Source organism: Poecilia reticulata, chromosome 1, assembly GCF_904066995.2.
Source record: "Poecilia reticulata chromosome 1, P_reticulata-male-v2, whole genome shotgun sequence".
NCBI classification, from domain to species: domain Eukaryota; kingdom Metazoa; phylum Chordata; class Actinopteri; order Cyprinodontiformes; family Poeciliidae; genus Poecilia; species Poecilia reticulata.
In genome coordinates this window covers 17,337,399-17,449,449 of record NC_088830.1, presented here as the reverse complement: position 1 = coordinate 17,449,449, position 112,051 = coordinate 17,337,399, and the positions used below count along the sequence as shown (strand labels likewise).

The window sequence follows — 112,051 nt, the reverse complement described above, 5'->3', positions numbered from 1 at the left end:
TCATCATTTTTGGAAAATGTGGAAACTTACCAAATTTGTTGCATCTCGATGTAGCTGGGCAGCCGGTGTTGTTTCTGTAGCTCACCTGTAATCCTCCAGGAAGACATTCAGACGTATACAAACAGACACACACCTTTGCAGCAGTAATACCATGCTTTATTAGACGGCCTCCTCTGCTGCCATCCTGTCTCCCCCCCCCCTCAGATTAATATCCTCTGGGCCTCTCACCAGCTGTTTCCGTCCCCTAAAACCCCTCATCTTTCTCCGGCCAGCCCTCCGCTTCACATACCAGGCTCCGCAAACTGGCCCACGACACAGCAACAATCCTCCTGTCAGTACAGAGCCTTGCAAAAGGATTTAACTTTTTTTCACCTTTTGTTGTATTACATCCACAAAATTCAATGCATTTATCATTGAATGCAGTAAACAAACAAAATTACTGAATAAAATCCTGAAAATAGGTGTACTCATCTCCACTGAGTCAATATTTTGTTGAAAATCTTACACTTCAAGTCTTTAAGATGTCTCTACCAAAGTTTAATTTTTAGAGACTGACATTTGGCTGAGGGAGATTTGATTCACAGCGTCTGTGAATGTCCTGCTGGAGTCACAAACCTTTGCAGCTGTAAAAGCCTGCAGTCCAGGCAAACCAAACTTTTAGAGCCACAAAAGCAATCCGTCTCTTTGTGAAACAAGAAGTCATTTTAAATGTAAGCAACAGTTTTGTTTTTATGTTTAATACAGTTTTACTTTCCTCTAAATGACGTCAGTAAAGCATGTAGTTTTCAACCCATCAACTCCATCTGACTTGCTTTTGCAATCTGTAAAAGGAGTATTGAAAACATTGTCATTTTTTGTGTGGATATGTTGTATGAAAACCTAATAAAACTGGTAAAGCTGGGATATTTTTGACTCTCTTTACATTTGAAAATATTGCTCAATCACAGTCAGAGGTGTAAAGAGCCACAGGTTGCAGACGTCTGTGCTCGCAAGTTAGTTTTCACCTGAGCATTCAATCTTTTTCTTCAGATTTTCTTCGTTTTCCCATCAACAGTGACGAGCTTTCTTTTCCCATCTGATGAGAAGCAATCCCACAGCATGATGCTGTCACCACCATGTTTTTCTGCGAAAGATGTGTGGTCGTTTTTAAAGGTCGACTAAAACGTTTAATCTGGTCCCATCTGACCAGAGCACCTTCTACATATTTTTTCTGTCCTGCATGCCTATGGCAGATTTTTAATGGACTCCTTCTGACGTGCTTTCAACATCTGCTTTCTTCTTTAATGGTACATGGTGTGTGTAAGATGTTTCCCCGTTGACAGATGTACATTTTGTAATTTTATGGATTAACTGCACGATCTGCACATTCCACTAAAGGAACTGTGTGTTCAGGGTGATGCGTGTTGCCGTCTATAAAGTCCTCAGATCTTTGCAGTGATCATGATTCATAAGACTCTGGTTTAATTTTATGGTTTTGACTTTGAGTTTTGTGTAATTTCGGGTTGATTTTTTATTTTAGTAAATTCTTGTCACTCCTCAAGTTCTGTTCAGAAATTCATAATTGTTGAACTCTTTCCAGAGTTGCCTTACATTCAGTTAATTTTCCCTTTATTTCTTTGTCATATAAGTTCCCTATATTCAGTCTGTTGTTTCTCTTTAGCCCTGGTCAGATCCACCTGTAAAAGTACACACCAAATTTAGTCTCAGTTTTCCTATCAGGACACTTCTTAAGATAATCAGAACCTTAAAAGCAGATTTGTCCCTTTACATTTGTCTTTGTTTTTGATTCCCCCCCCCCACAGGTTTCAGATCATAAAACAATATTAATATAAGAAATAAACTGCGTAAATATTAATTGCAGTCTTCAAATACTGATTTCATTAAAGATGTTATTTTGAGAGTTTAGACCAAAATGCAGCCAGGGATCAGCATGGTAGCATGATAATAAGATAACTGACCACAAGGAGACCAGAACATGGAGGACAGTCACCAGCAATGAACAAAGAAACCCAGTGAGATAATGGTGAGAGTGGGAAATGGCATTGTATTTAGGTGAGGCTAATCAGGGGATGTGGGACAGCAAAGCAGCAAGGATGAATAATCCAGACAGATGGAACTAAATTAGTCACATAGGAACTACAAACCAAGGGGGAAAGAATAAAGAAGAATAATTCAAAATGCACCAAAAAGAGAACATAACAATAAACTAACAACCTTAAAATGAATGAACTGATATAGACAAACAGTATGGATGTAATGAATGAGTGAAAATGACAAGACCAATTCAACAACAACAAAAAATGACAAAGAAAGGGTCAGAAAACCAACACAAACCAAAACCAAAACACAAAAACTTTTTGATCAGAAGTAAAAGAAACAGCAGAAACCATTCTGTGTGAATGTATAGTTGTTGGTTCCTTATTAAATCATGAATTATGGCTTCCTTTCATGGGCAAAATAAAATAAAATCATAATAACAAAGTGTGTGTCAACATGAATAAAAGATCTTCAAAAGCAACACATCATGTCCTGATCTAAGGAAATTCAAGAACAAAGTCACTGACATTTATCCGCCTGGAAAAGGTTAAAAGGTCATTCATGAGGCTTTGGAAGTCAAGTGAACCACAGTGAAAGTTCACAAACTGAGAAAACAGGAAACAGCTTTCTGTCGTTGAATGGCCGTGGAATGCATCACGTTTAGAAGATCTCACAGCAGCACATGAAGCACTGCAGGCCACTGTTACCTCAGCTAAAGGTCTGTGTTCATTATTGATTAACAAGAAAGAGACTGGGACACAACGGTATCCAAAGAGAGCTGACCAAAAATAAAACACATTCTGTGAAACTTTCTGGAAATTATGCATCCCATTAGATCTGGCATGAAACTAACAAAGCATATATAAGAGAAACTGCTTTGGTGCTGCAGGTCTGGACAGGCTGGTGTAATCAATAGAACTATAAATTCTGCTTTCATTCAGCTTTGCCGTTTTACCCAGCATCACGTTGTAATATCACATTAAATCCCATGATAATATATTGAAGTTGGTGATTACAAAGTGGCAAAATGTAGAAAAGTTTTTTAAAAAAGTAGAAACGATTTCCCAAATGTGCATTCACAAATTATATACAGGTGCCAACCATGGTGCTGATAAAGTGAGGCTTGTTTGGATTTATCTTTAAAGACTCATCAAGACAGTTTTTTTATTCTCCATCAGGACAAAAAACAAAGGTAATTTAATAACTTGTGACTAACAGAGTAACATCCAATTTCCTCCTTAGCTGTACTCGCCTAATTACCTGTTGTTCATCACACTTTAAGTCAAAATGGCAGCTTGTTACTTTTGTAGTTTGATATATGAATGCATTTAGAAGCCTCGTTTGTAAATCTGTTAGTTTCACTATGTCTGTGTTGGCTTACACGCATGTTTCTGCGTGTGTGTGTGTGTGTGTGTGTGTGTGTGTGTGTGTGTGTGTGTGTGTGTGTGTGTGTGTGTGTGTGTGTGTGTGTGTGTGTGTGTGTGTGTGCGCGCATGTTGTTTACGTGTACAATCCTTTCCTTGGGTGTGTCTGCTTTTGGCTCAGGTGGGTGTTTACTTCTCATGGTGTTTTGTGTGAGGGCAGACAGGATGTGCGATGCTTGTCAGCAGCTCCGGGAGATGAAAGGCCGGAGGAGGGAGTGGAAGTTGCCTGCTGCCATTCAGGTAACAGGATGACTTCTCACTGATATTTCTCAACTTTTCAGGCCCATCGCCCTCAGCGCTCCCCAAAGGCTGTGTGGAGACATCAGTCAGGAGCGTGCTGCTTCACCAAGTAACTCATCACCTCCTCCCAATTTGGCACAAGTGGGATTCAGTGGGGTCCAGGTGTTTCTTTTTGACAGATGAGCTTGGGTTGAGGGCTTGACGCAGACAGACTGTCACTCATGGGCAAGTGAACCGATAAAAACGCTCATTCGTCATGATTGCGCCATCAAAACACGCAACCTGAGTACCTTTCAAAAAATGGAATCTGCTGGTATGCATCTTCACCAGTGGTGCTCACTGACTTAGACACAATTGAGTCAAAGGAAGGATTATGCATGTCAGTGAGTGCAGCTGAGCTGGTTTGAATGACTAAAGAAAACATTTCTAGGATTCTTTTTGACAAAGCTTTTGTAAAAGGATTGATGCCAGTTCTGTTGCCTTTCGGTTGATCTCTTTATTACAAAGAAAGGATTGCAGGACCGGTTTAATTAGCTATTATATTTAGCCAGCTAAGTTGTTTGTCTTGTAAAACCAAGGAAGGAAACTCTGCTGTTGAGGTGAGAGCCTTTTGTGTTTAGGTTCTGGTTGCACACACTATGTAGTGCGTTCATAGAAGTTTAGATCTACCATCCCAAAGCACATGATTCAGCTCTGCAGGTCAGGGCATCTGTTAAGTAGCATTGTGCCTACGTCACAGGTCTTGAAATCCAGTCCTCAAGAGTTGGTGTTCTACAATTTTAGACGTGTCTCTGTCTCAACAAACCTGAGTTAAATCATGAGGACAGCAGGACACTGGAGAACTTGATCACAAGTCACTTGCATCAAATTCAGTCATTTGACGCAAGTTTACTGGACAACACGTCTAAAAGCTGCAGCACACCTGCCCTTGAGAACTGGAGTTGAAGACTCCTGGCCTAATATTCCAGCTATGTGCATTTGCTTTAAAATATTTTACATATGCTCCACAAAGTTATTTTCAAATGAGCAGATTTTACTCAAATATTGAGAAGGTACATTTGATGAAAAAAAAAAAATCTGCAAATAGTTGAGTCCACAGCTGGGAAAGGTTCACTGTACCACTGTATACCAAACACTGAGTTTGGCCTCAACAGACACCCCATAAAGCAATGTTTTATTATTGTGTGACAGAAAAGTGTCAATTTCTATTGACTGGATCTGCAAATAAGCAATACAGACCACATTAAAATAATGCAATGTAGGAAAAGCTTCACAAAGCCAAACTTTAACCTATTTATACAGCAAAAGATAAAAATGTTTTAAACTTTGATAATAATTTTTTTTTAAATCTGAATTTTTAAATTTTTTTTATCTCCTGTAGGCTGGGATCCACTCTTTGCAAACAATACAGAAGCAGTTACTATGAAAATAACCAATGTCCAGTAAAACAAAAGGGTTCGACCCTTAAAAATCAATCAGTGGTTTCTAAAGTGTAGCTAGACGGTGCTGGGGACTGAGTGTGTCTCCAAAGTCTGAGACAGGGAGTGCCAGCGACATAATTCAATGAAACACCACTGAGGGGGGACACACCCACTCAATAAACTACTGACACCACACACAAACTTTAATTACACTGATTAGCCAACAGGGGATTCAAGGACCGGTAAAAACCAGTGCTGTGCAGGAGCAGTGTCATTGAGCCAAAGACTGTGACCTATTTATACAGCAAAGATAAACATATATTTAACTTGTTACACTCAGTATCATTCCACTTAGTACTCAGGTGTAGTACAACTTTTATTTCATATAATCTAGTGATGCAAATGTGCACTGTATTTTCCTTTTTTACTGTTACAATTCATAAAGATATGTTCATAAAGATATCCTAGTGCATAACTCTTTACCACATGGAGTGTTAATTATATTTTTTGATTGATTAATTTATATCGTAATCTGCTTGTGTTACTATGTGGGAATAAAAAAAGGGCTTTCTAACTTTTTAAAGGTCAAGTGCATTGGATGCAGTGACATCTAGTGGTTAAAACTGAAAACAACTCACCACCTTTCCACCTAAGCCACGCACACTTGTTAAAAAAAATGTAGGAACGTTAACCATCACTGGAGTTATATGGATAGCTGACAGCTTTGTTAACCATTGCCAACAATAATAGAAAAACACTTCCTGGGACTTTTCTTTCTTTTCCAATAAACAAGTAAAATAAAATCTGTCATCACAGTGCAGCTAATGAACACAAAAACCTACTAATCCTGCATATCAATAGTATATAAGTCATCTTCACAATAATTGTTTTTAACTTATATATATATATATATATATAAAAATATATATATCCTGTTTGGGAAAATAGAGACTTTTGACAGTTATGAGCTTCATTTGTTTTTGTTTTTTTTTTCTTTCATTTGAATAAGATATATTTCAGTTACCATTTGATAATTCCTTTTCATAGATTATGCAGATTTGCAAAAACTTGTAGGGATTCTCATAATGTTTGCATTTAATAAGAGAAAATTTTAAAATAACAAAAGTGAACGTAACCCAGAACAAGAATGACTAAAAAGACAAAACAATAAAACTCAGAAACAGGAGAGACAGAGAAACTGACTAAATAAAACACAGGAAGCACAATACCAAAAATAAAACGAAACAAAGTTCAATGAAGAAAATCAGTAACTAAAGCATACAACTATAAATATAAAAACACTAAACAACATAGTAAAAACCTAAAGTACCCTACACAGACACAAAATGAACACACAGAGCTCTAGAATATGACATCCCAGAGCAAGATGCTGCCACCACCATGCTTTTTTGGTAGGGATGTAATGTTTAGATGCATATGAAGTATTAGTTTTGAAAATTGTTGTGGATGTGGAAGACTCAAACACAGACAGGAGACTGCCAAGTTAATAATTTATGGTCAATTTAATTAGGAAAATCAAAAGAATTAAAAAAAATCAAAGTCCAGCAAAGGAAACAAAAAACACAGAAACATTAGGCTGTGAACAGACAGGAAAATATTTATGATTTGTGTATGAGTAATTCAAACTGAAACCTGTCTCACAACAACCAGAGGAACTTTAGTTGAATCATTAGCAATATTCCTGCTCAGTCTCTTTTATAGACCTCCAAACACATATACAGTACCATTTTTGGCATTTTTAACTCCAACTTTCAACACAGGTTTTTCTGATATGCACATTTTCTATGGTATTATAAAAAGAGAAGTCAGAAAAAAAGTGGCAAATAAACTGGAGCTAAATTGAACACCCTTCAGAAATTAAAATAAAATAAAGAAAGGTCTAACTAAAAGTAACTAAAAAGCCAGGTTAAATCAATTCATAAGAGACCTGAAGCATAGAATACAAATGCACCCACCCCCCGCCCCCAAAGTTCTCATGACGCCACACAGCATGATTCTGCCACTACCATGTTCCACACTGGCTGTTTGCAAACAAAGTGTTTAATTGCTTTATTTTTCGACATTGTCTTTCCTCTTGCCGCAACTCAATAACGGTTGAAATTTTAAGCAAGGCTAACAACAGCAGCTATGTAACCAGATTCACACATATCTCTGTACTTTTCAAAGATTGCACATTTTGGTGGAAACTTGCAGGGATTCCTGTGATTGCAAATGCGACGTCAGCTGTGAGTTTGCAGCCAGTAAGAGACAGACCCGTGATAAAAATAAAATAAAAAAAAAGAAAAGAAAAAGAAAAAGAAAAAAAAAGCTGCATCATCACTGTGAACCGGACTCTTGACAGACGATGAGCTGTTTGTGGCCAGACGAGACGAGACCTTTAAGTACAGACCTTTGGATTTCTCGGTCACGTGACTCGGTTTCTACAACCTGCCTGTCTTCTCCCCGCTGACCGTCCGCTCCCACCACCGAAAAATTAAAAACACAGGTAAATTTATTCCCGCAACTGCACTCTTAGTTGTAGTTTTTAGACGCCGTGGTCCGTCCAAATCCAGCCCCACTCCCTCTGATTTTTAACTCCCCCTCTTTATTTCCTGGAAATAAGCAGAGCCGAAGCGACAGCTCGGGCAGTGGCAGCTCAGCGCAGGGCCTTAACTCCGGTAATAAGCACTGCCGTTCGCAAGCAGCGAGCTGTGTTAAACACGCCGCTCCTGCCCCTCGGCACACTTTTTTCCTTTTGCTCCCCCCCTCACGCGTTATTTCCGGATCGAAAGCGATTCGCGATGGCAAATGCGTGCCAGGAGCGGTAATAAAGCAACATGGGGCTCGGATTTGTGGAGATTACGGTCTATGAAGTGCTCTGCACAAGACTGCCACCTAATCCGTGCGTGATGTTCAGTGTCACCGACGGAAGCGGACTTTCTTCTGCGAGTAGTGGGGCAACGGAGGTCCCTTCCTCTTGACGCCTCACGTGCACTTTTTGGTTAAAGGGCGGAGGCTCGCTCCTTCGTGCTGGATGTCAAACACTCTTGTCAGACTCTCGGGGTTGTTTACTCTAGAAAGTGCTTATTTGGCATGTTTTAAGCTGCAGCTCTTCCTCACTGTTTCTTTTGCTTTTTTTTTGTTTGTTTGTTTGTTTTGTTGTTGTTGCAGGATGGCACAGGCTCCCACGTCATGTGATTGTTTTGTTTCTTTACCCCCCGGTTCTCGCGATGACCACGTGATTTTTGGGAAGAACTCAGACCGTCCCCGAGATGAGGTGCAGGAGGTGGTCTACCACCCTGCAGCGTCTCATCCTCCAGGATCCACGCTGGAGGTAAATCTGGAGACTACTGCTGCAGCCAAAGCGCCCCCTTTCCCTCTTTAACCCATCAGTGTGGGTTGGCAGAGTGGGATCAGAAGGTCACCACGGTTCATTTAAAACCGCTACAGTAAATACACAGAGGAGTGACTTGGATTTACAGGGAGCCTGGCTTGTATTTAAATGAAGTTGTTTTGAACAATAGTTGCACTGGATAATGGCTGCTCTTGTGGCTTAACGTTTTTACAAAAGTATTCACACCAAGCATTCACACATACCGCCACAACCGCAAACCTGTTTTACTGAGATTTTGTATGACAGGCATTCTCAAAGTACTGCATAACTGTGAAGTTCAAGGAAAAGGAAACCTGGTTTTTAAAATTTTTTTATGTATAAAATTCGGAACGGTTACAGAACATTTCAGCTCCGCCACGTAAATATCTTACCGCCTTTTGCTGCAAGCTGTTGGTGCGGTTAAATGCTGGTAATATTGTTGTCAAAGCAAGAAGTAATCAAGAAAATCCATTCACAATTCTTGACACGCCATAAAGAAAACACAGCACTTTTACAGAGACCACAGCCACCCTCCCCCCCATCGTATTTGTGCTGTTAGAGCTCATCTCCAGCGAAAAGCCTCATACTGTGAAGTACGTGTCTGAACAGCAACAGCAGAAAAAGTCCCAAACAAACTGAACGTACTGCATATTTATGACCATCTACAGTGTTCATAGGTGAAAGCAGTTTACGTCAATACAAGCGTCATTCCCTCTCGTCCGCGTGTTTGAGATATCGGTATGCATAGTTTGGTAATTCGGTCATTTTAAAGCCTCATCAATGCTCATGTCCCGCCATCCTCCTGATGTGGTGACATCAGCCTTCTGGTGGAGTAATTTCAAAACTGAAGTGACATTTAAATGCAACCAAAAGTGTCGTTTAATTTCAAACACAATGAATACCTTTCAGGAAATACATTGATGTACAAATGTTAGAGCATCCCATGAAATATTCATTCATTAAAAAAAAAAGTTAAAATCTTCATCTATAGAATTGTTTATCATTGGAATGTAGTCTAATTACAAATAATACCTGAATTAACCTAGTTTTTAAATAAAACCCTAACATAAATCTAGAACACCTTAGCTCCGAATTAGCTTAGTGTTAGTGCTTCCTGTAGCCATGACTTACTCTTCTATAACATTGTTCTCAGGAACATTTTTCCCACTCCTCAGTTTTGCTGTGAGATGTTTAGGGGTTTCCTACATATAGAACCTGTTTAAAGCTACACCGTTCCATCTCACTGAGGTCAAGATCCGGGTTTTAGCTCTACCCAGGACTTTACATCTTTTGTTTCTCAGTTAGTCCTCGCTGGAAATACTGCTATGTTTTGCCTCACTTGTGATGCTACTATTTGAAATTATTTACAGATGGTTCCACTCTTTCCTTAAATACCTTTTGATACAGAGGAGAGAAACATTTTTCTCTCACATCTTTCAGTCTTTAGGATCGTAGTCTAATAGCTGCCATCTTTGCGCTCTGGATAAAATACAGTACTGTACTATATTGCACCCAGTACTTCTAACTCAACCGAGTTGATTTAGAAGTATTTTGGCTTCTAACTCAACTGTACAATGTCATTTAACTTCTTTATAATCAAAGGTGGTTTTGTTCTCCCATTAATTATTTTTTTCTTCAGTGCACGTACATCCAGATCCCTCAAGTGGAGAGGACCTATGCCGTCGTCCTCAGTAAACCAGCCTGGCTGTGGGGCGCCGAAATGGGAGCTAATGACCAAGGAGTGTGCATTGGGAACGAGGCAGTCTGGACCCGAGAGCCTGTGGTCCCTGGAGAGGCTTTGCTGGGCATGGACCTTGTCCGGTGAGCTGCTGAAGCATTTTCAAATTACTCTGATTCATTTTGATAAAACATTAAAAGTTACCGATCTTTCATTGTTGTTATTAAATATTGTACACTTGGAGAAAGCAATCCTCTTTGTAGAGCTGTGTAGATTGTCATGTGCATGTTGTGATGGCTAATTTAAGTTAAGTAAGCTAAGTGTGGCTCATTTCGATTCATATTTGCATAGAAAAATACTCCTCTAGCTTTCAGAGCTGCCTCAAACCAAGAAGAACCACAATCCAAACACTCTCTACATAAAGCATAGCCCCCAAACTGCATTTCAGTGATCAGCTTGGGTTTGACCTTCAGGCTCGGGCTGGAACGTGGCGACAGTGCCTGGGCAGCACTGACAGCCATCACTGACCTCTTGGAGCAGCATGGCCAGGGCGGGCAGTGCAAGGAGGAACCAGAACCCTTCAGCTACCACAACACCTTCCTTCTGGTGGACCGCAGTGAGGCCTGGGTGCTCGAAACCGCTGGAAGACTCTGGGTGGCGCAGAAAGTCTCAGGTCAGTTTTTAGAGGGAACATATTGGTTTTTAGAGCCATAAATCCTGCACATTTTTGAAAGTATTAAGCACAAATAAGTCCTAATCGACCTTTCCATTGTTCTTCAAATCAGGTTTGTAAGTTTGAAAGCATTTTTTATCTACAAAAAGCTTTTGTTAGACCCTCACTTGTTAAAAACAGGACATGATTGCCATATATGGATGGTGACATCATCTGGAGTTATACAGCAATTTCCATTTTTTGTCCTGTCTCAGCACAAAACGTTGCTTAGGTCCACATATCATATTAAATCAATCACCAGATGATCCTCCTGCATAAATTTACATGATAATTAGCTTCAGCTGCATCATTTTCTAGGTGCCTGAGCTAAATGGAGGAAAACGCATTTGTAGCTGCAGTCTGATTGCATGTCAGAATTGTAATTTCGCTTACATCAACCAAATGTAAAGCATGAGCTTACAATGAGTATTTAGGGTCAGCAAACTAAACTAACTACAGAATTATGTGTCAGACCACATAGTGTGACAGGTGTGGTTGATAATCTTCTAAAAAAAAATGTAAGTGCAAAAACTACAGTGTTTTTTTTACCTTTATTAGACTTAACTATTGCCACTTTTGTCTTGGGTTTGCTTTGTGTTGCACTAATGCCTGGATATGACTTTCTAAGTGTTACATCATTTTTCAGAAACTTTGAGTTGGGATCTCACTGCCTTGCTCTTGCTTGTTCCCTTCCTTTTTAATTATTACTCAATTTTGGTCATGGAAATGAATACAATGAGCAGCAAGTCTGAACACAATTGAAAAGGATACGTTTTAAAATTGATGATGTATACCCTTTTGCATGCTCACTTTGGGCAAATTCTGCTTAAAGGATCAATCTCTGAAGTTGTTGCATAGATTACGCATCCCGTCAGGCCAGGGAATATGTTTGGACTTTCTCAGTAATTAGTGAAGCTAACGTTTTGAAGGAAGAAAGATTTTGGATTTTATTTAAGCCTGTTGATTTAAAAAAAACAACAACATGTGGCTTGTCTTTTCAGAGGGCGTAAAGAACATTTCCAATCAATTAACCATCCACACTGAGATCTCAGCAGAGCATCCAGAGCTACGAAGCGTGGCCAAGGACCAGGGCTGGTGGGATGGCCAGGGAGAGTTCAACTTCTCTCAGGTGTTTAGTCCTGAAAACCCTCCGGCCAGGATGGAGTTGGCCAAGAAGCGCTACAAGGGAGGCACAGAACTGCTCCAACAGCACGATGGTAGATGTACCACAGTACCATTTTTATGATTTTCATTCATCATTGTTTTAGTTATGGCATTTGTAAAAGCAAATCTGTGCAATGAAACCCAGTAAAGATGCTGATCGCTTTGTGTTGTTCAGGCTCAGTGACGGCGGAGGTGATGATGACCATTTTAAGGGATAAACCCAGTGGCATCTGCATGGACTCTGGAGGATTTTGCACCACAGGCAGCATGGTGTCTGTCCTGCCAAGAGACACTAGTCTTCCCTGCATTCACTTCTTCACCGCCACCCCAGACCCATCCAGGTTTGTCTCAAGCTACAGCCAGAAGCAGTTAGGCTATGTTGGGATGACATGTAAAAGTCTACTGTACAGCAAACCCTTTGCACATTTTTATTTTGAAGTACAGACTCTTTGGCATCTGTCTAGAAAATACCAAGCCTTGGGTTTGACTTTAAAATGACTCTATGGGCTGCTCCACATCAGCGTACTCTCTTTTGAATCTATCAATCTCTGTTTCCCCCTCACCAACACCCCACACCTCCTCAGGTCTATATTCAAGCCTTTTATATTCTCGGACTGTCCCACCCCGGTCCTGAGGGTGGTCTCTCCGCAGTTCGGACCAAGCGACCCCGTCAGGAAGCAGCCGCGCTTTCAGAGCCGGGTGGATCGCAGACACGATCTCTACAAGGCCCACCAGGTGGCGCTCAACACCATGGAGTCCAAACCGGTGGGGGAACGACTTACGATATTATTAACCTTTTTGACAGAGACCATCTGTGTTGGACATTAACAGCATCCCAGTTACACAGAAATCAGATCTTGGCATTTCAGCTGCTCCAACACAACATAACAAGCATCTTAGCAAAGAAACTACTTTAAATTTGATCTTCAGTTGTATGTTTAAGTGGCGTATTGGCCACTCTAGGCACAGACTCGAATAAATAAAGCCCAAGTTTGACAGTGACTGCTAGATGACGTTTAAAATCGCTATGTTTACTAGTCGCTTATGGTGGGTTCACCAGTTTGCAAATTTGTAGCTCCACCTCATATCTATAAATTGCTATTTAGCCTCAATGTTTGCAAACTAGTGAGTAATTTCAGAAAAGCTCAAATCTCTCATACTGAATTTTGAGTTATGCTTTGAGACTATATACAATGTCTATTTCCATTTATTATGGTTCTGGTTCCTGTTTGACCAGTTTAATCTAAGGAAGCATGACGAATCAAGAAACCTGACGTGCTACTAGTAGATAATGTGTGCAGCGGTCGCACAGCCAAAATTTTCTCACAGTAGACGAGACGCAGTTATTGTAAAGTTATTTTACTTTGTAAAATAACTTTACAAAGTAACTAAAGGTATCACTTGTCTAAGAGGGCCATGAAGAATGTCTCCAAAGAGCAGAGTTTTTTTTTTTTTTCTGTAGGTTTTTTTAGCTAATGTGCCGTCTGGGATTCAGTGTGTAATTTAGAAGGTAAACAGGTCACAGACAGTCCAGTGTCCCGTTTGGACTGACATTGCTCACCATAAAAAGAATCTAAAATAACCCATGCGGTGTTTATTTCACTCAGAATGATCTCATACCTTTATTTTAATTTAAAAATGATTAAAAGTTCAGGGACCTTGGTTTAGAAAGATGACCAAGGCAGTATTTGTGTGTATAATACATTACAATAAAAAAAAAGCTGTTGTGATAAAAAGCTGTAAAGATATCAAATTACCATAATTTATAACACCACATAATTCAACACTAATGAAATGCAGGTATGACCTGTGTATTTCTGCCAGTACAAAGTGAAAGTCTTTCCTCTTTAATTTAAAAAAAAATCAGTTTTGTTTCAGATCGTATAACTAATTTTATTATAAAGAATAGAAAACTTGAGTGTAGAGCAGTTTCTAATGATATTTTCATTTATTAATACAATAACCCATCCGAGTCTGTTACATCGTTGTCGGGGAGTTCTGTCTTGCACTTCCTTGGAGAATTGTAATTTATTCAAGTTGTTAGGTTTTCACACGTAAATGTATCATCATGTTGTCTGGACATCATCTTGAGTACAAGTTCTTAATTTGACCAGATCTAACGAAGTCTGTTCTAAAATTCAGATCCATGATGTTCGTTTAAACTACAACTGAAATGGCTCCTTGGGAAATAACTTAGTTTACCGTATAAACCTGGTGTTTGACAAAGGAAGCCAAGCAGAAAATATACTCTCAGAAGACAGCAATTAAAGTAAAGCATGTGCGGTAATTAGATATGAAAACCAGGTGTGTGGAGAGCAAAAACAAAAAACAAAACAAGCTTAAGTTAAAAAGGAAATGAGACTGTAAGATAACCACCAACTACAAACCCAAATATTTAAACCGCAGATATTCTTTCATGGGGACTCCAGGGATAAAAGTTTATTTTGTTTTTTTACAGTGACATAAGAGGTATAAGAACATCCACTCATCCAAAAATATTTTCCTACTATTATATCACAGTTTTATTAACACATTTGGAGGCATCAGTCTCAACCTTTTCCTTTACAGCACATCAGTTGTTGAGAGGAAACAGATTGTTCAACAACGGTTGTGTTTTTGCTGTTATTAATATTTCCACAGCTGTGGATGTCTAGCTGAGTTAGACTCAGGAAGTTTGGTGTTTCTTGATAAAACCACACTGCTAAAAAAAAAAAAAGTAAAAAGAAAAGAAAAGAGCAACAATATGAGAAACGACAATTACAGATATCTAAATGGGAAGTTTTTAAAAGAATATTTTCTATAGATCTCCAACAAATGTGTCAGACTTGGACAACAAAAATACACATTTTTACTGCGTTTTGCAGATGAGTCAGATTGCCGCTGCTTCTGTAAGCTTAAACAAATGATTTGTGAGTGCCATCTGACCCAGGTGGTGTTGACACTCAGACGTCTGTGTGTGTCGTGCGTCTGCCGCAGGATGAAGGTTTAGCCGTCTACGACATCCTGAGGGATCTGGAGTCGCAGTGTCTGAGCGAGATCTCAGCCATGCTCAGCGGAGAGATACCAGGAGACGAACTGGGGGACCTGTTCTTTGATTGTGTGGACACAGAGATTAAGTTCTACCAGTGAGAAGGTGGGAGGCATCAAGAGCTCTTCTAAGTTTTGAATCTTGTGCATGAATGACTAATTTGGTTTGGTATTCACAAAGTTTAAACATTCAAGGTAACATTGAATATTCTTTAACACGGTAAAGAATATTCAAATCTGTGACAATGAATTTCCTTGTCAGGTTTACTAATTATTAGAAATTACTTTCCAAAGGAAGGAGGAGCTAATCTGGGCATGGCTGTTGTCTTTTATGTTTTTAGCAGGTTTCCTACTTTAACACATAAACAAAAGCGGCTGGTTCGACCAGATAGGAATGGCCTGGGATCTCTGACGACATCTTTTCGGGATGGTTGGTTTGGGGGGGGCTGCGTGTTCTTTTTGTGGCGGTTTGGTCTATGTCTGAGCATGATGGGTTCTCAGCCTGTGCCTAAGCTGGGCTCTCAGCCTGTGCCTAAGCTGGGCTATGGTGGGAATCCCTAATATTGGTCACAGGGGAAAATGGCACCGTGCTCTCCCTCCCTTGGTCATGCTGGGATCCTGTTGGGTGGTGTGGAGGTCTCTGGGGGCTTATGCAGGAGCCCGGCTGCCAGTGGAGTGGTGTTCCAGTCTTGTTCTGCACTGTGAGACATAGAAGTGGTGTTGAGGCGGGGGTTCAGTGCCTTTCCTTCTCTATCTGTGCCTCTTTGGTCTGTGGGATGATTATCCTGTGTGTCACTGACAACCTGCCTTTGTGTTGGCTGTATGACTGCTCTGAGTTGGTGTCTTTCTGCAATTTGTCCTTTTCTGGTCTTAACCTCTGAGTGTTGCAAGCTTTCCACCCTTTGTACCATTCTAACAACGTTTCACCTTTAGAAAGTTTTCATACACATAACTGCTCAACACAGACACACAGCTGCACACCTACTCAGACACAAATAATCCAAATGGCTGAAGGTCATACAAGCACAGGCTCTCGTTCCATTGAAGTGGCTTGTCTACTTTGATGCAATTTAATGAAATCAATCTTGCAATTAGAATACAATATTGAGATATACTTTTTTCAGAGTAAAATTGCCCTGGTGCATTGAAGCAACCATCCCTACACCAGACTGTGGAGATGTTTCCACTAGTGTGACTTGGGAATTTTCTTTGTGTATCAAAATTATTTTCATTTGTTCTTCATAGCATGTCACCTTTGACTTGTTGTAGCCATATTCTCCTCTCCCCCCTTAGTAACATAATCTAAAAAAGGATCCAAATGGACGTGTGTGTGTGTAATAAACTCTGCCCTAACCATTTTTATATCTATATCAGCAAATGCCAGGTTGTTAGCAAGTCTTCTTCAGTGCAGAACTTTTGTCAACTTTCTACTTCTGATCACTAGGGTGTGTTCATGGTTTTGTCCTTTGTTACAGCTCCCTCAGGTGGACACTCCCCAGCACTCATGGCGTGGCAGGAGAAGGCCCTGGGACTATTAAAAAGAAAAATCTCCTGTGTTCCTTTCTTCGTCTGGTTGGCCACTGCCTCACTTATGCAACCTGCATTTCTGACCCCAATCCATCATTAAACGCAGACGGAATGTCTGAGCTGCACATGCAATTGGAGCACATTTATCATCCGTATCACCCGGGGAGCAATGACTGCACCTCATTAGTGAGTATACTGATGTAGACTACACGGGCGCTCATGTAGAGCTGTGTGATTGTTACACAAATACTCTGAGTAGGCATTTGTTTAAACGTTTGTTTGCTGCTGCAGATGAATGAGTGGTCATCTGGTTTGAAGGCTGCCCATAGGGAGACCTGTAATAAAGGAAGTGCATAGCCTGTCCAAAGTGTGTTGTATAGCTTGCCTCTGTTTTTCTGTTTTGGTTCACACCTAAGCTAATGATGGGTAGGTAACGTGTTGATCAGTCTGCCAGAATGTTTGCTTAAATAAGCAAATAGGATAGAATAATTATTCTTTTCCGAGAGAGGATTTATGGCAGTTGCACTCTATACTGATTGCAAATGCACTCTGTATAGAACTATTTTAGTAAAAGCGCTACTGGTAATAAACTTCACATCGATATGGTACATTAAAATATATACGAGAAGTTGATTTCTCAAAATGTGACTCCCAGCAAAAGCACCCGAAAGAGCGCTGGACAATGGTATTTCTTGAAACAATAAGTTAAATATCATCTAACTGATGTAAATTGTTTTGAAGAACAAAAAAAGCACAACCCCTCAATTAAAAATAAGGATTTACCCGCTGTAGGTGGATGCTTATGCTTAAACACGGCTAAAAATATAACATTTCTGTATCAAATATTACAAAAGACATAAATATGCTTATTTTTACTTGGAAAAGCAGAACATTTATGGTAAAATTTGTGCGATTTTAAATTACCCTAAATAAAATCCAATGCAACCAATCACCTTCTGCTGTCTAATGTGTAAATATAGTCTGTGTGAAATTTTATCCCTCTATAGCTATGGCTGTTCTGTGAAGATGCCAGAGGTTTCTTACAGGTCAAATAATGCTAAGACCAAGGAATAAGCACAGCAGACGGGTTGGGGTAAAAGTGGTGGAGAGGTTTACAGTAGGGCTAGTTTTTAAACCCATCAACTGAAAATGGAAAGAGCATTGGACATCTTCAAACCCACAAAGACGATACCATCTGGCTACATTTACTGCCTGGAAAAGGAGAGTATTTATCAGGGAAGCTGCCAAGATGCATGCACAACTCTGAAGGAGATAAAAGATCAACAGCTCAGGTGGGTAAATACGTTGACAGGATTAGTTGTGTGTCTGACCCTTATGGAAAACTGGAAAAAGGACGGTCAAAAATAAACCCTCTCTACAATCTACCACAAGCCATGTAGGAGACCAGACAAATGCATGGAAGAAGGTACTGTGGTCAGAAGACTCCAAAATTACATTGTGCATTGCTCTGAGCAAACTGTTCATCGTGACATAAGTTGCAGCATTATGCTATGAGGACACATTTCTTTACCAGGAAAGTTTATGGGAAGATGAGTAAAGCATTTTTTATCGACATTTAAATAACAAATATTAGAAACCACCTTCAATTTTGTTAAGTCACTTAACAAACAGTGTCTACTCTTGGAACGTACACTGTTGTAATATAAAGTAGTCATCCAGATCTAGGTGTATCTAAAGTTTAGTGGTTCTTCTAAAAGGGAAAAGCGTTTCCAAACTAATTTTTGTTTTAGGAGAACTGGCCACTCAAAATATGGCGGAAGTGGCGCATTCTCGTTTTCACTCCGGCCCAGTAGGTGTCAGTAACACAAAGCAAACTTGCGATACAATACAGTAAGAAGAAGAACAATGACGGATCGGAGCATAGACATAATATAAGAATAGACGCCTCATGGACCGCTCCATAGACATTAATACGTATTGATGTCTATGGACCGCTCTCTTGCTGACGAGATTTAGGGCGGCCATCTTGGAGCGGTCTACCACTCAGCGTTATGTGTTTAGCAGGCACAATGAAGTATCAGCGCATTTAATCGATCATAACACGCTTTTTTGTTACTGGAAACCTTATTCAAACATTATCAAAGCTACATTTATAAACAATTGTATTCACCATATTTAAATATGCTTAGTGGCTATAACAATAGAATAGGAATGGAATATTCCGATATTGATGTATGATGAGCATTTTACAAAGCACACAGCTGTTCATTATTTAATAAATTATTTAGTAATAATACATATTTATATAACTATACAAACCAAATAAATAATGATTAATACTGAATAATATATATTGGATACATGTTTATATGTATGTACATACATACATATATATATAGATATATGTATATGTTTTCCAGCAGACGAGTTCTAGCTTCAGAGTGATTCAGCAGCTGAGATTGAGTCCAAAATCCGACGCGAAATTCATCCGTGCTGCAGTGAATCCGTCTCTCTTTATAGATATTTCCCACTTCTTCCTCATGTCGTGTCTTTATGAAACCTTCAAAACAAAAACGGAAGATTTGGAATGTATCTGACTTTTGACAGAGTGAAAGAATTACATATAAATAATAGTCTTTACCACCTGTGTAAACTTTGCTGGTTAATGTTATAACACATAATATAAGTTACATTGTTTCATTTCTAATGTAGGCTCTTGTGTCAGATAATCTAAGCCAATGTTAGAGAATTTGTTTTTTTTTAGATTTACGGAATCTCATTTAGCCTTCATAGCAGGGCTGAACCCCGGTATTACACCAAGTACTAATATTAGCTGGTGTCTCACCGGTGGACATAAATACAGTAAAGTAATATTCTAATCACAAAATATACAATATATGTCCATCTTACTTGTGAAATGTTGTTTGTGGAGCCCTCACATCAATAGTCCATCAATGCTGAGGGATCTTCTGCTGTTTTGGTTGAGCAAAGAGGGACGACCGCTCCAAGATGGCCGCCGTATTTCCTGCGCCGGAGCAGCCAATGCGGGGTCTACTCTTATAATACGTCTATGGATCGGATGCTGATTTCAACATCGCGCCAACGTAAATCAGTTGGTAAACGTCGCAAGTTTGTCGTCCATTTCCATTGTTACCTTCAGAAAGTTTCAACGGCGCCATGGCTGATAAGATGAGCATGTCTCTGGATGAGATTATCAAGATGAACAAGAGAGAAGGCCGCGGCGGAGAAGGAAGAGGCTTTAGGCGGGGAGGAAGTTCAGGTCGAGCCGGTGGACCGTCGAGGCCGCCGGTGGCGGCGAGGAGCCGAGAGAATAACTTCCACCGCGACAGGAACAACAGAGCAGCTCCTTACACCAGAGTAAGACAGAGAGGCTTAAATAGTTGGTGGTTTGTGTTTGAGCAATACTCGCTATAGCTAGCTTCTCTCTATTGTTTAAAACTTGGTAAATGGACGTGCATCAGTACGTGAACCACTTAATTTAAAACTAGTTTCCAGTATATAGTATAGTATAAAAGCATCGGCCAAATTTCACTACAGATTGAAAGTCTTTAAAGGTGTTTTGAATGCCATTTTTACTACTAGTAACGTGAAATGATAAAACTAAAACAACATTGTGCTATCAGTTGACAAATTAACCTCCTTTTTTCCAAGAGACAACACAGTAGATGTGGAGGAGAATAACCTTTATTGGTCAACACAGACATCAAACTTCAAACAAGATAAAGGATAACTGCCCATATACCTCTGTGTTCATGCTTGTTCCTGTGAAATTCATCAGTTTTATTAAAACATAACTTTTTTGCTCTCCACAGCCCAGAGAGCTGCCAGACAAATGGCAGCATGACATGTTTGAGGAGAATGAAGGTGGAGGAAGTACAGTACCAGAAAGAAGAGTAGACGGTAGCAGCAAGCTTCTGATTTCGAATCTGGATTTCGGCGTGTCTGATTCCGATATTAAGGTAGTTTTGCAAATTTTTTCGATCTTGTTTCCTCTAACTGTGAGTTGCCCACATAACTTACATTTACGCTCTACTCTTCAGGAGCTGTTTGAAGAATTTGGCCCCATCAAGACTGCATCGGTACACTATGACCGGTCGGGCCGGAGTAAAGGAATGGCAGATGTCTACTTTGTAAATAAAGCTGATGCCATCAAAGCCATGAAGAATTATAATGGTGTTCCTCTTGATGGTGAGTTTTTTTTTTTTGTTTTTTTGTAACTGTTATCTATATCTTGGGTGTCACAATAGAGGTTCATGATGTCATTGCTTTTGCTTTTCAGGTCGTCCTATGAAAATCCAGCAAGAATCATCAGAAGTTCAAACACAGAGGTATGCAAAACTTGATAGCAGGTGATATTTTTTATTTTTGCTTTTTGTTTTAGAGTGAAGAAATATGAGTGATTTTGTGTGCGTGTGTGTGTGTGTGTTTGTGTGTGTGTATGCAGCTCAAGCGGAGGTTTTGATCGCAGCAGGCTCGGTCAGCCCCGGTTTGAAAGAAGACCAGGTGGGAGCAGTGGAGGTTTCAGAGGTCGAGGGAGGGGAGGTGAAAAAAGACCCCAGCTGTCAGCAGAGGAGTTGGATGCTCAGTTGGACGCTTACAAATCAGAGGTATTCTACTGAATAACACTTTTTTGTTGTTTCTGCTTTCTCTGTATATGTTCATATTGATAATTCTATGATTATGATCTCTTTCTTGTTTTAGTGTCAGATGGACACCAGCTAAGAACGCTCAGGATGCTTCTTGTTTTTGTTTCTTTTTTTTTTAACAGTATAATGCATCAAACGTTTTGAACCCATTTTATTTCAAGGACCATTGTGTAAACATTTTTATTGTATCATTTTTTTTTCATTGCTGTGTTTAGGGCAAATTTGTTTTGAGAATACATTCAGTTTATATGAACGATAAATTGCCCAAAGCAAGTAATTCCATTTGGATTCCCTTTTTTTATATTGTAAATGTGATTCTGTGACAGTCTGTTTACTGTAACAATAAATGTTATATGAATCAATGTTGTCACTTGTCACTATCTGGCCAGCATGTTAGCATAAAGAAACATATTAACAAGGTGTCCAGGGCGTGGACTAAAACTGTCACGTTTTTTGTATTTGGCCTCTTCTGTCTGTTGCTTAGTTGTCATTTGAGGTCTGGTGTGAAGTCTGTGAATAACTGGGGAGCCACACGTCATCTGCTGGTGTTGGCAGTGCCACAGACCCACTGCCTACATTACACAACACATTGTTGTAATTCATGTAAAACGAAGCCTTATCAAGTACTAAGTACCTTTATTGTGCTGCATACGACATTTCAGTAGCCTCCCGTTTATGTATTGCAAGTAATTTTAATTGATCTAAATATTGTATTTGTCTGAGAAGCAGACTTTTGGGTGCCCAGAAGTACCTATTTTCATTTTATTCAAATCATTTGAAATTACTTTATATATAAATTCTGTCTAATCTTTTATTATTTCATGACGCCATTGTTCATGTTAACGCAGGAAGGAAAGACTGTTGAATATCAGCGCGCGCAGCTGCAGTACGTCAGCCGCGTGCAGCGCGCGCGGCCCCGTGCCTGTTAACGGGGCGGCGCCTTTCCCTTGTTCGCCATACTTGCACAAGGGCTCAGCAGCGAACGCACTTACTGCAGAGGCACCTGAAATCACTGCGGCTTTTTAACTTTAAGGTGAGTCCTCGCGTTGTAAAAGCCACCCGATAACATTGATCTGAATCTATTTCCGGCCTTCGCTCTGCTTTGAGTCAGTCTTGATGCTGCTCGCGCTCTGACGGATGATAACTTGTCACGCTCGTGCTAGCCGCAAGGCACCGTTAGCTTGGCTGGATTGTTTCCTCGCCGCCTGTCTTTTCTCCTAGTCCCACCCTGTAAGAAAGGGCCGACGCCTAGAAAAGTTGAGCCTTATTTAAAAAATGTTTATTCATTCAATAATATAACGTCGTTAATTTTGAGAACTGCTCTACTGTCGCTGAAGTGTTGTGTAAAAAGCAGCACATACAACGGTTTTCCTGGTTGGAAAAAAAACAATCCTGTTTATTAGCTTGTAGCCTTCACATTCATGACATTTACACTTTTTGTCAGAGGAGCAGTTTAAATTAATCTCTATCGTAGGAATGCATTTTCCTGTTTACATCTTCCACCAACTATTTTTAAATATTACTATTTTAGGGCTATACACATGACCAAAATACAAATGAAAATTAACTTGCCATTGCACTGACGACTTTCAGACTTGATTGAAATATAACTAGAACCTTGTTTTAGGATCTTTCACAAAAGTTTCACAGCTATAATTCTGTAGCTATACTTTATAGGTGCAGCACTTTAGTGTAGAGCTAATCCACCTTTATATCTTAAGAGTCGCATCATGTAGACCAATTAGCTGAGCTGAGCATTAAACAATAATTGCTGTCATATTTTCAGCTATGAAGAGTTAAAGTATTTTATTAAACCATCAATGGAGGAAATTATTTTAAATTGATGAATACTGTTTGTTTTTCCAAACATCTTCAATTAGGTTGTCATTACCACATTTATAATAGCTAAGTATTTTCCATGGTAAGAATAAATATAACAACTCGTCCAGTAAAATGTGAAGTTGGACCAACAAAGAGGGAATCTGCTGCTAATAGATCAGTTTTATTTGAATTCATTTTGTAAAGGGATATGATTTTTAAGATGGCCAGCACCATCATAGAAGCTGATGATGATGCAATGAAGTGTTTTTGTTTTTTTTCCCTGAGTGCCATGTTGTCACTTAAGAAGAGCTGTTTAACAACGACTTCTGGTGGTTTTTGCCTTTTTTTATACATTCATCAGTATGAGATTCTCATGGTTTTGAAGTATTATGATGATGATCATTGTAAGTTTGTGACATTTACCCTGATGTATTCACTTTTATTCAAAAGAGAAAATGAGCAACTATTCCTTTTGCTTCAGGTTATTGTCTATATTATGTTTTATATAGCGTTCATTAATTTTGTGACATAAACTTTAGCAAACCTAAACACCCATTTTATATTGGTATTATCTTTTTGTGTACTTTTTGACTGTTTTGCCACTGCACCTTATAGCTAAGACTCGGGTAGAGACACAAGGAAACATTTTGCTCATTAAGGTTGACATCTGTAGTTGCCAAACATGCCTTTCCCTTTCAAGCGTTTTGAACATTTCAGCAAAGATTCAGCTACAAAACTGATCAAATTGTCTTTACAGCTGCAAGTTACAAAATGCCTACAAAATTAATCTGAAATTATTTACCAAGATTTGTTATTCAACACATTGAGTCATAAAAACTCACATTTATCATCATACATTAGCGTAAATATTGTAACAATTCCTTACAAATATTTCCAAATTAGCATCACAAAATATGTGAGTTTGATTACAAAAAACACAAAAACAATCTCAAAATCTTGGAGGGACTTTAATATTTATTAATATTTTAAGTTTAATGGGTTTTATCAGTACATTTTGGCACAACTGGCCCTTTAAGAACATTCAGATTTTTGATATGGCCCAAAATGAAACCGACTTTGATACCCCTGCTCTAATGGAAGTGGGAGTGGAAAAAAAACTCAACTTGAATCTTGCTCTAAACTTTTAGGGTTATCAGGGTCAATTAGTTGTGTTAAATCACAACTCGTATCAGAATGTAATTTTTCAAAATAAATATAAACAACATGCAAATTTTCCAAGGGCCATAATTTTATAAATTGTTTACATTAAAGTAGCTACAGCTCATAATAGTGTAATGTAATCAGAAGTGGCATCAAATCACGTATCAACACTGGCAGCATAAGAGAGCCAGGATATAGAAGTGAAGAATCCCAAAGTTTGGTTTATAGGAACTTCGGCTGCACCAGCGCATAATGTCCCAGAATCATTCACTCTCCCTTTGTGTAAAGTTTCCTGTCCTATTCAGTGGCTGGCCTGATTGTTTCTACACACAGCTGGGTGTGGTGATTCTCTCTCATAGGATTACTGTGATTCCTTTGAATCTCATGTTAGCACATTGTGTGTTACTTCAGTACAAGTGAACAATTTGACAGGATGGGTAAGAACTACAAGTTATTTTGAGAATTCATCTACCAAGGCATACGTCAACATTGGTCATTATCTCATAGCTGCTGGAGACACGAGGCTCTTCAATTAGCCTTTTCTATGGAAGAGAGCGAAGTAAAAGCACTGAACTTAAAGTCATCAATTACATCATTTATTTACAAGCTTCTCATTTAGTATTTTATATATAGCGTTGGTCTCTTGCAGATTTGATTTATTATTTTAATATCAAATGATTTTTTTTCCAATAAAATGTTTCCAGTCAATTATTCCAAATATTCTGTAAATGACTGTAGAAAAATTTGTGAGCCTGCTCTAATTTTTTATAAAGTTGTGTTCAAATTTTACCCCTAATAATATCAACAAATCCAGAGGGATGCTCGAAGATGTTCATAGATCTTTTATTTTTATCACAAAGAAAGGTGGGGGAAACAAACTCATGACTCAGTCACATTTTTTTCTGGTAGAAGACCAAATGTATCTAGGTTTTGTGGAAAATTGAAGGGGGATATATGAGGCAATTTATTTGCAAGGAGGGCAGCTTGCTTAGCATTAGAGCTTCTCATGCTATGTGTGGTCTTGAAGTCAAGTGATGATCTAAGGTGATTGTACAAAGAAATTATCAAGATCCCTCTGTGTGCACGCATCAGGTTTGTGAAATATCTGAGAAGACTAAATCCGATCATTTTGTCAAACTGGGTCTGTACAAAGCATTAACAGCAGTGGTTTCATTCACTAAAACGTGCGTGCAAAATACGTTCTTCACTGTGTTCAATGAAGAAGATTCATTTATTTGGAGGTTATTTAAATAAATTTAAGTTCTAATAAGCGAGACCAGCACTGTACATAAAAAACATTAGTGGTTTACTGAAGGATGGAGGTGAGAGTAAATATCTTGAGAAATTAAGTAGAAGCTTGTTGAACCATAACAAATTTGTGTCCTTGAAATGTCTGAAACTTGTTTCCACCCATTGTTAAATCAGTTTTAGTTTGGAGCTCTATGCAGTGTGAACAAATGTCCCATTGTTCCTGACCAGCTATCCTACATTCAAGGATCTTTGGTTTATCTGTGACTGAAAAAGTGGCTCTAATAATGGGGCTGCAGCCAATTACTTTCACTGTTTTTAACCTAATAAAAACTTAAGCTCTCTAAATAATTTAACTAAAATCTGGAGGGTGCTCTGAGAATCTCCTCACTGTTCCATAAATTGATAATCTTCTACTCTTGCAGTGTAGAGAGACATAAAATAAAATATTTTTATCTAAAAATTTTATAAAATCAGTCGCGTCTTTAAAACAATTGGTGTCATTTCAAACATTTTATTGGTATTCCAAGTCCTTAAGGAGATAATCATGTCACTTTGGACTTTCCTGGTTGGATATGTCTCAAATAAAATTAACATCTGCAAAGATAGTATTTAATGCGAGTGAGTTGTGATCATCTCACAGTTATTAATTGCTCGTCACCGAAATCCCTGTGGGATAATTTAAGTAATATATTTGTCTTGGTTCTGTGCTGGTCTATGGGGTAATTTCATGACTTTACCCAAATGTCTCTGCACAGCTTTAACCTGCAAATTCTCCAAAAAGAGCCCCATCATTCAGTTTACTGCTCTGTTTTCCTCATCGGACTGCTTTAGCTATTTATTATAGCTATTTATTATGTTGGATTTTTTTTTTTTAAAACATCAGCCTGCGTTAAGACGGTAGCTCACAAGAATCGACACAAAAACTAGAGGTTTAAAATATTTAGACTGCATTGCTTCAGTCTCCCAACATGTCTGTGGGGCTGTTGCAGGCTGTGGGTGGGATGGCTGCAGTGTGAATGTCGAGACTCTTGGAGTAAACAGAGCTCTTCCTGCTTTTGTTACTCACTCTGTTCCTGCAAAGGAAATCATTCCAGTGCTAACCTTCTAAGCTCTTCCATGGGGAAGAGCAGAAGGACCCGTTATTTGCTTTCATAATAGCCAGCTGTACTGGCTGCGTTGGAGCCTTCATTCCTGATGTTATGGTTAAGAGGACAAAATAAATGTTCTTAATTTTTAATTCAGAGGAATTTCCTGGACTGCATCCCGTATTTTATATTTTAGAAAAATAACTCCAATATAAACAGAACTTAATGTAGTGAATGTAATGAGTGCAAAATGCTGTCTTTTGTTTTTTACATCTCTTTTGGCTCAAGTTTGTCATTCCAGGGCATGTCAGTAGTTTTCCCTTGACCTAGACGTCGCCATATCCTGGTGGGGAGACTTTCTGTCATGTGATCCATGACACCTAATTCAATTCATGACTCATTTTGATGACGTTACTTCAGCGCAGGTTTCATATAGCAGAGCTGGGGCAGCAGCATCAAGATAAATGAGGCTTTTTGTACAACCTGACAGCAGCACACCAGATACATTGCAGTACAGAATACAAAACCTCAGGATTTGAAATGAGGGTGATTATCTATAGGTGTTTATCTTTGTTTTGGTTGTTTCTTTGCACTTCTGTTTTCTTTTACATTTCTAAATTCTCAGCTTGCTTTGCTGCTGTTCTGATGTCTGTTATTCATTTCTCCAGACATGGCTGAGGATGAGGTGACCCCAGAGCAGCTAGCAGCCATCGCCGCCGAAAATGAGGAGCCAGAGCCAGTAAACTATAAACCACCAGCGCAGAAGTCTGTGAAGGAAATCCAGGAGCTGGATAAAGATGACGAAAGTCTACGCAAATACAAAGAAGCCCTGCTTGGCCCCGGGATCACTGAAGCTGGTATGTCACAGTATGATTATGTGCCTGATTGAGGGAGGAGGTGCTGCTGCTGCTGCTGTCGAAATTGTTTCTAGAGTTTCATGGTTTAAGAAGCTCAAATCCTAAATCCCTTCTGGTGTAAACAATTGCTTTTGCTGTGGGATTGTGTTGGAAATGAGGCTAATTATTTGCCTGAGATATAGACTTTAACAGCTGATGTGTGTTTTTTTTGTAAGCTGTAGTAAAAACAAACAAAAAAAACCCCTGAAGAACTAAAAAATATTCTGCTGCAAGTTTAGTGTTTATAGAAAATGTTTATTGCTCAGAATTAGGCCTGTCGCAATAAACGCTAAATTAATTAATCGCACAATAAATTAAAACTATCGGCCTCATTTTAATTATCGGCTTTATCGTCTCTCTCTGCGTTTTTTTCTTTCTGTTGATGACACTGAATGAAAAAAGGCTCAACTCCTGTGCTCTCCACTGACCCTCCCTTCCTATTTCTTTAGTGTAATGTCCAGCGCACATTACACAAGTTGTCGGCCGATTGTCGGCCCATTTTCAAAACCTGAGAGACACATTAGCCGACAGAAATCCTAGGTATAACGGTTCGATCGGGTTCGTCATGCCGTGTGGTATCCAGCCACATGGGCACAAAATAATTTTAAAATCGGGCATTAATCAATGCTTTACTACCTGTGATGCATGTGGCTAGAATTAAAGTCCTGACTGAATGAAAATCATTATAACTTATTTATGTCATTTTAACAAAGAACAGCTGAAAGCCTACCGGGTTTATCAACTGCTGTAGCAATTTGGCTCCAACTCCTCCCCTTGTCATTTCTATATTCTTTGCACAAAATGTTGAATAAATATTAATGTTGCTTCCACATATCATCTCCAATGTCCGCTGGACTTCGGGTTGCGCCGTGTCAGCTATTGGGATTCCCCTCCGTAATTTCCCCTCAGAAAGCGCGGAGGAGAATCCGCGCTTTCTGATTGGCTACCTGTCACATTCAACAGGCTGCGTTAACTCTCCCAGTCGGGGAAAACCCCTGATTTAGATCGGAGCGGCCACGACAATCTACCATAACACACCACACACTACAGGATGATCGGTTACGAAATCGCCAGCGACAATCTTAGAAGGGTCAATGATCTAAGATTGTCATAAGGGGAAAATAGGAGCAAAAAATAGTGTAGTGTGAACTACTGCATTAGGTAGTCGTATGTGCCCATCTTCTCTATTTAAATCTAGTGATTACTGAAGGGCAATATAGTATACAGACTTCATAATCTGCACTCTTTTGGTTGAATGCAGTATTTATTTCCACTTTGGCTTTATGTTTAGTTTTTATTCAAGTACGTTTTATGTTAATGGAGACTGAGAATCCATTAACACTGGAACTGATTTCGTTTATCAGTTCCAGTGTTATGTGTTCTTTTGAAAATAAAGTGTATCTATCCATGTCTGGAAATTGCATGCATTATTAGTCATTTCCATTAAATCAGTGTCAAAAGGTCTTGAAACAATATTATCGTTTATCACAATAATTTTTTAGACAATCGTCCAGCAAAATTTGTTATCGTGACAGGCCTAGTCATATCTGTAGGTAAACCAAATGCAATGCCATGACGTGTTTTTACAAACTGTCTTTTAACGGACCATGAGCACACACAGCGTCGGCTCTACATCTGTGTGGATCAACAAGGGGAGATGAGCAATTTTATAGAAAAAGTGCTTTAAGGAGTTTGCTGCTCTGTACTTTTTGCTTTTACTTGATTATTATGAATTGTTTCTATTCTTACTTGAGTGAAATTTCTTTATACTCTGTTCCATAGAAGTAACTTCAACAAAGAAAGAACAAACTTATTTTAACCATAAATGTATGAGATACAGAAACACCTACATACTTGTTTCTATACCAGCTTTGTTGTTCTAATGCTATTTTCTGTCTGATGAGCCTGTTGGGTCTTTTGGACATTAATAAAATACAATAAACACTACATATTGACACTGGAAGTACTTTAGCCTGTTCTGATATACACATTACCTACTGTATGTATTATTTTATGTAAAATTTAATATTAATATTAATATTGGACCGTTTTTAAAAATGTAGTCTTTAAAATACCTTAATTGGCACAACTTTATATTGTATTTGACATTATTTTAAAAATATGAAATCAGATTTTATGGTCACTTATGTAGCCTATAGTTTTGTCAAACACTTCTTTTTTTTACTCTGGAGTACTTTCTTGGAAAGCTACTTTTTTACTTGAGTAAAAGTATGCTGAAGCAGTGCTGCTCTTTTGGCTTCTCTACCCTCTTCTGCCAATGCTGGTTATTCAGTGCCAGGAATAAAACCAATAACTTTTTCATTTTTGTGCAGAAGCTTTGGTCACTATTGCTTTTCACATATTTAAAATAAATCTTTATTGTCATAATAGAGCAGAGAGTCAGGGAGGAGACATTAGACCAGAGGCCAGCAGCAGGGACGATGATGCAGGGTCTTCTCAGGTAAGATTGTAACTTGCTGAGAGAAAGAGATCTGTTGCAGGGAGAAACCAGGCAGGTATCAGGACAGGGTTTTCATAGATATCTCAGAATCATTCTCATTCACACCAAAATACGTTTCCTGTATAGTAGGGCTGTAGTGATACAATAATCTCACGATACGATACGATACACGGTATTCTGCTCACGATACGATATATATTGCGATATTCAGCAAACGATACAATTCAATACACTTTTGCGATTTTCTTAAAGATTTTAGAGGGAGAGAGTGATTTTGGTGACATTTTGTGACAGTTATAGAGTTGGATTGAATTAATTTAACTGAAAACGGATTAAAAGCACCAACTACACAATACCTGGCTCTGGTTGGACGGGGACACAGACTTAAAGTCGACAGCTGCACAAAATGAATCAAGGAAGTGGTGAGAAAACATGTTTCTTTTAATTGAAACGGTACAAACTGTAGCTTACATGCATTTGTAAAGTAATGGATGTAAGTAGGGCTGTTGTAAACGATTATTTTAGTAATCGAGTAATCTAGATTTTTCTTACGATTAATCGAGGAATCGGATAAAAACAATTATGAAATAAAATATTGGTAAATCTTCCATAACACCAGTGTTACTATCGGATATCAACATCAGTCTATTTTTTCCACATTTGTGCTTCCCTACCAGTTACTTTTTTGTAGACCGGGGGAGCAATACGGGATATTTACGGATCCTCCGTTCAGAAACTCATCTACCAGCCATGTTCCGCCTCCCATTTGTTCAGACCGGGATGATATAAGTTTATTGTGCGGTTCGTCCGTAAAGCTGCTCTTACCCTGTAAGCATCAACCCTCAGCCGCCCGCCGTGTTCAGTCTCTCCGCTCACCTGTATAAATCCTCCTCAGCTTCTTCCTGCCGTTCAACCAGCAGCTCCGGAGCAGAAAGGCTGCCGAACTCCTGGCATCGCGCCGGTCATTTTAAGGATGTTTATTGGTCCCACAAAAATGATGAAAATCCGGAATTATCACCAATCAGTAAAATCCCAGCGGGCCGAACTTGAAGATTGGACGTTATGCCGCTAACACGTAGCTTCCGTCAACAACTCAGAGGCGGAAGTCAGAGCTCCGCTCAACGCAAATAATGTTCCGGCTGAAACACGGTGCGCTAAATGATAAAACATAAATTAACGAAGCTTCGAGGCAGGTCAATTTTCCTCGAGGAATTTTAATAATCGAGGTACTCGAATCACTCGAGGAATCGTTTCAGCCCTACATGTACTTGCATGCATTAAGTAATGTAAGTAATTACATTACTTAATGTAATTACTTACATTAAGTAATGCAATGTAAGTAATTGCGTTACTTACATTATGTAATGTAACCCTCCACAGAATCTCTGTCAGTGAAGTTTAGCTTCTCTAAAATAAAATTACTTTCAGTCAGAAGAAACATGTTGGTCAAATTAAAGAGTTAAGTCTGCTTGGAGTATGAATAATTTTGAACAAAATTCTGTTCATTGTGTTATAAGTTCTTAAACGAGAAAGCATAAAAATGTCCTGTGTTGATGTGAACCCACACTCACTGCTGGTTGACTTTGTATTGGATCAGTGATGTAATCAGCTTGGTCTTCGTGTTTTTCCAGCACTGTGGTCCAGTATCCATCGGATTGAAACCATGAATCCATTTGTTTCTAATTATTTTTGCTACACTACAACCAAGAAACTAAAGTCTAATTATCAAAGAGAGTGCCTGAACTACAGCAGAAGTGTCCCAGTTTCAGCTCCCTGGAGCTCACATATTTGAACAGCTGCAGGATGCAGGACTCCTGCAATGCTGCAGCAACTGGACTAATAAATACTTCAAGAGTTCCAGAATAGCTTTAAAGAACTTAGCTTATTTACAGTAATCTTTGGGATTGCTGTAATCTCAAAGTATATTGAGGATATATTAGCATTTTGGAGTGACCACATTAGTTCAAATCATTTTCACTACAGCAAATGTCTGAACTGCTGGATGCCACCACTATACATTTCTCAGATTGGTGGGAATGTGCACCTCTCTCCTTGCCTCCAGGCTGACCCACTGTGACTACAGATGACTACAGATCTTTATATCTGATGTTCTGTGATATACATCAGTTCTGTGAACTAACCCATTAGTTGTCAGCTCTGGTCCTCTGGAGCCACTGTCTTGTATGTTTTAGGTGTTTCCCTGCTGCACACACTTGACTTAATTACATGGGTGATTAACAGGTTTCTGCAGCATTGTTGGCATGCTGGAGGCGTAATGAAATTATTATTTGAGTTGGATGGAATGGGGATGGTGGACCTTCTAGAGAGTCACGGTTTAGAAATACTCATCCAGCTGATGTCTGTGCTGCAGTTTGTGATGTTTCAGGACGCTGCATCTGTGTGATGCCGTATAATAAAGGTTGCTTGAAGAATCAAATTTCCATCTGTCTGTGAAGTTTGAGCTCTTAGCCTTTGGTTAGCAATGACCTGAAACTTAACTTGTAAGGAAGAAGAAACAATTTGTGGTTCTTGTCATGTAAGAGGTTAAAAAATGACACTAAAATGTTTTAACTAAACGTTTTAATGATGTCCACTAACTATTGCATGTAGTAGCTTCAACTCATCTGGGAAGGCTTTCTAATAGGTTTAGGAGTAAGTTTATGGGGATGAGCATTCTCCTCATGACATAAAAAAAACATCTGTCTTCAGTCAGAGGTTTCTTCAAAGTAGTAATACAGACTGCTACAGGAGATATTTTTATGCTCACAGCTATCACAATCTACAATAACTCTTTAGTTAAACGAGTTATAACAACATTAAGTATATTTGAATGTGAATGTTTGACCATCTGAGGGTAAGAATTCAGACACTGATACTGGACAAGAACTATGTTGTGTAATTTACGAGAACACAGTTCTGTTATGTTTTGACTCTATGGAGACCGGTAAACTACTTCTACACCAAACTTTCTCGTCCATGCCTTTATGGATGCTGCAATGTGCACAGTCATGTTGGAACAGGAAGGGACCGTCTAACATAAGTTGGGAGCATGAAACTTTCCACAACATTTAACTTGTAAGCTGAAGCTTTACAAGTTCCTTTTATGATCAGTGAGGAGCCAAGCCTAACTAACTTTCCTCTGCACTGACGTGTAAACCCAACACAATGCAGTCAGAGATACTCTTGAAAAGAGAGCATCTCTGCCAGGCTCAAAGTTGTGTGTTGAATTACCAAAGTGGCCTAATTCATCCCTCCAGAGAACATATCTGTGTTACTGTAGAGTCCCATAGTGGTGCACTTTACACCATTGCTTCTGACACTTTGCATTATAATTGGTGATGCGAGACTTGACTGATTTTACATCATGGCTACCACTTTGTGACGGAGTTGCTGCCGTCGCCCATCACTTTGACTTTGCCAACAATACAAATAACACTTGAGTGTGGAGTATTTATTAGATAAGTTTTATGACTGAACTGAAGGCACATGGACCCATCCTGGATTTCATTCAGCTCCTGAGCGACCCAATCTATGCTGGAGTTTATGTTCATGTGGACAGAAATGTCCAGAACCTCTAAATTCAGTGATTTGGTCTGCAGTACACCATATGCTTAAAGATAGACAATACTTTAACAAATGTCAGTACAGTCTAATTATTCTGTTGCTCACTAAGCAAAAGTCACACAATAGACAAATGTGACCTATATCTCACTTTTTCACCGCAGTGTGAATCGCCTAATTCCAATCTTTTCTACAAAAAAAAAAAAGAATAAAAAGTCTGATTTATGCCACTTTAATATCTGGAACTAAATCAGATATCCAATAGTTTTCAAAGCATCTGAATGGTCATGTCAGTTTATCTGACTTTTTTTTTGTTGATGTGAGACATGCATCATAATTCTGCACCAGAAGAATCAAGATACAGTAAAACTTGGACGTAAATAGTGTTTAAAAATTATAATTTTGGGAAATTATGAAAGAAGTCTATGTCAGTGAAGCTCATTACATCATAATCCCACCAACTACGGATCCAAACGACTTCTGTACACAAGTTGGAGTCGATGCTCCACAAAAGACCATTTCTTTTTATTAGTGCCTTCATCTTATGATCATGTAGCAGCATTGCCATCTCCCATTGTTGAATAACTGCAATACTAATACATAGAGTGCGACATTCTTCTTTTGCGCATTGCTTTGGAGTCGTAAACCGTTCACACAGAAGTCTGATTGCGGAAGCAGAAAAAGAAATCGCATTTCAGAAAAACATCTGAATCGAGCATCAAGACCTGCTTTGTGGCCGTAGCCTAACTTAAGTTGTTTCTGTTGTGGGAAGCTGATGTTTTAAACCACAGCTTTGCCACACATCTTGAACTGGGAAAAGTTACTACTTTACTTTAGTCTACTTTAGGCTTAGATGCGATGTTATTTCTAACTTGGTATGTTCCTACAAAGCCATCACCAACATTTGTTAGCATCCTTTGGAAAAGGACTCTCTTGTCAGTGTATTAATCTAAATATACATATATTTTTTAAATCCCATCCAGATCCAAATGCTCCTAATGTCCAGGTGACCCGAATGTCTCTCGTTTGTGAAACTGCACCAAATCCCCTGGTCCTGGACCTGCAAGGTAAGCCCACTTTTTTCCATCCAATTTGCACAATATTTCCCCATATTTATAGTCTTTTTATAAATTTTTTTATTGGGGTCAAAATGTCTATTTAGAAAACTGCAAGAGGTCCGAATGCAGCCAAATATTTTTAAGCTAATCTCCTGTGCAACAGCGAAAATAAACAGAGCCTTACTTTCCTTACACCACCACACATCTCCTTGCCCTGTGTCAAACCTGGAAGTGCTCATAAGCGTAGTTTACACAGTTGAAGTCATTTTACTCCCTGTGGAAAATCTCCAGCTGGCCATGATTTGAGTCGGTGCAGAACATTCTGTCCTGTGTTTGCTGTGTGTTCCTGGCATCACTGCAGCTTTTTCAAACTTCTCATCCAATTATGACAGCCTGCTCCGTAGATGCAATGGATTGAAACGATGCTGAGTTGGTGTCACTTTTTCAATATTTCCACCGAATCTGACAGCCAACAAGAGTAGTTCTGGTGTGCTTAGCTTAAGTAGTGAACCGCTGGATATATTTACATTTGATACGCTGAACAATATGTGTGAATAATTTAATTTACCTCCTGTTAAAGAGTTTGTATGCATTAATTAGTAGAGGTGTCTTATTTATAGAGACTCAGTCGGAATCTGCTGATGAGTCATTGATTATGATGAGGTCAAGCAGACTCGTACTTGAACAGAATAAAGTAATAGCAGATGGAGAAGCCATATAGCGCGAGGTTTGGGTCAGGGATGCTGGACATGGGGTCACCACACAAGGGACTCCCCGTTCATTTTTAGACTCCATTGATTCAGGACTTGGAAGATGATCAATGCACATTGTAAACTACTGTTTGTCTGCACGTCCAATAGATTTCTTTCACTTAAGCAAATTTGTTATGTTTAAGTGTCAAGAAACAAACAAACCAACAAAAAAAAAAAACTGGGTCTAAATAAAATTCATATTTATTTGTGTGCCTGCACCAAAATATGGGTTTAAATGAGAGGGGTGTGAGGAAGAGGGTCTGCAGAAACCTAAAAATAAAACTAAGTTATCGTTTGTAGTTTCTCTGCTGAGTTGTCCTACTTTCAGTGCTGTAAGCTTTTCTGAAAAGACACACATTCTTGCAGTGTTTTTTAAGCAATCTTAAGGATTTCCTTATAGATTGTAATGATGTGGAAAAAAAAACAAAATCTTTGTTCTAAATTGTGATGACATTTTAACAACTTTTCACACACACACACAAAAAAAAAACCGGATAATGTTGCTGGAATTTTCAGATCACAAAACAATTGAAATTTGTGTTTAGTGTAGAAAACAACAACGTTTTACTTTTCCCCCCCAGAAAAACTTTAATCTTTAAAACTGATACCTTCTGGTTGCTACAAAGTCAGAAAATACATTATTTTATATATTGAGAACTGATGTTGCAGCATACTGGCTGCCGGTTCTGACAGACAGATGTTTTTTTTTTTTTTTTGTATGAAATGAATGAGAAACTAATTTGGCGAAGGACTCTTGCTGTTTGATTTCCGTCCTGGATTCTCATGACCGTCCAACTTTCCTTACAGGAGACCTAGAAGCCTTTAAGAAGCAGGCCTTCGTGCTAAAGGAGGGAGTAGAATACAAAATAAAAATCAGCTTTAAGGTAAGACTCATGTCAGTCTTTTTTAGGAGTTATCTTTTTCTTCAAATATAGATACACATAGTTACATAGTAGTTATAGCAAAGATTCAACGTGACTTTAATATCCCTGAATTTGTAGAGTAATGCCTCAAAGACACAGTATCCACTTTGTTGTTCTGAGACGTTCTAAGTCAGTTACCATGGTGATATCCCCCAGCGGGTTTTAGTTTGATTTTGAGTAGAAATGGTGATAAAACTCATTTTACTTTCGGGCCCAATAATTTAGTTTTCCATCCATATTTTTTATCCATTGCGGCTCCTTTCAGGTCTGCTAAACTCGAAGAATTCATCGCAAACCCGCAAAATTACTCATTTTAATTCAACTCTTGTTACGAAACAGTGAACACTAATTTGTAAGATTTGTCTCTGCTAATATCTCAGATGACGTCTGTGTTCTCAGGTGAACAAGGAGATTGTTTCGGGCCTGAAGTACGTGCAGCAGACGTTCAGGAAAGGAATGAAAAGTGAGTCAGCAGCTTCTCCTGATGTCTTTTGAACCGCTTGTCCACAGACATTACTCCGCTGTCTCTGAAGCTCAGCAGGCTCTGTCCAAAACCAAACAGTAGTGAGGACTCCCTGCAGCCAGATCCCTCACAGAGGCTCATCTGGAGATCTGCTCCACTTCAAAGGCCGTTTGGCTTCGCATCACCTGTCGCTAAACTGATGCTGTAAACAGCTGTCAGTTGGTTAGCAAATGTTATATTGTTACATTTCCTCCAAAGCATCCAGCCTGGAAAAAAGTTAAAATCCCTAAAGTAACTGCTTGGTTCGTCTCTGTTTTATTCTGCTTTTAAGAGACATAATTGAGGGTGACTATTTACACTTATGCTAATGAAAAATGTCAAAACTGCGATAAATGTCTCTGCTGTTAATTAAAATTCTTTGGCTACAATATGCACTCTATGGTCATACTGTATTCTTTGTAGTTAATTATTACATAGGCATATATTTTGATCCAGCTCAATCTTCTGTAAATGTTTTTTTTTTTTTTACTAATTTGCTTCCTAAAATGACCAGGTTTTATCGCAAGCTTTCCCAGTCTTCAAAGATCTAAAATGTATTTTTCCAGGGCGGAAAAGTATCAAAATTAGTTTCTCCACTCCTCCTATGCTGTCTTTGTCCACATGATAAAAATCTGAATTGATAGAAAATGTTCCAGCAACTTAGCTGATGGTTTTTATTTCAAATATTCATACAGTCATCCGTCTGTCCAGCCATTTGCACATCCATCCTGTTTATTAATTCAATATAATCTTTCACGTTCATATCTGCCCATCAAACATCCAATCTGCCTCTCAAACTGTCCATCCCTTAAATAAACAATTCATGAAATCCTCCTTCATCCATTTATTATCTGACCAATAATTTTTAATCCGTCCAGCAAATCGTCCATTCATCTGCTGGCGTGTCCTCTCTGTCCTCTGTCCACTCTGTCCTTTTTGTCAAATCTCTGCAGACTCCGTACTCAAAACCTGAGCTCAGAAACCGACTGGGAGCTCTGGAACTGGAGTCTTAAAACCTTTGGCATTTTGACTTGGAAAATTTGAGGGAACCCTGTTTAAAATAAAACACAGATGCAAGATAATTGATGCCAGTAGGTGGCATGATTTTACCGTTTAATGGTAGCTGTGACATAAAGCCTTGGTTCTTTTTCTGCTTCAGACATGTTTAATTAAGACGGTTTTTGTGAAGCTTTAGGTTTGATTTAGATGCCATGCTGTGCTGATGGTCACCATGGAAACCTGAACTGGACAGCAGCTGGGCATTTGGTAGTGATTTTCTCACGTCTCTTTACTGTTAACACGTACTTTAACAGATTCAGCAACAATTAAATGGACAGGAAGTTCTCACACTGCCCATTAGGGTTTTTTTTTTTTTTTGGAAACAGATTTCCCACAGAGCTCAAAAAGATGCTCCAATTTACAGAACATAAAAGTCAGACTTAATAAAAGTAAATGGGAATAAAGTGAGCCTGTGACAGATAAAACATATGAAGCAGAGGACAACTTGTATCAACCAGTGATATATTAATGACCAGCAAAGTAATGGGTTTGGCCATTTAAAGATGATAGCATAACTAGCCAATAGAGTAAGTTTTCAAGTCAATAACCTAATGATGTTTTATACAACAGATGTTTCAAATTTGATCTTTATATGATCATTCGCCAAGTTTATTTTTGATTAACACAATGCAAAAAAGTTTACCTGTAAGTGAACTTTTAATTGATGTTCGCTTACAGGCTGCTGCATTCACAAGTTCTTATTTAGTTAAAAATTAAAATATTATGAACTATGCAAAGCTGCACTCAGATGTTATCTTCTTGGAATCGTCTTTTGCCCATCAGCATTTTGAAAACGGAACGTTTTGTTTTTAAATTGACTATATTGCAGAAATTCTTATGTTTTTGTGTTGGACACAGCTTCATTGTTCAGTTTTGATCTAATCTTGAGTGAACTCATTACCTTAAAAATAAACTAGACATAATTGTGTCTAGTTTAACGGTGATGCAATGGGCTTAAAATTGTGTCATCAGAAGACAAGACAATAGAACTTGGACGACTTTGCAGAGGTGATTGAAATTTCTTCATCTCTAGATATTGAACAAAATCAAACTAAGAGCAACAAACGATAAAACACGCAGAGCTAGTTGTGCCGCAGCCCTACCACAAAGACGAACTTGACGAAACCGTTTTCTGTTTTCTTGACAGTCGATAAGTCGGACTACATGGTGGGCAGCTACGGCCCGCGCCCGAATGAATACGACTTCCTGACCACGATGGAGGAGGCTCCTAAAGGCATGCTGGCCCGCGGCAACTACGTCATCAAATCCAAGTTTACCGACGACGACAAGCACGACCACCTGTCCTGGGAGTGGAACCTCAACATCAAGAAAGACTGGAACGATTAAAAAGAGGCCTTTGTGTTTGGGGCGGAGGGTTGTTCCCCTCAACCCACCCCTCCTCTTCCCCTCCTCCCATCCTCATCCCGTTGTCCACCATTTCTGCCTTTGTTGTTACTTTGCATTTCATGCTCTCATGCCTTAGTTGTGGCCTGACTGTCTTAAGCTCGCCCTGCCCTCCGTCCCTTCCTCCCTCCGTCCATTTCATCACTACCTGCACGACGGCTCATTGGTTGCTTACGACCCTTCTCTGTTCACAGACCTGCTATGTAGCACCAAGCCTCCTCACACCCAGTTTTGGTCCTCCTGGTTTTGGCTGCTTGAAGAGATTAACCCCTCCCCTCCCGATCCCCCGCCAGAAAGGTGTCTTCCTCTTTCAGTATGAAGTACATGTGGACAAGCAACTGTACAATCAACTTTTATTTGCCTTTTTTTATATCTAATTGTATCAATGGTTGTGTAATGTGACTGTATTCACATGTTAATCAGCTGTTGTATTCATAGCTAACCCCACCGCATCCGCTCTGCCCTTCCCTCCCACACACTACCGTTCCTTCGCTTGGTGTCTTTTGATACAAGAACCGATACCTGCCTTGTAACAGTTCGATCGGAGCTGCTCCGTAGCACCTTCACTAAATGTATTCGCCCACCTCCCCCCTCCATCCAGGAGGCTGGGGCCAAAGTCAACAAGGGAGTGTCGAGTAGAAAAGTAGCTGCCTTATGTCTAAACTTATCTCCTATCAGTAGGTCTGTTCCCGAAAGGCTTTGTTTCATCACCGTTCGTCCGTCGCCCTGCTGCAGTCCGTCCTCCCCCCAACCAATCTGAATTAATTCCTGCCCTCTGGAGTTGACTGAATGTTAAGACTGAATTGGGGAAAAAAACACAGTATTGGTAACCTCTCCTGTCCCAGCCGTGAGGCCTTAGTACCAAACTACAGTCATGTGGAGGAAAACTAACATTACAAAGCTGTTTTTGCTTATTGTTCCCTTTTTTGCCTTATTGTACACCATTCTCACTACATTGTTCATTTTGATTGTCAAGAGGAGGCTGAGCCAGGCGTGGAGGAGGCTGAGCCAGGCACCGCCTGCTGCTGCCGTCGGAGACCTCGGCGGTGTCTGGGCTCAACCTGCTGACTGACCCACCCACAACCTGAGATCAGGTGACACTAACCAATGTTGGATAAAATTAAACTTGTACTGTACCAGAACATCTGGATGTAAAACACTTTGTTCTCGTTGCTACGTTTATTTTCCTGCGCCATACATTCCTTCACATTGTACAGTTTCTATGAAAACGCTGGCATGCTGGTGGGGTGTATTATATCATTTGTGGTTGCTCTTATTGGTCAATAAAGATTTTGCTCAACTTGGCCTCTGATGCAGTGTTTTGCAGTGAAGTAGTGTTACAGCATGTGACAGAAGATTGAATCGAATCATTTAAACTTTCACCACTGATGCTTTAGGAAGGAAGGAAGCAGTTTATCTTTGAGGAAATGATCATTGGTAAACAGACTGCGACAGTTTTTGGCACGGCTCAGTTGAATCTAAACAATTCAACTGTAATGATATAGGCACCAGAAAAGCACGGCATCAAGAACTGTGTGAAATACCAGGTGATTTTAAATGAAAAGTTGAAGGTAAGTCACCACTGGGTCTATTGGCAAGATATTGATCCAGTGCATGTGGAAAATTGACAGAAATTGTCCGCCAGACTAATTGGCTTTCTCCAAAAGTCAAATGAAAAATTTTTGCCTTGAGATATTTGTTGTGAATTGGCACAATCGGACCTAAAAAGTGTTAGAGCTCTGAATAAAAGACTCCAATCAACTGAGGTCCAACTCAATAATGCAGTTTGTTCTGGTTCCTTATTCGGTCTACAAACTGGGAATGCATCAGCGCCCTCTGGTGGAATTATTTTGTACTTATTACAAACGTCTCACTTTACAAGGTCTACTGTAATATTTTCAGGTAAAAATCAAACGAGCAGCAGACCCTTGATTATTTATGCCCACTTTGTATTTTATACTCAACCTTGTACAATGCCAAAGCAAAATAGAAATATTACTTACAAATGTATATCCAAAGGCACAGCTTCAAAATACATTTCGACATGCATTTCTGTCTCGTAAGGAAGTAAACATTCAAAGGATGACCCATCTGGCCCGTCTGTTAAACAGCTGTCCGTCACAGGGTGAATACTAAGAAGAAGCGTCCAGTTAAAGCAAAAAAAAAAAAAACATACAGTACAGAGGTCAAAGATCAGATTCTCCTCAACCTCCAGGAAGAGATCTGAACTGTAACATTATTTGAAGTATCTGAACCTGAGTTTCACCTCACAATGTCTCTGTTAGCACCCGAACACTCAGTCTGTAACACAGCAGTAATTAAACACGCCTTTACTCCGATGCACCCCACAGGCTGCTGCAGCACGAACATGTGAAATGCACACAGAGGAGCAGGGAAAGGTGAGCATGCAGGGTTTGGTCCACTGGTACAGCAGCCGACTAAAAACTAAGCATTGAAGAAAAGAATCATCCTGAGAAACAATACTGCCCACATTTTTTTTTACCTAAAAGATGTGCAAAACTGGGACTCTTTTTTTTCTCATTTTGGCACATTTAAGTCTTGCGTGCGACACACCCCCTTACTGTGAGCCATTTGTGCATGGCTTCAAGTCTCTGAATACAGATTTTATACAAAGGATCATTGAAGCAAAGCACAATAAAACATCGCAGTTAAAAAAATACAATAAAAACCTAATATAAAAGTGGATGTGGACATCCCACCGGTCCACAGGAGGTGCAGTTTGCCTCATTTAAACAGTAGATCTGCCAAAACAAAGACCCAAACGCTTTGGCGGGCGGTGAGCTGGACATCTGCAGTTCCACGCTGCGTCTCCCTTACTGGTTTGTGTCCTCCGAGTTTGGGCGAGAGAAGAGTTGTGTAATACTTTGTGTCTGTACGGTTATTGCAGTTCATCTAGAGAGTTTGCTGATGACGCGGATGAGGGCGGCGTTCTCGTCTTTAAGCCTCTGGTTGTCCGCTCTGAGGTCCTTCAGAACCTACGCACACGGACAAATGACACCGATACAGAATCAGTTCATTTAAAGAAATGACTAGAAGACTACGGTTGTGTTGTCCTCTCTGTGTGTTTGTGAGTGTAATTATTCAGTCATAATCCAGCCTTGTGGTTCAAATGCATTGGTTTAAAGAAATGTTCAATCAACCAAGAAGTTTGTTTCTGATAGGAGACAGGAATCTCAAAAAATATGAGAAAATAACAGAGAGCATCCGTTTTGAATAAAATAATCCATTATATTAACTTTTTATTTTTTTATTTAAAGATTCATGCATTTTCAATGATTAATGGAAACATCTTTACTGGCATTAAAGTAATCAAACCCTCCCTATTTGCTGACCATCTTTCTCTTCTTAGTGTTTTGGTGATTTAGCTCTAAGTCTCTGAGGTGGAAAGGCATATTTTCTAATCTTTATCTTTTATGGTTTAATTAATTTGTGAGCGACAAACACCTACAGATTTTCTAACTTCTCCTCAAATCAACAGGCAACTAGCTGATGCTTAGAAACAATTATTCATAATTCTCATTAACACTGATTTAGGAATGGACGAGGAAGATTTACACTACACTGTGAGCCTTTTAGACATGTATGAGCTCTATTTAAAAGCTCGGTTCCAGGAAACAACAGCTTTGAATAAACTCCAAACGGGACCGTGTTGACGACTGCAAAAAGCAGGTAGCTTCTCAGCAGCTTGCTAAGGGTCACATGTGGATAATTTTGACCTGTTGTGGATTAGAAACAAAATCCACTCGTGTTACCGACGTGTAGTTTTCTAAATAATCAAAGAAAAGCTCGTACCTTCAGCTCATCCTCCAGTTCCCCTGCTTTCCTCTGGAGGGACAGCTTCTCCTGTGAACCAATCAGAAAGATCAGGAAACAAACTGCCACCGCACAAAAAAAAAAAAAATGTTTCAGCTTCTGCAGTAAAACTGCAAGTTCAGACAACGACCGGCTCAACTCGTGGGCTTCATGCAGCGCTGAAACTGCAGTGCGGTTAACTCATTCTCTGCAGTACGCTTGTAATTTATCAAACCTCCCAAAGCAACGACAGAGAGCAGCTTAAAGGCTAAAGGACAGGAAATGGCAGCTCAGCTTTGTTTTAGGTGTTTAAAATAAACCTCTGAAGTTGACTTACAAATCTCTCCAGCTCAAGCAGGGCCGGTCTGTCGGTGTCGCTCTCCTGACTCTGCAACACAGGGACAGTGTGTTTCTCTCTCAAATATCACAGGAAGACGTTTTACTAAAACCTCTAAGTACGCAAACAGTGATGGTTGTATTTTACGTTCCTGTTGACTAAATAACAAAATGCTTTCTCCGCAGTTCAGGCTTTCTGTTCGGGCTTGCATGAAATGAACATGTTTCTTTTCCTGATATATCATGACACGAACACAAACCCAGATAAAAGGTCAGAGGAAGCAACAAACCTGCCAAACCTGTCGGAGTCTCTCCAGCTCCACTTTGTTCTGGCTCAGCTGCTGCTCCATCTCCTGCAGCTTCTCCTTCAGAGTCATGTTCTCCCGCAGTACCTTGATGTACAACTGAGAGGAAACAACAAATAACCAGGAAAAAAAAAACAGAAACTCATCAGTCTGTGTGGTAATTAGTTTTGTCAGTCGCAGACATTCCTGTCCCAGACGCGTCTGACTGATTCCAACTCTCAGACCGAGAACAGAAAAAAATGTTTCACCTACCGTTTTGTAGTCTGAAGACAAATCTCTCCCTCTGCAAAACGAAAGAACCCGTTTAACATTAGGGCTGTAGTGATACAATAATCTCACGATACGATACACGATATTCTGCTCATGATGCGATATATATTGTGATATTCAGCAAAAGATACAATTCAATACACTTTTGCGATTTTCTGAAAGATTTTAGAGGGACAGAGTGATTTTGGTGACATTTTGTGACTGTTATAGAGTTGGATTGAATTAATTTAACTGAAAACTGATTAAAAGTACCAACTACACAATACCTGGCTCTGGTTGGACATAGACACAGACTTAAAGTTGACAGCTGGACAAAATGAATCAAAGAAGTGGTGAGAAAAAATGTTTCTTTTAATTGAAACAGTACAAACTGTAGCTTACATGCATTTGTAAAGTAAATAAAGTGCACCAAGTACCCTGCTCTGAATAGTTTGATACCGTTTTAACCTTGACACTTAATATCTGAAGGAATCACTCTAAGCCTGATGACCTAATCACTCTCCTGGTAAAGCAAGCAGTGAGTGAGCAAGGTGACAGTTGGATGTTACGATACTTGCAGATGAATATCAATTTTTTTTCTAGGAAAGAAAATATCGATTTATATCGCAAAATCGATATTATTACTCAGCCCTATTTAACATCCTCCGTGATAACATGTCTCCTCTACAGTCATTAGTAAACACTGTTTTTTCTTGAAGGTTTTGCCTACAAACAGTGACACTTTCCTGTCGTCTTTGGAAAGGACCTGATCAAAGCTTTTCAGGCTGGAGACCTTTTTTGGACTTTTGGAAACCTTCTCATTCATTCATCTTCAGCACCAAACAACCTTCTGAGTTATACAGTGACCAAGTTTTTTTTTGTTGTGATTAATGAAACTGCTCTGCAGTGGTTTATATCCTATTCAAAAGATCTTTATAGAAATAGAACTTCTTTCAAAACCAAACAATTCGCATTTTAAAAACGTCATATTAAATTAATTACTTAATGCCATATTCCCATGTGTCAGAATCAGTCAAAAGGCTGAAAACGTAACATAAAACACAAAAGCCTCGACTCACTCAGTGCTGTTGCTGTTTGCGTCTTCCAGCTGGGCTTCGCCGTCATCATTCTGGAAAATACAAAGTTTGGAGTGTAAACATGACACTCGATCTCTGACATGAACTCAGCACACAGTCACACGCTTCATGCTGCTTAGTTGGTTCTTGGAGGTTTTAACGAGGATGAAACACACAAGCTGAATGGCATCCTTACAAAAACATTTGTGTTTGTAAAATACGTTTACCTGCCAGTGATTATTTTCACACCACTTCTGCAATATGCGGGTTCATGTGAAGTACAAACATGAGCAGGTAAAACACTGACTCGGATCCGAGGCGCTCATCGTTGAGGCTGACTGATTGGGATGTGGGTGTGATATTTGGCTGATGTGGAAATCTAAACTGGGGAAATTAACCGTTTCGCCATGATGGGTTTATTCTTCCCTCCAACTAAAACTGAAACAAGCAGCAGCTTTGCTCTCTGTCTTTACCTGTAAAGATCTGGTTGAGGAAATATTCAGTCATGTTTACATTCCTGTTCTGCTCACGCACACCGTCTGAAGCAGAGAGGTTACCTGGTAAAATGATCATGAGAATGTCGAGAACAGACGCTCCGGTGGAAAAATGTATTTTCTTTTAGGTGATTCTGTCTATTAAATATAACATCCTTATCTGTAGGAGATGACAACACTTGCTCAGGAACACAACTGAGAGGACTTCCTGTTTTCATGAAACGGTTCACATCACATGTTCAGTTGCATCATGTAATAGAGGAACTGGTTCGCTCTTTACTTTTACCACACAAATTTGGCAGATTCGCTGAAGGCCGCCCCCGCCGCCCGTCTGCAGTTCAGCTCTGAAGGCTTCTCACCTCTGACCCCAGCTGGACGATGCCGGTGGAGCGTCTCTCCTTCCTGCCTCTCCTCCGGTCCTTCACTCCCAAATGCTTGTCTCCCTCCGACTCTGCCTGCTTCGGCGTCTCATTCTCTAAAACAAACAGAGGTGGACAGAAAACAACGATGAGCTACGGAAGCACACGAAGGAACCAAGAGCGCCTCGGTTGCTGCTTCAGAAAACAGGATTAAAGGAATAAAAGTGAAGTGAAGAAGGGTGGAGATAAGAGGGGCTCTGCAGTACACGAAGTGGTCGGCTTATGGTCGACCTCGAGCTCAGATAACCGCCAATGAAAGACGTGACGGTCTCGATATTTCTCCAGGCTTTTTTTAAGGCTCTCTTTATTGGGTTTTTGGTTGATTTTTACTTCTTATTATCATACCCATTTCTTGTAAATAACCATTCACTTAAAAGTGAAAAAAGTGAAGTGAAAAAACTGGACATGAGTTGGTAATTTGAGCAGAGTTCTGAAGGGGAAGAGATCAGTTCCCCTGCACACAAAACCAACATAAACAAAGGTGGCGCTTTCGAAGTGGTGATGAAATCATAATGGCAAGACAAGAAGAAGGCCTGTAAAAAGCACGAGAACAAGGCAGCCGCCCTGAGGCATGCCAAGCAGCTCACACCACCAGCCCCGGCCTCAGGGAACGTGAGAAAACCTCACTTCCTTTGTAAAAAGCCTCCTTGTGAGCACTCCACCTACCGCGCGCTTCATGCGTCTCGCTTCTCGGTGATAGATGGGAACTTACAGTAAAGAGAAGTCGGACAGCTCAACCAGAAACAAAGTCAGACTGAAAGCAGTTTGACTTTTAACTCTTGGCTGGTGAAAAACACCTGAAAACTGACTGTTTGCAAAAACATTCAGCAGATTTGAAAGTTTAGTTCTCATTTTCATTTCATGCATCTGATAATGATGTCGACTGAAATGTGAATTTATTGTCGTTTCTAACTGAAGGCTGGATGACAGCTTAGCATGAGCAAAACCAAGATATAATAATGTGAAATTATATCAACTTAGTGTGACACAGTCTTCTATGTCACTGTTTAACTACAAAAGGTGAGTCAGCGGCCTTCACCTCAAAAAGTTTTTTTTTTTATATTTTCTTTATTTTATTTTTCACATAGCAAATATTTAATGGACAAAGAATAACTTTTTCACAATCCTCACAGTGAAGAATGGTGGTAGCATAATTATGTTTTCTCGTGCAGGGACAGCGACTCTGGTCAAAGATGCATCTTCTCTTATGAATGTCTAATGGCCACTCACAGCAACAAGACGTATTTTTTAAATGCTCATCTTAAATTGAAATCGTAGTAGGCTAAATCTGTAAAAATTCATCAGGAGATTCTGATCAATGCATTTTAATTAGCTTTTTTTTGATAATCCCTTTTAAACACACTTGTAATCTGAACATCTGGTAGCCACTGAAACTTAGAAAAGTGTAACATATTAAACAAAACAAAATAAAACTGATCTTAAAGGGCCTCCAAAGGGTTGTTAAAAATAATTAACAACTGGGAGAAAAATCTACCAGATCCATGAACCTGTGTTGTAAATAATTTGAGGCTGTTCTCTGGTTTTCCTTGTTGAGGCATTTTTAAGTGGTGACTGCAGGTGCAGACAGTAAATAATCACACCGACCCGGTTCTTTGATCTTCCGTACCGTAGTTCATTTCCATTGACGCCTTCAGCGTCGTCTTTACCACCCAAACGCTCAAACCGGGGATGAAAAAATTTCACTTGTCTTGATCTCAAGTCTAGACAGTCTAACATCATTACCAGAGTGTTTGTGACACAAATACCAGAAGCAAACGGAGGGAGTCACCTCCTGATATTTAACACATAAATAATCTTTTGTTAAACATAATATCTGTGTATAGCTAATGAAAATGTTATTTTAGTGCAAAGCCATAAAACTCTGGTTACTTTAGAGTTCCCTTATGCCATGTATAAGTATTAAAAAGCTTAATTTTAACAGACTTTCAATCTTTCTATGCTGCAATTCCTTAACATTTTGACTCTTTAGTGAATTATTCCACTCACCCCGTTCAGTAGGCGTGACAGTGATGATGGGGCTCACTGACTGGACATTTCGAGGCGGAGGATCAGCAGCTTTACCCACGCTCTTCTCTGCCTCTTTCAGCTCAGTCAAGGTCACACCCTGTCATCGAGAAAGGAAAAATAACCTTCAGTGGGTTTTTGGCTGCACACAGAAATGTGGGTCTCTTCGTTTTTCCACTCAAGCACCTTTATTGAAAGTTATGCCTGTCGGAAATGCTGCAACAATGGAATTTATGGAAACATTTACACAGAAAAATGTTATGGAAACATTTACACAGAAAAAGCACCTGATGCCCACTGTTGTGTAGGGAAGAGGGTCAGTAATGCTGTGGGACATTTTCTACTTTAGAGGTTTCAGAGTCTCGTAAGATGGGGGACATTTTAAGATAAATAAAATCTAGTGGGACAGTAAACTTAAAAGTGGGTCATCATTGCTGCTTAAATAGACAATATTTTGTTGATTTTGATAATAATAGTTTCCTTTTAATAAAAGCAAAGCAATCCTATTTGTTCAGAATGTCATTTAAGCACATTCTTGGCCACAATAGGTCTTTTCACTCCTCTAAGAATGAGCTGCTCAGTACATTTCTTCATCCTCTTCAATCAGAAATGTATTAAATAATTATCCACAACATTTGCAGGTCTCACACCAGTCAGAGGGGCCTTTTAATGAGCCAAATAAGAGTAATTTAATGCAGTCGAGGGTCTGAGACGACCAAAAAAACTGAGGATAATGATCCCAGTTACTGATGCTGAAAGATAATTGGTGCCGTTTCAGGCATAATACTTCATGATTTGCTGCAGAAGATTAATTTAAAGAAACATGGGTGTTGCCTACAAATGGAAACCGGAAGGAAGTTTAGTAGTATAAAATGTCAGAGTCACAAAGGGAAGTCCTGAGATAGAAGTAGATTCTGAAATAGAAAGTAGAGCAAAAGAAAAAGTTTGTAAAACCAACTGGTAGAATATACTGTAAACCTGTACATGTTTGATCATCTCCAAGGTTAATTAATGTTTTTTTTGCTTTGTTTTTTAAGAAGGCTTACTTTCAAAAAATTTCAACTGTATTTTAGAAATTGGATATTTCTTTTTTCTGCTTAACACGTCAGATGATTTTTTAATAGTGAAAAGATGAACAGCATCTAAATTTTACATGATGGGCAAAATGTCTTGTAGAAATTAACAAGATATACATTTTAATTTATACATTTCAGGAAATCCGAGATTATTGCTTAAATAAATTGATAGAGAAGGCCTTTTTTCATTTTCTTGTGAATTTTTAGTTATGCTTATCTTTCGTTATTTTTTATGGCACTAAAGTGGTTTGAATTAATAGCCTGTTAGATGTTATTTATTTCAAGACTATATTCTTCTTGTTATTCAAGTTATGCAAACATGTGCAGTTGTTTCTGTAATTTGGCTGGTAGTATCTGGATAAAACAACTGTGGGCAGGCTAATACATTATAAATCATAAGATAGGTCAGCAATTTTTTAAAATCATTTTAAAAATGTAAATAAATTGAGCACCACCTGAGTGAGGCGACGGGACTGTCGCATCAGCCGACACCGAGCTTTCCTCTGGGACTCGGACTCTTCGCCTCGATCCGCTGCCTGGAACCTGATAATTACATTTACAATTTGCATGAAACTGAATATTAATGTTTTGCGTAGAAAAAGATCTTTGAGAGGACAGAAGTGTTAGTGAAGGCAAACAGGGAGGTGGAGCTGAGTATGACTTACTGTTTGGGTTTCTTGTCTGCGTTTGGAGCGTTGGGGCTCTCGGCGGCAACTTCCCTGGTCTGAGGAGTGGGCTGGACTCTGGCGGTCCGGCTCGCCTTGTCCTGCTCCTTCTCCTCCTTCTGCTCCTCTTCCTCGTCCTTCTCCTCAGTAGGCTGAAACACACAGGAGAAGAAATAAGCCCGCCAACAAATTAAAGCCAGATGTATGAATGAACCTCCTAACTGGATCCTTGGGAATCTCTGTAGAAAAATGTTAATCAAATCAAATAATTTTTAATTTTACCTTACGGAGGAAACTTAATATTGATAAATGTTATCTTAGTGATTAACGACTGCATGCTCACCTCCGAAGAGCCATTAAAGATGCGTTTCTGAGTTCTACAAATTCTACATTATGTTATCTGCAATGCCGTATTTTCAAGTATGAAATTATACAAACACAATTTATTTCTGTTTAGAAAACACATCATTGATCTCAGACGTGGCAGCAGCTTATACATCCTACTGGGACCTGACGCGATGACAGCACAGGAGGTTATATTTTCTTTTCGGAACTCTAATTTTACAGACTCAAATTTTCTAAAATAGTTTTATAAAATGTCTGTGAAAAATCAATCGATGTATGTGAATAGCACATTCAGATTAATTTTCTAAGCCAGAGCTCTGACGATGATGTGCAGCTGGCTGGGTTTTTACCTTCTCTGCAGGACTGACGGTAGATGTAGTCACACTCTCGGTGTCTGGACTGGACACAGCAGAGCTTTCTGCAGAGAAACATCAGAATTACGGATCAGGTCTGTATAAAGCAGCTGCAGCACTCCGGGTCGAGCTGACTTACCAGTGCTGCTCTCCTTCTCCTCGCTCATATCCACGCCTCCTGAAACGCCCCGTTCTTTAGACAGATCCTGCACGTTTATCTTGTCTCTGCTGCTCATCCTGCACACAGACGTCCTGAAAGGCAGAAGGTGAGAGTTAGGAAAGTCCGACTGACGTTACCTGGAAAAACCTCGTCCTGTTTCCTTTATTGCAAGCAGGTTTCAATGCAAACTCTTCGAATGTTTAATGGAACAAAACATCTTGAATGTTGGGCACGCTACAATGAGTCTGTCAAGCGTGTCAAGAGGAAATAATAATTTAAAGAAGTAAAACATGAAACGAACCTCCGTGGTTTGGTTTGTACGTTTGCAGCATTGGGGCCTGGTTGGTTCTGCCTCTCTGATATTGACCGCTCATTTCGCCACTGAAAGAAAGGGGGGAGGGGCATTTATAATAACGTAATAAAACATTTATTACATTAAGTTCAAGTAAAATCTTTCTCACGTTGGCTTGTTTCTGTAAGAGCTCCTCCAGCAGCTCTGCAACACTTTCATCAGCTACATCGTACGGCGTCTGACCCTGCAAGATTCAACCAATCAGACATTAAGAGGAGGTGGAGCAGACGGAGGTCAGAGGCGAGACGCTTTACGAGCGCGTGACGCTCACCCCGTTGCTCCGAGCCTCCATGTTGCACAGCTTCTCGGCCAAAATGCGACACGCCTCCTCTTGACCCCAGTGGGCTGCGGCGTGAAGAGGCGTCCAGCCGTCAAAGTCTGTGGCCGACACGTCCAGTCCGCACTGACACAGCGTCCTGCAGGAGCAACACGGACAACAGAGCTGAATTAATGTGGAAGGGAGAGAGAGAGAGAGAGAGAGAGAGAGAGAGGAAACGGAAATCATTTGCATTTCCAGACTTTTTCCTTTCCCATTGTCTGAACATTGCATCCTTTTCTTACTCGTATTCTTCGAGTTCTTCCTTTTTCCCTTTCATCCTTGAATCTTTTTCTTCCCTTTTAGTGTCATGTCCTCCCTCCTCCCTTCTTGTTCCATGTTCCTCCTTTCATTTTTGAATCTTCATTTTTTTTCTATATTGTGTCCTTCTGTACTTGCTTATGTCCTTTCACATCTATCCTTCCTTACATCCTTCCTTCATGCTGTCCTTTATTTCTTTATGTCATCCATTTTTATGTTCTTCCACTGTTAAGTTTTGATGTAGGGTCCGTCTTTTTTATTACTTTCTTTCTTTCTTTCTTTCTTTCTTTCTTTCCTTCCTTCTTCTTTCCTCTTTCTTGTCTCCTTCCTTCACTCCACTGTCTCTCAGTTTATGGTAGTTGCAGGTTCTGTGTATGAAGTCCACTTAATATATCATTTTCTACCATGAATTTGTTGTTTGGTTTAAATAGAGTTAAATTAAGAGGTAAACTGTTGCATTTAGTTTTCCAATAAATTAGTTACTACATTACTTGAGAGCCTCCATGTATCCTTTAGCTGCAGCAACATGCAGTGGCGTGGCGCCGGTCCTCGGGTCTCGGAGATCAGCCGGCGGACCGTCGTTCAGCCACATCATGGCGTCTGACACCATCTGCTCCTCCTCCTTACGCTTAGCTGCCTCCACGTCCACACCTGCACACCAGGAATTAATAAGAAACAACTGAAAAAAGGAAAGACGCTAGGAGTTTTATTAGGCTGAGGAAAAGAGGTTTGCACCCTGGTAAACTGAGCTCAACTGATCGATGTTTTCATTTAACCTTATATTGATGTATTGATGTGATGATCTGAGAGTTCAAACACGGAGAGAGAAACAATGTAGATCTAAACACACATTCTCTTCTGAGAAAACAAATAGAGCTATTCAGTTCACAGCACAATGCCGTCTGAATCACTAGTGGCAGAACGACTAGCTGACAACAACGTGCCAGAGCAAATCGCCTCAGACAAAGATGCCCACTATGCGATGGAGGACCACAGCTAGAGCACTGACTCACTCGGGGACAGCAAGACGGATCACAATTTATTTCTGTTCTGTACTTACAGTGATTTACATTTTATCCAACACAGAAAACCTTCGACATTTTGAAGCAAATTTGATTAAACTGTTTTCAGACAACATGCTGCTGCTGACATTATTTAATCAGCCCTGAGCTTTTAGCTGAATTTTTTGATAGTTGTATTGAATACATTGTTTGAAAATCAAGTAAATGATGATTATTGGTTTAATTAAAAAGCTCAATTTAAGTTTTAATTCAAATGATAAGAGGTTTCTGTAAATAGCTGACAGAATAAAAACAAATAGATCACAGTAATAAAACCTAGTGAAGAAACGACAAGCAAGTTTACATGAATTACATATATAACTAGGTTTTAGGCACATTTTTTATTTTCATTAAGACAATCTAGCCAAATTCCTCTTATGCATGCAAAGAAGGTGATGGATGAGGGGTGTAAAGAAAACCCATTCAACAGCCTGAATCACTCATTCTACAGGACTGATAACAAAAAAGTAAAACATTAAAACATTCTGAAATCTAATTGTGTCTTAAATTTACCACCACGTTCAGTCACAACTAATAAAATTAATCAATATTAGAGAACAGTAATAGGAATTATTATTACTGTCATTTTAAAATACACATTAATATAATAAACAAATAATGATAATGGATTCAAACACGAGAAAAGTGTAAAGATACTCGAGCTATTATGTCAGGAGCTAAAACACTTCAACATTTTACCTTTCATATAAAATACTTAGGACAAGTAAATCATGTTCGATTGCATAAAAAGGACTTTAAGATAAACATCATCACTAATTAAATAAAAACAAATTAAATATAAATGTTAAATAACCCAATATACCCCAAACCTCTTTAGGCCAGAATTAGACTTTTTTTATGCAAAAACCAAAGAGTTCAACTGCAGATGTTCAATAGTCAAATACAGAAATCAGTTTCAGTGCCACATGTAAACACATCTAGTTAATTCAGTTGCAATCATATTGCAAAACTGTTGAGTGAAAAAGGCCCTGCTTGTCTTAATATGCATTATTTTCTTTTTGATTCCAAATATCCCAGACATAACTGAAGTAAAATGCAGCAAATCCTTTATATTTGCAAATACTGTAATAAAATATAGCGCTGTGCAGGCAAAGAGCTCACCTTGTCTTTGTGTGTAATCATGGAGAAGGGATTCGGTCGTCTCATCCAGAGCGATGTCCAGAGGAACGTCGCCGTCACAGTTCACAGCAGTAAGAGACGCACCTTTCTGAAGAAGGAACCTAAGAAAAAAGAAAAATAATGCCTGAATGTAAACAACAAAGTGCCTAAAAGTAGAATTCCTAACCCTGTAGTTTATTAACGTAATCCATGTTTTTGGTGCAGATAACGTTTTCCGCTGGGATAATGGAACCAGTTTTATGACACAACCATCACATTAGCTCTTCAAAGTGAGATTAAACAGACTCTCACTTTGGCGAAAAAAAAAAAGAAGCAGATCCATTTTTAAACCTCTCAAGCTGGACGCGTTTGAGTGCTGGACCACTCACGCTTTAGCTGAAGTGTCATCTCGGCACAGATGACAACAATGTCAGCATTGTGGAGAGCAGAAATGCTCTGGCACCCACGGTGTTCTCTGACATTCAATACAGAGGCAAAGAGCAATGTGCTGCACTGATTTAACCGTTTAAAGGAAACTCCTACACACTCTGCTATGTCAGGGTAGCCGCAGGAGGCAGCGACGTGCAGCGGCGTCCATCCCTCGCTGTCAACCTGGTTCACGCCGGCGCCGTGCTCCAGCAGGAAGGTCACGATATCTATGCTGCCATCTATGCAGGCCTGCACACATTTAACAAAAGAAAATTAATCAACATACTAATAATGAAAGAATAAAATAAAATAAAATAAGTAACAATATTCCATCTGTAGTCACAATCTGCTTATTTATTCACATGTTTTATGCAAAACTTCAATGTATTTTAGTAGGATTTTATGTAGCAGAGGACAAAAAAATAAAACTGCTTAGCTTGTATGTAAAATACGATATGCAATGAAAAACTAGAAATACCTACAACCCCCAATGTGGCACATGACAGGGGCCGCATGAGGATGTGAGTATGGCTTTCTTTAGCAAAATTGCGGTTGATGGAAGACCTGCACAATTTAATGCAAATTTATAGTCATCACAATATCACGGACTACTTGAAGTGCAATAATAGTTAACTAATATATTCCTCATTTTATAAACTTGCATTTTTTTCATGCAGATGTAATGTTTGTCCAGTTGGACAGAGTCTCCCGGCAGCCGAGACGCACTCTGGACATTGGTTACGTTTCTCTAAATGTTAACAGTCACAGAGTGATGGAAGCACAAATTTGAAAAAGAGGAAAGTAGAAAACAGGAACACATCATAACTGATATCGTCCTCTTATGTTTTTCCTATTTTACAGTTGATGGGCAAATGAACAGAGCTGAGTGAAGGGCAACACTCAAAGAAAACCCATTTAGAAGCAGCAAGTGGGGTAAAAGTTCACATTCTAGGAAGGCAATGATGCTAAATTTACAGTCAGGTTGTGATGAAGCCATATTTATGTGTTAGAGTGGTCTAGTTAAAGTCCAGACCAAAATCCAAGCAAGAATCTAAGATAAGGTTTGAAAATTGATGTCGACAGACAATCTGTGAGCGATTTTAATGGGCTCGACACACAGAGAGCGACAAAATGACAGCGAACGTTTCCACCACTGCTGGTGAACTCAACACACGGGTCGTGACATCGTCAGCAGCCAAAAAAAATTGAGCATTTTTCAACTTTCTTGCTCACGTGTGTACATCTACGTGCACAACTGCACAACTTTTGCAGGTACTTGTCAAGCTGCATTCACAAACAAATTATGTGTGTTTGCATGGATACGCTATATATATAACAACATTTTCAATAAGTTTTCAATAATCTGTGTTGCCGAGGAAAGAAGCACGCCGCCCTACAAAGAAGCAGAAAACACACTCACACTCACTGTGTAAAACACCTTTTGCAATGAAGTCTTGCAATCATTTGAGCAATACCTTTACACCATGTTTCACTAAGACTTCAAGAAACTCCAGAGAATTGTAAAACAGGAAGAATGAAAATGGAACTTGGATGTGAACGACAGTGCGGTGAAGCTGCATTACCTGGTGCAGTGCAGTGATGCCATCAGCGTTGGAGCAGTTGATGATGTCTGGGAGACTCTCTCCGTCTTCCCGTTCTGCTTTGGACTGTTCGGTCTCCTCCAGCATCGCCTTGGCCTCCTCCGTATCGCCGCTGGCACAAGCAGCGAGGAACTCAGCGGCGCGGTCAAACCTCACCCTCTTCCTAATAACGGACAAAAGGGACGATTACAACCAACTCTGCAGAATAGGTCCAGAAATGTCCATCTTTGTCTCTTTGGGACACAATACTAGAAAAGTCAGCTGAAATGATTGAAATGATAAGCAGGGACCACTTTATGGTTTATTTGCTGAACCATAAATACACACAATAAGCTGAAGATTTAAGCTCTCAATTAGATTTTATTTCATGTGTCCTCAAAGATTAAGAAAGGTTTTGGTGATTTTTATGATTCAATAAAACCATTTATGCTGACAAAACAAGAATTACATTCACAAGTTTAAATTTATAAAGCATTTTCTCAAATGCAAACATGACTCAAACATATAAGCTTGTCTCAATAAGCAATTAATTGTAAGCAATTATTTCTGTTTCAATTTTTTTTTTGAAAAGCAATATAAGAAGTTAATCCATTTTATTTGCGGTTTTTGTCGTGTGTGGTTTTTATTTCTGCTTTATTTATTATTTTTCGCTGTGTTTTATTTTGGATATTTACATAAAATGTCTTCAAGTCTGTTAAGTAAAGTAAAGTTTATTCAACACAAAGCAGGTTTGATGTGTGTTTGGGGTCACTGTCCTACTGGACAAATGGAAATAAAGACCACATGCAACAGAACCTATAAATTAATTGTATTATGAAATATCTGTAAACAAAACGTCCCTTAAAAAAATATTAATAATCAAAATGGAAATTAACACAGTCATTTTAATTTATCATGCGATGAACTGATTAATTGCTAATTCAAACAGGGGGTTTGAACACATCAGACACCAAATGAACATTTTGTCCTAGAAGTTGATTTGCTTTAACTGAAATACTCCAAAGCTAAACTGGAAAGGCAAGATGGCGATGTCACAGCTTTTCCCCAGCTGAAATCCAGACTCTATATATGTCATAAGTTCATAAGTAGTTCAGTCAAAAATAAACTTGAATCCTAGCAATGCTGGGAAAAAAAAGAGGACAGCAAATAGCTTTCAGCAAAAATACTTCCTGTACAAATCTCCCTGAAATATTGAAGGACAGACATTGTTTCTGTTCTGGTAGGTTATCTGCACTTACTGATGTAATCACAGAGCACGAAACCAGGATGTCAAAAGAGATGGAATTTCTGATACATGCATGGTAAATAGCCTCTCTGTGTAGGACTGAGGTAAGCAAACAAAACACACACAACACCGCTCTGATTGATCAGCTCAACCACACACAATCACGCTGAGATATTCTTTAAATCACAAAAAAGTCAAAGCAAAATGCTTGACAACAAAAACGGTGTAGGAAAATAGAGACCAAAGTGATTCTGTAGCTGATTTGAGGTCTAAAATGAACCTTACTGAGTAAGAGATGAAAGATGCATCATCCTTCAGTTGATCAAGGCTGCTAAAATACTATGAAATGACAGACAACCAGTATTCACATTGTTGTTGTTCATTAATTAAACTGGCCATTTTAAAAAAGGTTTCTTAAAAGATGGAAATAAATTTTAAACTAGAGAAATTTATAGTTGTTATAAACAGGCTCACCCCAGTTTGCAGATTATCACAGTCCAAACAGGAGACATCAAAAGCACAACGTTGAACCGGTTAACAAGTGAAACACTTTGTAGCACACAACCAGAACTGAACTTTACCTACAAAACACCATCCAACAATGAAATGTGGTGGTGGCAGCATCATGCAGAGGGGATGCTTTTCTTGAGCAGGGATGGGGAAAGCTGGTTAGGGGGCATTACTAAGAGAAATATGGTGCAGGTAAAACAGCAACTAGGGTTCTGAGGATTTGTATAACACCCTATTTGTAGAGATTGGCCAATCAGGTGTTCAGACAGTGGGATAGCAAGTTTTTTCTTGATCAGGTCTGAGCTGAATAACAAATGCAGGGTTTCCCCAGTTTATTGTAAGTCTGGCAGGCCACCAGGTTTTATTTGTGCCCCCTCCAAGCTTAGCATTACTTATTTCAGTTTTTTTTTTTTTATGTTTGCATTTTTTAAAGACTTTATAGTTGGTGTTCGGACATTAATCTTCCAATAACACATACTTATCAAGTAATATTTTCAAATTTCCTGAAACTTAAAATATTTTTTAACTCAAAAACACGGCGGGCCGCTGGATGAATGACTGCCGAGAGTCCCAACCATAGGGCTTTGCAAGTTTTCTGGGGGAAACCTTGAAATACTAAAAATAACCTTTTTTAGTCATCAAAGGTGTCAAAACTAAGAACATATATTTCTAGTTCATAACCAGGCCACCCAGCAGTATTTACAGCAGTATTTATTTGCACTTTCATTATGGATTTATGATCTTATGGAACATATGATCTAATGACAACTTGCTGTAGTAATTGCTTTATTTTCTTGGATTCAAAGGTGCTTCCTCAAGAACCTGCAGCACATTTCTGCTGCTATGTGTTGCAGCAAAACAATGAATTAGAATTGAAAGGTGAAATCTGAAGTTCTTATGACACCTGTCCAAACCAAAACAACTCTGATTAATCCTCTTCTGATAGATACTGCTTATCAGAGTCATATGACCACATTTCCTTCCAGTGAAGTATGAGTTGATTGGAGAATATTATTTTACATCTTTAGTTGTAAGTGGGTACAAAATGTCTCCAAAGCAGGTTGGGATTTGGGTAGGAAAAGGACAACATTACTATTACCAGTTTGGTTCCAAGGAAGCAAAATATACAGAAAGAAACATAACAGATATCAAGCATCAAGTTATTAAAAAGGACAGCTAGGTTCAGATTTTAAAAATCTGGGAAACAATGAATGATCCCCCAAATCATTGAATCAACCCCTCCTTAACTGTGGTGAACTCAAGTGTTAATGGTAGACTGACTACACACAAGCAGGGCTAACCTAAAGTACTCCCCAAAAGGTCCATGACAAACATGTTGAGCAGATAAAATGAGATCTGGCTCAGCACAGAGCAGCAGACAACAAAACCTGCTTTACACTGATTAGATAACTCCTGATACTATAATAGGCTGACTTTTCCCTTTTTGCTGGTGTCCAACAATTTGACTGAGCTGTGTCCTCACCGTCCACTCGGGATGGGGCTGCTTTCATCTCTGCCCGCCGACTCTGGCTGCTGATCCCCCGGCGGGTCGCCACTCAGCTCGGCCTCGGCCTCCCCTTCTCTCTCCCCGGCATCGCCCCGCCACCTCCGCCGGGGAACGTCCGACGCTCTGTTGGTGCTGGAGCCGGCCCAGCGCTTCAGTTGCTCCTGCCGCTTGGTCTTCGCCGTGTCCCCCATTAAATTAACCGCGGAGGACGGTGTTTTTATAAATAAAACCTGTGCTGGCGGGGCCAGACACACCCTCCATGTGTATACTTTCGCTTCCTGGTTCTAGCTCCTGATCTCTGAAGGCGGTGGAAGTCCGGCTCGTGCTCGAGAGCGTCGAGAACGCGCCGTCAAGATACTGCCTTCGTGATGTGACGTCATCGATGTTTTGAAAGGGGAAACGTGCCCGCGCATTGTGCACGCACTGTACTTCCTGCCATTGTGCTCTTTGATGCTTGTAACTTATACATCCTCCAAATCTACATACTAAACACAGTTTACCGATGTTTCTGTGCTAAGATGTTAAAAGCGACACATGATGAGGCGCATTGTAACAATACTTAATACTTGGCAAATGATGCTCAAACGGAAAACGTTTCCTTTTTTCCCCTTTAATTGTGCGTTCAACTATGGAGGACCATAGTACCTCCATTACCTGGCCTGATTCACTCTTAATTGTTGTATAAAGCTAAAAGCAACATCCAACTAAAGACTTTCAGTATGAAAGATGGTTCTACTGGCATAGTATTTTATAGACAAAATACAAAATACTGCCAGTATTTTGACTACAAAGAACAGCAAGTGATGTTTTCCATTAAGTACCTCCTTTAGGATCTTTGAGTGCACAATACAGTATTAAAATATGAAGTTTAGAAAAAAACAGTTCTCCTGATTTAAGCCTTATAAGATTAAATTCAAATTATATTGCATTTGCTTTAGTCCTTCAGTGAAAACATTTGTTTTATTATCAACTCTAAATTCTTGTCAGCAGATAAAAGTCACCCATATACCATCTAAGAAATGTAGAACTATTGCTGCCCAACTCATAGAGTGAGCCACAGTTGCCACTAACTTTGACTTTTGTTTTTTTTCTGTACCATAGAAAGTATTCCTGGCCTGGTGCTTTTGTATTTATTTATGTTTCCTTCCTGTTCTCACTGCAGCCCGTGGCTCATCCTGCGTCTGGTTCTGCTGGGGGTTTCTTCCTGCCGAGACCGAGTTCGGCTCTCCTCTTAAAGGAAACTCATGTTTTATCCTCTGCATTGTGTTTATTCATAATGGGTCAACAAATTAAAGAAAAGATCTAAGCAATTTGTGTGTTTTCATATATATAACTGGCAATAAGCTTAAAATCAGGCTGTAGTGAAAATGTTAAACTGAACTTTTTATTAAATGTTGAGGTTGTATTTGTATTAATCACCATTTATATCAATAAACTGCACTGAAGTGAAATGGAATATGCATGATTTTAATACCATACCAGGTTATGGCAGCAAAAATGTAGTGTGATGTATTGCTCTGCATTTTATCTTGTGAAACTCTGCAAAAGGCTTTTAGATAAAAAATTTTTTTGTCAGATTATACAAACTAAATCAAAGCAAACAGAACTCAGTGGGGGAAAATAAGCTCCAGATTTGATTGCATAGAACTAGAATGAATTTTCTCTGCAACAAAAACTGTATTCAGAAGCCTGTTAATCAATAAAAACAATCAATGCTAATCCTATGGTGTGGCCTCTGAGTGCGCCTGTAAACATTCCAACATGGACACAGGGTCAAATTCCACGCCACATTTTGCTTGGGGCCATGTGTGCTCACTTCTGTCCCTCTCCAGCCTGGGATCTACAGACACAGAGAGCCACTGAGACAAGAAGGTATGCATCTCATTTGCATTTATCATGCTGTTGCAGTCCCAGCCTAGTATACTGTGTATTATTCCTTTGTGTTCTAGGTTGGAGCTTAGAGTATGGCAGAGCACAAAGGAAGCAGAACTTTTAAGCATGCTGCTTTGTGTCGCAGACTGAGCAAAAGTAAATTTTTTGACTCAGAAGGGTGATGAGTCTAAATGGACCATGTAAGACATTACTCAGTCACGATTATCTTCTTGTGTAATCTAGTCTTCTTGCAGCTGCTATATTGGAAACAGGAATATAAACAGAAATCAGAAAAATGTGTCAGTTCATAAGAAAACTTAAAGTCATAGACAACAAAGATTGATTTGACAATGCTTAGCCTAATTTTGGTTCCTACTTTCATTAAAAGATTAGATGATGACAGTATACATTTATTTAAATGCAGGTCTGTAGCATGTCTGGACCAAAACCACAAGTGGTCCATGCGATTCCAACCTACACCCTAACCCGGCTTGCACGAGAGTGGCTGGCAGAGGACACTCCAAACTTTGACCCGGCAGGAGTCTGCGTGGGATCAGAGGAAGTGGAGGCACAGTTGTTGTGTAAAACTCCTCACACCGTGCTGGCAGGAAACCCTTTCTTCACAGCAGTGTTCACTGAGGTGGGCTGCACCGTGGACTGGATGTACCAAGAAGGAGCGGTGATAGGTAAGCATCGGTAAATTAAATTACTACTAAACCTACACTGACATAAGGTAAAAGCACTGACTGTTTGGCGAGAACAATGCTCCAGTTATCTTTTTATTTATTTAGCGTTTTTCTTGAAATCTTGATGTTTGTTACATCTAAATATTTCAAACAAACAGATTTTAATGTTAGATCTCCTCTGAATGATGGAAACTAAAGGAATGTTTTAAGTGCCATGAATTAATAACTTTGAAGATGTACAAATCTTCAGAAATGCAAATAAGTTATTCTTTTATTCCGACTATGACTAAATTTTATATGCAAAACAGACATGAGTAAGCCCAGATGATGATGTCCTGGTTTTAGGACTCTTCTGATAGGTTAATAGACACATTCGAGTTAACTGGAAACAAAATGGTGGTGTTGCTGAAGCTGGTAAAGCATCAACCACAGTGAAACATGTCCTGAAGCGATATGGGCTGACAGGCTCCTCAGCAAGGAAGAAACCTTTACTCCAAAAGAAACACAGGGACAAAGAACTTAGTTTTTGGAGACACGAGAAGTCCTGTGGTCGGATGAAACTAAAGTGGATCTGTTTGGCCATAATGACCATCATTACATTTGGAGGAAAAGCAGGGATGCTTGTGCCATTGTGAAGCATGGGGGTGGCAGCATCTTGTTGTGGGGCAGGCGGAGCTGGTACATTTCTCTTTCTGATTATTGTGGCATTTAGCAAATAGAAATAATTTTGATAATTCTAACTGACCTAAAACAAAACAAAAAAATATTTGGTTTGATTTAACTTCAGATAGCAAGAAAAAAAACATAGACCTGTCTTTTTATTTGGTGAATATAAACTTCTGGTTTCAGCAGTACTAAAGCGTACATAATGCTGATTGTAATTTGCTGATACAAAGAATATAAACTGTGCACTCAGATAGTAGTCAAATTAAAAAGAGAATAATGTTCTTGACATGCCATGATGAAGAAAAGGAAAAAAAAACAAACATCCAGCATCTCCATCTCCCCATCTTCTGTAACACCTGTAGGTCCAGATGCCGTCACAGTGACTGCTGTGGTGAGAGGCCCAGCGAGATGCCTCCTCCTCGGGGAGCGCCCTGCTCTAAACTGCCTGAGTCGCGCCTCGGGGATCGCCACCCGCTGTTCTCAGCTCCAACTGACGGCAAAGTCTGCGGGCTGGCACGGAGAAGTGGCTGGCACCCGTAAGACCACCCCGGGCTTTAGGCTGGTGGAGAAGTACGCCATGCTGGTGGGCGGCACATCCATGCACAGACAGGACCTGAGCGGGATGGTGATGCTGAAGGACAACCACGTCTGGGCGTCGGGGAGCATCACAGAGGTGAGCAGCTGCAGCAGGCATTCGGTGGTTCAAGATGAACAAACAGGAAGACGGCGCTCATGATGATCACAGCGCAACAGCTTTGCATCTTCAGTTCATACAACGGCATGTCAAATTTTGTGGGGGTGCCACTGCACAACAGATGGCACAAATCCACCAGATTTTGCCAGCTACAAACAGTGTTAGATGCAATTTTCCGTTTCTATAGCAACAAAACACAGGTCCAAGATGATATGATTTTAAAAGGGTTTAAAAGGTTGCTGAACAACCAAAACATTTCCAAAAAGCAATCCACAACCAGGCAACCTAAAATGTTTAAAAACTTTGCTAGTAAATAATTAACCCAGTCACAAGACAAAATGAGTTTCAGAATTTTACAGAAATTAATAAGTTACGTCTTAATAAGGAGCATTATTCTCATACTAATATTTTTTTACGTATATACAGATGAGTCCCATGCAGATATAGATTAGGGCTTCATTTTCAATACTTACTGAGTTTCTTTTGTAAAGCTAGAGGTCTTTATTTCATGGGTGAGAAAGAGGAACCAGAATTGAACCCAGGACAGCTGCGTTGAAGACCAGTCACTGTACACGGGGTTCCTGCCTGACCCACGGCACCATGCTGTGCCCCAGGAGTCCAGCTTAGATAAATAAAATACACAAGGGTTTTTTTTGGAGGGGTGGGGGGTCGCAGAGTGGGAAGATTCTATCTAGTGCATGCCTCTCCAAGTCAGAGAGAAACTCTGCATCTGAGACACACAAATCTGTTGAAAATGTTACTCTGATAAGAATGACACCTTAAAGCACCTTTTCTTTACATACAGACATTGCAAAAAGAAAGCCTCTTTGCTTCAGTGGTCATTTTCTGTAGGATGTTATCAGTCTTTTGCAATGTTGTGGGAATTATGGCTCATTCTTATTTTCAAAGACAGTGGGAAGTCATTCCTGCCTGGAGATGTCACCACAGGGAATTGATTGGATTGGGGTCTGGATTTTGACTACACCATTCCAGCACCTTGATTCAGCCACCCTGTTGTAGATGTGGAGCTGTGTTTGCAACCTGACGTGATCTAGTTTGAGACAATCTTTAGATGTTTTGCAGATGGTCTTTCACTTGCAGTCAGAATATTGTGGGTTTGATTACAGCTTCCCCCTGTTAGAGGTCCCAGGGCCAGAATCAGTGATTGCGGTTGTGTGAATTTAATTCTAAAATGACAAGTGGTGAGCATGGCTTGAAAAATGTCTATATAAATTCAGTTAATGTATGGTCGTGAGCACAATAATTTGAATGTGGCCAGGTCGTGTGGGCTCAAAAAACCCCAACTCATCACACCTCCATCATGAAGTTTGACACTTGGGTATGAGGTGTGTGTGTTTAGAATACGGTTTGGTTTCTCATTCCGAACAAACATCGATAACATGATTTATTCAGATGAACTTTTGAAAACATAGTTTATGTTGACATTATGTTTTTTAAAGAGAAGAAACTTGGAAACCGTTCAAAATATGCCTTTCTTGTTCTGCTTTTCAAAACTGTCTGTGATTAACTTAATAGGGCAGTAATAGATATAATCCATGCCGTTCCACCAGGTGTTTGCCAATCACTGCTTACGCTAGTCTGAAGGAGCTGAGTGGGCGAGGTGTGGGGGACGGGTGCTTTGTGAGGCAGAAACCTGCAGCTCCCAGAAGGAGCTTCGTGGAAATAGGTGGTGCTGTCTGTGACTGCGAGCAAGCATTTATTACGCAACCCGAATGACCATTTAGTTTCTTTGTACTTCACTTCTTATGTATTATTCATTTTTCTTAGATTACAGTCAGTCCTGATTCACCTTTCGATTCTGGTTTGGTCATAGTTCACCTTTGGTGTCTATCTCAGCTTCCCTACCTCTTTCCTTGCCACAGCTTTCATCATTAGTGTGCCAGGTTCTCATGGTACTTTGTCTCTGCAGTCAGTCCCATTGAACCCACCTGTCAGTTATACAACTCACCTGTTTTCTTTTTTGAGTTGTTGTTGTCAGATTCTCTATTCTGTTCATTTTCATCTCGTGCTCTGTTCCAAGGTGCTTCAGGTTTTTTTAAAATAATCACCATGCCATACTTCGGCAGTTGTTTGTGCATTGGCTCTGCAAAAACCTTTATAATGGGAACATCATTAGTTTTAGTCTGGAGTCCAACTTTTCATTACTTTTCTTTTGTAATGAAAAGTAACTGTTTCATTAAAAAGAAACAGTTTAATGATTCTTTCTTTGTTTATTGCGTTATGTTTTTATCACATGAAGCACTTTGAATCGCTTTGTTGCTGAAATGTTTTATACAAATAAACTTGATGAAGATGTCTTGTTAATTGGTTCAGTAGGATATGAAATATCCACAAATGCTTAAATGGGACAGTTTTTAATGTTGATACCAACAGCTCTTCTATCTCCAGGCAGTTGTGATTATAAATTGTGTATAAATCTTTAGCTGGCTCAAGTTACATGCATTCACATATTTCTGGGATGCCGCAATTATAAGTTCTTCAAATTTCCTGCTTTCAGTCTTCCGTGTGAAAATTCACGGGTAGCAGGTGAAGTCCAGTAGAGCTTTTTTTTGTCCACTTGCTGATGACTCTTAATGACATATGAAAACTGATCTAGAAAAATATGGCCATATTGCACTCAATTTGCAAAACAAATCTATTGGAATCAACTTCTTTTATGCGGTATGTAGAACAAATTAAAACACATTGTTCCCTGACTGAAGAAAAAGAAGAAGCAACATTATGTCATTCTGGACATAATGCAGGTCTAGCAGAAAAGGAACTGCTAAGACATTCACATTTCACTTAGATTTAAAAGGATTGCTAAGCTCTATATCATTTTGGTCATAGTTATCAAGAGTCACTGTGGTTAAATAGCCACATGTAATCTGACAGACGTTTCCTAAGGAATAAAACTGGATCTGATGGAGTGTTTTAGTTGCAAATGGTTCATCCAGATATGTTTAATCTACAACATAACTGTGATGATCCATGAGACATGACGGATTGTGTCTTATGCCAGTTGCCCTGCCGGGGTTCCAGGGCAACTAGCAATGATGACTATAAATGTCTTCAGAACCTAAAGCACATAAACAGAGTGAAAGATCTTCTTTTGTGTTGTGCAGAAGAACTAAGTCAGGTGCTGTTTTCCTAATATTGACGTGGTCAGTTGCTACTCACTCTTTAAGTTTTAATCGAGAAAGGTACTTTGAATTATGTTCTTATGTACAGTCATCAAATTGTTTTTTTTAATCTAAAAAAATGCAGTGTTTTTTACATTCAGCTCACCAGAACAAGTCTGAATTTAAAAATAAAGAGAAAAAATGTGGCACATTGCATCTGTTGGCATCCATTAGTAATGTCATTCTTTAAACTAACACCTTCTTTAACGTCTCTCAGTGACGTCCATGCAATGTTTGGTTAAACTTAATTGGGAGTTTGCTTGGTCTTAAAGTCAAGTCTTGCCACCTTGTTTAACATCTATTTTGTTTCTTCACAAAAAAAAAAACAACAACTCTGGTCTGTCTTAACAGTCGCAACGTGACCATTGTTTCTCATTGCGTCTTTTAATAGAGTTTTTGGAAATGTTGCAAGAGCCGGTGGCTCATAGCACACTTGACACGATCACCCTTGACACGGTGACAATGATAAAGCAGTGTTAAAAAATGTCTGTTTTTGCAATCTGAAAATAACCAGTGATCCCCACATGACTGACAGATGTCCAGAGTTCAGGCGTTGTTCGCTTACTTCTGCAAAAGACAAACTTAGAATCCTGTTTGTTTCTCAGGCCGTGAAAGTGGCGCGCTCAGTGTGTGGCTTCAGCAGCAAGATCGAGGTTGAGTGCTGCTCCACAGCGGAGGGAAGAGAGGCAGCCACAGCCGGAGCAGACATTGTCATGTTGGACAACTTTCAGCCACGGGTAGGGCATTTCAGAACTCAGAAGTTCAAGAAATAAAACTTTAACTGCAGAACTATCAAGCACCCATTTCCTCATTTCTCCATTGCAGGAGCTTCACGTTGCAGCGCGAGACCTGAAGAACGAGTTCCCATCTCTTCAGATAGAAGCTAGCGGAGGAGTCACTCCTGAAAATGTAGCTTCATATTTCTCCTCGTATGTAGACATTATTTCTCTGGGTTGCATCACTCAGGGATGCCCAGTTTCAGATTTTTCTCTGAAAGTTCTAAAGCCAGGTACAAACAAGTGATTGCTAAACTAATTGTTGTCATATTGATGCAAAAAAAAAAACAACAACAAAAAAAACAACACAAACTATTTTACTTTTGTGAAGTTACAACTACAAATGTCAATGTACTTTATAAGACAGAGCACCACAAAGCAACACATAATTGAATAGTGGAAAGAAAGTAATAGATCAGTGCAAAAAAAATATAGACATATACAATTCTGCTCTTGCTTGCATCCAGTGCAGTTGACTCTATATTATTATATAGAGTAACAGAGTCTCTATATGACTCTATATATTACTATATACAGTCAACTGGTGGCCCTCCCCCCCTTGCAAACAGTGAGACACGGTAGTGGCAGCATTATGGGGTGGGGATATTTTTCAAAGCAAAATTTTAGGCCATTCTGGGAGAGAAGAATACAGTTTGACCTTTCAAAACCTTTAGGAAAATAGATTGATGTTTACTGGTGAATTATGATTTAATGCAAATACCTTCATGTGTGCATATATTTTAGCAGATCACTGTAAATAAAACAAAACTCTTGTTTCTGTTGTGGAAAAGTTGCAGAGGTTGTTTGTTGATTAATCACATCTTGTTTGTCATTTCAAAAGAAGAATAGAAACTGGATTTGACATGCGATGGATTTGTAAAATACACTTCAGCAGCAGAGGAATTGCAGTCACAAGTTTGAAATTAAACAGAATGAAGATGAGAAACAAAAGCAAAGCAAAAATTAGACTAAGATAAGTGCTTACCAGTACAGAAAAGTGGATTGGGTTATACAGACAGGTATTTCATGGCTGTGTTTATTGTTTACCTCTGTTTTTCATTCTGGATTTCTGTAAGTTGTCTAAGCCTGTTTGAGTGTCACACAAGTCTCAAACAGCCTCACGCACTTGCATTTTATCTGTACATACATGTCGCATAGTCTGTGCATGTTAGGCAATTTGTGCTCATGAATTTAATCATTTGCATGTGGAGGAGCCAGAATTCATAATTATCACATTTGTGAGACTGAAGATAAAAAAAATATCTGTCAAATTTGATTATTTCTGTAATTTCTGTAACTGTGCGTGTGTTAGTTTACTTTGTATTGATAATTTCTAGATATTGGTGTGCATCTGAAAACACATTTGGAAGTTACCAAAGTCATACAGAAAAGGTTTTTCAGTTCACAAGTCATGTTTTGCACACATAAGCATCCAAAGTTACACACAAACAGACTTACATGGTTTACAAACGCACAGATATTTATTTTCTCTCACCATCACTTCCAGGTTGGTGGTGAGTTTGTTTTACATCAAGAGGAGGTTTTAAAGTTTATTGTTAAAAAAAGTGGCTGATCTGTGAGCCCGCCCAAAAGACTTGGCATTTATGGACATTTTTCAAGAAAAAGGCTTTTCCAAACCTAAACAGAGTTGAAACATGTTCAGCCAACAACATTCATACATGAAAAGATGTCTTTACGGGGAAGATATTTACGTTTTAAACAACATTTTAAGGGCTTTTAAAATAAAACCAACACAATCTGAACCAATGAGAGTGTTTTATTGAAAGAGAAATAATTAGAATTGTTCTATGACAGAGGAAAGTATTGGGGATGGAAGTCATTTTATGCAGCTGTAAATGGGGCTCAGTGCAATAGCGGAAGTGTCCCACCCATCTGCTAAGGAAACAGCCTCGCTTCTCAACACGCACTCTAACTACTGCACACTGACACAGAAAGGCGCTGTCTGTACAGTCTGAATTCATGCCAAGATGTACGCGCCACAGCGCTTCTATCTGCTCATCTACATGATATTGGCAGGTAAGTAAAAATTATTTATTGGTGTGTTTTTTTTATGTTATTCACCTAAAACTGAAAACTATGGGGTGAATTGTGGTTTTGATCGGAAAGTGTGGAAATCATCTAAATGGTTAAATATGAAGCAACTAAAATAATCAGTATGTCGTTTTTATTTTAAAGTTACAGCTTTCCTTTTTACTCAAATTGTGACAAATTACGAGCTTTGTTTTTGTTCTGTTTATGTGGAAAGGAAACAGACTTAAGAAGAATAAAAACAGGAACTCTTCACCACAAACGGGTGCATTTCATCCTTGTGTCATCATGATATGATCTTCGGTTTACCCAACTGATTTTCTGCTCCTTTAGAACAAACTGAGTAGTGCCAACAGCTAAAAGCACAAAAAGCTTAATATTGTGAGAACATTACTTGTAAAAAATAGTTATTGCAATGTTTTTTTGTTTTTTCTTCGACGGAAAGTTTTTCTGGGAGGGCTCAGCTGTTGCAAAACGATGTGCAAAGGTGATATTGAATTATATTTACACGTCGGCCAGCCACTGAAAGCATTGTGAATAAGCACTTTGAATTGCCTTGTTGCTAAAATTGTGATATATAAATAAAATTACCTTACCTGACCTTACCTAAAGCGGCGACCATGAGGAACTTTTTTTGTTTTTTTAGGTTTTCAATTATATAGGTCAGCGTTCATACTACACACCATTTCTCTAAAATGTTTAATGGCTCTTGCTGAAATGTTAAAACTATTTCTGTGAATAACTGATCAGACAGTGCACAATACTTTCTACCAACAGAGGCAGAGATCTGGAAAAGGTTTATTTATTGTCCTATACATTAATTACAAAAATCACTTGTCATTTTAAAGCTTTAAATGTGCACTTATGTAACTTTTCTTAACACCTTTGCTTAATGTGAACAGTACAATAGCGAATCTAATGAAGGCAGTTCCTTTTTAACAAAAGAACTTTTCAGTGTAAGAAATCATTTTATACTAAAAAAGATTTTTAAAAAAGTACTCCCTCCCCTTCCGATTCACTCATAAAGCAGCTTAAATCAGTAGTTTTACTGAAGTTAACCCTCTAAGTATCTATTCCACTGTCAGAATGACTCACTGCTGAATTTACACAAGAAACTGTGAGAAAAACGTTACTGGCTGCTAAAGTTCCCCTTTTGCTTGACTGGGTTTTATTCAAACCTTAAATATGCTGATATTCTGTGAGAGCATCCTTCATTACCATTTTGATTAAGTATATCTATGGAAAAAATGTGATAAATCTGAAGTGCAGGTGTTTTTTTTAATACGTTTTATGTCTCTGATGTTATGTTGGTTGAACAGAGTAAAATAAGTAAATATTTATTTTTAGCACGCTAGGGAATAGCTTAAGAACTTGCGTTGAAAACTAGAGACTACGTCCTTCCTCAGTTATGCCTCTTCAAACCCAAGTGCAGCACGTCTGCACCATGAAGAGGGTGACGTGAGAAGCGAGAGCAACAACTCCAGCAGCTTTTTTTCTGTTTTGCCCACAGTGTCAACTTCTCTATCAAATGACAGTAACTAGGTTGGTCTCAGCTCACTTCTGTTGTTTAAAAGATTTCAGGTCTTAGCAATTAACACAGCCTCAATACATACAAATAGCAATTTTCAAATTATAAATTGATTTATTATGTAGAAAAACTATCCACGTCCACCTACTCCTATGTGAAGTTGTGATAGGAATCTTTTGGTAATTTATAATTTAACTGCGATCAGACGCACTTTCTGAAAAGCTGAATTCAGCCAAGAAATCTCTTCAATATATCCTGTTTGACAGCATGAAGTAGGTTATAATATTTTTAAAAAGCAGAACATATTTATCCCATCTACTTGGCATGGGATCTACTTGGCATATTTATCCCATCTACTTTGGCATGGGATCTACTTGGCATATTTATCCCATCTACTTTGGCATGGGATCTACTTGGCATATTTATCCCATCTACTTTGGCATGCCATTGAACCTCAGGGAGAGCCATTATTTATGAATGGAGCAAACAAGAAACTCAGTGATACGGTCACCATTCAAAGTTAAGAACACCAAAACCACTGTTCACCAAAAAGATAACAGAGGCTGCTTTGCTGCTTGAGGATCTGCATGACTCGCCCTAAATGGACCTGAGAGTTCTGCTCCCTACTGAAGGAAAATACATGGAGACCATTTCATGACCTTAATTTCAACTGAGTCGTGCAGCAGAAGAATGATCCAAAGTGGTTCAGGATTCATTATCCTGCATGATTCTGCTGCCACACGCCTGACTGGGGACTGAAATAAGTGGGAGATTGACAGGCTTCTGATGGCATGCAGAGGAAATTTGGAGCAGAGAGATGCCTAAAAGTTAAGGTCGGTGGACCTTGAGAACCATTAACCTGAAGCCCACCAGCTGCAGAAGAAAAAAAAAACAATTTTGAGGTTTAGTAAAAGTCCTAATTCTGTAAAAAGGCAGATGGGCTGTAATGTTTCTCATGTGATGATGTTTCCTATAAGCTATGACCTTTGCCTTTCCTAATTTTACTAATTACTAACTTTTTTTGTGCTCTTGTGGCTTTAAGAAAAGTTTTCTATCTTAGCTTCTGCTTTTGACAATTGAAAACTGGAGACAAGAACTCCAGAAAGTCGTTTTATAACTCTGGTATTGAAGTAGTGAATGTCCTGTGTGGATTATCACACATTTATTTTAAACTTGCTCACTTCATGCAATACACCTACTCTGTTTTATCATTAGCTTAGTTTGGGCTGTTGCTTATATCTCTGATCTAAGCAGGATTTCCTGGCAAACTAAGTAAAGAAGTCCCAGAGAAATGAGATGGCTTACATTTAAAACGATAAATTTTACAGTTCACTCCCCATTGCAAAGTTCATATTATCTGATTGCTATTTATACCAGCTTGCACTTATTAAATTTCTTTTGAAAAGATAACAAAGGTGGTCGATCAGATTATTTTACAATGAAGACAACTTTAGAAATCCAGAAAAGGAACTTGCTCTGCTCTGCTACTTTTGTGAGCTTGTAAAATGTATCTTTCATACTTTTCAGCTGCAGCCATCCCAATTTCTTCAGCTTTCAACGTTGACACAACAAACCCTCGCTTTTATAAAGGCGAGCAGAAAGATTTCTTTGGATACAAGGTGCTCCAGTACAAGTCGCCCAAGGACAAAGGGTGAGTTTGCAGCTCCAGTTCTCTTGTTCTGAGTAAATTCAGAGAAAAGTTAAGAGCGATCAGTAGACAGGAGATAACTATCTTTTAAACAATTTCCTGTAAGAAGCTTGTGGTTTAAGCTGTGTTACAATATTTTGTCATATGAACAACACTTTGGTAATTAGCAGAAACTTTTCTGTTTTCTGAGAATCACGTTTTTGCTGATATCTCACTGGTATTTCTTTGGTTCATAGGGTGATCGTTACTGCACCGCTGCGGCAAAATGGATCAGGGGGGATCTCCAAGTTCGCCCAAAATGAGACTCCATTGTGGTTCAATGGTACGCGTTCTTTCACATTTAACCACCACTGCATTATACTGTACAGGAGAAGAAAAATGGCTTCCAACAGTACTGAAGTTTAAAATATAACTCAGAAAATTGGAAAAGAAGTTGGAATGAATGCTGGTTGCAATGTAAATATGATTCAGTCATTTAAAACTCGTACTTCTCAGGAATTTTAAGTTACTCATGCCTTCTTATTTCCCTGAAGTATAAAGTGATGTGATCTACTCCACTTCCCAAAATGGGAAAGACAAAAGAAAAGGGCAGTCAGTCCTCAGAAATCAGACAAAATCATATTAGGTCTCAGGGAAGCATTCATCAAACAACCAAGTGGAGTAAAGAAAGTAATTTTTCTAAAAGCAGAGATGAAAGTATTTTATTTTGAACCAAGCTCAGCGAGATGTTCCTAGCTTGGGATATCGTTTCATAATCTGATCCAGTTTTAAGTTTCTCTACATCTTTCTCTCTGACCTGTCTGCTGTGCTCCTTGGTCTTTATGATGCTGTTTGCTCACTAATATCCAGTCATATCTACGTTGAGGCTACATAACAATTTTAATAATATAAAACTTTTTCTGAGGGAACCTTTCTAAGACCCATAGCCACCTTACAGAGAAGAATAAATAAAATAATAAAACCATTTATTTAAATCAGTAAGCAAGTTTTAATAACAGTAAACATTTGTGGACTATTTATTAATTATTTGACTAGCAAAGGGGGGTGGTTGCGCTGGATTTCATTTAGGTGAATGAAATACGTTGAATTTGTGGCTGTAGAGTGGTAAAACGTGAAAAGGTTCCAGGGGTGTGAATCAAACTAAATCTGTAGGCAATTATGCATTTTATATTTATAGCTTAAGTACAGCTAGTTTGGTTTCATATGTACAACAGAGCATTAGGGCCACACCAAGAGAATATTTTTAAAATTACGAGAATAAAGTAGTAAAAAAAGAAGAAGAAAAAAGCGGTCTTACCACTGCATTAAAATGAGAACTGGCAAGTATCTTGCTAAATTATACTTTGGTAACAGTTATAACAGTAAGGAAAATACATTATCTTTTAACAGATCAACAGATTATTTTCAGTAGCAGAACTTTGACACGATTGTACAAGAAACTGTGTCTATTTCGAAGACGGACTTTCTACTCTCCTCGTCTGACTCTGGCACTCTTTCGTACATCTAGTCTGTGATGAAATTAAAGGAAAAATAAATGCAAGAACCTATTCAATGTTCATTTACTTTCATCATCAAACCTCGTTGTAAAAACCGAGCAGTTTGTCGCTATAAAGTATAACTGGAACAAAATGTTTTACAGGTTCTTCACATTCGTATTCAGCCAAGCATCTCGGCTTGTCAATAACCACGGACACAGAATCCCGGTTTATTGTAAGAAACCACACGCTATCTGGGATGTTTTAGAGCAAAACTAATGCATAAACAGTGTTCCAGACCCATTTCTCTAACATGTTTTGCTCTGCTTTAGGCCTGCAGTCCAAGCCTCGCTCATCCATGCGATGAGAACGTCTATCTGAACAGTCTGTGTTACAACATCACACATGATTTTGAGCTGCTGTCTTCTTTCAAGCCTTTGTTCCAAAGTAAGATTATGCTTTTTGTAGTATTCATATGCTGATTTATATGGTGTTCTAATATTCTGCACTTTTTTACAGAATGCATAAAAAAGGCTGTAGATCTTGTGTTTCTGTTTGATGGATCCGAGAGCATGACCGGCACAGAATTTGAACAAAATAAAAAATTCATAATAGGCATGATGGACTATTATGCCAAAAATACATCTATCAAGGTCACTGCATTCTTTCAGCATTTAGTTAAAGTGTAAGTGGGTTAGGGTATAATCTCTAATGTTAAATTAAATCAATATTGTATATTTTTCTTTAGTTTGCAGCAGTTCAGTTCTCAACAACCTACAAGGCAGTGTTCGACTTTAATGATTACGCTGATGGTACGGCTCAAGACAAACTTATCAAAGAACCGCATATGAAGGGTCTAACCAACACATACAGGGCCCTTAACTTTACACTGTAAGTAAGCGTGCCCAAAGTTCATACAGTACACAAATTAGTTCCTGCTGATTAAGCTGAGTTGTCTTCAGCAACCCTAAAATTGCCAGCATTTCTTCAGGTACGAACTCTTGGAAAATAAAGCAGCAGGAGCCTCAAAAGATGCAAATAAAGCTGTGGTGATAATCACAGATGGAGATCCAAGTGAACTGGATAAACCTTACAACAGTGTTGAAACCTATAATAGCAAAGAAGTCATTCGAGTTGTTATTGGGGTAAGTATGAACATATTTTTCTGTATTATTAGACTCAAAGATGTGGTTGCTTTATTAGATTTTTTTTCTGTTAAATTCCTTGTGAAACTGAGCAACATTAATTGCCCATCACACTGTACATAGTGAAATCGTTTTTCCAGAATACTGCTTTTAAATTCTCCAACAAAAAATCTTTAGCATTTATGTGTTTGCCTTTCTTGCTTATTATTACATCACCAAACGTTCGTGTATTTCAACTATGCTTTATACAGTAAGTCTACGCATCCTGGTGATTAAGGCATAGTTCCTCAACCCCAGCCCAACATTATTATGAAAAATGAAAAAGAACATAACTTTTAGCATTTGCTTTAAAAGGTTAAGAGTGTACTCAGAACATTTCACCCTATCCACCTGGGCTGAAATAAAGAAGAAAGTTTATTGAACAAGTGCTCGTCCTCATTACAAACACTTGTTCAGTAAATCCCATCACTGCAGTAAGCGCACTGAAGGAATTTGCCTTGCAGCAAAAAAGATGGATGAACCAGACTTGTGCAGTTGCACAACTCTCTTCCTGGTGTTTTGGCTGATTTGTTTAGACTTTCCCATCATGTCAAACAAGAAAGCATTCTGTTTCAGGTGTGGCTGTAAGATACATCCACATGTGTGCCTCCAATTAACTCAAATGCATTAGTTAATCAGAAGTTGGTGGAAGGAAACCCAAAAGGTTTGACCCAAGTCATACAGTTTGAAACACAATTATCTCTGATACTGCCCAAATGTATGTAAACTTCTAAATTTGAAGAAAGTTACAAAAAAAACTGCAAGAAATGCTTTGAATAAGTTTGATAACATTTAGCAAATAGAAATATTTTTGGTCATTCTGACTGATCTAAAACAAGAAAAGTTTGGCCTGATTTAACTTCAAGACAATGAGAAAAAAATCGGTCTTTTTACTTGCTGTATGTCTGGTTTCAATTGCATATAGAACAGATTTACATCAAAAGTTCTTTCAAGGTGGATGTGCTGTGGTGGCGCAGGGGTTAAGCACAATCCACATATGGAGGCCTTAGTCCTCGACATGGCTGTCGCAGGTTCAATTCCTGCCCTGGCGACATTTGCTGCATGTTCTTCCCTTCTCTCATTACCCACTTTCCTGTCTATTAACTATGAAATAAAGGCCACAAGAGCTGATTTAAAGTTCTTTCAAGGTATTGTATGATTGGTTCATAAGCTGCATTTTCAGTCTCTGTAAAGCTGTTGCAGAATACTAATCACTGGTAAATCAGACTGTTAATACAGACCAATTAAAAACCACTTGTCTCTTAAGAAGAGAGTTTGCTTCCTTGTTTCAAATACCACATTGTATTTAAAACAATGCAATGTGGTATTGTTTCAAATTACAATTAAAATTGTCATTTTAATTGTCTGAAATCATGTACAATTTTTTTTTCTTTTCAGGTTAAGATTAAAGATAATCAATTCAGCAAATTAAAAGCAATTGCATCAAATCCAAAAGATAAAAATGTCTTCAAAATTGAAAACTATGATGGACTTAATGGACTACTGGAAAATTTTCAGAAACAAATCTTCGCTATTGAAGGTGATTTGTCTTTCCTGCTTTATTTTGATAAATGAGATGCTAATGATGTTTCCCTGTCCATGTGATAGTGACATTTTTTTCCCCTTACGTAATTTTCAGGATCTAATGGGACTCGATCTGGAGAACTGAGTAATGAAATGGCGCAAAGTGGATTCAGTGCCGTCTCACACAAGGTAAATTATGCATTGGTTTAGTTGGCATATTTAATGTTTTTGTTTTCATCTGGCTTGCAGTTTTGTCAAACATTTGCATTCTTTTTTGTTCCTGAGTAGAGTCATAGATGTCTTCTTGAAATAAGTGAATTTCAAGAAGACATCAGGAAACTTCTATAAAAGGTTCTGCTTAAAAACTGAATTAATAGAAATAGACCTTGATGAGTCTCCACCAAAGGATAATTTTTCACAGATAAGTCAGGATGTGTGTGTTCTGATCAAACTTTTGTCTTGACAGGACACCTTGATTCTGGCCTCAGTGGGTTCAAAGACTTGGCGTGGGACTCTCAATGATTATCAGAATCCAAACAAGGCGATATTAGACCCAGAAATGCAAGAGGCCTCCTACATGGGTATGCTAATTATTTGCTATCTTACTCAGATGATTTATTTTAGCTGAAATATCATTGAATAATTTAATCGGTTTCAAATTGACTGTTAATGCCGTACATTGTGCAATGTAAAAGAGAAATTCATGACAATTTCTTGCTACTCACATTTGTAGGATACTCTCTTTCTGTTGGAGAAAGAAATGGCATTTCTTTGTATTTCACGGGCGCCCCACGTTTCAATCACATGGGAGAGGTTGTAGTTTTCCGACGTGATGAAGACAAGTGGCCAATAGTTCAAAGATTAACTGTGGACCAGGTTGGGAATTGTAGTTTTTTTTAAATCTATTATATTAACAAGTAACATGAACATGGGTTGCTCCTTTTTAAGCTTACGTCTGCCTATGAACGTATTTTGCTTTTGACTTTTAGGAAGAGTTAAGAATTTACAAACAAGTTTTTGTTTGCAAACAAACACAAATGATTATATTAGAAATTATTATTTATACTGAGAGTCAAAGTTTCCGTTTTGCAGTTGCAGAGAAAACCTCCTTGAATTTCCAGCTAATTTTTCAGAAAGTAAAAGCTCGGGAAGCAACTCTTTACCTGTACCTTCCAGATTGGTTCCTATTTTGGTGCGGAGCTGTGCTCAGTGGACATTGACTCAGACGGTAACACTGACTTCCTGCTGGTTGGTGCTCCAATGTTTTTCCTTCCCGAGGAGAGAAAAGAAGGGTCGATTTACGTCTACGCCCTGTCTGATGAGGTACATCAATTGTTAAGGCTCAGATTAAAAGTAACTTATTAACGAGTTTATTACTGAGCTAAATATTGTCCTTATTGCTTGTAGATCGACCTAATGAGGGTGCTTCACGTGAAAGCACCGTCCATGGGCAGATTTGGCACCACCATATCCAGTCTTTTAGATCTGAATGGAGATGGTCTCCGCGATGTTGCAGTGGGAGCCCCCCTGGAAGAGAACAACGCCGGAGCGGTCTACATCTACCTTGGACAAAAAGGCACAGGGATGCGCAACATTTCCGGCCAGGTGACACAATCATATAAGATTCTGTCAAGTAAAGTTCACGCATTTTCTGAAATTTATTTTGGAGTTTAACATGCTTAGTGTTTAATACAAGAACACACAGCTGAGAGAGAAAGGTGAAGAAAATTGAAATGAAATTAAAACTATTTATCATGACGCAGTCATAAATCCAATTGTGGCAGAAATATTGTTTTTTAGTGCATGGTATAAACAAAGTAAGATTTTTTTAAGGGCAACAGAAGGCTATACCCTCTCTCACACCAGGCTAAAACTGTCCACCAGTCTCTATTACCTGCACAGCTGTTCAAATGTAGCACAATAAGCGCAAATCTGGGACACCACATATCCTCATGAAAGCTCTCGTTATGCAACTGCTTTGCGCGCCCCAGCGATGTTTGTCACTGTTGCTTTCCTGCCATACCACATGGGTACTGCTGCAGGTACCACGTCTGTGAGTTTCCTCACGAGCTACACAATTGCCCCACATACCATATATGAAAGATTTCTGCATAGCTACTAGTTTCAGTCTTACTGTGGAAGACAAAAAGTGTCAGGTCCTTCTTGCAACTCATCAGCAACTTGAGAGGAGAAGAGATTTTCTCATCAGAGCACTCTATGCACATATCTCAACAACTGGAGCAAAAAGGAATCGTGCAAACAACATCCAAAATTAGCTTTTTTACTACTACCAGTTAGCTAATCATACCAAAACCTCTGAAATCGTTTAATGTGTTGCACTGCCATTTCAGCATAATTGTGCAATCAATACACTCTTTTCTTAACAACATTGGATATCCTAAGGCTGCTTTCACATCATCCAACACTGCTTCAGAATACAAGAAAAAAAAATCACATGGTCATCATTGATAAACACCATAAGACCCCAGCAGGACCCTTCAGTGACCCTCCTCATTCTGTAAAATTACAGAATGAGTTTACAGTGATTTGTTGCAATATTTGAACTAAGTGCTTGGTAGATTTTAAGGGTAAAAATGCTTCCACTTGTTTTTTCAACCACCTTTGCTGACATGGTGTGTACGATGCTGAATATGGATCATAGGAAGCCAAGGAGAAAGTTGTCTATACTAGAATAGCACATATTAATTAGAAAGTTAAGTTCACAACACTTTAGCCAACCTGTCTGGCTGCATGATGACAAATTGAAGAAAAGGTTAACACAAATGGCAACTGAAGAGTTCAGAACAACTTTAGAAGAAATTAAAGGTGAACTCCAAAGTCAAGGTAGATCAGTGTCACATCACACCATCTGTTGTTGCTCGAGCCAAAGTGGACTTCATGGGAGGAAACCAAAGCATTTAAAAGCGAAACTACCACAATGCATGTTGACCTGTCACAAAGTTACTGGGACAACTGGAGTGAACCAAAACACCTATGGACAGATGTAGAAATTGACAGTTGCAGGAATAATTTAATTTCTTCAAAAGGTTGTGCAACAAAATTTTAAGTTACAGGTACCAACAATTTTTTTCCAGGCCTGTTGAAGTACTCAAAGAAAGAAACAACACAATTCAGCAGCAATAATGTATGATTTTCACTGGTTAATCTTCAGTATTTTTTTATGTATTAGTACTTTTGTCAGTTTCAAATTATTTCAGTGACCAATGTGAGTTTTTCCTCCATTGACGCCAACTATTTTGTCAATGTGTGTGCGTGTGCGTGGCAGTTTTAATAATGAAGTTTCTGCTTTTCCAGAGAATCACAGGAGCACAAATTGATCCTGGATTGAGATTTTTTGGTCAGTCCATCAATGGAGATATCGATCTTGGAGACGATATGTTGCCAGATATTGTGGTGGGATCCCAAGGTGCTGCTGTTGTCTTAAGGTATAACTTTGTTAGTGCACCACTACACTCTTCAAGTTAAATGAAGTGTTGAAATGCAAACTTGGGTTCGTTTGTAGAAAAAAGGCTACAGATGAAGTTAGGCTTGATGCTTTTAAAGCACTTGTAGTTTTTACCAAATTAAAACATCTGATGGTAAAAAATAAAGCAATCTGAAAAGTTGCTTGATTAAAACTGCAGATATGTTAAAAAAAATAACTTTTTGAGGGGAGTTGCATCAAAACTGTTCACAAATCCTTTATTTGGTCTCTTTCAGATCCAAACCTGTGTTAGATATCAAGGCTAAGCTGTCATTTTATCCCAGTGTGATAAGCATTCAGGAAATCAACTGCTTGGACAAGACGGAGGACAAACCTTTACCAATGACTAACATAACAGCTTGCTTTGAAATGGTAGAAGTAACAAACAGCACTGCAGGTGAGGATTAAAAATGGGATTTTCACCTACAGCAACTGCAAGTTTGTCATTTTAATGGCACACTGTTGTCCACTAAAGAGCCAGGAATCAAGATCACATTCATCCTCAAAGTGGATCCAATGAGGCAATCAAGTCGAGGTTTCTTCATTGAAAATGGAAAAAGTAGACGGAATATTACACATACCCAGGAGCTGACTGACAAGGAAACATGCTTCAACTATTCCATCTCCATGAATGTATGAATAATCATAAGATCGAAATCAATCTTACTCAAATGTTTCTGGTTTTGTCTCTTCAAGAAATGACCACAGTGTTATTTCTGTTTTCCAGAAATGTATACAAGATACATTATCTCCTGTCAACATCAAGTTAAACTTTTCCCAAGATTTCAATGAGATTTCAACAGCCATTCTTAACATAGACAGCAAAAGACGGGCTTTTGTTAAGGTGGGTCCAGTAACCAAAGGGTGCTGCAGGAATGTAAAGATGTAAAGATGGATGTGTAAAGAAAACAATGAAGATAAATGTTTATTCTTGGAGGAGTTTGGCCAAAGCTCTGTTCATTGGACAATATACATTTTTCACAGGTTCCTTTCGAAAAACGCTGTGAAAAAGAAATCTGCATTGCTGATCTTAAAGTGGATTTTGATTTTCTGTATGTATATTGGAAAAAAACACATATGCACATGCATCTAGAAGAGCAATTGTTTTTGCTTCAAACAACTTAACTGAATTTAACAAATACTTTTCCTGTTTAAGGTCTAAGGAACTATTAGTGGCAAAAGAAACCACCATCAAAATATGGATAAAACTCCACAATAGGGCTGATGACTCGTACAACACCAGCCTGACGATGCTCTACCCCGAAGGCCTCTCTTTCTCAATGTTGGATCAAACAGGGGTAATTTAAGGCATATTACTTTCTGGCTGTTTTAGCTGATTTGCTGTTTTGTTTTTGTTTGTTTTTTTCAGGATGGAAAGATTACATAAAATCTAGAAAGAAGTTTAAAAAGAGAAATTGAATCCACAAGTTTGAAATGACTGTACAGATTTTAGGGATAAATTGCTTAAAAGAATGATATGATTACAATTTCTCACGTTTAGGATTACCATAGCAATAGGAAACTTCAGTTTGCTGGGTCTGATTCCCAGCCTCAGCCCATTTGCCTCTTCTCTTTCTACACTCTTTCCTGTCAAATTTCAGTTCATCAATGAAAATCTTTGAAAACGATGAAGAAATTACTGATGAAGAAATTACTATTGAAATCATACGTGGGGTGCTGTGGTGGCGCAGGGGCAAAGCACAACCCATGTTGTGCTTTGCCCACGTTGTGCTAGGCATGAGGACTAAGGCATGAGGCCTTAGTCCTCATGCCGGTGATCGCTGGTTCGATTCCCAGCCTGGCGACATCTGCCACATGTCTTGCCCCCCTCTCATAACCCTCTTTCCTGTCAAACTACTTTCAAATAAAGGCCACTAGAGCCAACAAAACCTTAAAATATATATATATTAAAAAAAAAGAAATTGTATGTATGAACCACATGCAGCATCTTAGATATTAAGTAAAAGGCTAGAAGATGCATGCAGAAAAAAAATAACAAAAGTCGCCCTCTGACACAAGCTCCCTATCAGTTAGTGCCAGGAAAAGTAACTATTAGATGGATATTTGATCTTCATAATGATCTGGTTTGTCCACTAAACCTGTTTGTAACTCCTGCTCAAGTTTGTAACTCCTTCAGTGTAGTCAGAGGTGTCTCATTGGCCTCCTCCTTCTTGCTTCTAATGGCGTCCAGAGATACTGATTAGCTAGTGATTGGACCTACAGATACAGGTGTCTTTATATTGTAGTCACCGGAGACACACTCACACGCACTACTTTGCTGGACCTCTGTTGAATTAGGCCAGTCACCAAATAATAATGCAATCACTTATTTTATGTTGCCTAATCAATTTTCACTTTTGGTCAGTATTATGTAAATTTGACTTTTTTGAAATTCAGATCATATTATAATGTTACTGACCCTTCCCCACAACTCCCCCCCAGATTATCGGCAGCAGCAGTTACCAAACACAATGCTTATAAGAATAATGTTGAAGACAAACATTGTTGTGATAGGTGCAGAAAGTGGAGTGTCAGAAAGAACAGGAGCTTATTAAACAGACAGAGGCACAATTTTGAGACATTAAATTGTAAAGTCTAATTTTTACAAAATCATGTTTGATATATTCAGCATTTCCATAACATAATTGCTTGATTGTGCTACAAAATGGTGCTATGTGTATGGAAAATACATAATACTGCCCCTTTAAAGGTTTTTTTTCTTAATTTTTGTTATCAAAATGGAAAATTTTGTTGGCCATGATCGATTTGTTAAAGTAATAAAAAGGGTTAAACTTCCAAGAAGGTGAATACTTTTCATAGACATTGTACATGTAAAATGGCCTCAGCCCACTGGGTTTGGATGAGAAGTTGTACACATTTTTTGAAGAATACTAATTATAAATTGTAATTGTAAATGAGCATTGAATACAAGCTGGGGGAAAGTCTAACGCTGCTTCATTAAAAATGTGTTTACTGACATCATGGCCATCTAAAAACCCCCAGAAAAGTTGTTGTTTTAATTTTATGTTAACTGGAAAGACAAAATATGTTTACTTCATCCTTTTTTTGTGACACACAACATGTAGAGGAAACTGCAAGACGTTTTTTTTTTGAGGACTTGAAACCGACACAGGATGTGTCGGATGTCTCGGCAGAGTTTTCACAACCAAATGCTTGAAACAAATCTGCCGTCTCGTTCAGAGACAGGCCTAAAAGGTTTTGGTGACTCTTACATGTGCTTCATCAAAGACACAGATTCTGTCAATGCAGCTTTGCTTTGAAACATGGAGCTTTACAGCAGTTAAGCTTGGTTTAACTTTTCTCTCCTCATCAGAACAAGAAACTAACTCAAATCTGCGCGGATCAAGAAAAACTTAATGAAACCGTTTGTGGGATAAGCCTTCCCGTATATCGCAGCAAATCCTCTGTGAGTCATACTGCAGCCAAACATCCTTCTCAGCGACACAACAGAGTTTTTGAAGAGCTTTCTGATGACAAACTTTAACAGCCTGTCTTTCTGCCTGAACCAAATTTTCTCTTGTCCCATAAAAGGCCATGTTTACTGCTACTTTTCGCACCAAAGATTTTGAGTGGAATGACACAATGCTGATGACAGTCTTTGCAAAAAGGTACTTTTTTTTTTAAAGCAATTCCCAATGGAAGGAAGTTTAAAATTTTCTGGGAAGCAAAATGTTCTATTTTCAACACTTATAAGATTGTATCCTTTGCATTCTTAGTGAAAATTCAAACTCCAGCGAGAGTTCTTCTATGACCAAAAGTATTCCTGTAAAATATTCTGTTGGAATGACCACAGCAGTGTAAGTAGTGTGACACACATCCACTGTATCTTCAGCTGTACGAAGGTTTCCTGTATTTTGCAATGGTTGTTTTTTTGTTTTTTCAGAAATGACACATCTGTTGAGAACCTGGAGTTCACTCCAGAAAATTATAAAGCGCAAAAAATGACAACTGTATACAAGGTAAGTGATTTAAAATACAGTGCAATTGTAACACTTTGAAGCAGAAACATCAGTTTATCATAGAAAAAACATACCTGTTTATTCAGAATGATGTGGCTTCTTATTATTTACAGATATACAACGCAGGTTTTAAGGATTTTCCCATCAACATGTCCCTCTTCTTCCAAGAGAAACTGGAACACGACTTTGAAATTAAAAACTACAGAGTTATTGTCGAGCCAGTAAGTTGTCCAATTGTTTCAACACGTCTCATTTAACTTCTACCGCTTCTCTTATTTGCAAGCTTTTAATATTTACATTTTTCTCACGTTTTTAAGAACAATACACTGTGCTCAAAAATGTCCACCCCAAAAGCTGAGGTTAGTGTAACAGATTAGGACTTAAACTATGTTGTCATACTATGAGTAAATCACTATGTGACACAAAGTATTATTTTGTTGCAGGACTGCCCATGGAAAGAAAACTGTGTGGCCATAAAATGCGATACATTTATGTTAAAAAACTATTCAAATGTTTACGTTTCCCTGTTGGGGGATGTGCATTTCCGAAATCTGGAAAACTACGAATCTGTATGTAATGTAATGAGTTAAGACAAAATACACCACACATACCTGTGACATTCCCTCAACTGTCCTGTCCTGCTCTTTCTCTAAAGAATATGCCCTTTCTGAAAAAATATACTGGAGTCCACGGAGAGGTCAAATTTAACAGCACTTTGGAAGTTCACTATAATGGTAGTAGATACGTGCTGTCTTCCCAGAAAAACGAGGTATGTATATTTTGAACTGCTGAGATACCTTCTCAAAGATGCAGTTTTGAAGGTAATTGTAATCTGAGTTTTCATTTCAGAAAAACAAGAACTACACAGTAGAACAATCAGTATGTAAAACTCTCATCGATACCTATGTAGTTAATACAAATGAATTTTTTTATGTAAAGCACAACCTGTTCTTTCTCTGCTAACAGGCTACAGTCACAGTTGAGTTTAAAGTGCCTCAACATAGGAATCTGATCATTGCGACTGGAGTGATACTGGGATTTATCCTTCTGATCATACTCACAGTCATCATGTGGAAGGTGAGATTTCTATGTCCAGCTTTGGAGCCTGTTGGGAATTAAGACATGGTTTTGTTTGTTTTGGTGTTTGATCTAAATGGTTGCATTTGTGCCTGTCCTTAGTGCGGCTGCTTCAAGAGGAAAACCATTGAGGATTTCAAAGAGGAAATGGATGACTTGCCTGCTCAGACAATAACCTCGTCTGTGTCATATAATAAATTTGAACAAGTGGAAGAGGAAAAAAAGCCTCTTAATGCGGACGAGGACAAAGTCAAACCCTCAGCTAATGCTAATGCTAATGAAAAAGTGGATTTTTAGGGCCGAACCAGCTCAAACGTGGCGAAAGTTGGGACTAAAATTTAGAGGTTATTTCTGATATTTACAAAGTTTTTTTCTTTTCTTCTATTTTTTTTTTTTACATTTTCAAAAAAGAAAAACGGAAATGAACAACTAAATCAATTTATGTGTCTTGCAATGAGTGATCAGATCTAGTTGAGTCCGAAAGCTGAGAAACAAAACCAGCATAGTTTAGCAGCCTAATGGAGTCCCGTCTTCACTGATGTCTCTTTTTCAGCGTGATACACTTTCATCTTGCAGCAGCTGGATTAGTGGATGATCTTCCAATAAAATGAGGGGCCCTCGATTTCAGCTTTTTAAGATGTAGCTAGTATGGGAGCTTTATTTTCATATCTGTTTTATATCTTTACTAAAGTGAGAGAAAGAAAGAAAAAAGGGGATAGTACACTGTGTTGATGCCGAATTGTTGTGATAATTTGGTTCGGCTTTTTATGCGGATTCGGTTAGTAAATTTATGTTTGACTTGACCTCAGACTCTGAAGGGACTGCAACGCAGAGCAAAGTCTTTCTTTGAGCTGTTCTTGCCTGAGGCAGGGAACAAGACTGAGCTGGATGTATGAATGATGTAATATAAATACAAATGCCTTGCAGAAAACTCTGAATGGAACACCGTTTACCAGGATGCTTATTGTGGTTTATGGTTTCTGTCTTTTCTGTTTGTCTGTAAGGAGTTTTAGTGTAAGATTGTATTATTGAATGCTTTTGTTTTAATTTGATTTGCATTTCTTGTTTTACGTACTGTTTAAAATCATTCCTTGGATTGAGGTGTTTATTTCCTATCAACCAAGCTTTTAAGTCTGATTCCACCATATATAATTGTTCAATGTACGCCAGTGTTTGGTTTAATGGTACATTCTAGCATCCTGCCATTGTGTGTGTGTGTGTGTGTGTGTGTGTGTGTGTGTGTGTGTGTGTGTGTGTGTGTGTGTGTGTGTGTGTGTGTGTGTGTGTGTGTGGTGGGCGCGTGCGTGTGTGTGTGTGTAAATTGCTGATTGCTAAAGAAGTGAAGCAAGACAGCTTTTATTTATCATCAGTCATTATGTAGTGAATCAGCCATATGCTGTTTCACACTGGAAAGCATTTACATTAACCTCATTTCAAAGTAAGGACTCTACAGCAGTGCTTTTAGGTCAACATGTTGTGAAGTATTTTGAAAATGTATTAAATAAAATATTGGCCTTTTCCAGGAAATATGTTTTGCTTTTGCAGACGTCAGTTTTAATGAAATGACTTAAAAATGCTCATGTCGTGTTGCACTTAAAACCTGGTACAGTATTTACACATCCAAATTCAATAACTTAGAATACTAGTAAAAAGCTTATTTCAGCGTATAGCTCTATTCACTAAAGTGAATATAGATATGCATCATTTCCACTGATTGGTGTTTAAAGCCTTATTTTATATTTACTATGATGATTTTATTATTATTACTATTATTGTTATTAATAATACTCTTAATACACATTTAAGATTAGAATATTATATTAAACCAATAAAAAACATAGTTAATGCAGAACAGAGGGCTTAATTAAAATTATGCTCAACACCACCATAAAGGTTATTTCCAGCAGGTAGTTTTAATCTGACAAGCCTCATCAAAATGCATATTCTAATTTACTGAATATTACTGTACACAATAGGCACATTACCTTTTTGTCTGGCAATAAGTCAAAATGACATAACTGATCAAAATTTTCAAGGTGTGCTTGTTGGCATTACAGCAGGCACAAAGGATCTGTGTTTTTTTTCTATCAGTAAATTATCATGAAGAATATTGTCACATTTGTGTAATTCTCATTTATGTTTGGGAGTTGGAGATTTTAGTGTTTTACCACAGTAAAACCAGAGTAACCGTGACATCTAGTGGCATAATTTTGAAACTGCAAGAAGATTGTTACGTCAACAAGGGCCCTCAATTACATGAGCTGTAAGCTTTGTGACAATCACTAGTCGTTGAGTTTGCTTGGTTGCCATTTTTGTATTAGTTTTATTTACTCATTTTTGTATACAAAACCACTAGCTGTTTTACAAACATAATTTATTTCATTACATGTATTTTATTAATAATATGATGTGCAACAACTGTTTGACTCCAAACATGAACTTTCTGTCCAATACCAGCTGATACAGCACAGGAAAGTGGAACCTGGATCGGTAGCCTCTGCTCAATCCAATAACACCATCAGTCTTGGGTCTGATATTAATATTCGACTCCAACCAGGATGTATTTTTCTGCTTCAAACGTGCTTTAATTGTGTAGGAACAAGAAGATTTCTTGCAGCATCAAAAACTGGACAGAAATGCTTTGGGTCAGATTTCTTGAAGAAAAAAAAAAACAGTGAGTAAATTTTCATTTAGTCCTGCTGCAAGTTAAAAGAGATTAAAAAGTGCATCTATGTCAAATTAATTAAGCAGTTTAAAAGCAGGTTTTCCAGAAACATCAACCAGTCATGAATGTTTTCATCCAAGTTGTTCCTGAAAGTTATGTTGTGTGTTAAGACTTTATCACAAACTTAACAGAAATTATATCAAAAATATCCACAGCATTAAACAAACTGGAAACTCTGCGGTTTACAGGAGGTAAAAAAAGAGAGAGAGAGAATTCCTGTGAATTCTTCAATTCCTGTGAAGCGTCCATCTTTATAGTTCACATAGTCAACCGGAGTCACTCTTTGAACTTCCACTCCTGACGACACATGGGGCACTGCTGCTGGACTTGCTGGGAGTTCAGCCACTTCAGGATGCAGTGCATGTGGAAACAGTGAGAGCACTGACCCCAGACCAGCGGGCAGTCGTCTCCAGGAACTTTACCTGCAAAATAAGAAATATATTACAAAACCATTAAGAGTGCACACAACAGAGGTACATAATCTAAACCCAAAGATACAATGCTAAATACTAAGCCTTTATTTCAGTGTATGATGTTATTGGCAGTCATTGCACCACAAACACTGTCATAGCAACGATTTTCAGATACTACTTGATAATAGGTTGATTCTAAAGCATTTAGCTTCCTTTCTCAAGCATTTTTGATTGGCCTTTAAAATTACGAAAAGAAAAAAACTTATTGCAATGTGGATTGATCTCAGCTGATGAGATTAGTACAGCAGACAATTGGCCATCTTTTACAAATTAAAGAAAATGTAATAAGCTTTACAGGGCAGCTACATACAGGATGTTGCACACAAATATATTTTGAATAGTTAGACACCCATACAGTTTATTTAAACTGTTATATTAAAAACTCGATGTCTTAAGGATCCAAAGTTGTTCAATATTTAGCCCAGTCCTACTTTTTTGATTCGCCATTCATCACTTAGATGTGGTCACAATTCTTTTATCTAATATGAACATTAGGGTTTCAAAAATATTCAAATGAATGGGTTTTATGAGTTGTAAGGAAATTGAGCTACATGTTTAGTACATGAAGGGTATTTGGACTTTAGGCTAACATTAAGTTGTGTATGTAGGACAGCAGCCCCCTGCTCAGGTACTCACAGTCCGGACAGCAGCCGTTGAAAGGCATCCTGCAGATGCCGCAGTTTTCATCGTTAGCCACCCAGGACCAGGAGGCCACTCCGTTCCACTGCCTTATCTTCACCTTCATTCTCTCCGAGCTGCTGTTCAAACCCGAGTCAAACACTGCGGTTCACAGTCCAGCTTCTCAATAAATTACAAGTCAAACATAAAACAATTAGACTCTGTAAGCAGTATAGATTAATTCTACGCTAATCAGCTACATTGAATTGAAAGACTTCTTCTTCTGCTTCTTCGTGTTCTTCTTCTTGAGCTTTTTCTTTCTTTGTTTTGGCGGTTGGCTGGCAAACAGCTTTTAGGTGCATTACCGCCACCTTCTGAATCGGAGTAGGGATCATAATCTATTTCTTACCACCGCATTCTTATCTATCTTATTTTATATAATGTTTTGAAAATGTAAAGATGCTAAGGTACAGGCTCCCAGTTGCAACATTTTTTTTAAATTAAATTTTTAATCAACCTGACCTAGAACGTTGTCATCACCATCTGACAAAAATAAATAAAAAATAATTTTTAATGACCCTATTAGTGATATTTTTACTCATTTTACGGACAAATGCTTCTCAAGAAACAAAATAAATATTATTTAAAACAAAAAACAACAGAAGTCCATCTGATGGAGTTGACACTGCATGACGGAGTTGACACAGAACTGAAGGTAGTGACAAACTAGTGAGTAAAATGAAAAACTTGGTACATGTGAAGTAATGCAATTTATGTACAATATATTAAAATGAATTAATTGCACATTTAAGTGATATTTGACAGTTTCACTGAAAGAGTCAGAAAAACTCTGATGGAGTTGACATCTGACGGAGTAGACAAAAAACCAAACTACCTCAGTTTATATGATGTTATTCTGAAGGAGGCCATATTGTAGCTCATCAGGTCCATGAAATCTTTACATTTTACCAAAATTAAGCTTTTATTTCACAAAATGTTATCAAAATTTTGTAAATGATCAGTTATGGAGTTGACACATCATGGTTGTGACAAACAACTTTGGAATAAAAAGAAGAAAAAACTAAAGAATAACATAAGCTAACCAGAGCTAACTAGCCCTCTTAGCAAAGGAAGAGAAAAGAAGTGGTCATGGGGTCCTCAGAGGTTCTGGTGCCCTCCAATAATGCCCGATTTTTTTTTTACATTCTTTTCATTTCTGACGGTGTTAACAAAAACTAGGGACAAATTTCAATGGAGTTGGAAAATATATAAAAAGATTTTCAATTCAATTTATTGATACCTTTATAATTATTTATATGACTACTTATACTTAATTGTCATAATATATAATTTTAGTATTTCTTTAATTGTTTTAAACTATTATAATGTATTGAGTTCTGCTCCTGGACAAGGGCTTTTACAGGCATCATCCACCGACTACAATGTTTAAAATAAAAACATATTATTCAGCAAACACCTGGAAAATATACATTGTTGTGCTCAGCTTTATCCATAGGACCTGATTTGTCCCTATTATCAAGAATCACTCATATATATATATATATATATATATATATATATATATATATATATATATATATATATATATATATATATATATATATATATATGTGTGTGTGTGTGTGTGTGTGTGTGTGTGTGTGTGTGTGTGTGTGTGTGTGTGTGTGTGTGTGTGTGTGTGTGTGTGACTAAAGATAAATGCATGTTTTTTTTCCCTTTTTTAAATATGGACCATTAACTGGCTCTCCATAGCCAGGAGCCAAACTCTACTAAGGAAAAATAAGAAGTCATTCATCCTCCTACCAGAAGGGGCAATATTTTGGAGGAAGTAAGTAGAAACCAAACGGCCTTTTTCCAGCATAACTTCGGTTTCATTCGTTTATTACATGATATTGCAGAGTTAAGCGCATTAATTAATTGCTTAATCGTCTTTAGGCGTTTTATTTTAATTTTAAAGGAATACAACTGCTTCAAGAAAGTGGAGTCATCCCACGTAAACGGTAATTTAACGGGATAGTATTAAGTAGATGCATAAACAAAACTCACCTCGCTCTTTACAGCAGCCCATTTTAAATTGATTTAACTAAATGCATTGCTTTCGTCTTAAATCATCAGTCTGTTACTTACAGCTTGTGTTACATTTGTAAAGTGTGAATCTTCAGACTATATCGCATTTGACCTCTGAACGGTTAGCGTCATTTTAGCTGAGGAGCACCGCTGAAGTTAGCACCCAGTTCAGCACAGCCCCGTCGGCTAGAGAAACTGATCCTCGTAAGAAATTTGGACCATTTAATTGACAATGGTGGTGAACGGACTTGGTTATTCTACACTTCTTGCATATTTTACCGTATAGTTCGAGATATGACAACCGGTTATTCTGTTTATGAACTGACAGAATTGGTCAACTTCAATCAATTTTATCTTACATTTCAACTAGGTGCAATGTGTGACTGGAGCCCTTAATAAGGATAATTTGTTAGATGAGACTAATGTGGAGCTTATAGCAGACGACTCACCATGTGGGCAGCAAAACGATGAATGGGTTGTGGACATTCACCATATGACCACTGTTAGTAACTGTGGAGGGTCTATCATGTTGTGGGCCTTTTTGCTTTTTCTTCTTTTGCTAGTGCAAGGTATCAAGAGCAGGATATGAATGGAAATCTGTTGTACTTTGCCCAAAGGGCCTCCATTTGGCCTTTCAAAAGAATAATGGTCTAATATAGATGGAAATGGTTCACGAGACACAAAATAACCTTTCTTTTTTTCCCTTTCTTTTTAGCCTTAAATGTGAAAGGATGTATTCACAAGGATCTGACTACAGCTACAGGCGGCAGGATGGTGACAGAAATTCAAGACAGAAGTGGGATGATTACGATGACAGACGGGAAGACAGGCACGACTTCTGCAGTAATACTCCTCGGGCCTCTTATTATAAATACAGCAGCGAAGGACACGGTAGCACTACCAGGTTGAGCAAAAGTCAAGATTACAGCTTGTCTCCTAAAACACTCTGCAGTTCAGATTCAGTAAGCAGAGAGTGGAGTAGAAAGAGCCCGGAGAGGAGGCTTTTGTCCCCACCTGGTTGGGATGTGCCTGAAGTGAAAAGGCGAAGGCAAACAGAAGAAGGTGATGTGGATTATAGATATAAACGGGATTCCCCAGAGAAAGCTCACAGGCTGTCACCAGCAAGTTTTTCACGTAACCAGCAGATAGGATATTCGTCGTCACATGAAGATGATGCCAGATACAGGAAAATGTCACCATATTCCAGATCCAGGAGTCAACGTGAAGAGTTGCCTCACAAATACCAGTATAAGGATTTCTGTGACAGAGATTCATCTGATCGTTTTGAAGGAAGTGCTTATCAGAATAGGAGACCTGGGTATTTGCTAGAGAAGACCCTCTCACCAGACGACGCTACAAAGGTCAGTTGTGAGTTTTAATGCTTTTGACAGACATTACATTTAAAATTAAGTTTATTTGATGAGTAAAAATGTTCAAATATGTAATAGATTCAAGCCAAGAGAAGAGAGAGAATACCCAACCCCTCGACATCTGGGTATTATGATGAATATTATGAAAGCAGAACCACGGTGCCTCTAAATGGATCCAGTGGACAGGTACGTTGTCTTCTTAGGTGTTTTTTTTTTCACTTTAGCTTTTTGACCACAACCAGAAGACCTGAGTGATCTGGAAGATTCATATGACAGCAGCTGTATAATGTATTTTGGTGCCAAGCTGTTCAGTGATTTCTAAACTAACAACAGTATTTTAAAGTCTATTCTCTGGCTTGCGGTGAGCCAGTGTAGGGACTTTAGGACTGGTTTGATATGCTCTATCTTCCTGGTTTTAGTGAAAATGCTAGCAGCGGCGTTCTGGATCAGCTGCAACTGTCTTAATTATTATTTTTTAAGTAGGCCTGTGAGGACACTGTTGCAGTATTCAGTGTGACTAAAGATAAATACATGGTTGAGTTTCTCGAGACGTTTTGTAGAGACGTTAGTTATTTAATCCTCGAAATGTTCTATCAGAAGACATGATTTTATTCTGACAGAAGGCTGACTTTGTAATTGTCTTTATGTGATAATTGTCTTTAAATTTTTCTGGTATGTCTCTACCAGATAACTAATCAAATCTATGCTTTCATGCGAGTTAAATTGGAGTAACACGCAGACTGGAAGGCCAGTTTCTGGTTTTATTCATGTGTTCATTTTATAGGACATGTGATTCCTGATATGCAATGTAAAACAGCACTATTTACGTTTTTGTCACTAAAATATAAAGTTCCTATTTTTTTTCCTTGCCTGACAACTTTAAACACAGAAAGATTGCTGCAGTTCTTATTAATTTCGCTGTGATCAGAAAACGTCAGCAGAATCTCTGCCTCATTCTTGAAACAATGTTTTGAATTCTGAAGTTGTGGCTTCTATGTTTCCCATCAGTCTTTTAAAAGCGACGCCCCTCCACAGAGAGCCGCACTCCCTGACGACAAGTCGTCCAAAGGCTTCCAACGCTTTCTTGAAGTGCTCAACAAAGGCGTGAATGTTGACGTTCTCACTCAGATAGTAAGTCAGAGCCCTACACCACAGTGTGATGGGCCCATTATTCCGAGGTCTTTTGTGAAAGTTGCAGATCAACAGTGGTCTCCCAGTTGCATTGAGAGGCAACAGAAATCATACAAAGACAACAGCTACTGGAACGAAAGCAAGGGCTCCCTCAGGTCGACATCTCCGCTTCCTCATCATCGGTCCGCTAGTCCAGACAGGAATGTCGTGTCTGTTGGCAGCAAATCCCCTTCGGTGGAAAAGACGACTATGACACCTGAAGATGAGCAAAAGCGCAAGCAAATGCAAGATGTTTTGCAGGCTATCGGCGTGGATTTGGGATTGGAGGAACTCGGTCAAATGTCCCATCGAATTCAGGAACGTCTTTATGGTAAGAGGGATAACGAGCGTGGCCGCAGATTAAGTAGAGAAAGAGGCGTTGGACAGATGTTCACCGAGGGACGCAGAAGTAGATCGTCGTCAAGCAGCTCTAGTTTTAGCCAACCACATCAAAGTTTTTATACAAGGAGAGACTCCTTAAGCAATCCAAGGGACGAAGCAGACCTGCAGCGATCTGAACGCAGTTCAGAGTTAAAAAGGAGGATTTTTGAGGATGGTCAGAGCAGTGAGGAGAGTCAAGTAAGCACAGTGAAGAGCATCCCTGTACTGAATGTTTCTTCCATACCTATCCCTGCTGTAAGGCAACCTTCTCCGGCACTGATGTCTCTAATTCCTCCAAGGCTACCGTATACTCCCATCAACCATCCACCACCGTCATACCTGACTGGTCCTCCACCTCCGCTTCCTTTCCCGCCTCCTGCAGGACCAGGAAGTTTCCTTCCCCATGTGAATCCCATGCTCCCTCATCCTCCCTTTCCACCTCCAAATGTCTTTCCTCCGCTGCTCCCTCAGGGGAGACCGTCATTCCCACCGAACCTGCAGCTTTCCGATCCAACAAACGTAGATGCTCAACTGGCCATGAAAACAAAGCAAATATCAAGAACGCAAGGAAGGCCCCGCTTCCTGCAGGTTATTAAGTAAGTGTGATATGTCATCGCTTATATGCTTTTTTCTTATTATTTGGAAAACACTGAAATAGACATAGTTTGTAGCTTTTTCTTATTTGTTTTGTAAAATGCACAAAACAAACAATGTGACCTGGTTGGAGGTAATTTGTAAAAAATAAAAATAAAACTGTTCAGTTCATGGTCATAAAGTAAATAGATTTTGCTTGAAGTCATCGTTTCCACCTAGGAATGACACATTATTGCATTTGATGAAAGAGAATAAATACTGGACATCTATCATAACTGAACCAGCAGTTGAGTTTAGTGCCTAACAATTGACATCTGTTTGGTATCCAAAGTTAATAAATTCTGAATTCTGCCACGAGTCCAACTCTGGCTTAGAAAAATGTTCTTTTGCATGCATATATTTCCTTTTTTTTTTTGGACTGATTTTGTTAACATAAAGACAGATTATTGAATTGTCAGGTTTACCTCATTATTTGTGTGCTTGTAGTTGCCACTTGTTTAATAATATGAAGTGTACAACATTAAAAAGTTATTCAAAGGAAACTTTGAAGCAATTGTTCTTTTATTACAATTTTTTTTATGCAGTGAAAGTGGGTGTTCTTTTAATAACAATACGGTCTTGCAATTTTTAGTCCATTTTGCTATTTTTACCATTGTCAAGATTTTAAAAATTATGCAGTTTCCACAAACATTTCTTATTCAAATGTGGTTGAAAGCAGAAGTAGAGACTGGCAACAAGCAAAAGCTGTCTTGCCTAATCCCATATAAAAGTTAAATTGCTAAAGAAGTTGATACTGGTTCTGGTAGAAAGGTTTCAGTCTGATTAGTGTTTCGCAGTTTGTTGCATATGGAACTGTATGACCCCAGAACATCTAGGGTGCCAACGCTAATCCTTGATCATGGCTGCAGAAATAATGGAAGCAAGAGCAATAGAAATACGCTGTATTATAATCAAACAAGCTGGCCTGATCTGATTAAACACTTTTTTTTTTTACATCACGTGGATAACCAGGTGGCGGTACTCTGCTTACCTCAGTCATAAAAGATGCACCATAGAAATTACACAACCATTTGAGGCACTGTGATTCTTTGGGGCTGTTCCTTTGACGTACATGCAACTTAACTTAGCATTGTAGCAATCAGTGTACACTTGACGTTGATAGATTGCCTTGATTTCTTTCAGCAGCTTAATTATCCCAAATGGCAAATTTGGTGCAGGATTGCAACAAGTTCAAGTTGTCCTACCTATCTGTTTTTTAAGGTCTTGTTTTATAATTTGCAGGATTTAAAGGATATGCTGATAACATCTTCATGCTTATCCACTACTCTATCATGTCATAATGTTGTGCCTGATTGGTGTGTACACTTGGTACAATATTAAGAATAACAGGAAACTTTTTTTTTTATTTATACATTCACTTTTCAAGTATACATACACTTTTCCCATTTTTTTTTGTACAATATGTTTTTTGAAATATGCATCCTACTTTACTGCTATTGCTATGGTCATTTAAGTTTGTTGGGCCTTGCCAGCTTAATGCAACCATAATGTAAAATAATATGATGTAAAAGCAGTTTCTGGGTTAAAAAAAAAAGTTCCTCGCTCACTTGAAAATCTTGTTAAATCATCTTTAGTTCTGATTGCTTGAAGTAAATGTCTTCTGTATTGTATTTTATTATCATTTCATTCTAACTGACATTTTGTCTTTAAAAACACACAAATTGTAATGTTATGAATCAGTTATTCTCAGGTAAATCTGTGTCTGTTTACTGTGTAGTATTACAGAGTTGAGGTAAATTTTGTCTTGCTTTCACTTAAAAACATTTTTAAATTATGACGGGTTTATGGGTTGTTAACAGATTTTGTATTTATGTAGTTTTAACAGCTGGAAGGGTTTAGTTGACTTTTTCCTGATTCTAAAATGACCGATGTATTCATTTAGCTCATATAAGTTTCCGTTTCAGACAACGAATATTTTTTCCTTTAGGTATCTCCTCAACGTGTTTTTGCAGTGGTGGTCCTCCACCACACAGGTGGCGCTGTTGAACAATTCTCATAATTTTTAACGCCTTAAAGATACTGTTCTTTTGCTCTCAAGAACAGTTTATGGCAGATTTATTTTGACCAAACCTTTTTCCACCAAAGAAGGTTGATTTCGTCTACGTATTGTCACAGCAAGCTTTTTTGGAGCTCACTTTATTTATGTTTTTGATAAAAACAGCTATTCGGTTGTGTCGCAGATGACGGTTTTCCAACAGAAGGTAAACCTGTTAGCTTCTATGCTATCCTCTCTGTAAACACTTTTTAATCATTTCCAATTTTCCGTTGCCTGTATTTGAACTAGAATCTAATTATGTTATACTTTTATATCTGCTTAAGTCAAACACCGTTCCACCAAGCTAGGCTTTTAAACGCTAATTCTCGAGTGTTTTGGTGTCACTAGCTAAAGTGAATTATTCTGTTTTGAGCGTTTACCTGTGGGGTCGTGATTTCAGTACCCTGTTTAACGTGTGTATGTATGTTTTATGTCCATAGAGCCTCTGTAAACTGTGAAACTGTACGATGGATACACGTGACAATGCATGGAGTTTTCCTACTCAAAGGCTGGAGCCAGATCAACAGAGGCTTGTCAACATCAACAGGATAGAGAGAGTCCCAAGGATTACTGATCACTGGCAAACACGCCCTATGTACACTGCTGTTCAGCCTCACAGCGGTGGTGTAGCCTGGAAGGAACCCAGTTCCCCATCCCAGAACTCCCCAGACCCAGACGGAAACCCATTCAACTCAGAGGATGAGGAAGATCCTGAGTTGGCGAGAAAGAAGCGAGAGCTTCAGGAGTTACATGAGCAGATTATGCATAAGAAAACCAACATCGCCATCAAAGCAATTGAGATGATTGTGAAGACTCCAGATTCTCCAGATGACCAGGAGTTTGATGCTTACAATCCTGAATCGCTTCGAGACAGGGTGACAGAGATCTTGCAGCAACGCTCATTCAGCTTTTTCTCCAAGGTAAAGTCCATAAAGTTTTATGTGCAGATCTGAGTAGACTTTGATAAAAGTTACATACATAATTCATACTTATTTTGGTATTAATGTGCTAACCCTAGGTTTTAAGTAATATATAAGCTATTATTGTAATGATTTTTAAAGATAAAAATTAGACAGGCAACTTTTAGTTTATAGTTGACATCGTTCTCTAAACCTAACTCAATCAAAATTGAAGTACGAGTTTAAATACATACATATGTTTTACTGAATCTTAGAATAAATTGCTTTGAAAAACTTAGACTGTGTGTAACTTTAAAAGGCTAAGTTTTCATGATTAATTAGAGTTGGTAGTTCTGCTGGATTCCAAAAAAGTGTTTTTTTTATTGCTATAAAGACCATATTCTTGAGATGCCACTTGCTAAGGAGTATTTATAAAAAATACATATTTTTTTGATCTGGTTTGGATGAGAGAATATCTGTAATGAATTCAAGCAGTGATTATTACATCTTCTACTTGTATCTTTTGATTGCCAGGTTAAGTTATGTAAACTAAAAGCAAAAGCTGCAGTTTTGAGAAAAAATGAAGTGAAGCAGCAGCACCATCCACTGAAGCTCAGAGTGAAGGCATTAAAGGCACGCAGACTCAGGGACCCTGGTGTTTTACCGCCCAACAGAGAGAAGGTTTGTATTAAACGTTTTATAAATACAACAGAAAGAAATCCCATCCAGATTACAAAACATGCATTTAAAATGATCTAAAACCTTCTAAAAATGTAGTATATGTATAGACGAGGATAATGGATTTGAAATCAGAATATAACTGTTAACCTTAACAATAAAATTAGTCATCTTGCATATGTTTCTCTTGTGATTCACTAATTGGGGAAATTATGCACAACCTGACAAAAATATATAGTGTATATACACAGTTGCATGTTTTAGATTTCGCTTTTTTTAGCCGTTTCAAAAACAAACTGACAGACCAAAAAGGATTTAAAAATTGTTTTTGTCTTCTTAGAATTTTTCACATCTGCTTTTATTATCCAGCTGTGCTACCATAATATGAATTTATATGTGTAGTTCCCATCTCTTCACAGAAACCTGTTCTGGAAGGATTGTTTAAAGAAGCTAATAAAATTGCTGTTGGTGTTTCTCCCGCTGTCAATGTGTTTGTATTATTGATGCATGCCTGATGTTTGACAGATCCTTGATGTTCCTCCACCTCTCACCTCCCGGGCTGTTGCTTCGCCGGCCAAAGAGGAAAGCAACGCTGCTAAGGGCTTCGAACGCTTCCTCAATGTGCTCAACAGAGGAGCCGACTTCAACCTGAAAAACATGGTATATCTGCCGTATGCACATAGATGTTAAAATGTAACATCGACATCACATCAACAAAAAAATAAATAAATAAAGAATGTCAAACGTATAACAAGGGCTATTACATGCATTGGGTAAACAATAAAAATATGCATCTGAATAGAAATGTTAATAACCCCAATTGAGGACAGTGATGCGTAAATGTGGTAAAATATGTAAAGCAAATTCCCAGTCTAGAGCTTAACCAGGACTCTAGTTTTACTCTAAAGCTTGAAAACCCATAAATGCTGCAACAACAGCAAAGCATGATGATGGCAGCCTCATGCTGTGGGGATGTTTCAATGTTATTGGTAGTACTGGTATTAACTTTGAATTCATATAACTGTGTTTAAAGTGGAAAATGACTCCCAAAACAGATGGAATGAATGAAGCACATGAAATGTAACTTCCCTGGCCGCCCAACAACCTCAACTCGACTGATGTGTTATCTTGACTGCTCTTAAAAGATACGTCCGAGCCGAAAAGGTGAACATAATTTCTTGTTTTCTCGATGTTGATGAGTGTGTGATGTTTCTCAGCTTTCAGATGACCCTCTGCCTCCTCCTGACCACACCATTACTTCGCCTGCAAAGCAGCAGCGGGAGGAGGATGAGAGCACCACCAACAAGGGATACGAGCACTTACTCACTGCTCTCAAGACAGTAGCAGCAGCAGTCCCTAACATGAAAAAAACGGTACATTGTGTTGGTTTTCACTTACAGAGCTGTGAAAAAATGTTTGCCCCTTAAAGATTTCTTCTATTGTTGCTTTTTCATTCCACTGGACTGTTTATGTGTTTAATCGGTTTATCTTCATCTAGTGTTAAAATACGCTTGATCTGAAACAATTAAGCATGACAAAGATGCAAAAACTGGAGAAATCTATAATGGCTATGTTTTACAGCACCATTAAAAGGACAAGAATTGTTCATACAGAATAATGTTGTTTTTCATCAAGTTTTATTGATAAACGTATTTGAACACGATTCCAGATTACGTTAAAATACTGTGACACTGGGAGAGTTGGAGCACCTCAAATCTCTGAAAAGACAAAAGAGAGAGAGACAAAAACTTAAAGAACTGTCTATCCTGCTAAATGTTAGCTTACTTATTGCCAGATTAACTACTGTTTTATACATTTTTATGAATGTGGGATGATTCACAGGGTCCTGACGTCCCTCTGCTGCCTCCTGGCCGCAGCATTACTTCCCCTGAAAGGCAGGAGAGCACCACAAGCAAGGGATATGAGCGCTTACTCAGTGTTCTCAACAAAGGAGCTGCTCCCAACTTGAACACCACGGTACATCCTGTAAGAGTTTTTCTTCTATATGGAAACTGGCATTTGTAGAGTGTTTAATTGTGTACATTTTTTTATATTATTATTATAACTTGGATCTAATGAAAACCAAAAATTAAGATACTAGAGGTTTGGTGGATACGTTTAATCTTGGGTTGTAATTGTATGTGGGCAAATAGCTTGCGTCATAAATGTATTAAAAATGGTCGGCCTGATAGTCGTCACTTACTTGGACTCTGCTCTGAATTCCCTCTTTGTACTTATCAGAGCTGTTTAAAGATAAACCAAAATGGTTAGCTCAGGATAATATGGTATGTCCAACTTCAATTGAAGTTTTTATCAAATATTTCAAGTTTGGCAAGGAAATTAGTTTGTGGAAGATCTGATCGTCAATTATGTTATTATCACAATAGCAGCAGAAAATATAGTAATAAAACTTTTAAGTCCACATTGCACACCCGTACTTGGTATATTATTCCCAGATTAAATTCATATTTAATCTGTTGTGTGTCTTAAATGTTTTTTCAGATCCCTGACATGTCGCTAACTCCTCCCAGCCACAGCGACCCTCATAGAACAAAGAAGGAGAGCAGTACCAACAAGAGTCCCGAGGGCGAGAGCAGAGCCAGTCGAGGTTCTGAGCATACGGGGCAACATTCTGAGAGTAAGAGCAGTGCAAGCAGAAAATCTGAGAGCAAGAGCAAAGCCGACAGACATTCAGACCACGAGAAAAGTGAAAACAAACATTCTGATCTCGAGAAAAGTGTCGACAAGCATTCTGACTGCAAGACAAGTCCAAAAAGAGGCAATGAGGGCAAAACTGGTGACAGCAGAGCTTATGAGCACAAGAAAAGTGTTGACAGAGGCTCAGACCTCGAGAGTGCCATCAGCCGACGATCTGAAGTCAAGAGAAGAAGTTCTGATTGTAAAGACGGAGCTGATGGAGGTTCTGAGGACGCGAACAACCTTAACAGACCTTCTGAAGGCAAGAGCAGTGTCCACAGAGTTTGTGACCGCGAGAGCAGTGCGAATCAAGGTTCTGGGATTAAAAAGATTCTCGACAGAAGTTCTGAAACCAAGAGGAGCGTCAGCAAGGGCAGCGTTGATCGAATCCTTGAAGGCGAGGGCAGCATGAAACCAAATTTTGAGTCCGATAGCGGTGCAAACAGAAGTTCTGGGCACACGAACAGTGACGATAGAGCTTCTGAGCCAGAGAGCGGTGTCAGTAAAACTCTTAAAAGTGAGAGCGAGAAGAACAGAGGTCTCAAGAGCAAGAGCAGTTATAACAAGGGTTTTGAGCGCTTTGTGAGTCTGCTCAACAGTGGACTGGACATCACCAAGCTCAGTAAGATGATCAAAGATGAGGTAGATGATCTTCCAAAAACCTCTCCCTCTTGTTTGAAAAAGGCCCCCAAGAGTGAAAACCAAAAGTCCGACACTGGACTCTCGCTGCCAGGCTGCAGTGGGATCAGCAGTGTGAAATCAAAAAATGACAATAAAGAGACGTCCTCGCCTGAAGACGTTGATGTAAAGAAAGTTAAAAAAAGGAGCAGTTTGTACTCAGGTAGTCAACCAGAGCTTGCCCTTGAAGTGAAAAAGAAGAAGGAAGAGGAAAAGGAAACCTTGGGAATAGATGAGAAGCAGAAACAAGTGCAGAGCATTCTTAAAACGTTGGGTTTGAATCTGGACGTGGAGGAATTGACAAAACTAACAGATCGCACTCAGGAGAGGCTGTATGGAAGGAAGAATGAAGGTAGGGAGACGAGCGAAAGCAGGATGGAACAGGAAAGTCAGCGTACGCTGTCCCATAAAAAACACAGTAGGTCCCGCTCCTCCTCCTCATCCTCGTCGTCGTCGTCTTTCTACTCTTCCTCTTCCTCCTCAACTTCCTCTAGATATGCCTCTAGAAGCCGTAGTCGTAGCCCTCGGGGCCGCCGGCGTCGGCGCTCTCGCAGCAGAGATGCACATAGACGTTCTCATGACAGAGGCAGAGACGGAGGGAAGCGGCACAGCAGGACTGAGGCCAGTAAAGACGCCCAGAGGCCCAGTTACAGAAACCAGCAGCATCCTTTTCCTTCTCCTTACGGTGCTCCTTCCACATATACCGATTACAGTTTGTACCAATATGCTCAGTATATGAACTACTACAATGCCTATAACAGTGCTATGAACTCTAATTGGGTATTTGATCCAAATCAGAGTCATGCGCTGCCGTCCCGTTCACAGTGGCACTCGGTATTGGGAGATATGAGGCTTCCCAACCAACCTGGACAAATCTCAGTTAATGACTTCATGCTGTTCATGAATCCAGACTTGTCTAGGAGTGAAGGCCAGAGCAACGAACCCTCTGGTTCTCGTTGCCTCACGGTCATCAATACTACACCATCTTCTGCAAGCAGCGTGACGGGAAATCAATGGATAATGAATCGGGAGCGGAGTCTGTTGGAGTTGAAAAGAAAGATTCATAAAAAAAAGAAGAGAAAACAATCTGCAAGTTCAACTCAAAATTTGCCACCGAAGAGAACTGTAGAAAAGTCTTTTGAGAAAAAACCTGTAGAGACATTGACTGCAGAGAAAAAAGCCTCAGAAACAGTTTCTACGGAGAACAAAACCCCAGAGACGGTTGCTATGAAAGAAAAGGCTGCAGAGACGGTTGTTATGGGAAAAAATGTTGCAGAAACCGCTGCTATCGATAACAGAGTTGCAGGGAAGAAAACCATCAACTCTAAGACCTTAAGCTCCACACCGTCACAGGGTAAGACTCTTGATAAGATAGCCAAGGTAACAGAAGAGAAGAAACGTCACCTTACAGAGGAGAAAATAAAGGCTAACCTGAGGGAAAAGGTAAATTTACTTTTTTTTTTTTACCTTTTTCAATTGCACTGACAGATTTCCATTAATCTTCTTCAGAAGTATTCCAAACTATCCATCAGATAATTATACCTTAGATCAGTGGTTCCCAGCCCTAGTCTTGCATTTTTAAGATGTCTGTCTGGTCCAGCACACCTGATTTGACAGATTGATTTACCTTCTCAGCCTGCTATCATGATGTACAGCAGCGTTTTAATGACACATTCGATTAAATCATGTGTGGCACCAGAGAAACATTTAGTGTAGATGTTTTTCTGGTGCAGAAGTTCTCATATCAAGGTTCCCAACTTTGTCCCGAAGTATTCCAGATCTGGACAAATACTGAAATACAGAGTGTGAATTTTTTTCTTCTATATTTTCTCTCATGTTATTTAAAGGGTATAAAATCGAAATTTCTAAAGGATGAAGGTTCCTTCCTCGATTTTGTTATTTTACATCCTTTTATATTTTATAAATAACCAGAGAAAAGCGCATATTATAAAAGTTGTTACAAGTGATAAATACCATAGAATGAGCTGCTCTTCACATTCATATTGCTGCTCTAATAACAGCACAAATGTGGGTAACAGAAAAGGAGCGTGGAGGACTTCCATGTTCTTCTTTCTTCTTCTTTCTTTATGTCATGTCTGTCCAATGAGAGCAATGATCGCCAATCGCCTGGCTTTGTTTACAAACTATAGTCTGCTTGCAAAAAAAGCAGAACGCGAAAACGAACTGCACCAAATGTAAAAGATATAGTCCGCTTTTGGTCTGAACCAAACAAACGGACCAAAACACCACAAGTGTTTGAAAATTTAAAGTAGAGCTGATTTAACTTGATGGTTTTTTTACTATTCTTTTTTATTATTTGCTTTATTTTTGTATTTAATGTCCAGTTACTGCTGTGGAACCACTGATGTGAAGTATTTGCAAAATCTTTTTGTAGCTTCTGGAGTTTAACCGGAAAGCGAAGCTGCTGACACAACCCAGCTCCAGCATCAAGCCATCAGCAGACTCCCTGGACTCTGAGCTCCTTTAATGTAAGTAAATTACATTTCCAGCTCTGTTGTGTGCTTGTATTTTCTTTCATGGCTTTACTGGCTCAAAGTTAATGCCACTTCATCTCTATATTTAGGTTTCTAGTAGATTGTGTTGCTCAAGGTGACGTGTGTGTGAAATTCTACAAAATATCAAAGTACTTTAGATTATTAATTTGAGTATTAATTTGCTTAGAAGTAACATCGAAAGCTATGTGTTCATGCTCTGCGTGTTTTCCTCTTAACCTTTTCCATGAACAGTGGAAAGTTAGTCAGACCTCTCAGAGCCAAATAGTAATTAACCTGAAATTCAGCAGTTTAAAACTATTCCTTTAATTGGAGGTTAATGTGTTGCAGAGATGACTAATTTCATTTTTGTCTTGGGATTCTGAAATGTCAATCCCCCCCATCCTCCCTTTTTTTTAAAACTGTTGCCATAATTTTAAAAAACCTAATATTTTCTGACTTTAACGAAACTAATGTTTTATTTATTTTTTTATCTGATGCATAAAAAAACAACGGGAGTTTTAACAGATCAAATTTGATTCATGGATTATGGCGATTTTAACTGGCTAAAATTTACTGCAGCTAATCACTGTTTTTGTCTATATGGTTTTATATTAAAATGCAATTAAATACATTTTACATGTAACTCAATTAAGAATGTTAAACAAGTTCCACCACTAGAAAAACACTGAGAATTGCCATGCTTAAACTCATCATTTAACCTTTGAACAAGCCTCCCATTCTAGGCAAACTTTGACAAGGGGATCTCTTATGTAGAGAAATGTAAATGTATATACAGTATAATGCAACTTTTAATTGTTTGTTCTCTTTGCTTTCAGGGATCTGTAGAAACTCTCACATCCCCCGTGGATCACTGACCTTCATTTCAGGTTTACATAAACATTCTGCTACTCCCTGTTTGAGCTGAATCCACCTCCAAATGCCACAAGTAAATGAAAACTTCCTCAGAAGAATTTACTTTCTTAAGTTGTTCCTAGTTTATATCAAGGTTTTTACTTTTGTCGCCACTAATTATGTTATGTTCTAACATTTATTTGCTGGTTCTGTTATAGTTAACCTTATTTTGTTGCCCAGAGTCTTTTAGTTTGTCTGGTTTTCCCTAGTAAAATGTTTAAATACTGTTTTAAATGATTGTGGATGTTTGATTTATTTAGTTATACTGTCATTTTGAGGTGCTACTTCTAAAAGTCTTCACTACTTTAGCGTAAAACTCCGAGGGCAAAGTTGGTCTGTGGAGCTTGCCTGTACAGCCAGACAATAAGCTGAATGTTTTAAAAAGGAGAAACGTTATATAACTTTCTCTTGACTTTGGATGTCAAAAAATTAGCAATGGACAGAAAAACGTATTAAGTATGTGGGAAATGAGAGGCGTGTCTCTTTAAACTCAATAATTGCTGACTAATTGTAGAATGATTTTTTTGGTTCCAATTCTTTTTATGTTTTTTTTTTGTTTTGTTTTGTTTTTTACTAAGGGACATGTGAATCAAGTTAAACCCAGATAATTGGATCTGTAACTACATTAAGATTGCCTCAGCAAATATTCACTTAAGGGTACAAAGTACATGTGCAAGCCACACATTTCAGATTTCTATCCCTATAAAAGTAAAATTCTTCACTACTTTTTATTGGGACTCCGTCAAGGCTGCCCTTTGTCACCGATTCTGTTCATTACCTTCATGGACAGAATTTCTAGGTGCAGCCGAGGTGTTGAGGGGATCCGTTTTGGTGGCCTTAGGATCGCATCTCTGCTTTTTGCGGATGATGTGGTCCTGTTGGCTTCACCGGAACGTGATCTGCAGCTCTCACTGGAGCAGTTCGCGACCGAGTGTGAAGCGGCCGGGATGAGGCTCGGTGCCTCCAAATCCGAGGCCATGGTCTTGAGCCAGAAAAGGGTAGAGTGCCTTCTCCGGGTCAGGGGGGTCGTCCTGCCTCAAGTGGAGGAGTTTAAGTATCTGGGGATCTTGTTCACGAATGAGGGAAGAAGGGAGCGGGAGATCGACAGGCGGATTGGGGCAGCGTCTGCCGTGAAGCGGGCGCTGTACCGGTCCGTCGTGGTGAAGAGAGAGCTGAGTCAAAAAGCGAAGCTCTCGATTTACCGGTCGATCTACGTTCCCACCCTCATCTATGGTCATGAGCTTTGGGTCATGACCGAAAGAACGAGATCACGGGTACAAGCGGCCGAAATGGGTTTCCTCCGCAGGGTGGCTGGGCTCTCCCTTAGAGATAGGGTGAGAAGCTCGGTCATCCAGGAGGGACTCAGAGTAGAGCCGCTGCTCCTCCACGTCGAGAGGAGCCAGTTGAGGTGGCTCGGGCATCTGGTAAGGATGCCTCCTGGACGCCTACCTGGTGAGGTGTTCTGGGCACGTCCCACCGGGAGGAGGCCTCGGGGAAGACCCAGGACACGCTGGAGAGATTACGTCTCTCAGCTGGCCTGGGAACGCCTTGGGATTCCCCCCGAGGAGCTGGAAGAAGTGGCTGGGGAGAGGGAAGTCTGGGCCTCCCTTCTGAAGCTGCTGCCCCCGCGACCCGACCCTGGATAAGCGGAAGAAAATGGATGGATGGACTTTTTATTGGTGTTCAGTGTAACACGTTGAAGTTTGTATTTTCACAAAGCTTTTTTTTAATGCATTTAACAGCAGAAGGAGGTAGGTTTATATTTGGCATTGTGCTCCTCCAGTGTAAATTTAAATTTGCAAAAGATGTGGAGGGGGTTAACTTGTTTGAGTGCATACTGGATTGTAGGCAGTATAACATATGAGACAGAATAAAATGTCAAGTGATCAGGACTATAGGTTTGTGTCAAAAATATTTTGGTTTCCATTAGAAAAACAGTAGGAAATTCAATTTTCTGGTTGAGATTTAAAACAGGAAAAATGTCCTGGTGGAGCATATTGTTTCAAAATGAATCAACTGTACTCAGAGTAATTGGAGGAGAGGAAAAAAATGTCATTTTTTTATTACTTGCCCCCCCCCCCCCTTTATTTACCTCAAATAGATCAGACCGTTGTTGCTGACGGCTCCAGGTAATAAATGAAAGCATCAGTTATTAAATGAAACTCTCATCTGAATTTTTACATTTTTATTTTACGCACATATTTAACACTTATTTATGGGTTATAACATGAAAGCTCTTCACAGATCCATAAGAGTTCATGTTGAAACAAAGTCATCTCACATGGCGCTCAAAACAATACTGACGTTTTGCTGAATAATTAGTTTTTTAGGAAAACAAAGACAAGAAGGTTCAAATAAATTACTCAAGCAGTCATTGGCATATTAAACACTACACCATCAAATACGTCTCTGTGCTTTCCCTGTGGCTCTTGTGGAATAGCAACAAGTCCATGGTTTACAGTTCATCTTTCTCCTCTCCTGGGCAGTAGCAGGCCGCTCTCTGGCTGTTCATGTAGGGTCTGCAGCCCAGAGTCCAAACTGTGTTGAACAAGGTGTCGGCTACTGTCTCGCACGCTGAGGATGAAACGAGCCGTGGTTAGCGCAGAAAACTGAAGACATGTTGTCTGCCACAAGTTGCAGTGATTTATATGTAGAATAAATACAGGAGATATATGATCTTAGTAAAAAGGAAAAAGCAACCTTTTGCTCTCAGACCTCAGCAGTTTCTCACATTGTTCTGTTATTTATTTTTTTATTTTTATGCTTCTTGGAGGTTTAAAGTAAACTTTTACCTACTGGTAACTCTTCTAAACGAAGTACTATTAAACAATTCAGTACATAACAGAATCTGATAGATGATTAATAGATGTTAGCTAAAATTAGGGTGATGGGAAAGAGGCCTTCCAACCTCACACATCAACAAAGATGAATCAAACATGAAGTCGGTCAGCCATGCTTGACTAACTGAAAAGGATCTAAAAAAAAATTCATAACTTTAAAAGATTTTATTTTTTCCATGGATACTAAATTATTTTTTCTTATAAGAAAAAACAATTTTTCTTATAAGAAAACTTTTTTTTATAAGAAAATGCACTTGCATTGGGTAAACTACAAGTGGAAGTTTACTCCTAAGTTCCTTCTTCCCATAATTTCTGCATTTAGCTCCAATTTAGCTAAATAAAGGATGGCACGTTTTAATAAGCTATGTGTTGATTGTCAGCAAAGGTTGTTAAATAAATCAAAACAGCTTCACTAAACAATAAAGAAAATGCAGACCACTGACCTTCGACTTTGGACACGAAGCCGAGGCTCTTCTTGAGGTCCGAGCAGATGCTGTGGAGACACCAGCGAAACTTGGAGTCGCAGCGGTACTTGTTGGAGCCGCAAGTGTCGTAACACATGTCCAGCTGATTGCAGCACTTGGTCATCGCTGGGATTCCCACGTCCATCTGGCACAAACACACAGGGGAGTATGATTTCATGTAGCTTCAAAAACCACCGAGGTTTTATTGCAGCAATATAACCTCACACTGAAAATTTTAGAAAAATACAGGATTTTATTAATAGTAAATCTACGTCTTTGTGTCACTAAAGCACTAGGGAGAGTTTTTTCTGTCATGCCACTCACATCTGAAATATGTTTTCGCAAATTGACTTTCTCAAGGGAATTTACAAGAATTAAATTATAAACAAAATAAAAAATTACACATGAATGGAATAGTACTGGGAAAAACAAATGTGTTGATGTGGAACTTAATCATTGGATTTTTCTCAAATCTTCAGTGCGATTATGCTTTTTTGTACAATTTTATCAGGCTCCCACAGTTGTCTGTGTATATATATATATATATATATATACACACTGCTCAAAAAAATAAAGGGAACACTTAACACAATATAACTCCAAGTAAATCAAACTTATGTGAATTCAAACTGTCCACTTAGGAAGCAACACTGATTGACAACGGGGAACCTCGTCGGTTCCCCGTTGTCATATACTTTATGACATTCTTTGATTAAATTAATTTCTCTTAAGCATAACTCCAATAGCTAAAAATGTAATTTATATCAGGTGATTTTATATATATATATATATATATATATATATATATATATATGCTTGAGCTTGATATTAGGTTTTATCCTCTGGGTCACATCCAAGTTCATTCTGTTATTATTTCATGTATGTAATCAGCTATCCTTACATAAATATTTTACATGTAGAATTTATGAGAAAAGCATTATTGAATAAAATAGATTTTTTTCTAACCCAGAAACCTGCTTTTATCTACAAAGCCTACCCCATCTGGAACAGGAAGGCCAAAGAAGTATGATCTGCATCCATCAGGCTCAGGCATGTTGTAACCTGGACGAGGAAGAGGCGCTTTACCTGCAACACAAAATAGAGAAAAAAATTATTTCGATGTAGGTCATGAAGCCAGCTGGACAATATACCTGTGAGATTAAAATAGATCCACGTTTGCACATAGAAACACAGAATCTAAACATTTGACACGTCCCCCATTGACCGGATGACCCCTCTCCTATTACCCAGAGGCCACAGTCCGTTTCCTGGGCCTCACCCAGATAACAGAGCCAATATAGAAAAACATATTGGCTCCAACTCTACGTTTAGAGTTGAAGTAAATCCTACACATTTAAGAGAAGAGGGAAAACCATTTTAAAATAAAAAATAAATAACAAGAGTCACTTAAAATAATGTTACTCTCATTCTAAAACAGGAAATGTCTAAATGTATGTTAATGTGTCGTCATACATTTAAATCAGAAAATAATATGTAGAAAATGTAAAGTGGTAATTAAAATGTTTTGCTTGGACAAACAGATTTTTGATAGAGGAAGATCTTAGAAGTAAAATTTTGCTGTCTTGAAGAGCTAAAATATCAGCTATGCCATATGGCAGTAAAGGCAATTTGAAAGGTTATATGTGTGTGTGTCTTGCAGAGGTTACAGATTTTTTACTTATAGTCTGAAACAAGGCTTAATTTAACATTTTTATTTAAAAAAAATTTTCAGCTATAAATGTATTTGGAAAACAACATATAAGTACTGTTAGATCTTACAGACGCTTGCTGACTCAAACAAAATCAATAAGACCATGTGTTACTTAACCCTAAATCAAAATATGCGATTCCATTAATCCAGGTCAGATTTACCATGTCTGCAGCGGTACTGGCACACTCCATCTTTTCCACCCATGAACTCCAGCATGGAGTCAAAGTAGCCGCTGACCGCCTCAAAGCCTCCCCTGAGGGAGTTCAGCCCCCAGTCCTCGCTCTCGTCCCCTGCCTGAGTGCTGCCATCAGAGGGTGGACCCGGTGGAGGTGGTGAGGCTTCTGGGTTTCCAGCCTCCTGACCTGCAGCTCTGAGGGTCAGCAGGCCCACCAGGAGGGGCACGACGAGGGCCCAGCGTCTCATCCTGTCGCTCAGACGTGCTCAGTGCGAACAGGAGTCAGGTCTTCTCAGAGGAGACACTGAAACTTTAGTGCGTGACCTGAACTTTGAGTCGGACGTGGACAGATGTCACGTCGAAAACCGCATGCCTGCTGAGACTTGCATGGCCTGTCGCGGGAACGCGCATCGCAAAGCAATCTCTCTCTCTCTTTTTTAGGTCATTTAGATAAGAAAGATGTTAACATTTATAATATATTAAAAGCAGCGTTTCGGTCAGATTTCAACCCGCCTTCATCGAAATGTGGGTGTATTGAGTAATGCGCGTCCTCGCGACGAAGAAAAGAAATCTCGACAGGCGCGCACTTTTCGGCACAACACCTGTCTCGCATGTGGAAGAACAAAGTCCAGCTGGTATCTCGGCTTTTCAGCAGGCCTAGCCTTTTATCAGTCCTGCTGATGATGAGTTTGTCTGCTGAGTGTATTAATTTAATTAATTACGTGTCGAATTGAAATCATGTCTGTTCATTTCCCCTAATAGTCCTGACCTCAGAAGCATCAAACTTAATCAGGGTGCCAAAACTTTTATGAGTGTGAACATATATTTTTTCTTATGTTTTTATTATATATCTTTTTCAGATTTTTTTATATGTTTATTTTGCTTAGTTTTATCATAAAAAGCTGCTTAGAGTTTTTTTTTAAGTCCTAGGATTAACTTTTGTATAAAGCTTATCATATAATTTCTTAAGTTTAAATGAAGCTCAATATATATTTTGTGTTATATCCAAAGAACATTGCTTTTTATTACATATTAAAGAAACAACAAAATCAAGGTTTAAATACTTTTATTTGAAGTCTGATACATACTTGTTACACAAAAAGCAACTTAAGAAAGTGTGTCCTTGGAGACCGTTTTCAACAGGAAATGCCTGCAGGTGCAGCTGCAGCAGCACAGAACAGGTCAGAGCTGACAGGAAGAGGCTACCTCGCTTTAGTGTCTCGCTTTAGTGCTGCAGGAAGCTATTTAGACATAGCTGCAGGAACATGTATTATGCTTAATACATGTAAGCTTAATACATAGATGTATTAAGCAATCTCTCTCTCACTCTCTCTCTCTTTTTTTTCTTCTTTTAGGTCATTTAGATAAGAAAGGTGCTAACATTTAGAATAGGCTACATTAAAAGCAGCGTTTCGGTCAGATTTCAACCCGCCTTCTTCTTTGAAATGTGGGTATATTGAGTAATAAGCATCCTCACGACGAAGAAAATGAACTTGGAAAATGAACAACAACTTAGAGATACATCTCTGACTTGAGTGGTTCACACCTTCACCCTTTTTGACCGTCTTTTGACCTTTCTTTCTTCAATGTGTTTTTGAAATAACATGGTTGTCAGATGTTTTTGGGAAATAGATGAAATAAAGCTTTTGTTTTTGCTTCTCAGTAGCCTGATTTTTGAAAGATCTTTTCTGAAAGATTTTTAAAACTCCACATACGCATATGGTCATTTTAGATTTAAGAAAAGTTCAAATAAAGGAGCATGTCATTATCAATTTCTAGCATTCAGTTGTGCTTTAGTGTAGCATATAGATTAATAAGTAAAGTAGAAAAACATTTAAACTTGATTTAAAACTGTTCCAACCTGATAAGAAATCGGATTGAGAGGTTGCTTTTGTATTTTGCCTTTGACTGCTAAAATATCTGTCAATGAGGATTTTTTTTAAAAGTTCAAAGTCAAAAAAACAAAAATATTTGTTAGATTTTTTTTTTCATCTCTTGAACAGGTAAAACTTTTTAACAGTCAATTTATATTTTCAAGCTTTTGTGCAACTAGTCAGCTCCATTATATGTTGAAAGGTACCATTTCACCTCTAGAAAATGTGGTGCCCATGACTTTAAAATACTGCATCCTGATTTTTGATCTGAATATGTGGTCCATTAAATCCACAATTATTTAGACCCAAGGCAAAATTTGCATCAAAGTAAAGTTTTAATTTTACTAATATGTTTGTTATTATTAAACATTTTGAGAGGTCCAGCTCAATCCCAATTTCAATCTTATAAACTGTCTAAAGATTATGG

The 112,051-nt window shown here is 38.7% G+C and overlaps 10 protein-coding genes across 17 annotated transcripts; 7 read left to right on the top strand and 3 right to left on the bottom strand.

The window, feature by feature from the left end:
- The first annotated feature begins 7,456 nt into the window (after positions 1 to 7,456).
- Positions 7,457 to 16,970, top strand: scrn2 (secernin 2). 5 transcript variants are annotated; one of them, XR_533506.3, is made up of 10 exons: positions 7,457 to 7,628; positions 8,294 to 8,456; positions 10,135 to 10,316; positions 10,647 to 10,846; positions 11,887 to 12,102; positions 12,225 to 12,390; positions 12,634 to 12,814; positions 15,026 to 15,182; positions 15,418 to 15,464; positions 16,552 to 16,970. XR_533506.3 is itself a non-coding variant. In XM_008406697.3 (10 exons), the coding sequence occupies exons 2-8, from the start codon at positions 8,295 to 8,297 to the stop codon at positions 15,176 to 15,178; spliced, it is 1,260 nt and encodes a 419-aa protein (XP_008404919.1). In that variant the 5' UTR covers positions 7,457 to 7,628; position 8,294; the 3' UTR covers positions 15,179 to 15,182; positions 15,421 to 15,464; positions 16,552 to 16,970. The 5 variants fall into 5 exon arrangements, 4 of the variants coding, with proteins under 4 accessions (XP_008404919.1, XP_008404906.1, XP_017163126.1 ...); XM_008406697.3 differs by having other exon boundaries at positions 15,421 to 15,464; XM_008406684.3 differs by lacking the exon at positions 15,418 to 15,464.
- Positions 16,971 to 19,643: 2,673 nt separating this feature from the next.
- LOC103463390 (THO complex subunit 4) lies at positions 19,644 to 21,593 on the top strand. The gene is made up of 6 exons (XM_008406709.3): positions 19,644 to 19,942; positions 20,398 to 20,544; positions 20,626 to 20,773; positions 20,865 to 20,913; positions 21,030 to 21,192; positions 21,287 to 21,593. Exons 1-6 carry the CDS (start codon positions 19,742 to 19,744, stop codon positions 21,305 to 21,307), a joined length of 729 nt encoding a protein of 242 aa, XP_008404931.1. The 5' UTR covers positions 19,644 to 19,741; the 3' UTR covers positions 21,308 to 21,593.
- A 524-nt stretch (positions 21,594 to 22,117) lies between these two features.
- On the top strand, positions 22,118 to 40,465 carry LOC103463400 (rho GDP-dissociation inhibitor 1-like). Its single transcript, XM_008406720.2, has 6 exons — positions 22,118 to 22,264; positions 27,218 to 27,406; positions 34,451 to 34,534; positions 36,085 to 36,161; positions 36,600 to 36,663; positions 38,909 to 40,465. Exons 2-6 carry the CDS (start codon positions 27,220 to 27,222, stop codon positions 39,106 to 39,108), a joined length of 612 nt encoding a protein of 203 aa, XP_008404942.1. The 5' UTR covers positions 22,118 to 22,264; positions 27,218 to 27,219; the 3' UTR covers positions 39,109 to 40,465.
- Positions 40,466 to 41,692: 1,227 nt separating this feature from the next.
- ppp1r12c (protein phosphatase 1, regulatory subunit 12C) lies at positions 41,693 to 59,199 on the bottom strand. The gene is made up of 20 exons (XM_008406734.3): positions 58,839 to 59,199; positions 55,603 to 55,783; positions 54,138 to 54,268; positions 53,594 to 53,712; positions 51,902 to 52,061; positions 51,105 to 51,249; positions 50,943 to 51,017; positions 50,783 to 50,862; positions 50,461 to 50,573; positions 50,319 to 50,386; positions 49,624 to 49,775; positions 49,414 to 49,501; positions 47,865 to 47,982; positions 45,798 to 45,913; positions 44,948 to 44,997; positions 43,872 to 43,902; positions 43,605 to 43,718; positions 43,316 to 43,366; positions 42,979 to 43,029; positions 41,693 to 42,161 (listed from the first exon to the last, which is right to left on the bottom strand). Exons 1-20 carry the CDS (start codon positions 59,051 to 59,053, stop codon positions 42,075 to 42,077), a joined length of 2,145 nt encoding a protein of 714 aa, XP_008404956.2. The 5' UTR covers positions 59,054 to 59,199; the 3' UTR covers positions 41,693 to 42,074.
- A 770-nt stretch (positions 59,200 to 59,969) lies between these two features.
- Positions 59,970 to 67,068, top strand: LOC103463416 (nicotinate-nucleotide pyrophosphorylase [carboxylating]). Of its 2 annotated transcripts, none has more exons than XM_008406754.3 (5): positions 59,970 to 60,734; positions 61,159 to 61,420; positions 62,449 to 62,759; positions 66,568 to 66,699; positions 66,788 to 67,068. In XM_008406754.3, exons 2-5 carry the CDS (start codon positions 61,168 to 61,170, stop codon positions 66,983 to 66,985), a joined length of 894 nt encoding a protein of 297 aa, XP_008404976.1. In that variant the 5' UTR covers positions 59,970 to 60,734; positions 61,159 to 61,167; the 3' UTR covers positions 66,986 to 67,068. The 2 variants fall into 2 exon arrangements, with proteins under 2 accessions (XP_008404976.1, XP_008404967.1); XM_008406745.3 differs by lacking the exon at positions 59,970 to 60,734 and adding an exon at positions 60,797 to 60,934.
- A 147-nt stretch (positions 67,069 to 67,215) lies between these two features.
- LOC103463430 (integrin alpha-L) lies at positions 67,216 to 86,214 on the top strand. The gene is made up of 31 exons (XM_008406766.3): positions 67,216 to 68,775; positions 71,843 to 71,966; positions 72,200 to 72,285; positions 73,603 to 73,673; positions 73,771 to 73,885; positions 73,958 to 74,091; positions 74,187 to 74,329; positions 74,430 to 74,583; positions 76,021 to 76,162; positions 76,262 to 76,335; positions 76,613 to 76,727; positions 76,880 to 77,022; positions 77,323 to 77,469; positions 77,554 to 77,751; positions 79,462 to 79,592; positions 79,867 to 80,027; positions 80,106 to 80,263; positions 80,358 to 80,474; positions 80,615 to 80,682; positions 80,787 to 80,928; positions 82,965 to 83,057; positions 83,183 to 83,259; positions 83,368 to 83,448; positions 83,535 to 83,610; positions 83,724 to 83,831; positions 83,928 to 83,969; positions 84,054 to 84,179; positions 84,266 to 84,379; positions 84,460 to 84,489; positions 84,577 to 84,687; positions 84,790 to 86,214. The coding sequence occupies exons 1-31, from the start codon at positions 68,727 to 68,729 to the stop codon at positions 84,982 to 84,984; spliced, it is 3,525 nt and encodes a 1,174-aa protein (XP_008404988.2). The 5' UTR covers positions 67,216 to 68,726; the 3' UTR covers positions 84,985 to 86,214.
- Positions 86,215 to 86,990: 776 nt separating this feature from the next.
- Positions 86,991 to 88,835, bottom strand: anapc11 (APC11 anaphase promoting complex subunit 11 homolog (yeast)). Its single transcript, XM_008406778.3, has 2 exons — positions 88,522 to 88,835; positions 86,991 to 87,834 (listed from the first exon to the last, which is right to left on the bottom strand). The coding sequence occupies exons 1-2, from the start codon at positions 88,628 to 88,630 to the stop codon at positions 87,689 to 87,691; spliced, it is 255 nt and encodes an 84-aa protein (XP_008405000.1). The 5' UTR covers positions 88,631 to 88,835; the 3' UTR covers positions 86,991 to 87,688.
- Positions 88,836 to 90,249: 1,414 nt separating this feature from the next.
- On the top strand, positions 90,250 to 94,648 carry LOC103463462 (uncharacterized). The gene is made up of 4 exons (XM_008406821.3): positions 90,250 to 90,352; positions 91,307 to 91,952; positions 92,040 to 92,147; positions 92,970 to 94,648. The coding sequence occupies exons 2-4, from the start codon at positions 91,323 to 91,325 to the stop codon at positions 94,110 to 94,112; spliced, it is 1,881 nt and encodes a 626-aa protein (XP_008405043.1). The 5' UTR covers positions 90,250 to 90,352; positions 91,307 to 91,322; the 3' UTR covers positions 94,113 to 94,648.
- Positions 92,985 to 104,794, top strand: LOC103463440 (uncharacterized). Of its 3 annotated transcripts, none has more exons than XM_008406801.2 (9): positions 92,985 to 93,092; positions 96,642 to 97,121; positions 97,635 to 97,781; positions 98,304 to 98,438; positions 98,996 to 99,151; positions 99,621 to 99,764; positions 100,281 to 102,596; positions 103,549 to 103,642; positions 104,485 to 104,794. In XM_008406801.2, the coding sequence occupies exons 2-8, from the start codon at positions 96,669 to 96,671 to the stop codon at positions 103,639 to 103,641; spliced, it is 3,444 nt and encodes a 1,147-aa protein (XP_008405023.2). In that variant the 5' UTR covers positions 92,985 to 93,092; positions 96,642 to 96,668; the 3' UTR covers position 103,642; positions 104,485 to 104,794. The 3 variants fall into 3 exon arrangements, with proteins under 3 accessions (XP_008405023.2, XP_008405029.2, XP_008405015.2); XM_008406807.3 differs by lacking the exon at positions 92,985 to 93,092 and adding an exon at positions 94,751 to 96,367 and having other exon boundaries at positions 99,621 to 99,755; XM_008406793.3 differs by lacking the exon at positions 92,985 to 93,092 and adding an exon at positions 94,751 to 96,367.
- Positions 104,795 to 106,730: 1,936 nt separating this feature from the next.
- LOC103463466 (group XIIB secretory phospholipase A2-like protein) lies at positions 106,731 to 110,274 on the bottom strand. Its single transcript, XM_008406831.3, has 4 exons — positions 109,737 to 110,274; positions 108,862 to 108,950; positions 107,844 to 108,009; positions 106,731 to 107,134 (listed from the first exon to the last, which is right to left on the bottom strand). The coding sequence occupies exons 1-4, from the start codon at positions 109,996 to 109,998 to the stop codon at positions 107,016 to 107,018; spliced, it is 636 nt and encodes a 211-aa protein (XP_008405053.1). The 5' UTR covers positions 109,999 to 110,274; the 3' UTR covers positions 106,731 to 107,015.
- Positions 110,275 to 112,051: the final 1,777 nt, after the last annotated feature.

What these genes read in the sequence shown, in the direction of transcription:
- scrn2 (XM_008406684.3), top strand. Translation starts at nt 8,295, where the DNA reads ATGGCACAGGCTCCCACGTCATGTGATTGTTTTGTTTCTTTACCCCCC. An exon ending in CTCCAGGATCCACGCTGGAG is followed by an intron (nt 8,457 to 10,134) that starts GTAAATCTGGAG and finishes TTTTTTCTTCAG; the next exon opens with TGCACGTACATCCAGATCCC. An exon ending in GGTGGCGCAGAAAGTCTCAG is followed by an intron (nt 10,847 to 11,886) that starts GTCAGTTTTTAG and finishes TTGTCTTTTCAG; the next exon opens with AGGGCGTAAAGAACATTTCC.
- LOC103463390 (XM_008406709.3), top strand. Translation starts at nt 19,742, where the DNA reads ATGGCTGATAAGATGAGCATGTCTCTGGATGAGATTATCAAGATGAAC. An exon ending in GAGCAGCTCCTTACACCAGA is followed by an intron (nt 19,943 to 20,397) that starts GTAAGACAGAGA and finishes TGCTCTCCACAG; the next exon opens with CCCAGAGAGCTGCCAGACAA. An exon ending in TAATGGTGTTCCTCTTGATG is followed by an intron (nt 20,774 to 20,864) that starts GTGAGTTTTTTT and finishes TTTGCTTTTCAG; the next exon opens with GTCGTCCTATGAAAATCCAG.
- LOC103463400 (XM_008406720.2), top strand. Translation starts at nt 27,220, where the DNA reads ATGGCTGAGGATGAGGTGACCCCAGAGCAGCTAGCAGCCATCGCCGCC. An exon ending in CCTGGTCCTGGACCTGCAAG is followed by an intron (nt 34,535 to 36,084) that starts GTAAGCCCACTT and finishes CTTTCCTTACAG; the next exon opens with GAGACCTAGAAGCCTTTAAG. An exon ending in GTTCAGGAAAGGAATGAAAA is followed by an intron (nt 36,664 to 38,908) that starts GTGAGTCAGCAG and finishes TTTTCTTGACAG; the next exon opens with TCGATAAGTCGGACTACATG.
- ppp1r12c (XM_008406734.3), bottom strand. Translation starts at nt 59,053, where the DNA reads ATGGGGGACACGGCGAAGACCAAGCGGCAGGAGCAACTGAAGCGCTGG. An exon ending in TGGAGGCTCGGAGCAACGGG is followed by an intron (nt 51,018 to 51,104) that starts GTGAGCGTCACG and finishes TGAATCTTGCAG; the next exon opens with GGTCAGACGCCGTACGATGT. An exon ending in AGTCCCGTCGCCTCACTCAG is followed by an intron (nt 47,983 to 49,413) that starts GTGGTGCTCAAT and finishes TCTCGATGACAG; the next exon opens with GGTGTGACCTTGACTGAGCT.
- LOC103463416 (XM_008406745.3), top strand. An exon ending in CGTCGGGGAGCATCACAGAG is followed by an intron (nt 62,760 to 66,567) that starts GTGAGCAGCTGC and finishes TTTGTTTCTCAG; the next exon opens with GCCGTGAAAGTGGCGCGCTC. An exon ending in TGGACAACTTTCAGCCACGG is followed by an intron (nt 66,700 to 66,787) that starts GTAGGGCATTTC and finishes TCTCCATTGCAG; the next exon opens with GAGCTTCACGTTGCAGCGCG.
- LOC103463430 (XM_008406766.3), top strand. Translation starts at nt 68,727, where the DNA reads ATGTACGCGCCACAGCGCTTCTATCTGCTCATCTACATGATATTGGCA. An exon ending in ACACAGAATCCCGGTTTATT is followed by an intron (nt 73,674 to 73,770) that starts GTAAGAAACCAC and finishes GCTCTGCTTTAG; the next exon opens with GCCTGCAGTCCAAGCCTCGC. An exon ending in ATCTGGAAAACTACGAATCT is followed by an intron (nt 84,180 to 84,265) that starts GTATGTAATGTA and finishes CTTTCTCTAAAG; the next exon opens with AATATGCCCTTTCTGAAAAA.
- anapc11 (XM_008406778.3), bottom strand. Translation starts at nt 88,630, where the DNA reads ATGAAGGTGAAGATAAGGCAGTGGAACGGAGTGGCCTCCTGGTCCTGG. An exon ending in CAACGGCTGCTGTCCGGACT is followed by an intron (nt 87,835 to 88,521) that starts GTGAGTACCTGA and finishes CTTATTTTGCAG; the next exon opens with GTAAAGTTCCTGGAGACGAC.
- LOC103463462 (XM_008406821.3), top strand. Translation starts at nt 91,323, where the DNA reads ATGTATTCACAAGGATCTGACTACAGCTACAGGCGGCAGGATGGTGAC. An exon ending in CACCAGACGACGCTACAAAG is followed by an intron (nt 91,953 to 92,039) that starts GTCAGTTGTGAG and finishes AATATGTAATAG; the next exon opens with ATTCAAGCCAAGAGAAGAGA. An exon ending in TAAATGGATCCAGTGGACAG is followed by an intron (nt 92,148 to 92,969) that starts GTACGTTGTCTT and finishes GTTTCCCATCAG; the next exon opens with TCTTTTAAAAGCGACGCCCC.
- LOC103463440 (XM_008406801.2), top strand. Translation starts at nt 96,669, where the DNA reads ATGGATACACGTGACAATGCATGGAGTTTTCCTACTCAAAGGCTGGAG. An exon ending in CATTCAGCTTTTTCTCCAAG is followed by an intron (nt 97,122 to 97,634) that starts GTAAAGTCCATA and finishes TTTGATTGCCAG; the next exon opens with GTTAAGTTATGTAAACTAAA. An exon ending in TACCGCCCAACAGAGAGAAG is followed by an intron (nt 97,782 to 98,303) that starts GTTTGTATTAAA and finishes GATGTTTGACAG; the next exon opens with ATCCTTGATGTTCCTCCACC.
- LOC103463466 (XM_008406831.3), bottom strand. Translation starts at nt 109,998, where the DNA reads ATGAGACGCTGGGCCCTCGTCGTGCCCCTCCTGGTGGGCCTGCTGACC. An exon ending in CCAGTACCGCTGCAGACATG is followed by an intron (nt 108,951 to 109,736) that starts GTAAATCTGACC and finishes TTTGTGTTGCAG; the next exon opens with GTAAAGCGCCTCTTCCTCGT. An exon ending in CTTCGTGTCCAAAGTCGAAG is followed by an intron (nt 107,135 to 107,843) that starts GTCAGTGGTCTG and finishes TTTCATCCTCAG; the next exon opens with CGTGCGAGACAGTAGCCGAC.